We start from the raw sequence: 144,179 nt of genomic DNA on the forward strand, positions 1-144,179 counted from the left end.
CTACCAAGAAGAAGAGTGAAAACTCTTGTTTGATGAGGTGTATAATGAAAGGTGTTTAGCAGAACTCATATTGGTTTAAATTTTTAAAATTTTTACGTATTCACTTGTGTTATTTTCACGTGATATACTTTACTTGTTATGTTAGTGAAAGCATGTCAACTTATTGTTGATAGATTTTCCAATCTTTTTATCAACACAATTTGTCATGTAGTAGAGGAGTCTTAGATTTATCTTTATGTTTAATTCTTTATTTCTTTTCCCAATGGATAAGAATAAAAGTAGGTTTAGGAATGGCTTCCTTGTCGAATAAGTGAGTTGATAAATTGTTATAAGTGATTACATACTTTTTCCTTTCTCTCTGTGTATGTATAGATAGAGCTTTGGAGTCCGACCCTTCTGATCATCCAGAAGGAAAGAAATATCCAGCAGATGGTGAGGCAACATTGTTTTTTTCTACCAAGAAGAAGAGTGAAAACTCTCGTTTGATGAGGTGTATAATAGAAGGTGTTTAGCAAAACACATATTGGTTTAAATTTTTAAATTTTTTATGTATTCACTTGTGTTATGTTAACATGTGATATACTTTGCTTGTTGTTATGTTACTGAAAACATGTCAATTTTTTGTTCATGCATTTTCCCATCTTTTTATCAACACAATTTGTCATGTAGTGGAGGAGTCTTAGATTTATCTTTATGTTTAATTCTTTGTCCCTTTTCCCAATGGATAAGAATAAAAGTAGGTGTAGGAATGGCTTCCTTGTCAAATAAGTGAGTTGATAAATTGTTATAAGTGATTACATACTTTTTCCTTTCTCTCTATGTATGTATAGATAGAGCTTTGGAGTCCATCCCTTCTGATCATCCAGAAGGAAAGAAATATCCAGCAGATGGTGAGATAACATTGTTTTTTTCTACCAAGAAGAAGAGTGAAAAGTCTTGCTTGATGAGGTGTATAATAGAAGATGTTTAGCAGAACTCATATTGGTTTAAATTTTTTAAATTTTTCACATATTCACTTGTGTTATTTTCACGTGATATACTTTACTTGTTATGTTAGTGAAACTATGTCAACTTGTTGTTCATAGATTTTCCCATCTTTTTATCAACACAATTTGTCATGTAGTGGAGGAGTCTTAGATTTATTTTTACGTTTAATTCTTTGTTTCTTTTCCCAATGGATAAGAATAAAAGTAGGAGTAGAAATGGCTTCCTTGTCGAATAAGTGAGTTGATAAATTGTTATAAGTGATTACATACTTTTTCCTTTCTCTCTGTGTATGTATAGATAGAGCTTTGGAGTTTGACCCTTCTGATCATCCAGAAGGAAAGAAATATCCAGCAGATGGTGAGGCAACATTGTTTTTTTCTACCAAGAAGAAGAGTGAAAACTCTTGTTTCATGAGGTGTATAATAGAAGGTGTTTAGCAGAACTCATACTGGTTTAAATTTTTTAAATTTTTCACATATTCACTTGTGTTATTTTCACGTGATATACTTTACTTGTTATGTTAGTGAAACTATCTCAACTTGTGTTTCATAGATTTTCCCATCTTTTTATCAACACAATTTGTCATGTAGTAGAGGAATCTTTGATTTATCTTTATGTTTAATTCTTTGTTTGTTTTCCCAATGGATAAGAATAAAAGTAAATGTAGGAATGCCTTTTTTGTCGAATAAGTGAGTTGATAAATTGTTATAAGTGATTACATACTTTTTCCTTTCTCTCTGTGTATGTATAGATAGAGCTTTGGAGTCCGTCCCTTCTGATCATCCAGAAGGAAAGCAATATCCAGCAGATGGTGAGATAACATTGTTTTTTTCTACCAAGAAGAAGAGTGAAAACTCTTGTTTGATGAGGTGTATAATAGAAGGTGTTTAGTAGAAGTCATATTGGTTTAAATTTTTAAATTTTTTCACATATTCACTTGTGTTATTTTATCGTGATATACTTTACTTGTTATGTTAGTGAAACCATGTCAGCTTATTGTTCATAGATTTTTTCATCTTTTTATCAACACAATTTGTCATGTAGTGGAGGAGTCTTAGATTTATCTTTATGTTTAAATCTTTGTTTCTTTTCCCAATGGATAAGAAGAAAAGTAGGTGTAGGAATGGCTTCCTTGTCGAATAAGTGAGTTGATAAATTGTTATAAGTGATAACATACTTTTTTCTTTCTCTCTGTGTATGTATAGATAGAGCTTTGGAGTCCCACCTTTCTGATCATCCAGAAGGAAAGAAATATCCATCAAATGGTGAGATAACATTGTTTTTTTCTACCAAGAAGAAGAGTGAAAACTCTTGTTTGATGAGGTGTATAATGGAAGGTGTTTAGCACTCATATTGGTTAAATATTTAAAATTTTTACGTATTCACTTGTGTTATGTTAACATGTGATATACTTTGCTTGTTATTATGTTACTGAAAACATGTCAACTTTTTGTTCATGCATTTTCCCATCTTTTTATCAACACAATTTGTCATGTAGTGGAGGAGTCTTAGATTTATCTTTATGTTTAATTCTTTGTCCATTTTTTTAATGGAGAATAATAAAAGTAGGTGTAGGAATGGCTTCCTTGTCGAATAAATGAGTTCATAAATTATTATAAGTGATTACATACTCTTTCCTTTCTCTCTGTATATTTATAGATAGAGCTTTGGAGTTCGACCCTTCTGATCATCCAGAAGGAAAGAAATATCCATCAAATGGTGAGATAACATTGTTTTTTTCTACCAAGAAGAAGAGTGAAAACTCTTGTTTGATGAGGTGTATAATGGAAGGTGTTTAGCAGAACTCATATTGGTTTAAATTTTTAAAATTTTTACGTATTCACTTGTGTTATGTTAACATGTGATATACTTTGCTTGTTATCATGTTAGTGAAAACATGTCAACTTTTTGTTCATGCATTTTCTTATCTTTTTATCAATACAATTTGTCATGTAGTGGAGGAGTCTTAGATTTATCTTTATGTTTAATTTTTTGTCCATTTTCCAATGGATAAGAATAAAAGTAGGGGTAGAAATGGCTTCTTTTTCGAATAAATGAGTTGATAAATTGTTAGAAATGATTACATATTTTTTCTTTTCTTGCTGTATAGATAGGGCTTTGGAGTCTGACCCTTCTGATCATCCAGAAGAAAGGAAATACTCAGCAGATGGTGAGACAACGTTGTTTTTTTCCACCAGGAAAAAGAGTGAGAACTCTTGTTTGATGAGGTGTATAATAGAAAGTGTTTAGGAAAACTCATATTTGTTTAAAATTATGAAATTTTTACATATTCTCTTGTGTTTTTTTAACATGTGATATACTTTGCTTGTTATCATGTTAGTGAAAACATGTCAACTTTTTGTTCATTGATTTTCCCATCTATTTATCAACACAATTTTTCATGTAGTGGAGGAGTCTTGGATTTACCTTTATGTTTAATTTTATGTCCCTTTTCCCAATGGATAAGAATAAAAGTAGAGGTAGTGAGATGGCTTCCTTTTTGAATAAATGAGGTGATAAATTATTATAAGTGATTATGTATTTTTTCTTTACAGATAGTTCCTTGGAGTTGAGATCTTCTCAGACATGGACATCCCAAACAGGTAGTGAGACATGTACCTTCCTTTTTGAATAAATGAGGTGATAAATTATTATAAGTGATTATGTATTTTTTCTTTATAGATAGTTCCTTGGAGTTGAGCTCTTCTGAAACATGGACATCCCAAACAGGTAGTGAGAAAAAACATTGTTTTTTCTGCCAAGACAAAGAGTGAAAAATCTTGTTTGATCAGATGTATTATAAAAACTTTTTAGAAAAACTCATATTATCCAACATAGTCGGAGGTCTTTTCTCCTTCTTGGATTTTCCCTCTGAGGTCTTACTTCCACACGGTCTCTCGTGGAAGCTTTCTCTCTTCTCTGTTTCTCTGTCTCTCTGTCTCTCTCTCTCAATAAAACATTTCGTTTAAATAAACAAACAAAAAGAAAAACTCATTTTGGTTTAATACCAAAATGAGAATTTGCTTTTTACCATGGGAATGGCACCAAGCCATTTATTAGGAATGCTCCACTGTTATCCAAACACTTTTCACTATGCCTTGTCCTCAGCATTAAGGGTCCCATTTTAACCTGAGATTTGGAGAGGGAGACATATCCAAACCATATCAGAGGTGTATTTTCCACTTACTTTCAGAGACATGGGCTCATCACACCTGGAGAGCATGAAAGCAGAAAAAAGAAAAGCTATTCCATGTCTCTCACACTTCAGTGATGGGAATGTTTGCCTACAAGGCCCTTCCAGCACTAAAGGTGGAGGCAGTATAAGAAACAAAGCAAGGCCCAAATCCCTCTTGAAGCTCTTACTATTCTGCCTTTTTTTTTTTTTTTTTTTTTTCGCTGCAGACACCATATCCAAATTTGTTTACTTTTTTAAACATTTAAATTTGGCTGGGTGTGGTGGCTCATGCCTGTAATCCCAGCACTTTGGCAGGTGGAGGTGGATGGATCAGGCGGTCAGGAGTTCAATACCAGCCTGACAAAAATGCTGAAACCTTGTTTCTACTAAAACAAAAACTAGCTGGGCATGGTATGGTGCACCTCTAATCCCAGTTACTCAGAGGCTGAGGCAGGAGAATCGTTTGAACCTTGAAGGCGGAGGTTTCAGTAAGCCAAGGTCATACCATTTTACTCTAGCCTGGGTGACAGAGGGAGACTCCTTTATATCAAAAAAAAAAAAAAAAAGAACAAACAAAAGATTAAATTTAAGATTGGTTACTTTTCAATTGTGTAAAGACCCCGTTTTTGTTTGTTTTTTTTTTTTGTTTTTTTTTGTAGCGACATATTAGTAGATGACCACTAATTGTGGTTGGAGAGGCTTACCGGGATTCTGATGCATCTAGAGATAGGTGCCTGGCCAGCAAGTAGTTCTTAGAGCTGTTAGCTCTTAGATTCTGGTAATTAAGCTATATGTAAATCCAGAATGGGAGAATACTAACGGATCATGGCTCATATATGCAACAATTAAATTTTTTAGTTAGCTAAATTTTTTATCTGGCCTAATTTTTTTGCCTATTTTTACATGAGCATTATTTCACTCTTATGTAACAAAACAGAAAGTAACCTAGGTCAAAAAATAAATCTGAGTTTTTGTATTTTACTTTATGAGATTTATCATGCCAGAAAATTTAAATTATAAATTGTTGAAATTAATTTTTTTAAATGGAATTTTTTCTCATTATCCATAGTAGTCAGTAAGATTTTAACAACTACTTTTATATTATTTGTGTCAGAAGTGACCTTTTTTTCTTTTATTCTTAGCACAAGAAATAGGAGAAAACAGCCGTAGAAACCATGTAAGTAAACAGATCAAAAAGTTTAGGAATTGATTGTTTGATGTAAAAGTATGTCTGTTTTGATTACTTTTTATTATAATGGGGACCCAGTGGTGATAGAGTGGACCTCGTTTCATGGATTTTCTGAATCTCTTCTACTTTCCTATCAAATTTATCCCAAAAAATCTTCAGCTTAGTGTACCCACCTTTTAAGGATTTCTGACACGTAAGTTAAATTTCAATACTTGGTTGTGGTATAAAGATCTGCTTTAAATATTTAGTCTTATTTTTAATGAAACAACAAAAAGAGCTAAGTTAATTGTCAGTATGGTGTATTGACCCTCTGTCACAGCAGGTGAAAGCTTATCTTCCTTGCTAACCATGACCTTATTTTTCTCCCTCTGTTTCTTTCAATTGTAGCACACTTTTTAATTCAATCAGTAATATTGACATGATTATGGCTATCCACATATTATTCACTGCTGAGTTATATGTTGTTTTCACTGTGTCTCTTCATTACATATTACTTCATTCTTTCTGTGAAACAGTTCTGAAATCTGAGCACTTCTGCACTTCTTCTGGATCATCTTTTTTTCCTGGCCTATGCTGGTTTATCCAGCCAAATGCAATACGTAGCCTCTGGATGGTCCGTCACTTTATTGAAAAATAATAATTGTTAAATTATATTTTACATATAATTTACATTTCACATCCATTATTTTTTAGCATGAAGCTGATTTTCTGACTATATTCATTTGCCTGTTTTCTAACAGCTGATTACCCACACACACACTCAAGTGTCGTAGCATTTATCACATGCCTTTCAAAGATATTTTCCATCTGCTAAAACATATCTGTTCCTCTTTGTTTTTGGCCGGTGGTGGGCAGCCTTTCTTTGGCCTTTTGTCATCCTAGTTTAGTATAGAGTGGCTTTACCTAGATATACTTGATCTTTTGGTCTATCTGTGCTATCTTTTTAAAGTCTTTTGGGACTCTCACATAACTGCCTTCTTGTGTGGGATCACGTGAGTCCTAGATTCTGTGTGTTTTTTTTTGTCTTGTTATCCTCTCTAGTTGTACTTAAGCACACGTTCCTGGGCAGAGATCTTTAGAGATCTGACCAGTCTTAAAATTCTTCTTCCTTGATAGAGAGTAAACTTCTAGGTTGAATCTAAATTTTATGGTTCTGAAGATATTCTGCAATTCTGCTCTTATCACCTTGTTTTCTTGAATCTATTGCCATTGCGTGACACGTTATTTATAACCACGTTTTTATGTGTTTTTGGAAGCTTTTTTGGAGCTTTTTTATCTCTGAGATTCTGAAATTTTATAATAACAGCGTGGCGGGGGATCTTTTCATTTTACTGAGGCTACTAAGTCTGCAGAGTCTCTTTTTGAGAATGTTTTTTATTTTCTCTGTTCCTTTTTTCTGATAGTCATGTTACTCAGGCGCTACACTGCTTAGACCAGTAGACCTGCTTTGGTTTACAATGTTTTCCCTTTAATTTTATATATATATATTTTTGGAGAGTTTTAACATTTTTTTAAAAAGTTTTGCTCCTGATTTTGACTGGTCCCATGAATTTGTGTGTTGTTTTAGTCTCTCTTGTTGGAGGCTTTACTCCAATGTGTGGTGGTCCCTGGCTTGCTTGCTTGATTTGGAAGCAGGACTTTTGTTAACTGATGGCACTCAGTGTGAGGTTGTGGAAGCAACTAGCTTTTCATTTGGGAGACCTCAGTGTATTACCTGGGGATCTTTATTCAAGACAGTTTAGTTTCTTGAGAATGTTCTTTTAAGTTTCTGCCTGACTACTTGCTTTCCAAAAGCAGAGTTAGGGAAGCAAGTTGGAGTTCCATTTTTGGTGTATAGTTTTCTTTATGTCTCAGGTTTAATCTTTGGTAGTTGGGAGCCAGAAATTCTCAGGTTTGGTATATCCAGGGAACACACATCTAAGTTTCTTATCAGATGGGAGAACAGGTGGATGTGAGTCTCTAACCACAGATTTTCAACTGACCTTGGTGGCTTTGTTTTACATTTTGCACTACTTTTTAAAGTGCTATTTGCCTCTAAGTTCACAGCCCACCTTTAGTTCTACAAGACAAACTGCTCGCTTCTGTTGCAGTCACTTTCTCTTTTTTTTTTTCTTTTCTTTTTTTAAGACAGAGTCTTGGTTTGTCACCTGGGCTGGAGTGCAGTGGTGACATCTCAGCTCACTGCAATCTTCGCCTCCTTGGTTCAAGCGATTCTCTGCTCAGCCTCCTGAGTAGCTGGGATTGCAGGCAACTGCCATCACAGCCAGCTGATTTTTGTATTTTTAGTAGAGATGGGGTTTCACCATGTAGGCCTGGCTGGTCTTGAATTCCATGGCCTCCCAAAGTGGTAGGGTTATAGGTGTGAACCTCCTTGCCCGGCCTCCAGTCACTTTCTTTAGGCATCATAGTTGTGCTTCTCTGTTATTTACCACTTTTTATCTACTTTTTTGTCTCAGGATTTATTAAAAAGTATCTCTTTTCAACTTATTCTCCTGGCACTGTGTTTTTCCTTTATTTTGTGACTAATGAGATGTCTAGAGGGAGAGGAAATAAGTTTGTGATGAATCTATTATATTAAATCCAAATTTAGGACCTCTATTAAAGTGTAAATCAAAGTTTAATTTCATTAATATCATTAATGGTATTATCTTATTACTTCATAACATAGATGGAGCTCTTTTCATGAATGTTCACAGTGTTACAAATATTTAAGTTAATTAAGATATGTTTATTTTAAGTCTGGTCAACAAAGCAAGACCTCATCTCTACAAAATGGTGAACTAACAAATTAGCCAGGCATAGTGGCATATGCCTTTAGTTTTACCTACTCAGGCAGCTGAGGCAGAGGATTGCTTGAGCTCACGAGTTTGGGGCTGCATTAACCATCATTGCACCACTGCCCTTCAGCCTGGGTGACAAAGTCAGACCTTGTCTCAGAAAAAGGAAAAAAGTTATTAATAGTTTAAAGACATGCCTAAAATTTGTCCTGCCAAAAAGGAGAGAGAAAAACCTAAACTTTAGTTTTTCTTTTATTTTATTTATGTTTGCTGAGAAGATTGCTATAGTTTATTTTATATTTCAGTAGGTTTTGGGGGGGAGCAGGTGGTATTTGGTTACATGAGTAAGTTCTTTAGTGATGATATGTGAGATTTTGGTGCACCCATTACCTGATCAGTATCCACTAAACCTGATTTGTAGTCTTTTATTTCTCACCCTTTTCCCACACTTTCCCCTGAGTTTCCAGACTTTGTTGTATCATTCTTATGCCTTTGCATCCTCGTAGCTTAGCTCCCACGTATGAATGAGAATATACAATGTTTAGTTGTCCATGCCTGAGTTACTTCACTTAGAATAATAATCTCCAATTTCATCGAGGTTCCTGGGAATGCCATTAATTTATTCCTTATTGTAACTGAGTGGTATTCCATCATATATATAATATGCATATAAAACATATGCACGTATATCACATTTTTTTATCCCCTCATTGACTGATGGGCATTTGGGCTGGTTGCATATTTCTGTAATTGAAATTTGTAAATTGTAATTTGTTTGAGTTCCTTGTAGATTCTGGATAATAGCCCTTTGTCAGATATATAAGAGTGTGAAGACTTTCTCCCAGTCTGTGGGTCGTTTGTTTACTCTGCCGATTGTTTCTTTCCCTGTGAGGAAGCTCTTCAGTTAAGTCTTACCTGTTTGTTTTTGTTGCATTTGCTTTTGCGTTCTTGGTCATGAAGTGTTTGCCTAAGCCAGTGTCTAGAAGGGTTTATACAAGGTTGTCTTCTGGAATTTTTATGGTTTCAGGCATAGATTTATGTGCTTGATTCATCTTGAGTTGATTTTTGTGTATGATGATAGTTGAGGATCCAGTTTCATTCTCCTGCATATGGCTTGCCAATTATCCCAGCATAATTTGTTGAATAGGGTTTGCTTTCTTCACTTTATATTTGAGTTGGCTTTGTTGAAGATCATTTGGCTATAAATTTTTGGGTTTATTTCTGGGTTCTTTCTTCTGTTCCATTGGTGTATGTGCCTGTGTTTATACCAGTTGCATGCGGTTTTGGTAACTATGGCTTTATAATATAGTTTGAAATTAGGGAATGTGATTGATGCCTCCAGATTTGTTGTTTTTGCTTAATTTTGATTTTGCTATGTGGAGTCTTGTTTGGTCCCATATCAGTTTTAGTATTATTTTTTTCTACTTTTGTGAAGAAGGATGATGGTATTTTGATGGGAATTTCATTGAATTTATAGATTTCTTTTGGCAATATGCTTATTTTTACAATATTCATACTATCCATTCATGAGCAGGAGATGTCTTTCCTTTTGTTTGTGTCCATCATTTCATTGAGCAATGTTTTGTCCTTCCCAACAGCATATTAAAAAGATCACCATGATGAAATGGGTTTCATACCAGGGATCCAGGGATAGTTGAACATAACACAGGTCAATAAATGTGATACACCACATAAACAGAATTTGTAACAAAAATCACATGATCATCTCAATAAACACAGAAAAAGCATTTGACAAAATCCAGCATTTTTTAATGATGAAAACCCTCAGCAAAATTGGCATACAAAGGTCATACCCCAAGGTAATAAAAGCCATCTCTGACAAACCCACAGCCAACATAATTCTGAAGAGGGAAAAGTTAAAAGCATTCCCTTTGAGAACTGGAACAAGACAAGGATGTTCCAGTCTCATCACTTGTATTCAGCATAGTACTGGAAGACCTTGCCAGAGCAATCACACAAGAGAAAGAAATAAAGGGCATCCAGATCAGTAAATAGGAAGTCAAACTCACTGTTTGCTGCTGATATGATTTTATAGTTAGAAATCCCCAAAGAGTCCCCCAGAAAGCTCCAAGAAACTCATAAATGAATTTAGCAAGGTTTCAGGAGAAAAAATTAGCGTACACAAATCAGTAACTCTGTTATATCCTAACCATGAACACTGAGAATTGAACCAAGAACTCAGCCTTTTTAATAATAGTTGCAAAAATAAAATAAAATACTTAGGAATAGACTTAACCAAGGAAGTGAAAGACCTCTACATGGACCTTTGATGGTAAGCCTTTGGTTTTGACTTACTAAATTACTAGGTGTAATTATTTTCTAATTTTTGTTGTTAACCTACTATGTAACTCCTTCCACTTCTTGTTAAAGATATTAAAATTTCACACTCTTTATTCATGCTGACTGCAGTTAGATTTGTTTCTTTTTTGTTCACTACCTTAAATAATACCTATAAACAGTAAACCATTAGGAGTGTTTTTGGTGTAATTAAGTTTAGTAAGACTTATTTTCCAAATTATAACTGAATTAATTTATTAAATACTTGTTGAAGTTTTTGATTTACTCAAAATTCTGTGCTCAGCAGCTGGAGGTAGAAAGAGTAAGAGCCCTCCCTTATTCTTATGGAAAGGCATACTTTTTCATGAGGGAAATACTCGGCAAGAATTAGTATCTTGTAACCAATGGTGAAATTAATTAGTGTATAAAAAAACAAAAACAAAACTTTTTTTGTGTGTGGTTGCTGGCAGAAAGATCCAAGAAGGTAGATGGAATCAAGCTTGCTGAAACAAGGAGAGAGAAAAACAGTCTTCTAGGCAGAGAGCAAGGGTATAGCAGGAAAATGCCTAGGTGCAGGTCAGATGATTTATAGAATGAAATCAATCAACTTTTGAAATGAATAGCAAATATTCTCTGAGAGTTTCATTTGAGTCATGTCATGGCAGTCTTATTTAAACATGAAGTGAAAGTTAAATTTTTTAAGTTGTTATCTGTTTTCAGGGTGTGAGAGAATATTTCAGTGATAATCTTTTTATCCTCCACATAAGAAAATAGGACTAGAGAAACCTATGGCTTCCTCACTTGGTAGTGGCCTAGCAACCCTGGCAAACAGAATCTCTGAATGTGAAACACCTGTTTTGTCACCATATTGCCTGAAATAATACATGTAGGATTAGTAAGTTTGTAAATACATTAGTCTTGTATTCATTGCAATAAATTTCTCTTGTACCAGTATTATTTAATACAATACATTTTATTGTGATAAATCAATAGAAATTCTCAGCTGCTTTATATCATGGTAGAAAAAAACAAATTGTATTTTAAACTTTTGTCATTATCTGTAAAGAAAATTCATAAACTCCTTGTTAGGTTTCATGATAGGTAGCATATTAAGAGCAGCGTTTTCTAACCCATATCTCAATATCACCTCTGGAAGTTAAGAGCCTCCACTGGTTTTTCTATACAGTGCACATGATATCACACTCAGGCAGTTCATGAAGTGTAAGAAATATCTTAGTGCTTTGTCATTGGACATTTTAACTGAGAAAAAAGAAACACACTTTGATAAGTTTACCTTATTTTTTCCTTTCTCTGTAGATATATATGGATCATTTTTCTTTGAAATTCAGTTCATGCTCGACAATTTTTCTTGAAGACAGCACAGCCAGCTGCCCTGATTTTGAAACGACACTACACTAGTGAGTACAACTATACTGCCAAGGGACAGATTAAAATTATTTCAGCCATTTGATTGTCCTCTTCAATCAGTTTAAGAAATTGGAGTCAACTCTATGTTGATACCAGATTCTAAATATTAAGTATCAATTCCTCTTTTCATCTTCTACATCATGGTGGAAGGAAAAATCTCTTAGCAAATAAGCAATTTCAGCAAAAGTGTTGCTATTTATTTGATGCCTTTATGCCTTAAAAGAATATTGAATGCAGTGAGAAGTATAGGTTGTCTTTATTGATTGTTTTTTGTGAAAAATTAGTTTTTCAATGCGTTGAAGGCCACAGTCAATGTGTACTACTTTGGACATTAGTCTTAAAAGAAGGAACAGCTTTTTTTCCTCTGGCACCGCAGTGTATCTGCATTTGAATTTCTCTCATCGTGCATGAGCACCTCATCGGCCACAAAGATGCACTTTGAGAGCACTCTTAGTTGAAGTTTATTTTTTAAAAGGAACAACCACCAACACCATAACCACAGGGGCTGTCCATGGTACATTATTATCATCTCCTTGGTTATGAGTGTTGATTTTCAGAGCACAGTTTGCAAAGTGCTAATTTAGAATATTAATGTCCTTACATTTAAGTTTCCTTTTCATTCTAGAAATATAACTATCTTATTAATTTTGTTTTGAATGCACTAGCCTTTTTAGCAAATTCAATCTTCAGTAACTTTTACTTTAATTAAAAATGGCAGGTTTACACTCATAATGTCACTTTCCTCCCTCCCTCATAACAATAGTTGAGATGAAATTGTGTGTCAGTACAAATTGGAATCAAATTATGTCTTAGGTGCTGAGCTTTGGGACCTATTGAGTAATCACTAAATGTCTGTAGTCAGCCAAGTTTCTTCACTCTTTTTTCTTTTTCTTCTTTTTTTTTTTTTTTTTTTTTGAGACAGAGTTTTCCTCTTGTCTTATTGCCCAGACTGGAGGTCAATGGCACCGTCTTGACTCACCACAACCTCCACCTCCCAGGTTCAAGCAATTCTGCCTCAGCCTCCCAAGTAGCTAAGATTACAATCATGCACCACCACACCCAGCTGATTTTTTTTTTTTTTTTTTTGGAGAGTTGAGCTTTCTTTGTGTTAGGCTGGTGTTGAACTCTCAATCTCAGGTGATCTGCCCACCTCTGCCTCCAAAAGTGCCGGGATTACAGGCCTGAGCCACCACACCTGGCTGTCTCTCTTAAATCTTTGAGCATAAAAACAAACTACTTTGGCTAAAGTCCCTGGCTGCTTTTGAATTCAAGCGATTTTTATGTTTTAGCATAGCATGCCAAAGTAGCTTTGAAGATAGTCTTGTTCAAACAAATTTCATGCTTTTTTCCTCATTCTTCTAATTTTTAGAAGTCTACTTTCAAAAGTAAAGTAAGTTTTAATTTGCCATCAGCAAGTTTGAGATATGATCATTTGGTGTATTCACTCTTGGTGAAATAGAGATTTATTGAGCAAATTAATAGGGCAAATTGGCTTCAGGAAAAGATTTTGAAAAATGTTCATCACAAGTTAGTAGTGCACTGTTATCAGTGGGATAGGTGGAACTCATTGGGATCACTTTTGCAAAGTTTGTCTTCAAAATACATGTCTGCAAATAAATACATGTATCCTCCAATCTCCACTTTCCCTCTTCCTCCAGGCACTGAGAAGCCTTTTAGGAAAACATAGCATCTTTATGTGAAGAAAAGCATTCCAGAAGATTCTGATTTTCATCCCAACTCAATCATTTGAAATTTTGCTGCACATTGAAATCACCTGGGAAACTTTTACCAACAACCCTGATGGCCAAAGTTATATCCAATGCTAATTATTGAAAATGAGGCAGTTATTAAAGCTTCTCAGGTGATTTTAATGTGCAGCAAAATGTAGAGCCACTGCCTAATTTGAGTTTAGGACAAGAAACTGCTCCTATTTGTTGGGACCTTGGGCAAGTCAGTTTTAAGATTTATTTTCCTGACCTGTAAAATGAGTGTTGGATTAAATGTCTTGTAAGGTCATTGGTTCTTTCCAGCATATAACTTCAAATTCTGTGATTTTAAAATTTTTTTCAGACATTAAAACTACTTAACGCACTATAGACGTATCCTTCTGAAGTGCTAATGTTACAGGCTTTTTTAAAAGTGCTGATATTTTATTGACCTATTATTAAAATTGAGATTTGCCTTCCCTCAGTTATTTTGAACCTCATTGTAGATGCTGAGGGAAAATGGAAGCTCATAACTTATGTAAGAGAACCTCTTGTTTTCTGAAACAGAGCATCAGTGCGTAACTTAGGAATACAGTTACATATATCTGAAGAGTTGTGTGTGTTCATAAATATTTCAGTTAAACTAACTGAAGATACCTGCCATTGATATTACACTGTATCATGCTACACTACCTTGTTAGCACTGCTTATTTTAGGATTGCTGTACCTATCATTGATGTCATGTGAGCTTATGTTTACTGATATATTTTCTAATAATTATGCAAAAGCAATTTGAAATAATTTTGTTATAAAGCACTTTCACTATGTTATGCATGTTTTGGGAAATAATTTTTAAAATGGGTGGGTAGGAGATAGTGAACTAAACTAAAATTCAGGGCCTAACATCTTAAAAAAGAAATCACTACTGTGTGGCTGAAATTTAAACGTATGTACACATAGATATAAATTGCATGAGTCAGGGTGTGGTGACTCAAGCTGTAATCCCAGCACTTTGGGAGGCTGAGGCAGGCAGATCACTTGAGGCCAGGAGTTTGAGATCAACCTGACCATCATGGCAAAACCCCATCCCTACTAAAAATACAAAAATTAGCCGGGCATAATGGCACCAATCTGTAGTCTCAGGTAATTGGGAGGCTGAGGCATGAGAATTGCTTGAACTCGGCAGGAGGAGGTTGTGGTGAGCCAAGGTTGCTCTGGGCAACAGAGCAAGACTCTGGGTCACACAATAAATAAATACATAAAATAAATTGCATGTGATGAAAGGTTTTGTGGGTAGAAGAACATATAACAGGGAAATATGTTATTATTTATAAATTATAATCATCAACAGAAACATGTTTTCTAACAGGGTATTGTATTGCCTTGCATTTTTATTCTCATATTTTTGCTAAAACCCAAGAAATGAAAACAAAGTGCCTTTATGATACTTTTCAGAACTACAAGGTTTTAATTTCAGGGCTGCTAGGAGAGTTTCCACCACACCCTTGTAAAAAAAAATGTCTTCAGACCTAACAATTGATAATATCTATTGTTATATTGAATGTTTTTCCTTCCACAGTGTCGCCTTGGAGTTGTATTTTCTTATCAAGGAAAGGTGAGCTTTTTAAAAACTGTCTTGTTATTCTGGCTAATTACTTTGCAAGCTATGAAGCTCTTTAGGTCACAGCTCTGGATATCGAGAGCTGTATCGGGCCTACTAAAATATCCAAGCAAATTATTTGTGTTTTCTTTGGTCCGTAACACTTTTAATTCTTAAATGATTGGGAATCTCAAAGAGTATGTATTTATATTGATGATATTGATATTTACTGTCATAGAACTATAAAATTGATACTTTTTTCAAAATCTATTTTTAGTTTAGATTTCACAGCCTTACCACTGTTAATATCTTGATCTAGATAACGCTTTGTCACAAGGACTGTCCTGTGCATTGCAGAAAGTTTAGCGGCACTGGTGGCCTATACCAAGTAGATGTCAGTAGTAACCCATGACCCAGGTTGTGACCGTAGAAAATACTTCTTGAGAACAATATTGTTAACATAGATTTTTAAATGAGAAAATAGATTTTCTACAACAAAAAGTAGAGTAAAAAGTATGTCATGTATTTATATTATTGAAAACCCCGAATGTCACACTTAATAGAAGACAGCTGGATTCTCTAGGTCTTTCTTTGCAATTTGCCTTAAGAAGCAATAAGATGGCCAGGTGTGGTGGGAGGCACCTGCAATCCCAGCACTTTGGGGAGGCCAAGGCAGGCAGATTTATTTGAGGTCAGAAGGATAGACCAGCCTGACCATTATGGTGAAACCCATCTCTACTAAAAATACAAAAACAGCTGGGCATGATAGTGCATGTTGGTAGTCAAAGGAGGGAAGCAATGACATGACCTAATCTCATGCAGATATGTAGTTGGTAAAAGGTTCATTGTTAAAGCTTTGAGACCACTGTGGGTATTTAATAATAAGTGAAAACTTGGCAAGTGCTACTTTTTAAAATCATTTCTCACTAATCTGTCTTGCATGGTAAATGGATCTTTTCCTCCATACTTGCATTTATACTATCATGCGTTATTTGGAATATATTGGTTTATGTTTTATTGTGTCAAAAATCACTTTTAACCACCAATATTATTTTAAAAGTCTTTAAGTGTTGAAAAGCTGTCAAGCCTACAGTAGAAGGAGCGAGATTTTCAAAGTCCACAAGAAAGCTTAATTTGTCATTGGGAACACATGTTCATTTATTTTTGATAATGGTAGTTGTCCTTTATTTTTAGACTGAGTCTCACTTTGTCACTTGGCTGTAGTACATTGCCATGTTCTCAGCTCAAGCAATTCTCTCACCTCAGACTCCTGTGTAGCTTGGACCACAGAGGTGTGGCACCACATCTGGCTAATTTTTGTGTATTTTTGGTAGAGACAGTTTTACCATGCTTTCCAGGCTTCTCTCGAACTTTTGAAGGAACTCAAGCCATCTGCCTGCTTTGGTCTCCCAAAGGGTTTGGATTTTAGAGGTGTGAACCATTGCACCGGCACAGTAGTACTTTTAAAAATGATGATCTGTGAAAAAAGTGATTGTTCCGCTCACAATTAAATCATGAATTTTTCTTAAACACAACCATACTGCAGTCAGCAGAAGCGCTTCTTCTTAGCTTTGTACTGATTCAGAATATTGAAGAGACATGTTAAGATTTAGTAACACCATTAATTTTTACCACCTCAACAAAGACATTCTTTAGACTGCTTTTTAATTGTAAGGGACAATAAAGAACAGAATTACTATCAATGTAATTGGTACCACTGCCTTGATTTAGGCTGAGAAACCAGCAGTTTTATCCACTTTTGCTTTTATACAGTTGTGGCGGGTGTTTATGAAAAAGTAGTCAGTGTCTTTGTATTACTTTCTTAATTAAAAAAAATTTGTATCAACTTTCTGAGGTTAAATTAGTATGATTATCAAAACAGTGTCCAGCAGACACGGTGGTTTAGGCCTATAATCTTGGCACTTTGAGAGGCCAAGCAGATGGATCACCTGTGGTCAGGAGTTCAACACCAGCCTTGCCAGCATGGTGAAACCCCATTTTTACTAAAAATACAAAAGTTGGCTGAATGTGGTGGTAGGCACCGTAATCCCAGCTACTCGGGAGGCTGAGGCAGGAGAATAACCTGAACCTGGGAGACGGAGGTCCCAGTGAGCCAAGATCCCACCATTGCACTTCAGCCTGGGCAACAAGAGTGAAACTCCATCTCAGAAAAACAAAAACAAACAAAAAGAAAAAAACAGTGTTGACCTCTTAGGCTTTCTCAGAAAGGGTCTTCGGGATCCCCAGAGGTCCACAGAGCACATTTGGAGAACCACTGGTCTATCACACAGGCACAATGCATTAGTTTTACAAAGTTTAAAGTTAATCAAAGACTAGCCTCTTTTAAAATAAAAGGGCAGATGAGTTCTTAATCTAAACAACAGAAAATAAATAAATTCATCATGAAAGTATACTACAGAGGACTAAAAAGAAAGGAGCCTAGGAAATCGGAATCACGTTTACATTTATGAAAGTCCTAAAGACTTTATTGCCCATGACTACTGCTTTGTAAAACATTCTTGTGTTTCAGTGTGTGGTTAAGAAGAGAGAAAATATGTTTGGTGTATTGCCATTGCCTGTTCGGGAGAGTCGATACCTATAGGCAGTTTTGACTAGTTATTATGGAAAAGACTTCACAGTGCAGGATATGATGTGCTGAGGAAGAGGTCAGGAAACATTCTGCAGGGTGGGATCCAGGAGAAGAATTTGTAAAAACTATTTGCTTTGGTGAAGTAAACACCAAAGCATATAGGAGGCATTGTTATATTAAACAGGTATTATGCTAAGATATTATCAGTTTCTGAAGTAATGCACATTCTTATTTTATAGAAAAGGAAATATATCTCTCACAATATTTGATGAACGTGTATACCCATTGGAAGTAAGTGGCACTTTTATTGAGGTTGTATTTTTATCATAGACTTGTATTTCTTTCATGCTGATGTCAAAGCTGTCTTTAAATTTTCCCCATTTCGTGTTGCATTTAGTCCTGTTAGGTGTAAAAAGAATGTGTTAGAATAAGAACTGATCTGTAGCTCTGTTTAGTGAGTGAACTAGTCTGAGTAAATCTATCAAAATAACAGAAAATGTATCTTTTAAAAGACAGTTATTAGTAGCATCAAGCAATATGAGTATATGTAAATACTTTTAACACAGAAGCATGACATTTATGAAGAGTTAATTTAAATTTATATCAACCTACATGTTATAAAAAATTTAAAATGAACTTCCTCAAGTACCTAATTAGCCACATGTGGCTAGTGACTATTGTATTTAACAGCATAGGCTTAGAGCCTCATGGTTACAGGAAACTTTATTTTCTCAAAGTTTATTGCAGATAATGACATGCCATCAGTAAGGCATTAAAGCCTAAGGGTAGCTTACATTTGGATAAAATTATGTGGGGCAAAGAGTAAAAAAGAACAAAAAATTTTCTGCCCTTTAGCTCATGATTTTTAAGTGAATGTTGATGAGTATTACTATGGTATTTTAAGATCCCACTGTTCATATTGTGAAAACTGAAAGATATCTCACCAATTAAAATTATTATAAATGGTACATGGGCACAAATGTGAACACTGCTGTCTTAAGAGCACTTCAGGTTTTCTCTTCAATGGATACTTACATTGCATCCTTTCTTCTTTCAGGACGAAATGGAAAAATACATCAGGTGTGATCCTTCACAGACAATGATTTACGAATTTATACATTCCCTGTTTTATGTAAAAATTCTAAATGTTGCTGATGTCATCAAAAGTAGGGTAAGATATTTCCTATTTATAAAGCATCTTTAGAAATTGGTCTTGTAAAGACCAATTGGCCTGGCCAATGAGGTTAAACTCTGTCTCACCCAACAATACAAAAGTTAGCCACTCATGGTAGCATGCTCCTGTGGTCCCAGCCATTTGGGAGACTAAGGCAGGAGAATTGCTTGAACTCAGGAGGCAGAGTGCAGTGATCCAAGATTAAGCCAGTGTACTTCAGCCTAGGCAACAGAGCAGGTCTCTATTTCCAAAAAAAATTTAAAAATTGATCTTGTAAACAGGGTAGTATGTTCCTGATTTTAAGTGAAAGTAGGTTTCTGAAATTATCTCAGAATTTTAAGAGAAACTTAGACAAGAAATACACACATTAGAGTTGAATCATCATTATGGCTTAAATGTTGCCTTGGGTTTCTCATTACAGAACAATTGCTATTAAAGGCATCAGGAGGGATTTCTGATTTATCCCCCCACACTTCAGTGCACACATGCACATGCAGTGTGCTCACATCCACGGCATGTGGAGGGCTTGGAATGAAGAGAAGTAACAAGACCATCTAGTTCATGGGCAGGAATGTTTGCCATTGTAGGTCTAAGCTGAGTCCCAGGGTGTATCCCCAGGCATTTCTCATGTATGTTGTGATTGAGAGCTTGTGCCCTCGGTTCATTGTTCCTTGGATGTGTTAATCTACCCCGGTGGGCAGAGTAGGTAGCAGAAATATTTGGGCTATGATTGTGATATGGCCCCTTACTTAACCTGATGAAACAAAGTCTCTGTAGAACATAAGAATAAAAGGCATCTTTCTGGTCAAAACCAGAAGTATTCTGCTTTTTCATAAGAGTTCTTATCATAGCACTTAAACTGAGCTAAATCAAAGGCCAGTGTTCTGTTTTGCAGGTGTACATCCAAAGACTTATACAGTGTGCTCCTATGTACATTCGTCCAACCACCTGGAGGAGGATTATCCTCGGAGCCTTTCTTCTTGTCATCAAGGTTGGGAGCAATGTGGCCGTGTGCAATGAGGACTTATGCATGCGCTTTGAGAAAACTACAGTTGACGATCTGTGAGTTTGTATGGTTTTTGTGAACTTTCTAACCATTTTTGGATACTTTATTTGCTCCCATAAACTTAAACACTTTGAAAAATACTTTTAAAGGTTACATTATGCAGATAATAAAAATGGGCTTAAATACTACTCTTTCTTTCTCCCCAGTTTTAGAAGAATAGTTCGTATTTTTCACTATTCATTGGTAGGTCTTGGTAAATTGCCATTGTAATAATCTCGTAAATGGAAAAGTATTCTTCTGGTGAATGTTTTTGGCAAATACCTTACCAGTGTACAATGAGAAACATAATAGTACAGTCAATTTTCTTACGGCTTTTACAAGCTGTCTGCAAGTTCTAGTCTCTTTGTGAGGAGCGCACATCTGGTCTTTGAAATAATTGTTTGCCCATTGACAGGTCTGGGGCCTCTGCATTGTGAAGTATAGCTTCACCCTTAGCCATACATTGTGTATTTGCGTTTGCCGGTATTCTCCCACTTTTCTCTAAAGATCCGTTTTATAGAAACCTTGAGATACGGAATAGCCACAGTTCCCTTTGCCCCTGTCCTTTCCCGATTAGGAGCATTGCATCATTGGGCTGAGGAGTTAGAAGTTCTAGTGTTCCCCTCAGGCAGTCTGAGAAACATTGCTGGGGCATCACCCAATGCTCACCACACTCAGGAGGTTCCCAGGACATTAATGCAACCACAGCAGCACTTGGAGGGCCCCAAGTTATCTGTGAGAATGCAAGACATCTTGCTAAATCATGGGGTTGCTCATAGATGGCAACATGACACTGAAACAGGAGCTTCATGGGTCTTTCATTCTGGCCTCATGGCTGCTGTAAAGGGAAGGGTCTTGGAGCTGGTTGGTAGGGTGCACCAGGGAGGCATTTCCAGCACAGGCTCTCACAGTGTTTGCTAGACAGCAAGAATGGCTTTGTGGGTGACACTTAGGAAAATCTGAAGGAACACCTCTTGATGACATAGAAGCATGTGAAGATGAAGATCCTCAGGCTGTGGCAAGAGGTTTTAGTTTTTCAGTTTGTTTGTTTCTTTGTTTTTACGTTTGCCTATTACTCCAGATAAGACTGTGATTCAGGATGTATGCAGTCACAAATAGAAGTCTCGGCCAATTGTGCTCCCCACAGGAATAACAACTTTAGCAACTATCTAAATTAAAAAGCACCTCCATAAGAACTGAAAATTATTTAAATGTTCATGATGTGACTGAACAGCGTAGAAAAGACCATCTTGAATTGTTGATGCCACCACTGTGAACCTGTGGCAAGGAGAGAGGCTACATGCTTGAGGAAGGGAGAGTACAGCAGCTGTGGGACTTTGCCTGAACTCAGTGCTGCCTTGTCATAGCAGAAAGCAAAACAAAGCTGAATTCACCCAAAGAAAAAACATTTAGACTAGCCCCAACCATAGGGGAATTATTCATCCCCATGGTTGGAACTTGAGTGATGAAAGCCTGGCTGCCATGGGATAAAATAGTCTGGGGTCCTTAATAAACCTGAAAGACTGTTTAGGTCACAAGAACTGCAACTCCTAGTGCCATCTGGACAGACCTAATGCTGTCCCAGAGGTCATGGCCACAGGGGTGCTTGTATCACGTTTCTCCCAGCTTTAGGCAGCTTAGCACAGAGAGACAGACTTCATTTGTGTGAAAGTAAGTGAAGAAGCGAGTCTGTGTCAATTAATCTAGAGAATTCCTTCAGGTCTGATCTCAGACCACCAATGTGGAACCTCCACAATTTTGCAAAAACCAATGACATTCTTCACAGAAATAGAAGTAAAAAAAAATGAATCCTAAAACATACAGGCAACTACAAAAGACTGAGGATATCCAAAGTCAACCTGAGCATAAACAGACAAACCTGGGGGAATTACATTATCTAATTTCAAGTTACCCTCTACACCTGTAGTAACCAGAACAGCATGGCACTGTGATTAAAAACAGGCACGTAGCCCAGTGAAACAGAATAGAAACCCAGAAACCAATTCATACATCTGCAATGAACTCATTCTCTATGAAGGGGCCAAGCACATGCAATGGGTTAATGACAGTCTGTCGGTAAGGGGTGCTGGGAAAACTGGATATCCACATGCAGAAGAATGAAACCAGGCCTCTATTTCATACCTTATACAAACATCAAATCAAAATGGATTAAAGATGTAAATCTAAGTTGGGCAGGGTGGCTCACATTTGTAATCCCAGCATTTTGGGAGACCAAGATGGGAGAATGGCTTGAGCTCAGGAGTTCAAGACTATCTGGGAAATGCAGTATCTCTGTCTTTTAAAAAACTAAAAATAGATTTAAATCTAAGACCTCAAATACAAAACTAAAATAAAACATTGGGAAAACTCTCCACAATATTGTACTGGGCAAATATTTCTTGCATAATGTTTTATAAACACAGGCAACCAAAGGAAAAATGGGCAAATTAGGTCACATCAAGTTAAAAAGCTTCTGCGCAACAAAGGAAACAGTGAACAAAGTGAACTGACAACCCACAGAATGGGGGAAGGTATTTGAAAACTATCTGACAAGGGATTAATTACCAGAATACTTAAGGAGCTCAAATAAATCCATAGAAAAAAACTCTGATTTTTAAAATGCGCAAAATACCTGAATAGACATTTCTGAAAAGAGGACACTTTAGGCAGGCTTGGTGGCATGTGCCTGTAGTTTCAGCTGTTGAGGAGACTTAGGTGTGAAAATTACCTGAGCCTGGGAGATCAAGGCTGCAGTGAGCTGTGGTTCTGCCACTGCACTCCAACCTGATTGACAAAGTGAGACGTGTTTGAAAACTTAAGAAAGGCATACCAATGGCAAACAGGTATATGAAAAGATACTGAACATCAATATCATTGATGTTCGGAGAAATGTGAATCAAAATTACAATGAGAGATCATCTCACCGTACTTAAAATGGCTCTTATTGTAAAAGAAGGCAATAAAAAATGCTGGTGAGGATATAGAGCAAAGGTAACCCTTGTACACTGTCAGTGGGAATGTAATTTAAATACAGTCACTATGGAGAACAGTGTGGAGGTCCTCAGAACTAAAAATAGAGCCACCATATAATCCAGGAATCTCACTGCTGGGATAAACCCCAAAGAAGGGAAATCAGTATATCAGAGAGATACCTGCACTCTCATGTATGTTGCAGCATTATTCACAGGAGCCAAGATTTGGAAGCATTCTGAGCATTCATCAGCAGATGAGTGGCTAAAGAAAATGGTTCATATACACGATGGAGCACTCTTCACCCACAAAGGAGAATGAGATCCTGTTATCTGCAACAACATGGATGGAAATGTTAAGTGAACTAAGCCAGACACAAAAAGACAAAATTCACCTATTCTCACTGATTTGTGGGAACTAAAAATTAAAACAATTTAACTCATGAAGATATAGAGTAGGAGAATTGTTTGCAGCTGCTGATAAAGTAGTATGGAGGATGAGAGGAGTGAGGGGTGATGGTTAATAGGTGCACACATTTGGTTGGAAAGAATAAATATCTAGTATTTGAAAGCATAACAGGGTTACAACAGTCAAGAATTATTTAATTGTACATTTTAGAGTAACTAAAAGAGTATAATTGAATTATTTGTAAAAAATAAGAATAAAAGGACACATGCTTGAAGTGCGATTAATTTTCCATTTACCCTGCTATGATTATGACACATTATAGGCCTGTATTAAATAATTTTATATGCCCCATAAATATGTACACCTACAATGTACTTCAAAAGAAATTTTTAAAGGCTTTCATTCAGAATTAACACAGTGTATATTTACAATTGAAATGAGGCTTCTTGTAACCAAGAAGAGATTAGTAATGGCTGGTTGCTGTTCAAATGGCTGCTAAGTTACCAGTTTGCCAATAGTATAAACTGAGTTATCATGGTGATATTGCTAGTAGCCATTTTTATAAAGGATTTAACAGAAAATGAATGTCATTTGAAAGTTGTAGAAGCTAAAGTTCTCTTAATCACTACTGTCTTCAATTTGTAAACTGGTTTCTTTGTGTGAGTGAGTGTGTGTGTGTGTGTGAGAGAGAGAGAGAGGGAGAAAGGGAGGGAGATGAAGTTTTGCTTTTGCTGCCTAGGCAACAATGTGCAATGGGGGGATCTTGGTTCACTGAAACCTTTGCCTTCTGGGTTCAAGCAGTTCTCCTGCCTCAGCCTCCTGAGTAGCTGGGATTACAGGCATGTGCCACGACACCCAGCTAATTTTCTATTTTTAATAGAGATGGGGTGTTACATAATATTCAGGAGCCTGGAGAGACCAATGGGTGAAACAGGAGGATTTTATTGAAGTGGCCACCAGCTCAGCAGATTTGCATCCCCAGGCTGAGAGCCTAACAAAGACAGGGCTTGATTTGTTATACAGCCAGGATGACATAGCAACTAACAGGTTTACAGAAGCCAGAGAAAGAACAGTTAACTTGTGACATGTCTTGTGATGTATGTTATGTTTGAAAATCGCATTTTGAGAAACACATTGCACATTCTTTGGTGTTCTATTACCCTGTGACCTTGCAGCTGGACTGCAAGAAAAACAGGAGTCCTGAGATGCCTGGGAACTTTGCTGAGAAAGTAGGGAGAGTAGATAAGGTAGATTTGATAGGGAGTTAGTTAATTTCAAGCAGAGCTGGGGGTTAGGTTTTATATTGAACAGAATGAGTAAACTTTTATTATGTAGCAATTACAGGCTACTACTGTTATTAATTTCTTCACGGGTTTCTCCATGTTGTTTCTCCATGGGTCACGCTGGTCTCGAACTCCTGGTCTCAGATGATCCACCCATCTTAGCCTCCCAAAGTGCTGGCATTATAGGCATGAGCCACTGCCCAGCTTGTAAACTGGTTTCTTGAAGGTAGCAAAATTTGTAATGAGAAACACTTAGCTCCGCTATAGTGGCAGTTAAATTGATCTCAAGACCTGCAGCTAATCTGGCGGGGCTCTAGCTCTAGTTCCAAGGTCAGAGAATACACAGAGAAATGTGCAGGTGTCCATCACTCCAGAGACAGTGATGACAGAGGCCAGCCCCAAGATGACCGGTTCTACATGTGCCATTTGTGAACGCAGAAGCATCGGGAGCTATGCTCTGAAGAGGAGCTATGCTCATGATCTTTGGAGATTGAAAAACATTACAACAAAGTGTTTAATGCACATTTATCTTGTCCCTCTACTGTTGATTGTTTATAATGGTCTCTTTTTGACTGTAAATTGAACCTTTTAAAAATTAGTGTCTATCAGGTTTTTCTTCAAACTTTTCAACATCTGTTAGTCTTGTTAGGATATTTTCTTCAGAAACATCACTATCTATCAGGGAATTTCAAATTAAAACCACAATGTAATATCACCTTACTCCTGTAAGAATGGGCCATAATTAAAAAATCAAAAAATCATCTATGCTGGTACGGATTTGGTCAAAGGGAACACTTACACTGCTGATGGGAATGTAAGCTAGTACAAGCACTGTGGAAACAGTACTGCCATCAATCCAGCGATCTCACACTGGGTATATACCCAAAGGAAAAGAAGTCATATGAAAAAGACAAATGCACGTGCATGTTGATAGCAGCACAGTTTACAATTGTAAAAATGTGGAACCAGCATCAATGCCCATCAATTAATCGGCAAAGAAAATGTCGAATATACATACCATGGAATAATGCTGAGCCATAAAACAGAATGAAATAATGGCCTTTACAGCAACCTGGTTGGAGCTGGAGGTCGTTATTCCAAGTGAAGTAACTCAGGAATGGAAAACCAAATATGTATTCTCCATGAGAATCCAAAGTCATAAAATGATACAGTGGCCTTTGGGGACTAGAGGGGGAAGGTTGGGATGGGGTGATGGGTAAAATTACATTTTGAGGCCGGGCGCAGTGTCTCAAGCCTGTAATGCCAGCACTTTTGGAGGCCGATGCAGGTGGATCACAAGATCGAAAGATCAAGACCATCCTGGTCAACATGGTGAAACCCCGTCTCTACTAAAAATACAAAAAATTAGCTGGGCATGGTGGCACGTGCCTATAATTTCAGCTACTCAGGAGGCTGAGGCAGGAGAATTGCCTGAACCCAGGATGCAGAGGTTACGGTGAGCCGAGATTGCGCCATTGCACTCCAGCCTGGGTAACAAGAGCGAAACTCCATCTCAAAAAAAAAAAAAAAGATTACACATCGGGTACACTGCTCAAGTGGTAGGTAAACCAGAAGCTCTGATGTTACTCCTAATGAAATTATCCATGAAACCAAAACCACCTGTTTCTCAAAAACGATTGAAATAAAATTTTAAAACATTATTGATAAACATATATATAGACATAGACACACACATATACATTTAAGTTAAACTGAGCAGCTTCTTGTTCGAAAATTTGTTGTGCTAGTAAAGGGTATGCGATTCAGCTATTGAAAAACAACAGGCCGGGCATGGTGGCTCAAGCCTATAATCCCAGCACTTTGGGAGACCGAGGCGGGTGGATCACGAGGTCAAGAGATCGAGACCATCCTGATCAACATGGTGAAACCTTGTCTCTACTAAAAATACAAAAAAATTAGCTGGGCATGGTGGCGCGTGCCTGTAATTTCAGCTACTCTGGATGCTGAGGCAGGAGAATTGCTTGAACCCAGGAGGTGGAGGTTGCGGTGAGCCGAGATCGCGCCATTGCACTCCAGCCTGGGTAACAAGAGCAAAACTCGGTCTCAAAAAAAAAAAATTAAAAGTAAAAGTAAATAAATAATTAAAAACAAAAACTGCCGGGCGCAGTGGCCCATGCCTGTAATCCCAACACTTTGGGAGGCCGAGGCAGGTGGATCATGAGGTCAAGAGATCGAGACCATCCTGGTCAACATGGTGAAACCCCGTCTCTACTAAAAAAATACAAAAAATTAACTGGGCATGGTGGCATGTGCCTGTAAACCTAGCTACTCAGGAGGCTGAGGCAGGAGAATTGCCTGAACCCGGGAGGTGAAGGTTGTGGTCAGCCGAGATCACGCCATTGCACTCCAGCCTGGGTAACAAGTGAAACTCCATCTCAAAAAAAGAAAAAAACACTAAGGAGATACATATTCTGTAGGGATAATTGTTGTCTTCAATAACTATTAGTAAACACGATCATTCTATGAAATACTATATTTTACACAGTTAAAATGTGTTTATGGAAATACACAAAAGAGATTATGAAGTGCATATGTTCCTATAGTAAATTAAGTCCTGGTCAGCTGATTATTCATATCTGACTGACATTCCCATCATAGCCTTGTGGTTATTTGAATAGGAAATTTATGTTGGAAGTAGTTTCAGCTGGGTTTTCAGTGAAACCAGTGAGAAAACCTCATGTCTGCTTATATCCTAACTGCTTTCCATACCGGAGAACTTCAAGCATTTGTTGACTTAGCCGGTGGATAAAACATTGAAACATTAAAAGCAAGAAACCAAGTGTGCTGTTGAGATATTGTTTTATGCAGTTAAGTCTTCACAGTGATTACTATGAGAGTGATAAGATTACTCCTGTTTTGTATTTATTTAAACATTTGACCAAGTGCTGGATACAGTGGTTCATGTCTGTAATACCAGCACTTTGTGAGGCCAAGGTAGGAGTATCCACTTGATCACAGGAGTTTAACACCAGCCTGGGCAAAAAGTGAGACCCTGTTTCTACAAAAGGAATTTTTAAAAATTGCCCAGTTAAGTGGCACGAGCCTGTAGTTCCAAGCCTTGAAAGGCTTAGGTGCGTGGGTTACTTGAGCCTCGGAGGTTGAGTCTGTTGTGAGCTAGGATCATGTCACTGCACTTTAGCCTGGGTGACCCTGTCTCAGAAAAAGAAAAACAACCTTTGGCCAGGACAGGTGAATAATTATGCTGCAGAGGGCTGCTTCGAGCCTGTTCCCCTCTCAGTGCATTCAACTCAACCCCACATTCTGTTGTGGCCAGGGGTGACAGATGCTGAGCACCTTGAGGTTTCATTTCTAACTTAACTCAGGAGAAACAGTGTGTAAGGCCGGCACCCTACCAGAAGGCATCTCATAAAATGAATTTAGTTTAGTCAAGATGTCTCTCTCTGATCTTTCTACCATTGGAAGTGTAAAGAGTATTCCTGCTCCATAATAGTGACAGCTAATAAATGGCATTCATCATTTCTGTCATCTGATCACTATTGTGGTGTCTTGGGTGTGACCATGAAGTCTGAGTTGTGCAATAGAATGCTCAAGAATGATCCCGAGTCAGCTGCACAAGTACAGAGGAGGCCGTCGCCTTTCTCTTCATTCCAATCTTGGGGTGCTGGATTCAGAATGGACTGCAAGCAGCTGTGCCCTGTTTGGACATTAGCGTAGGAACCCACCTCCATGTGTTTCAAAACAGAATTTGGAGCCATTCTAGTAGCTCAGTGTGATATTTTTAAAGAACTGAGAAGTGTTTTGTTAACTGACTTAATGAAAACAACTGCTATTAAATGCGTATATTGTTTAAAAAGTATCTACAAAATTGTAACCTCAATGTTTTCTTGCAAAACAAGTGGAAGTAATACAGAGAACTTTTCAAATGAAGAATCACTGAGAAACAAAATAGAAGTAGGGTAACATGTACTTATATATCTTTTTAAAGATTATACAAGAATGAATTTGCCTCAGGCTTTTCAATTTATGAACATGAGTAGGATTTCCCTCTAGGGAAAGTTTTCACATCAATGTTGAAGAAAAACTAAACTTTTCTGTATTTGGTAATCTACCAGGGTTCCAATCCAATGTTCTTTCTTATATTTATAAGGTCTGTCTCCAGTGTGTATTATCATGGGTCTTGGAGCAAATATCATGTAAATGAAGGCATTTCTACATTGTATACATTCATAGGTTTTATTTCAGAAATGAGTTCTTATTTCTTGTGGAACTGGAACAAGTGAAGACCTTACCACGTGTTTCTATTTATAAGGAATTTTTCATTGAATACTTTCATGTTTTCAGAGAAGTAAAAAAGCTGAAGCCTTTACCATGTTTCTTAAGTTTATGTCATCTTTCTCCATGTTAAATGGGAATATGTCTAGGAACATAGGGAAAATCAAGTTTATTAACATTTTTTACATTCATGTTTCATTTGGGGTACAGGTTTGTTTTCTGAGTTTTCAAAGGGAATTGGGAAAGTTGCACTCTTTCTTGTATTACTTCACTAGATTGGGTTCTGTCCAGTGTGTGTTATTTCATGAATTCTAATAAACTAGAGCACATGATAGCCTTACCACATTTCTTACATGAGAATAATGTTTTTGAAGATAGCCCAGTGAACTAACATGGTCCTGTGTTTGTTCTGTTGTGTTTCTCCTTCCCCAGGAATAAGTTGGAAATGTACTTCTTGAGGCTAATTGGTTATGATACTAACATTTCTAAAAGCGTTTATACCAGATTCTACTTCCGTCTTCGTGACTTTATAGTCAGCCATGGCCTGAGTTTGCCTACTTACCTTCTTGACAGAAAAAGAGCATGGGATCTGCAGGTAAGGCTATGAAGTAACTAAGTGGGTTTTGAGTCAAACACCAGTGCCAACATTTATGACTAGGTCATATGAAGTAGTGATTAGAAAAATGGAAAGCTTCAAAATTAACATACTGAAGAGCGTATTAACCTTTTGGCATTCTATTTCCTGTATCTCTTATGGTTTTTCTAAGGATTCACATTTTTGGAAAATTATAGATGTTATCTCTTTTGTGGCCATAATTCAGAATGTTTTAATCAAATTTATTCTTAATGAACTTGAATGTTTTGAACCTTTGCCCCTGCAAATAATATACAGAAATGATTTCTTGCCATTGTATTTCTAATGATGTCTACATACCACAATGCACTTACCACTCTTGACTACTTTTTGTTACTTGGTTTGCAAATTTCTGTCATTTTCTACTGTGTATACCACAGTGCACAGTCCCGTGGGCGTGTTAGACAAACCATTAGTGCCTAAGCCAAGAGACATGCACTTAGACAGTATGAGGCGTACGTGTCTCAAGTACTGGCTGCAGGAAGTACATGGGATTTTACTGGAAATGATCACTTTTATGGAACAAAGTAATATTTATGGTTTGTTACTTTTGGTAAGTACACAGCAAAATTACTCACAGCTGACAAGCATCAACATTTAAAATAGGCATGTTCTGTGGCATGGTGGAAGTATTTTAAAATAATACAATTTTCTACCATAAGCATAAATGTAGTGCCTTTTGATGCCTAATCATTAGACTTTGTTGACATTTCAATACAATCTAGCACATGCCTGCCCGGTTACAATTTTCTGTGAGTATATAATAACTTATAGATTGGGTAGAATGTGAATAGATTAATAAACTAACTTTTTGCAAAAGTGTGCTTTCGTTATTTTTAAGGCACAAGTGCACAGGTAACAGATAATACTGTTAGAAGCCTGTCACAATACAGTGACATTCTGGGGAGCCCAATTTTTAAGTAACTTAATAAAGCAAGCTCCCCTTTGCTCCCGCAATCTAATTCTAGCCCTGAAAGGAGATGACTTAAGTAAGCTGCCAGAAGGGGGCGTGTAAACCTCAGCCAAAGTAGCTGTAGCTGAACTAGCTAAAGGAGTCTGCATGTGTGGCTTCCCATCAATGGTGATTGTTAAAAGGATGGAACCCTTTTTTAAATTGAACCTCTTTTCTATTTGACATTCTTAGGCTTTATCAAGGATGGAACAATACGAAGTGTTCTATACTGGCATGACCAGGTCTGTGAGCGTTGATGACGTAACTACTCTTCAGCGCACCAGGGCCATCCTCTCCTGAAGGAAGAAATGAGGGGTCTTGTAACATCTGAACCCCTCACCAAAAAAGACAGGAAAATACCACCTCTCCTGCTAAATAACTAGAAAAGTTTGTATTTTCAAAAGAAGAAATACCTCAATTCAAGTTAACTCAAAGACAACTAAGATTGTCCTTTATAATAAGGAATGGGACCTTGTCAGGGCAACAACACAGTCTTCACCCTTCTGTCCCTCTTAATGTAAACAGTTATAGGAACCACTTTAAAGTGAAGGCTCCTTCTGCCCACTCACAGATACTTGCTTAGTGTGTCGGCTGATAGCTGTGAATGGTGTCAGGCTTTTTTTGTTTTGTTTTCAGATGAGTCTCTGTTGCCAGGCTAGGGGGCAGTGGTGTGATCCCAGCTCAATGCAATTTCCACCTCCTGGGTCCGAGCCATTCTCCTGCCTGAGCCTCCCTCCTTAATTAAATGTTTTATTTTAAGTAGCTGGGATTACAGGGGCACCCGGCCTGTGTAAGGCTTTTAAAACAATGATTTAAATTTTTTAGATTTTAAAAGATAACTTTTTTGTTTTTTAAAAATATTTTTTCTTTCCCCCCAAATTGCAGTATTGGTATTCAGACATGTCAAAGGAGTTCATGAATAGCACAGTCTTTTCTTCCTGAGGGTCCTCCTTTTCAGGTGTCCCAGCCTGCTCGCAGCAGCCATAGATAGGGCCTTTATACTGAGAGAAGCTACAGAGCGCTGGAAAGCTGGGAATACACAGACAGACATGATCAGAGTTGAGAATAGGAGGCAGGTTGTGATGTCCTCTGTGAGGGAATAATTATTATTGTCCTGGGGCTGTTTCTAGATATCGTCAAATAAATTCAGATGTAGGTAAGATGTGACTTTATTCTAAAGGAGTATTACAATGGGGAAATCACCAAGCATCAGATCTGCAAGCATCTCATAAAATGCAGATAAGGGCTGTGTTTTTTATGGAGGAGCAAACAAGATTAGAAGGAAGGTGGGAGGAAGAGTGGAGAGTGGCAAAATCAGATTCAAGCTCAGGGAATGTTTCAGCCAGAAGTCAGCCTGTTCTTAGGAGGGGCATAAACGGGGTTTGTATGTTGGCTCGGACTGAAGGCAGAGCACAGTCCGGGAGCTGGGGAAAGGAGAGAAACTTAAGCAAAGTTGTGATGGAATTCCTGGAACCCAGGAGGCAAAGGTTGCAGTGAGCCGAGATTGCACCAATGCAGTCCAGCGTGAAAGAGTGAGACTCTGTCTTATAAGTAAATAAATAAATATTTTAAATAAAGTCTGGTTTTAACCAATTATAGTTTCTATTTGTGTAATTTTGTTAATATAAAAGACCCACCTCTGGAAAGACTATTAGGATTTTCTTCTTACTCATATCCAACTAAATTATACCACCCCATTTTCTAAAAAAAAACAAAAACAAAAAAAACCCATGAAGTTTCCATTAACTGATCTTAATATCAGTTTATATAGATGATTCACAACGTGCTTAGACTTTCTGTCTTGCCTAAATATTCTCTTTCTTGAACAACTTGGTCATTTTATTTTAGGTAAAAAAATTTACCACACAAGATTTCTTCTTATATAAAATTGCTTTTTTTCACCTTTATCAAAAATACTTTATATCTTTAACTTTCTTCCCTTATTTCCTGGTTCCTGTTACCTCATTTTATAAATAACTTTTATAAAAGCTTTGAACTAGACAAAGATATTGACCTCCTAATAAGAACATTTAAAAAATGTTTTTCTACATTTTTTGAGTTGGAAATTACCCAGCTACTTAATATCTGTTAATAACCTTAGATACCAAATCAGATGACAAGTCTGTTTACAACCATTTATTCCATTACATTTACAAGATTAATATTTTATCTAGATGATGAAAACTGTGATAGTCATTATTTAAAGTAAAATCCCTGTTAACCATTTTTGTAGCTGTGAATTTTAGGTGTTTAATTTTCTTTTCTTTTTTTGTTTGTTTGAGACAGTTTTGCTTTTATTGCCCAGGCTGGAGTGCTGTGGTGCAATCTGGGCTCACTGCCACCTCCACCTCCTGGGTTCAAGTGATTCTCTTGCCTCAGCCTCCCAAGTAGCTGGGACTACATGTGCCCGCCACCACACAGGCTAATTTTCTTTGTATTTTTAGTAGATACAGGGTTTCACCACGTTGACCAGGCTGGTCTCGAACTTCTGCCATCAGGTGATCGGCATCCCCCGGCCTCCTGAAGTACTCCCAAATTAGAGGCATGAGGCACCGTGCCCACCCTATTTAAGTAATTTTCTTATGGTTAAATATAAGGGTATTTTACCAATGACTCAGAATATAGATGTTTTCATTAAACCAAATTATTCCACGTCTTTTTTATCAAAAATTACACAAGCAAAGATCATTCTGTCTTGGGCGGGGTTGTATAGTTCTATAACCCTTGTAACAAATCTTCATCGTATTCTGCAGGAATAAGCATGAAATCACGTGATCAACAAAGGCAAACAACAATGCTGGACATTTTCACAGCATTTCTAATACTTTCTCAATAATTCGAAAGCCAGCTTATTTATAAAAGTTTTTACTAGGCCGAGGAGGGTGGATCAGGAGGTCAAGAGATCGAGACCATCCTGGTCAACAAGGTGAAACCCCGTCTCTACTAAAAATACAAAAATTAGCTGGGCACAGTAGTGCGCGCCTGTGGTCCCAGCTACTCGGGAGGCTGAGGCAGGAGAATTGCCTCAACCCAGGAAGCGGAGGTTGTGGTGAGCCAAGATGGTGCTACTACACTCCAGCCTGGGTGACGGTGAGAATCCGTCTCCAAAAAAAAAAAAAGTATGTTCATTAGGAAATTCATGAAAACGACCACAATATTAAAGGATTGGTTCTTAAACCCAAACTAAGGTGAATATTTTGCACACCTTACTAGATACAATACTCTTCCTGAAAAAGTCATTTCAACTTACCAGCACTCGATATCAAATCTCTGCTTCTGAGGTAGGTACTTTGGAACCTGAAGCACACAGTTTAACGCTGTGCCTATGAGACCGTCCTGCTCTCCTGTTTTGGTGCTGCCCCACTCTGAAATAAGAAATGGATATAGGAAAATTGTTACTGATTCTGCCTTAGGACAGTAATAACAGATTTATTAACATGGATATTAACTTAGGATTGTATAGTCATTCCTCTATTGAAACATACTGTTGATACTTCCAGGTCAAGATACTAGGCTTATAGAAATATCAACTCTTAAAAGCGATTTTTTTTTTTTTTTTTGAGATGGAGTTTCGCTCTTGTTACCCAGGCTGGAGTGCAATGGCGCGATCTCGGCTCACCACCACAACCTCCTCCTCCTGGGTTCAGGCAATTCTCCTGCCTCAGCCTCCTGAGTAGCTGGGATTACAGGCACGCGCCACCATGCCCACCTAATTTTTTGTATATTTAGTAGAGACGGGGTTTCACCATGTTGACCAGGATGGTCTCGATATCTTGACCTCGTGATCCACCCACCTCGGCCTCCCAAAGTGCTGGGATTACAGGCTTGAGCCACTGCACCTGGCCTAAAAGCGATTTTTAAACCTATACATAAGTACATTAAGACAAATCAAAAAATCACTACACCAAGAAAAGGAGAAACAAAGAAAAATAACTTGTTTTCACATGCAACATACCTCTGTCAATGAGAATAACATGGAAAAAAATCTTACCATTATCATTAGTTAAATGGAGCAACACCCCAATGATGGCCCTCATGCAGTCCTCCACTGCTTTGCCCACATGGTTAGTTACATTCCGGTGAGGCAGAGGCTTACTGTCAGCTAAGCATATGCTGTCCTCAGCGCGGTTGTACTGCTGAATCAGTTCTTCACAATGTTGTAATGCTCTTAAGAGAAAATAAAATATAGACTACTATAGTAAATAATAGGTACACAACTTATTTCTATTTACTTGAACCTAAAGGCTATCAGATAAAACTTCCCTTTATTTTGGAAAAACCTGATACCTTAAAAAAACTACCCAAGGAATGTTAAAAATTAAACACTAATGGCAGAAGTTTCTATCTGTGCTACCTACATTTACTCTAGTAATCTCTTTATTTCCAAGTTGTCTCGCATGTTATTGATCTCTTCGTCAGACAGAGCACAACCCTTTTTCAAACAGGGAAAATGGTTAAGAGCTAATGTTGAACACTTCTGAGGTAGTAAATGTTATTGCCAATATTACACAACAAATGTTAATGTAAAGACAAGTATTAAATACTTCATATGCATTAGAGCAAATAATTATTATCTTAACTATCAATGCTACAGTATAATCATTATTTTTTAATTGAAGGTCAAACTGACATGTCTCCTTGTCAGTTATCCAAGGGGATGAGCTACATCCAAGTATTCTCAAGATACTACCCAAAATAACAAGGAAATATAATCCCTAAATGGGTCTAGTATTTCTAAAGACACTGTTTAAATCACCAAGTCCACTATTTTTAAGTTTAATACAAATCAAGTAAGCGGTCTCTGTCAGTTGATTCTTCATGCATTATGTAAAATGATACAAGATTCTTAAAAAACTCCTATCTAATCTATGCCTAGTTGCCCTTTAAAACATACTGAGGAAATTCTGTAAAGGTTTCCTAATATTTTACAACCCTTTGGTCAGGAAGGTGTTCCTCATGTGTAACCTAAAATAATTTGTACTTCTGGTATTGAATGCTTGTCAGGATTACCATACTGCCATTGGTAACTCAACTGTTTTTAGACTGAGCTAAACTAGGGCTTTGAAGATAAAAGGAGGTTCAGCATATGTTATTTAATCTTTATGCTACCCCTGCATTGATCATGGTTTCTGCTGAAAAGCTTAAAATCTAGAGATGAGTGCTCTTTTACAAACAATTCTGACCTCTACCATCACTTCCAAGACATTTGGTCTGAACTTCCTAATCATAACAAAAGAGCTAAAATGTGTCATATTAAATACTTCCATTTACAAGGCACTTGTTGGAGGGACTGAAGTATACACAAGAGATATTTTTAAATCAGAAACAACATATACAATTTTTATTTGTCAATTTAAAAAAGAAAAATCAGAAACATTTAACTTCAATAATCTTTGGTAAGAAAGGGTAAAACATGGTAGCAAACAAGCAGAATGCATGTGGTAAGAGCACTAACTATATAGGCAGGGCATAGTTCATGCCTATAATCCTTACACTTTGGGAGGTCAGCGTGGGAGGATCACTTGAGCCCAGGAGTTTGAGAACAGCCTGGGCAACATAGAAAGACATTGTATCTATTTTTAAAAAAAGAATGCTAAATATATATATAAAATAGGCCAGGTATGCCTATGATCTTAGCACTCTGGAAGGCTGAGGAGGGTGGCATCACCTGACGTTAGGACTTTGAGACCAGCCCGGTCAACATGGTGAAACCCCATCTCTAATAAAAATACAAAAATTAGCTGTGTGTGGTGCATATGCCTGTCCCAGGTACTCAGGAGGCTCAGGCAGAATTGCTTGAACCCAGGAGGTGGAAATTGTAGTGAGCCGAGATCATGCCACTGCACTCCAGCCTGAGCGACAGAGACTCCATCTCAGAAAAATAAATAAATAAATAAAAGCAAAATATACCATTGAAAGATACAAAATGTAGAAATGCAATCAAGTCCACAAATGTTCTGGAGGAAGACAAAAAAAATGTACAAATGCAAGACGAAAAAAGGAGATTTTAAAAACCTATAGATTAAGAAAATCTATTGAGACTAGAAATTTAAGATTACTGAAAATTAGAATATTGACTAAACATAAAATAGTAAGCAACTAGATAATCAATGGTATGAAAATAGTATTGGGTTATATTTTTTAAAAGTCATTTTCTTTCAGACATTGTATACTTAAGCATTTATGGATGAAATGATAATATCTGGATTTGTTTCAAATAATACAAGACGGGGAATGGATGGGGTTATAGATGAAAACCAGACTGGCCATGACTGATAATGTGTACATAACAGCTTATTACACTATTTATATTTGAAACCCTCTAAAATAAGAGGTTAAAAACAGATAAATCAGAATAAGACTGCAATGGGCCTTTGATAAGGCCGACTTCCTTTAATAAGAAAGTTGCACCTATAGCCAAAGACAATAAGCAATCAGAGATTTGGGAAAGTTAACTTCATGTGTTACTGTTCTAGGCTAAAGGCCAGAGAAGTAGGGCAGATATTAAGAACTAGGACAGAGATATCATGAAGAGGCTGCTGTAATAAGATAGAACCAGGACTGGAGACATACTTGGGAATTTTACCTGCACAGAGGTGACAGCATTAGCCTAATTGTGATGAAATATGTGTGGGAACAGAGAATGTGGAATAGAAGTTATATACAGATATGGAAAAACAAGTCTAAATAAAGTACAGAAGAAGAGGGCTAGAAAAGTCCATTTAAAACAAGAATGAGGACAAATGCTCAGTATTTATTATTTGCCAAGTACTGTTCTAGGCTTTGCATCTTAACTAATTTAACTCATTAATACATATCATACATAATATACAAAAGATACTTTTTAAATAATTTAAATCTTAAAAATGTTTTATATATATTTTTAATATATACATATTTTAAAGTATCTATTAAGAATATATTTCTTACAAACATAAATTAACTCATTTTATTGGAATAACAATCCTAAGTGGGTTAGATACAATTATTATTTTTTTGTTTTAATTTTTTTTTTTGAGACGGAGTTTCACTCTTGTTACCCAGGCTGGAGTGCAATGGCACGATCTCGGCTCACCACAACCTCCGCCTCCTGGGTTCAGGCGATTCTCCTGCCTCAGCCTCCTGAGTAGCTGGAATTACAGGCATGTGCCACCGTGCCCAGCTAATTTTTTGTATTTTTAGTAGAGACAGGGTTTCACCATGTTGCCCAGGATGGTCTCGATCTCTTGACCTCGTGATCCACCCGCCTCGGCCTCCCAAAGTTCTGGGATGACAGGCATGACCACCTTACCCAGCTCATAGATACAATTATTTACCCCCTTTGTAAAGAGCTTGATTTGTACGTTACAAAAGTTATACAGCTGAAATTATCAAGCTGGAATCCACAGTCATTTTGTGTCCAAAATCTGTACTCTTAAAACTTTAGTTATACAATGTGCACCAATTCATCGAACTCAATAGAGTATTTCATAAAGGAAGCTAATCCATTTGTGGTCAATCCAAATGTTTAAAATAAATAATGTTAGTTGTTAGCTAATAAACAAAAAACTTACTTAGCTGATGAAACAATAAGTTGGGAATCTTTATATGCTATCAAGTAGCTTTGATTTTCAGGATTAAGCACAGTTACCTAAAAGGGAAGAATATAAAATAATTGTGGCAATCCAAAACTTTCATTCACATATCACACTCTGCCTGGTCCCTAAAAGATAAAAAGATGAGGAAAAAAACAGTCCTTGTTGTCTAAGGGAATAATTTCACAACCCACAGGTTCCAGATGTAAAATAAGAAAGCTAATGTTTTGTGAAAAAATTAAGACATCACTGTTATTATTCATTCATATTTTACACTATGTATTCACTGTAACGAACTGCCTAACACATTGAATGTCAGAACAGAGCAGTCCTTAACAAATAACAAACAGCAAGCAAATAACATAAAGCTCTTAAGTAGATTCATTTAGAATACATTTTTACAAAGAAATATATGTTATCTACTGTTCCCAAAGAACTGTAGAAGACACACAGAATAATTACCATTTAATCTATGCCAGAAGTTTTTAATTTATACTACACTATTTTCCCCACGAATGCTTTTAAAATAACCTGAACAAATCTATGCATTCTGAGGTTAGCTGGCAACATAAATTCTAATCTATATGGAACTCAGTTAAAGTCCTTCATAAGAGTCAAAGAACAAAATACACTTACTGCAGTTCAACAGTATCATTTTCCAAAGCCAAATATCATGACAAACCGTGCTTATAAACAATCTGATGCAGGCCAGCCATGGTGGCTCACGCCTGTAATCCAAGCACTTTGGAGGCCAAGACAGGTGGATCAACTGAGGTTGGGAGTTTAAGACCAGCCTGACCAACATGAAAAAAGAAAAAAATTTTGAAGAAAAAAAAAACTGACTCAAATAAAAGTCAAATAAACCAAATGCTAATAATAATTTAAAAATAAAACCTGACCACATTTAGCTATTGTTATCTGCAAACAATATAGTCAAGCAGAAACTCACATTAAGGAAAAAACTAATAAAGACTGGAGGGGCTCAGCAAGGTAGCTCATGCCTGTATTCCCAACACTTTGGGAGGCCGAAGCTGGCAGTCCACTTGAAGCTGGGAGTTTTGAGACCAGCCTGTCCAACGTGGCAAAACCCCAACTCTACTAAAAATACAGAAACTAGTAAGGCATGGTGGCAGACACCCGTAATCTCAGCTAGAGGCTGAGACATGAAAATTGCTTGAACCCAGGAAGTGGAGGCTGTAGTGAGTCAAGATCACACCACTGCCCTCTAGCCTGGGTGACAGACCAACATTTTGGCTCAAAAAAATAATAAAATCTTAAAAAAAAGATTGGTGTATATAAACAAGCCTGACCTTTCATTTGCAGCAGTAATACAGGTACTCTTCAAAAACTGCTCATTTCACTTGTTTAATCACAACTGGTTGCTAAAAAAAAAGGTACTGAAATTTCTATCTGGATTAACAGAAGTGAACCCCACAGGCGTATATAAAATATCTGGCAGTCTCTCTCTTACACACGCATTCACAATCAAGACTGAATACTTTTTGCCAAATTGTCATCCATACTTACACTTTCTAAAACTCGTAAACATCTCTCTGCTCCCCATAATGAGGCTACGAGTTTCTCTTCATCCTCATCTCTACTTAAATGATCCACACATTCTTTTACTACATGAAAAGAAACAAACATAAGTTAATACTTATCATCAATACTTACCAATACAATACTTTTAGCTAACATTAAAAGCCATCTGTACACATGCTATGAACATGCTGGAATCTCTCTGAACATTTTTTATTCTAGGTTTCATACTTTGAGATTTTGAAATGTATCATACCCTGTAATTATTTTGTTTCCATAATCTCCCAATATCAAAATGTTAACAGTCTTTTTTTTTTTCTTTGGAGACAGAGTTTTGCTCGTTCTTCCAGGTTGGAGTACAATGGTGCAATCTCAGTTGACCACAACCTCCTCCTCCCAGGTTCAAGTGATTCTCTTGCCTCAGACTCCCAAGTAGCTGGGATTAAAGGCATGTGCCACTATGTCCAGCTAATTTTGTATTTTTAGTGGAGATGGGGTTTCTCCGTGTTGGTCAGGCTGCTCTTGAGCACCTGACCTCAGGTGATCTGCGCCTTGGCCTCCCAAAGTGCTGGGATTACAGGCATGAGCCACCGTGCCTGGCCTGGCCTCTTCTTTAAAGTTAGAAATCTGCAGGATACTACTTTTAAAAACAGACGTTTCCAAACTGATACAATAACTTTTTGAAGTATGTCTATAGAGTATTTTCTTCAGGCTTTAAATAATATATAAAAACGTTATACATGTGAATATCATACCTTTATCTACAATATGATCCAGACCACCCAAAAGTCGGAGTTCTTCCTTAAACCAGTCTCCTGCTCGTTTAGAAGTAAGGGACAATAATGTCTCCATAGCTAAATGCCCAGTCTAAAAACCAGAAGCATCATTAATGAATATTTACTTTTAGCAATTCTAAAGATTGTTTCTCTTTTCAAAAATTTACTGCACGCTATCAGTACAGTTTTTTAACACTATATTTATACATAAAATTGAATTTTCAATTTTATCAGAACAGCCCTCATTTAACAAAGTTCTAAAACTAGCTTTTCATAGAGAAAATGTGCTATTACAGTAGTCTATCACTTGTCAGTTTATTATTACACATACGTAGAGGTACTCATTTCTATAGTACAGAGGCCTAGTGTCAGACTGCTAAGTCAAAGGATACATGTATTTTTTAATTATTAATCAATATTAATTTGCCACAAAGGATTTAACAAGTAACACTCTCAGGAGCAAACTGTGGGATTGCCAGTTGTCCTGAATGTTCAAAGGCACAAGTTATCACTTAACATCTTTGTCTGAGGGCACAAAATGGTAACACTGCTTTTGGTTGTATTTTTTTTTTTTTTTTGAGACGGAGTTTCGCTCTTGTTACCCAGGCTGGAGTGCAATGGCGCAATCTCAGCTCACTGCAACCTCCACCTCCTGGGTTCAGGCAATTCTCCTGCCTCAGCCTCCTGAGTAGCTGGGATTACAGGCACGTGCCACTATGCCTAGCTAATTTTTTGTATTTTTAGTAGAGATGGGGTTTCACCATGTTGACCAGGATGGTCTCGATCTCTTGACCTCGTGATCCACCCACCTCGGCCTCCCGGTTGTATTTTTACAACTACAGTAAACTTGACCAGTTTTTCACATATTAATGAACTATATTTCTAGTATGAGATTCCTGTTCGTTATTCTTTCCATATTTTCCTACAAGACTGATTGTCTTTCCTTATTGTTCGGTGTATTGTGCATATTTCGCATACAAATCCTTTGCTCACTTTAGTACAGCAAACTGACTAGTTTTAAACTGAGGACTGCAGGCTTAATAGCTCAGATATTCATCATGTGGCCATGATGACAAAACTATTCAAATAATGCTTTAGGATCATCACCAGAAGAGTACAAAAGCTAACAGCCACATTTACAATCAGAGTAAAGTTTGTCTTTCTCTTTATTTCACTTTAGTTGTTGTTTTTCTATTTAAAGGATAAAGCCACCTCCCCAAGAAAGAACAATTTGGTTTCTGCTGTAATAAAGAAACTTCAGCATAACAGAAGAAATGCTTTAATTAGCAAAGATTGACAAGACCTAGTTTTTCTCCCAGTTTTTCCCCTTCAAAAGATGATAGTTTACATTAGGTCCTTCAGGCCTATTTGAAAACTGTACATAAACTAGATACTTAGAAATTCAAACAACAGGTATTACCAGTATTGCACATTTGGGAGAGATATAGAAGATTTTTAATCTACTTCTTTTAAAACAGTTGTTCTTGGCTGAGTGTGGCTGGTAGCTCATGCCTGTAATCCCAGCACTTTGGGAGGCTGAGGTAGGTGGATCACCTCAGATCAGGAGTTCAAGACCAGCCTGGCCAACATGGTGAAACCTGTCTCTACTAAAAACACAAAAATTAGCTGGGCATGGTAGTGGGCACCTGTGATCCCAGCTACTCACTACTCAGGAGGCTGAGGCAGGGAGAATTGCTTGAACCCAAGAGGTGGAGGTTGCAGTGAGCCAAGATCATGGCACTGCACTCTGGCCTGGGCAACAGAGCAAGATTCTGTCTCAAAAAGAAAAGAGAAGAGAAAAGAAGAAAAGAAAAGAGAAAAAAAAGGTTGTACTCCAAGGTGACAAATGTAGAACTAGAACCCAATACTACAAAAACAGATTCAACTCTGTCATTTCTCATTCTGTCCCTCAAAGAATGATTTAGATTGGTCTTAGGTGTATTAATTCACGAGTCATACTGGAAAAGCTGAAGACTAATGAGGCATTCTTTGTTTAGAAAGAAAGGTGATGGTAATTTGATATTAATAATTAAAACTCGTGCCTTTTTATGCTTAAAAGGGTTTCACTTTTGTTTCTATTGGCATAAAAAGGATTCTTTAATGTTTTAGGCTATATTAAGTATACTGCATGCTAGCATTTAAAAATTGCCTATTATTCAAGCATGTTATTTGAAAACTTGAATAGTCCTCAGAATTAAAGCACAGCCAAGTCATTAACCAGAAAATAAGAGGATTAGGCTGTGAGATGGCTGCACCTGTAATCCCAGCACTCTGGGACGCTGAGGCACAGGATCGCTTAAGCCTGGGAGGCGAATGTTGCAATGAGACCAGATCACATTACTGTACTCCAGCCTGGATGACAGAGTCAAAGAGTCTCAAGGGGGAAAAACAACAACAAAAACCACCCTGAGTCAGGTCCTTCAGGAGGCATTCCAGGACAAGGCATTGTTATCACAGGAGATGACATCTCCATTCATGTTTTACTGTCCCTAAAACCTTCCAATGGGACAAGATGTGGAGGTGGAAGACAGTCCTATTGATAATCCTGGCCCTGTGTGAACCTTGGTTAACGTGTGTGTCTTCATTTTTAACAAAAAAAAACAAGTTTTAAAAGTTAAAAAAATAATTGATTTTGAAAGAAGAAAAAAGCTCATAGAATATTTTTGCACAGTATACAGTGTTTTAAGCTAAGAGTTATTATAAAAGAGTCAAGAGTTAAACAGTACAGCCAGAGTGCACAGTGTTTATCAAGTCTACAGTGGTGTGCAATAATGTCCTAGGTCTTCACGTTCACTCACTCACTCACTGACACAGAGCAACTTCCAGTCCTGCAAGCTCTACTCAAGGTAAGTGTCCATATAGGTTCATCTTTTTAAATCTTTTATACCGTACTTTTACTGTACCATTTTTGTATTTAGGTGGACAAATTTTGCCACCGCTGTGTTCCAATTGCCTGCAGTGATCAATATAGTAACATGCTGTACAGGTTTGCACCCTAAAAGCAACAGGCTGTACTACATGTGGTACAGCCTGTTGCTTTTAGGGTGCAAACCTGTACAGTCTAGATGTGTAGTAGGCCATAACTTTTAGGTTTGTGTAAGCACAGTCTGATGCTCGTACAACAACAAAATCACCTAATGATTCATTTTCAGAACACATCTGTCATTGAGCAAAGCATGACTATACTACTGTTTGGAAAACTCTGCCCCTACCATGAAAGCTCTCTCTCTCTCTTTCCCTCCCCCACAAAGAGGCTCCCTTATCTCTCACTTTACATACTGGCCCTAGCCCTCCCGCCGCCCAGCTTCCCGCTGCCCAGCTTCCCGCCCAGCAGTTCAAACTGACCAACAGTTGCCCACCACCTCGGCTTTCAGCTTCTTCATGCCCTCAGCCCTTCAGTTCCCTATAAAACAATCCTGCCCCTTTGAGCAGCGTGGCCATTTTCCTTTTCCTCCCGGCTGGTCTGCCCAGAGGCTCTTTCCTCTCAATAAAGCCTGAATTTAAGGATTTTCTCCTAACCTGCGGTCCGGTTTTTTACTAACGAGCTCAGTATTCCCACAGAGGGTAGGTCGGACAACTACTGTTTTAAATTATCTTTTCATGGCACATCAGCAATACCAATATATTCAAGAAATTAAGTAACTTGTAACAAAACTAATGTGTAGAAGATATTCATTAAATTGTACAAAACACATAGTAAATCTACTGTACAATTTAAAACAAACAATACTCAAGAATAGTTAATGTTAGGGGAGGGATTGACATCTGTGCTCTGGCTTAATCATATGAATAAAAAAGTTGTTTTATCTAATACAGTAAAGTTTTTATTCTGGTATTTATCATCCTAATAAATTCAACAAAACATAAGACAAATTAAATCATCAAGTTTATCATGCCATTTAACAGCATACCGGAAATGAATCTAAATGTCGAACATAGGAGACAAAAAAATAAAGGCACATCCACCCAACTATGTAGGCAGTTAAAAATTATAGGCTCAAATTTGTTCTTTTATAGTATGAAAAAATGAGTAGACATTGTAAAAATGGTATAAATAAATAAAAATTACAAATGTTTTGACCAGGCTCAGTGGCTCATGTCTGTAATCCCAGGAAGGCCGAGGTGGGCAGATCACCCGAGTTCAGGAGTTCAAGACCAGCTTGGCCAACATGGCAAAGCCCCATCTCTACTTAAAAAAAAAAAAAAAAAAAATAGCTGGGCATGGTGGCATGCACCTGTAATCTCAGCTATCTGGGAGGCTGAGGCATGAGAATAGCTTGAACCCAGGAGGCGGAGGCTGCAGTGAGCCGAGATCACACCACTGGACTCCAGCCTGGGTGACAGAGTAAGACTTCATCTCAAAAATGAAAAACGTTAAAAACTTTTCGATGTAGTATACAGATGGTATGATGACATGGAGGAATACAGATTTGCCATCTGAGTGCAGCATCTCTCTCCACAATCTTATAAAGTGAAAAGTACTGAATACATGTCAGTTTTGTATCTTCTTGTTTAAAGTTAAACTGCTCTCCCATCCTCCACCTTAACCAGAATCTATTACCACCTCTAACCTAATTAACATAGAATAGAGCAATAGCCTTAAGTCACATCTGGCTAGCACAAAGCATTCTATACATTTTTGTGGCAAATGCTGCTGCAGTCTTCAGTTAAGTAATGGGGAGACACTGGCTTTTTTTTTTTTTGAGACATAGTCTTACTCTGTCACCCAGGATGAAGTGCAGTCGCACCAATCCCAGCTCACTGTAACCTCTACCTTGCCTCGTAGGTTCCAGGTTCAAGCAATTCTCGTGCCTTCACCTCCCAAAGTAGCTGGGAATACAGACACCTGCCACCAGGTCCAGCTATAATTTTTATATTTTTAGTAGAGATGGGGTTTCACCATGTTGGCAGAACTCCTGGTCTCAGGTGATCCCCACACCTCAGCCTCCCAAAGCACTGGGATTACAGCTGTGAGCCACATCACCTGGCCTGAGATCTGATTAACATCTGTTCTGGGAAAGCCTCTAAAATTTCTGGTTTACTCGTTGTTCCCTGTGTAAAATCAGGTACTTACTCTATATCCTAACCTGAGGTCAAACAACTTGATGTACTTCAGTGGCCCTACACATCTATTCTGAATTATACTTTCCCTATGGCATATAAACCCTGGATGTGGGGGTAATAGCATGGGGATCCCAAGACACAGACACAGCTTTTGATTATAAGTCCCTACTAAATGTTTCTTTCTGAAAAACTGGATTTGTCACTCTTCAGTTTCTCAGCTTCCCTGGACTTTGGGGGTACGTTTGCATAGACAATAATAAATGTTTATTATAGTTTTGATGTTGGAAATGTCTAAAAACCAGGTTATTATGTAATAAACACTCTTATTTTTTTCAAAAATCACAAGCCAATTATCTTCTACTGGCCTAGAAACCACTGGAACATTATTGATTCTATAAGTAAAAAAGCCAGAAGAAAGCAGAAGTGAAATAAAGCAGAAATGGCATAGCCATCTCACACATGGTGCGTTGTGATGAGCATAAGAGCAGCTACTGGCCATGACCGTATTATAAGGAACACCACCTCAGGGGAGGTGAGGTGCCTAAGAGTCTTCTTTGAGGTGTCTTCAGGGTTCTTCAGGTCCCGTGAAACAGACACCCTGAGGTACTTTGGAATAAATAGATGCCTATTCATTGAAAATGGCAGTTGTGTCAAGAGTGGTGGCTCATGCCTGTAATTCCAACACTTTGGAGGCTGAGGTGACCTCGCTTGAGCCCAGGAGTTCAAAACCAGCCTGGGCAATGTGGTGAAAACCCCATCTCTACCAAAAATACAAAAGTTAGCCAGATATGGTGGCATAAACTTGTAGTTCTAGCTACTTGGGGGGCTGAGGTGGGAGCATCACTTGAGGCCAGGGGCTTGAAGCAGCAGTGAGCCATGACTGTACCACTGCACTCCAGCCTGGATGACATAGCAAGACCCTGTCTCAAAAAATAATTATTATTATAAATTAAAAAAGAAAAAGGCAGACCTAAATCTTCTGAAGTTTTTATTCCTGAAATCTATGGAGAATAAGAATTCAAATTCCTAACAGCCTAAATGTAGTTCTACCTTTTTTTTTTTTTTTTGAGATGGTCTTGCTCCATCACCCAGGCTGGAGTGTAGTGGTACAACCTTGGTTTACTGTACTCTCAAACTCCCCAGGCTCAGGAGATTCCCCCAACCTAAGCCTCCTGAGTAGCTGGGACTATAGGTGCATACCACCATGTCCAGCTAATTATTTTGTATTTTCTGTAGAGATGGGGGTTTTGCCATGTTGCCCAGGCTAGAACCAAACTCCTAGGTTCAAGAAATCCAACTGCCTTGGCTTCTCAAAGCAGATATTGTAGGCGTGAGCCACTGCACCTGGCCCCTTTTATTTCTTAAAAAATGAAATAAATAAAGCGAGAAGGATTAGGCAAAATGCAACAGAAAATGTGCAGCAATTTACTGGGCAAAAAACCTAAAAGCACATAAACTAGTTTAGGAAGTTCAGGCAAGGAATGAAATTATACTCAGAGCTAAACCTGTTAATTTGCCAAACTGTAAACCAAGGTTAGAAGTTAAATCATTTGCCCACAGTCACCAAGTTATTGCAACTAACCAAAGACTTTCTGAAAGTAATTCTCACCTTGGAAGGAAGAAGGAACCTACCGTTATATTTTCTAGATCAAGATGCTTGTTGTGTACAGTTTCACAGAGCCTTCGGATTTTTTCTTTAATTTTGTTCATGTCTTTTTCATTCAGTAGCTTGGCTGACGAAGCATCTTGTTCCAGTTCCAAAAGTCGAATCATGAGATCTAAGCTAGCTCTATCAAGATCCATGTTCAAACGATCTCTACTCAGTATATACATGAGGGCAGCTGTACAGAGGGACAGATTCTTCAACAGACCAAAAAAAAGGAAAAGAAAAAGTTCATGTGAGCAACTCCTGACAATCTCAGGAAATAAGACTGTTAGTGACTTTTGCTTACAAGTTAAAATGCCTAAAACTTGTATTACACTCCATGTTGGAAACTTGAAAAATGTTTTATTCAGTGGTCCCTCTAAAAATATTCTGAAGAAACATGCTTAAAAAATGAAATGCTGTTGCTTAAAATTTTCCTTTCAATGGACCTTCCATACGTGAATGCCTGAAAGCTGTAAGAATATAAGCTGAGTTACATATTTCTTTGGCTATTCTGTGCTAAATGAAGAGTTTATAGAACATTTTTACAGACCTGTGTGTGTGTACAGGTATAAATTCTATTATGATATACCTCACTTTTTTCTGAGACAGGATTTCACTTTGTCACCCAGGCTGAAGTGCAGTGGCATGATCTCAGCTCACTGTCACCTTGACCTTCTGGACTCAAGCAATCTTCCCTGCCTCAGCCTCACAAGTAGCTGAGACAACCGGCATGTGCCACCATGCCCAGCTGACTTTTTTGTATTTTTGTAGATAGGGTGCCCAGGCTGGTCCTAAACACCTGAAGTCAAGTGATTCACCCACCTTGGCCTCCCAAATTGCTAAGATTATAGGCATGAGCCACCATGCCCAGCCTATTCTTTATGATATAGTAGACAGTCATATTTCAGTTTAAAATCAGTAACTGAAGGCCGGGTGCGGTGGCTCACACCTGTAATCCCAGCACTCTGGGAGGGTGAGGCAGATAGATTATGAGGTCAAGAGATGGCGACCATCCTGGCCAACATGGTGAAACCCCGTCTCTACTAAAAATAAAAAACTTAGCTGGGCGTGGTGGCACATGCCTATAGTTCCAGCTACTCAGGAGGCTGAGGCAGGAGAATTGCTTGAACCCAGGAGGCAGAGGTTGCAGTGAACCGCGATGGCGCCACTGCACTCCAGCCTGGCACCTGGCGACAGAGCGAGACTCTGTCTCAAAAAAAAAAAAAAAAAAACTCAACCGGGCATGGTGGCTCACGCCTGTAATCCCAGCACTTTGAGAGGCCAATGCGGGTGGATCCCAAGATCGAGAGATCGAGGCCATCCTGGTCAACATGGTGAAACCCCGTCTCTACTAAAAAAATGCAAAAAATTAGCTGGGCATGGTGGGGCGTGCCTGTAATCCCAGCTACTCAGGATGCTGAGGCAGGGGAATTGCCTGTACCCAGGAGGCAGAGGTTGCGGTGAGCAGAGATCGCGCCATTGCACTCCAGCCTGGGTAACAAGAGCGAAACTCCGTCTCAAAAAAACAAACAAAAAAACTCAATAACTGAAATAATTTTAAATCTGTATCAAACCCTTAACTTTTTTCCCCTGCAAAACACAGCTGTGTTTACATCTGTATGTAAACCCAGAATGCTGAATGACACATATTTGCATTTCTTTAAAATAAACCAATCGCCAGATCTGGTGGCTCATGCCTGTAATCCCAGCACTTTGGAAGGCCAAGGCGGGTGGACCACTTGAGGTCGGGAGTTCAAGATCTGCCTGGCCAACATAATGAAACCTCATCTCTACTAAAAATACAAAAAAAATTAGCTGGGCATGGTGACGCAGGTCTGAAATCCCAGCCACTCCGGAGGCTGAGGCAGGAGAATTGCTTGAACCCATGAGGCAGAGGTTGCAGTGAGTCAAGACTGCACCACTGAACTACAGCCTGGGTGACAGAGCGAGATTCTGTCTCAAAAAATAAATAAAAAAATAAAACATCAGGGAAGGATAATGTTAGGAGAAATACCTAATGAAGGTGATGGGGAGATGGAGGCAGCAAACCACCATGGCATGTGTATACCTATGTAACAATCCTGCAAGATCTGCACATGTACCCCAGAACTTAAAGTATAATAAAATAAATAAAATAAAATGCAAAAATTAGCCAGGTGTGGTGGCAGGTGCCTGTACTCCTAGTTACTTGGGTGGCTGAGTTGTGAGGATTGCTTGGAAAAATAAAATAAACCAATCAAGTCTGAGTGAACCAAATAATTTTTTAAATCATTAATAAAATGTACCAAAATCACTCAAGTCAGGTAGTTAAGTTAGCACATTCTATATTTTATTTTAATTTTTTTTTTAAAGGAGTCTCACTCTGTCACTGAGGCTGCAGTGCAGAGGCACAATCTCGGCTCACTGTAACCTCTGCCTCCGGGGTTCCAGCAATTCTTGCGCCTCAGCCTCCTGAGTAGCTAACGTTACAGGCATGCACCACCATGCCTGGCTAGCTTTTTGTATTTTTAGTAGAGATGGGGTTTTACCATGTTGCCCAGGCTGGTCTTGAACTCCTGAGCTCAGGCAATCTGCCCACCTTGAACTCCCAAAGTGTTAGGATTACAGGCATGAGCCGCCACACTCGGCCAGCACACTCTACTTATACAATTTAAAAATACTGAAGGTGAAGTATTTTAGATAAATGTGAATACAAAAAAAGGTCTTATATTTGGGATATTCCAACACTTGAGATATTCTGTTCTTACACTTATTTCAACATACAGAAAATACGACTATCTAAAGATTTAAACTTTGAGCCCCTAGAAGTATAGAAGCATCAGACCAGATGTCTGATTAAATGTTTATGCAACAAATTATTTTTGGAAAATAGGATGCCATAGAAAAGGCCATGGGGGACCCACTGCTCTTAAAATCACACACTGTAATGCCTTAGTCCCCTGTTAACTGCATAATAAAGCAAACAAAGTCTCTTTTGTTTGTTTTTAAGAGATGAGCTCTCACTAGGTTTTCCAGAATGGATCTGAAACTCCTGGGCTCAAGAAATCCTCCCACCTTCATCTCCAGAGTAGCTGGGACTTACAAGTGGACACCCCCTTGTCCAGCAACAAACTACTTTTTTTTTTTTTTTTTGAGACAGAATCTCTGTCTCCCAGGCTGGAGTGCCATGGCAAGATCTTGGATCACTGCAACCTCTGACTGCCAGGTTCAAGTGATTCTCCTGCTTCCGCCTCTTGAGTAGCTGGGACTGCAGGCACATGTCACCATGTTGGCCAGGCTCATCTCAAACTCTTGACCTGAGGTGATCCACCCACTTTGGCCTCCCAAAGTGCTGGGATTACAGGCATGAGCCAAGACGCCTGGCCCAGAAGATGCAGTATTAAATTAATTCTGTATCACCTAATCCATTTTTAGAACATAGTTTCTTTAACAAAAATATTGTAAGGCCATCTCAAAATACTACTAACTATAATAGTTAGCAATGATGGTTACTTTCTTCTAATTTTGGAAAATATAAACCTAATTATTTTTGTTATGTTTACTTTATTATTAAGCAAAAACATCAAAGGCAAGGAAAATGAAGAATTTATTCCTTATCACAATGAGGCTATGTTTGAGTCAATGAACAAAAAAGTTTCTAAGAAAATTAAAGCTGCATTTCCAAACCGGTTTTTTCCCCATGCATTAGTATCAAATAATACTAACAGATTCTTCTCAGCACTTTCTGATTATTGGGAAAATCATGCTTATAAAATTCAGTATCAGTATGCCACATTAGCCAAATACCAAAATAAAATTTTAATAGTATAAAATGACAAATTAAGAAAAAATGTTTTCATGAGAAAATAAGTATTAAGCAAAAACTTCTGACCATAAGCACTACAGATTTAGCAAATAAAATGAACTCAATCTATAATTAGGATATATTTGTAGAATATTCAGTGAAGACATTTTTTGATAGCCAAACAGACTAGTAGTTTTCTCAGTCTCAAAAAGTTAAAAATACCTGATGGTGCTGGGAATCATCCAAGGTTTTAAAGACCATTGCTACCATCCCATGTGCTCTCAGGTGCATTCGAAAACTGGGCATGGCACATTTAGTAGCCAAGCTAATAACACTAGAAGAAAATACAGTAGGTTAGGGGAACTGGAAACAGCTAGTACATTAGTTTTGTTTGTGTAATACCATAACCAGCAAATAGGAAGGGGGTAAAAGGGTCAAAGCATTGCCCATACATCATCGCAATATAAAAACCAGAGGCAAAACACATTAATAAAAATATACTGGTGCCTAGTATGTGATTATACTGTATACTGTATAAAAATACAGGTATACTGTATTTTTAAAAAATAACAATTGTCTTTAGTGCATTCTTTACATTAGTACTATCATTAAAAGCTTAAACTCTGAGCTACCTTTCATAATACTTCTAATAAAAATTAGAATTAATTATATTTGATTGAATATACTCCAAATGACTCTAAAATTCAATCAAAATTACAGTATTCAATCAATTCATTAGGGAGTACAAAAGACCATCTTTTTATTTTGAGCATTTGGGTGTAAGTGTAAGCACTCAGACCACAACATGCTTAAATAAATCTAATTTATTACGTGAACATCAAAGTAAAAATAACTTAAAAGATTCTTTTTTAAAAATTATTTATTTTCTTTCCGGTATTTTTTTCTTCCTTTTTCTGGAGACAGAGCCTCACCTCACTCTATCATCCAGGTCAAGCCATCCTGCCACCTCAGCCTCCCAAGGAGCTGAAACTGCAGGCACATGCCACCATGACTCACTTTTTATTTTTTATAGACACAGGGTCACATTATGTTGCCCAAGGTGGTCTCGAACTCTCGGACACATGCAATCCTCACAATTTGGCCTCCCAAAATGCTGGGATTACAGTTATGAGCCACCATACAGGGCAAAAAGGCTTTAGCATGTTGTTCTTGTTTTTTTAACCACTTAAAAACTGAAGCCTATGCTATGCTAAAAATGCTGTGATCACCCATCTTTCCCTCTATCATGTAGAACCAAATTCTTTCTAAAGAAATGGATAGTTCTGGCCAGATGAGGTGACTCATGCCTGTAATCCCAGTACTTTGGGAGGCTGAGCAGGTGGATCACAAGGTCAGGAGTTCAAGACCTGCCTGACCAATACAGTGAAACCTCATCTCTACTAAAACTACAAAAAAGTAGCTGGGCATAGTGGCTCATACCTGTAATCCCAGCTAACCGGCTACTCGGGAGACTGAGGCAAGAGAATCACCTGAACCCAGGAGGTGGAGGTCGCTGCAAGTGGAGACCATACCACTGCACTCCAGCTGGGGTTACAGTGTGAGAAATGAGAAAAGAGAGGACAGGAGAGAAAAGGAAAAGAAAAGAAGAGAGAGAGGAAGGAAGGAAGGAGGAAGGAAGGAAGGGAGGGAGGGAGGGAGGGAGGGAGGGAGGGCAGGCATTTTAACATATCACTAGCTGTATATACTATACACATCATAACAAAATAAAAAATGTCTGGCTTTTTGGATAATACATAGTTGAAAAAATTTAATACATCATGTACATAATTTTAAAATATAAAAATCTTACCTAAGGCAATGCGTGTTTAGAGGCTGAGTGCTCTTTAAGCCACTTAACAAGTACTCAATGTCATCAGTGAACTCTTGATTTTCACCAAATTCTACGACATCATTGAAGTGCTTCACGTGCTGAACAACAGTATATAACTGCCAAGAAAAAAAAATGTCACCCCTTTGTAACTATGAACTATTTAAATCTGTGGGCTCACTGTGCTTTACATAAGTGCATAAAATAGTTTGTTAGATGGTGACAAAAATATTTTTAGAACAATGATGATGGTAGGACAAAAGAAGTTTGTGGTTCAAAACTGAGTATCAGTATACTGATATTTGTTGAAGGTAAGAAGTTTGTGGTTCAAAACTGAGTATCAGTATAGTGATATTTGTTGAAGATATTAAAAGGCTGAATGTTACATACAAAAATCTATCAACATGCAGTAAACACTGTATATGGCTGCTTACTTCTTTGTCTTCTCGTCTGCATTTCAGTGCAGTAACTATATCTTGGTAGGGCTGAGTAGGTATTGTCACAGTTTTTATCACTTTGGATGGTGGTGCAGGAGCCTTAAAAACTCCATCATCTTTTTGATTTGGTTCCTTTGAAGACAGCCTCACCTATTAATAAAGGTATTAAATTAGTTGTTCTAAATAAATATACAAAAATAGGGACATCTCATCTATCTGGCAAATTCGGCTTCAGAAAAAGTAAATAAAGCTTTTTTAAAAGGGGGGGATGGGGAGGCCTCTCAAAGGCCTTTAGAAATATTTTGGATTCCATGTGCTAACAGGTAAGACATATGCATGTCTACATACAGAAGAACCACTCAAAAATTCTTTCTGGTCTTTTTTAAACTTTTTATTTCACACAATTTGTCTCTAGTACCATGAGAAAGACTACAGAACCACAACTGCATGCAAAAATAGCTTTCATAAGCAGAAAGGGACAGGACAGAAAAACTAGAGTCAAAAGAATTTTAACATCAAAAGAGTGTGAAATAGTTTAGGGCAGAAATAAACAGCTGCAATGAGAGCATGATATATTACTACTAATATACAAAATGATTTCTTTATACTATCAAGAGGAGTCTAAACAGTTTACAAAGACAGGAAACTGTACATTATATATTAGAAAAATTCTAACCCCAAATTATTTGTTGTTGTAAAGAACTACTTTACCTGATAACCCCAGATGACTGAAGCTTTACTGTTAACCTAGAAATCATGTATGATACCGTCAGTCATTCTGGAGAAAATAAGTTGCTAAGAATCTTTTTCCTAATGTTTTGGATTGAAAAGTATTACTGGACCAGCATTTTGGGAGGCCGAGGCGGGTGGATCAAGAGGTCAAGAGATTGAGACCATGCTGGTCAACATGGTGAAACCCCGTCCCTACTAAAAATACAAAAAAGTAGCTGGGCACGGTGGCACATGCCTGTAATCCCAGCTACTCAGGAGGCTGAGGCAGGAGAATTGCCTGAACCCAGGAGGTAGAGGTTGCGGTGAGCCGAGATTGCGCCATTGCACTCCGGCAATCTTGGGTAACAAGAGCGAAACTCCGTCTCAAAAAAAAAAAAAAAAAAAAAAAGAAAAAGAAAAGTATTACTGGAATAGAGGAAGAAATTTGCCTCTGAAAAGCAAATTAAGCATGGAAAGCCACTTAGAAATACATATATATGCAATATACAATACACCTCTTATAAAAACATCAAATATGGACAATCTTGCTCTTAAACACTAAATACTATAAATTCCATGAAATGTGGGTCATGAGTAACAAGAGTCTTATTTTTTATGGCTTTCATTCTTAACCTAGCAGCACTAGAATCTCTGCTATCTTACCGACAACCCTCAGTTTTCCAATGAATTAAACTGAAACTACTGTTTTAGTAAAGAAAGTCAAAACAAACTGTTAAATAGGGAAGTCAAAGATTTACAAATTGTGAATTAAAAGGGTAACTGCTTAATGTATAGCTTTTTAAAAAACACAAAATAAGTAAGTACAGTTCACTTACTGTGACACTCTGAGGTTTTACTCCTGGTGGCCCAGGCAGTTCTTCTGAATCGGGATGATTCCAATGTCTGGCATTATATACAGCTTTTGTGGGTGACTAGAGAAATGAGAGAAAGATCAACTGCTTCCATCCTTATAAAAGACTCAATAAACTAAAAATCATAAAGAATAATTTATATGCATAAATGTGTATCCTAGAAACAGCAGGACAGATGCTATCTGGGTATAGTCCCACCATAATTCCCATTCCCATGCCATTAGCAAATATAATTACTGTAGGACTAGGTCACAATATCAGCAATTAGTGCTCTGAGCAACTATGACTAACCAAGAAAAGATGGCACTTGAAAGTAAACCTAGGCAGGGCATGGTGGCTCATGTCTGTAATCCAGTACTTTGAGAAGCCAAGGCGAGTGGATCACTTGAGGTCAGGAGTTTGAGACCAGCCTGGCCAACATGGTGAAACTCCATCTCTACTAAAAACAACAAAAAATTAGCCAAGCGTGGTGGTGCATGCCTGTAATCCCAGCTACTTGAGAGGCTGAGGCAGAAGAATCACCTGAACCTGGGAGGCAGAGGTTGCAGTAAGCTGACATTGCTCCACTGCACTCCAGCCTGGGAGACAGTGAGATTCCGTTTCAAAAAAAAAAAAAAGGTAAGTAAACCTCTTGCTAGGCTTGTACTGACTAAGTAATCAACACATTTACTTCAACATGGGTTGGGCATGATGGCTCATGCCTGTAATCCCAGCACTTTGGGAGAGTGAGGCAAAAAGATCACTTGAGTCCAGGAGTTTGAGACTAACCTGGGTGACAAAGCAAGACCCCATCTCAAAAACTTAAAAAAAAAAAAAGAAAAGAAAAATTAATGATAATAGTTCAACATGTTCTTTGGCAAAACTTTATTCTTCAAACTCCTGATTCATGCCTCACAATCTTCCAATCTTCCAACAATGGGAATCCAGCAGTTTATGACAGATAATGCAGTCATTTAAAGCAAACCACTGCAGCCAGATGTATGCTACCACTCAAAAGTTCTCAATTCTGTTTAGAATACATATACCACATATTCCAAGACACAGTGGGATCTAAAAAAGTACCATGTAATAACATACACGGTTTCTGCAGCAAAATGTCACACTAAGCAGGACAAAGATGTAAAGTCTCTCACATCAAGTTAGGTTATTGTGCTGCTCTATCAATCTACTTAAACTTATCTCGGGGATTTTCAGTTTTAACACTGAATTTCAGAATTGAGAACAGATGATAGTAAACCTACAAAATCAAATCAAGAACAAAACCCTCACTTTTAATAGAAAATGCAGAACTACAAAGATTGACAAGACAGAAAGGTAACACCTAATTCTCTCTATCGTCTACAAAAGTGATGTTAAATTATGTTCTGAAGTTCAAATAAATGGTGTGGTCATAAACCATTTCTTTCTTTCATAAACAGAGATTTTCTTTCATAAACGGAGAAACTTTCTGTTTATGAAACTAATCTTATTTTTGGTACAACATAAATATGAGTGGAAAAACAGTATTTCAAGATGGTCCATCAATCTACATTTAAAAAGCAGCTATCTCCCATTACTAGCTGCAGTAACACAATTAGCATTAAGCATTAGTGTGACCTAATGGTTAGCTTTTTATATATTATCTTTACTAAGGCAGAAAAACCTCATCTGTATTGTGTATACAAACCCATCACTCTTATATGCCAGGTTTGCATAATATGATGATGCATTAGCAATCTGAAACAATTTATGCACTCATGCAATGACTCACACTGCTTTCCTGAGGCACAACACAAAGAGTGGACACAGTTTTATGTGATTAAAACCTACCTCTCTATTCCTTCTATTCTTTTCAAAGACCAGCTACATAACTTGTGTGTCTGCTACCTATGAATCCCTGATTTGAACTACCTTTGGTACCGCATGCATACTCAGAGCCCAGGCTTTGGTAACAGCCTTTTGGTAAGAAAAAGTGCCTTAAAGCTCAATTTTACTTCTTTTTAGAAAGCACTGACTAGGCTAGACGCAGTGGCTCACACCAGTAACTGCAGCACGCCTGTAGTCCTAGGCAGGAAGATCACTTGAAGCCAGTTGTTCAAGACCAGACTGGGCAACAAAGCAAGACCCTGTCTCTAACAAAAAATAAAATCAATAAAATTTAAAAAACAAAAAGAAATTTAAAAAAAGAAAAAGCATTGATGGCTGGGTGTGGTGGCTCACGCCTGTAATCCCAGCACTTTGGGAGGCCAAGACAGGCAGATCACCTGAGGTCAGGAGTTCAAGACTAGCCTGGCCAACATGGTGAAACCGCGTCTCTAACAAAACAAACAAAAAATAAATAATAATAAAAAAAAACCCCAAAAGCATTGACTACCGATAATAATCTAGTTACCTAGTTCCATAGCTAACAAAATACTAGGGTGGCTCAAAGTTCTAAATTAAAACACTGTAAGGTATACCTGAAAGAGTATGTGCTTTGAAAGTATTAAATACTATTGATAATAATTGTTTTTTTGACATCTGATAAACTTTAATAATGATCAAACACAAGTAAAAATAACCACTGAAAATATAAAACTCAACAAGAGACATAAGAAAACAGCAGATAGAAAACAAGAAAAATTCTTATTTTAGAATAATGGCATATGTAACTTGTAAAATGTTTAAGTTTATACATGAGATTATATTGGTTTCCTTATTTAAAGAAAAAAGAAAAAATTACAATTAAGAATAGAAATTAAAATGCAGAACCAAGATAAATATTTTTGGCCCAGCCAAGTGTGGTGGCTCATGCCTGTAACCCCAGGACTTTGGGGAGGCTGAGGTGGGCAGATCATGAGGTCAGGAGTTTGAGACGAGCCTGACCAACATAGTAAAACCCCGTCTCTATTAAAAATACAAAAATTAGCCAGGCATGGTGGTGGGAGCCTGTAATCCCAGCTGTTCAGAAGGTAGAGGCAGGATAATTGCTTGAACCAGGGAGTTGGATGTTGCAGTGAGCTGAGATCGTGCTGCTGCACTCCAGCGTGGGCGACAAAGCAAGAGGACATCTAAAAAATATTTATCTTTTTGGCTCTTAGACTAAAAAAAAGATTAGTGAGGAAAACCAAGAAATAATGGGGAGAGAAAGAATACTACTGATTTTCTCTTCATGATTAAAAAAAAAACACCTTTTGGCAAGGCATGGTGGGTCATGCCTGCAATCCCAGCACTTTGGGAGGCTGAGGCATGTGGATCATAGGTCAGGAGTTTGAGATCAGCCTGGCCAATATGAAACCCTGTCTCTACTAAAAATACAAAAATTGGCAGGGCATGGTGGTGGGTGCCTGCAGTCCCAGTCACTCAGGAGACTGAGGCAGGAGAATTCCTTGAACCCAGGAGGTAGAGGGTGTATTGAGCCAAGATGGTGCCATTGCACTGCAGCCTGGGCAACAGAGCGAAGACTCCACCTCAAAAAAACAAAACAAAAATCCCACCTTTTAACCATATTTGGGGTGATTGTAAATTAACAGCGATGATCTTTTTGTGCTAAAAAATCAGTGACACATTTCATTAAAACAAAAGGATCAAAGGAACTTTAACCAGACCATACATGTAAAGGCTATTTAGCTTAGCATTTTCATGGATTCAAAGTACATATTTAATGACAAGCAAACCAATAACCAGAAAAAATGAAGACTGTCCTTCCCTTTATAATGTGATATTGAAGTGCTGCCTATGGACAATTTATAAAGTAAAGTGTTTGAAGTTTAATTTTTATTACAAAAATTGACACTATTGAAACCAACATGATTATCTTTCACTCATCCAATAACTGAGCTAACAGTATTATAAAAAAATTCTAGATTCAGTTACCAGATATGCGAATACCGATATAGCTAGTATAAATCTGATGATTAAAAAATAATTTTGTTTCCTTAAAAACACTTGGTTCATTTACCATTTAATATTAGATAGATATTTGCTATCCTGAAGTACCAAAAAAATCACAAATAAAAATGGCAATGTCTACACTTTAGGTTTCTTGTTAGGTGGATCCTGAAGACTAAACTTCGGAATTTCACCAGAAGGAGCATATGGAATTCTCTTGGAAGACACCTTTTTGCCAATTGTTTCAGTCTGGAAGCCAATGGTCTGTAGTTCATTGTGGAGCCCATCCAGGGCACGCCGTCCATCAAAGATAAAGGCTGGCTTCAGCATTTTTTTATGAATATGTTCATAATCCAATTCCTTAAACATGTCCCACTCAGTGCAAATAACAACAGCATGGGCACCATCACATGCTTCATATAGATCCTTGGAAATAGTCACAAGCCGGGACACTTGGTCATCCTCTGAAACACGTGGATGAGAAAGATCCACAACTATTTGTTCCCTAGGTACTTTTGGATCGTATATATGGAGGTGTGCACCTTCATCCATCAAATATTTGCTAATATATATACTTGAAGATTCTCTTGTATCACCAGTGTCCTTTTTGAATGCAAACCCCAAAATAGCTATCTTCTTACCAGTTACTGTATTAAACAGACTATCTATGATCCGGGAAGCAAACCTCCTCCTCTGGTAGTCATTCATGTCTATGACCTGCTGCCAATAACGAGCAACTTCTGGCAAATTGAGAGCCTCACAGAGATAAACCAAATTCAGAACATCCTTTTGGAAGCAGCTCCCACCAAACCCAACACTGGCTTTTAGAAACTTGTTTCCAATTCTCTGGTCCATTCCAATGGCTGTTGCTACCTCTTCTACATCAGCTCCTGTGGCTTCACACAGAGCACTTATGGAGTTGATGCTGCTTATTCTCTGGGCGAGAAAAGCATTTGCCACCAGTTTGGAAAGCTCTGAAGACCAAGTATTAGTGGTGAGGATCTTTTCTCTGGGAACCCAGTGCTCATATACAGCACAAAGGGCCTGCACAGCTCTCTGGCCCTCTGGAGTTTCATCCCTTCCAATTAGTACTCTGTCTGGGTTCTTTAGGTCCTTGATGGCCATTCCCTCTGCCAGAAACTCAGGGTTGGACAGCACCTGTAAATTCAAGTTGGGTTTTGTGTTTGCATCAAATATGCGATGAATACTTTCTGCTGCCCGCACTGGAACCGTGCTTTTCTCAGTGACAATTTTGTACCCATTTGAGTTTTGCACAATGCGTCTAGCACAAGCTTCAATATACTTCAGATCTGCTGCCCGGCCTTTCCCCATTCCATAGGTTTTTGTTGGAGTATTCACAGAAATAAATACAAGATCAGCTTCTTTGATGGCATCATCAATATTGGTAGAAAAAAATAGATTTTCTCCTCGACAGGATTCTACTACTTCTTTTAGTCCTGGCTCATAAATAGGAAGTGTAGGAGAATTCCATGCATGGATTCTTGATTCATTGACATCAACAACCATTACCCTGATTTCAGGACACATATGAGCAATGACACTACATGTGGGTTCTCCAACATAGCCTGCACCAATGCAACAGATCTTCTTAATTTCAAACATGGTTGTATAGCAGCAAGCGTGGGGACCGCTCCTATCCCGATCATTCGGACAGCACCTCGATATTAATTGTTATGTAATGATGTGCTGCTCAGTTTAAGTCTAACACATTTGTAAGAAAACAAATATATAGCTTAACTACCTAATAAAGAATATGATAAACAAATAGGATAACTGATGGGTCTAGGATAATAGGTAACTCATCTCAAAACTCCTTGAAGCATAATGGTATATCACTGAGCAGCTTATATTAAAAGGTCAATATTAAAGGAACATTTGGTTATGCTGTTGAACAAGGTGATTTAGTAACACTATTAAATTTAAAGCTTTTGATGATGTGTTACCATTTTAATACTAATAAGCAATATAAAGGGAAGAAGTCCATTAAGAACTTTTTCTTGACTTTTATTTCAATTACAAGACTAATATAGGATTTATTAATGGAGGAGGGATACTGGAGACACATCCCTCTAACTAAAAATGAAAATAAGTAATATCTGTATATGGCTAATATACACACATGGCAGAGAGTGGAAGAAACAGGGAAAGAGAAAAAGGAACACTGACTGAGCTTTTTACACCATTCCACAACAGTACAATAATTCCACATGCTCATGAGTGAATTGTGTATGTGAACCGCACAACAGTGGTATGTCACATACTAACTTCACTCAATGAAAGTGATTGTGTGTGTGCATGTAAAAATAGCATACAGCAATCAACTTTCCATGGAAAATCAAAAATCACCCTTACCTTTTAGCAACCTAGCTAAATGATAACAGCATCATTCTGATTGCATCATCAGGCTTGTCTTTAATCTTGTTAATTTTATTCTGGTTTGAAAAGCAGAAACAGGGCCAGGCACAGTGGCTCATGACTATAATCCCAGCGTTTTGGGAGGCTGAGGCAGGTGGATCACTTGAGGTCAGGAGTCAGAGACTAGCCTGACCAACATGGTTAAACCATCTCTACTAAATACATAAACTTGGCCAGGCATGGTGGCGGGTGCCTGTAATGCCAGCTACTTGAGAGGCTGAGGCAGGAGAATTGCTTGAACCCAGAAGGCAGAGGTTGCAGTAAGCCAAGATTGTGCCATTGCACTTCAGCCTGGGCGACAAAAAAGTGGCTCACGATTGTAATCCTAGCATTCTCGGAGGCCAAGGCAGGTGGATCATGTGAGGTCAGGAGTTCAAATCCAGCCTGGCCAACATTGTGAAACCCCATCTCTAATAAAGATATTTTTAAAGTTAATGGGGTGTGGTGGTGGGCATCTGTAATCCCAGCTACTCAGGAGGCTGAGGCAGGAGAACTGTTTGAACCAGGGAGGCAGAAGTTGCAGTGAACAGAGATCGTGCCATTGCACTCCAGCCTGGGCAACAAGTATGAAATTCCATCTCAAAAAAAAAAAGAAAGAAAAAAAGAAAAAAAAGAGAAGAAAAGCAGATACAGCAAATAAACAAGACTCCTAAACTTTTTTTTTCTGTGTTAAAAAAAAAATTTTTGGCTCTCACATAGTGGCTCTCACCCATAGTCCCAGCACTTTGGGAGGCCAAGGCAGACAGATGGCTTGAGCCCGGAGTTTGAAACAGCCTGTCTAACATGGTGAAACTCGGTCTCTACAAAAAATAGAAAAATTAGCTGGGCATGGTGGCACATGCCTGTGGTCCCAGCTACTCTAGAGGCTGAGGTGGGAGGATCACCTCCTGAGTCCAGGAGGTAAAGGCTGCAGTGAGCCAAGATCATACCACAGCACTCCAGCCTGGGTGACAGAGCAAGATTCTGTCTCCACAAAAAAGGGTGGATTATGTTTGCTATACAAATTAATAAGCAAAATACTTATAACAAAATAAGCAAAAAGTTTGTAAAAATAACATTCTAAATATTCAGAACCATTTTAGCATACTTCAATACTGGTAATCTTAAATATATTATTCTTTTGTATTAAGTGCTCTGAGGCATGATAAGCAAGAAAAACCTCAAAAGTGACATTCCATTAAAGCTAAGGAAAAAAATATTTCAGTGATAAACTGAAGGGGCATTTCTCCATGAGAGATAATAAAGCTTCCATAAAAACAATGGATAAAAATTGGTTTTTATACCACCACCAAGGTTGTGGTTAAAAGATTGGATTGCTGAATCACAACTATAAACCAGAAGAAAAGGCTAGGCACGGTGGCTCATGCCTGTAATCCCAGCACTTTGAGAGGCTGAGGTGGGCAGATCACTTGAGGTCAGGAGATCAGACTGGCCACCATGGTAAAACCCTGTCTCTACTAAAAATACAAAAAAATTAGCCAGGCCTGGTGGCACACGTCTGGAATCCCAGCTACCCTGGGAAGGCTGAGGAAGAAGAACTGCTTGAGTCCAGGAGATGGAGGTGGCAGTGAGTCAAGACTGCACTACTGTACTCAGCCTGGGTGATAGAGTGATACTCCATCTCAGAGAAAAAAAAAAAAAAAAAAAAAAAACCACCAGAGGAAAGGAAGCATTCCTTACTGAAAAGCTAAGAGGAAGTAACAACATGATGTTATCCCCCACTGGGCTGCTCATAAAAGGGGGAAGAAAGGAATTTTTTAAGCCATAGATACTTCATAAACAATAAGAGCAAATTTATTTATACATTTTAAAAATTTTTTGCTACATGAAGACAAAACAAGTAAGCTGATTAGAATTCATCCAGCCTTACCCACCGAAGGATAACACCAGTAATTCAATCAGCATGAAGTACAACTAAATGAACGCTGAAGAAGTACTGCACAAATAACTGCGCGTGGATGTGTGCACAGTACTTTAGGGGAAATTCAAAAGGGGAAAGAACAAAACAAAACAATCTCGATTTGTATTTTTAAAAATTTCATCAAAGAGGCAGGGCGTAGTGGCTCACACCTGTTATCTCAGCACTTTGAGAGGCTGAGGCAGGCAGATCACTAGGTCAAGAGTTCAAGACCAGCCTGGCTGATGTGGTGAAACCCTGTCTCTCCTAAAAATACAAAATGTAGCTGGGCATGCTGGCATGTGCCTTCAATCTCAGCTACTCGGGAGGCTGAGGTGGGAGAATTGCTTGAACTGGGACTCAGGAGGTGGAGGCTGCAGTGAGCAGAAATCGTGCCGCTGTACTCCAGCCTGGACTACAGAGCAAAACTCCAGCTCAAAAAGAAAAAAATTATTTAAATGACTTTTATAAAACACAATTTAAATCAGATGCAGGAGAGGAAAGTCTTACAAAGAATCTTTTAGCTCTTTACAACTCCCTTTTAAGCATAATAACACAATCTCAAATTGTCTTAAACTATAAAAAATGTAACACATGTTAAATATTCAGAGTATTGAATTATTTGAAGGAAGATTAGAGAAATTCCTAAATTAAAGCCAACAGCATCTGTACTATCAAGAACCAGAAACTGTAATAGGCAATATGCAACACTGCGTGGAGAATCTAATCCACAGCTAACAGGAAGAAATAAAGCTGCAAAGTCCTTCTCTGCCTGAATCAATTACCTACTACAGGTAGTAACAACTTTTAAAAAGACAGCTGTCATTTTTTTTTAGATGGAGTTTCACTCTTGTTACTCAGGCTGGAGTGCAATGGTGCGATCTCGGCTCACCACAACCTCCGCCTCCTGGGTTCAAGCAATTCTCCTGCCTCAGCCTCCCAAGTAGTTGGGACTACAGGCATGTGCCACCATGCCCAGCTAATTTTTGTATTTTTAGTAGAGACGGGGTTTCACCACATTGACCAGGATGGTCTCAATCTCTTGACCTCGTGATCCACCCGCCTCAGCGGATGCTGGGATTACAGGCGTGAGCCACCATGCCTGGCTGACAGCTGACATTTTTATAAAGAAACTGGCAGTTCCTTTCTTCATGAAGAACAATGCACACCACTACCCTGAGTATAACTTCAAAAGTGTAACTGGTAGCCACAGTTTTATATAATAAAAGATATAACTTTTATTACATAAAAGTTATTTTAAAAAACCCAGAAGCTGTAAGTATCTTGAGACAACACCTGTGATTAGGGAATATCCATTCTACCCTTCCTTTAAGAACATTTAGCTGGACACATGCTCACATAGATTTTTCAACATCTTAATGCTTGTATGGGCATGTAACTAAGCTCTAGTCAATGACATGTGAAGAGAGGTGAGGTATCCCTTCTGGGTCCTGGCTTCTAGGGAAGGTTCATTGCCTCCCCTTCCAGTTCTATCTTAGTCAAGAGCCTAGAAATGGCAGAACACTACCACACAAGGGATGCCTGGGTCCCCTACACTGCAGCAATTTGAAAACTGTCCAGAGATAAACAACCAGAGTCTGGTAAGCCAGAGAAAAATAAGCCATCTATTAAAAACTAATTTGGGATTTCTTTTACAACATCTGAACCAAATCCTAGGACACCACCTCTGACCAACAGTAAAGTTGAGATTACAAGCAAATAATAGGACATGCTGAAAGTATAAAATTTTGGCAATACTGGATGTGCATAAACTATGCACACATAACAGTAAAAAGAAACAACTTAAAAGATATAATCAGTCAAGGTGTAAGAGAATGGAGGAAGACAGAAACTAAAGGAGAAAATAAAATCTAAAACGAGCTTTTTAGAATTATAAAAATATATACTAAGAAAGAGCTATATGAACTGATACAAAGTGACTTCCAAGAAATATTATTCCATTTTAAAGGCGAAACAGTGCAAAAGAACACAATAGATGTTACTTTTTATGTAAGAAAAAAAACTTTTTAAATTAAATTTTATTTTTTTTGAGACAGTGTCTCGCTTTGTCACCCAGACTAGAGTGCAGGGGTGCGATCTCAGCTCACTGAAACCTCTGCTTCCCAGGTTCAAGTGATTCTCCTGCCTCAGCCTCTCAAGTAGCTGGGACTACAGGCATGTGCCACCACGTGCGGCTAATTTTTTCTACTTTCAGTAGAGAGATGGGGTTTCAACATGTTAGCCAGAATGGTCTCGATCTCCTGACTTCGTGATTTGCCCACCTCGGCCTCCCAAAGTGCTGGGACTACAGACATTAGCCACTGTGCCTGCCCCACCCAGCTGCTTTTTTTTTTTTTAAGTCAGAGTTTCACTCGTTGCCCAGGCTGGAGTGCAATGGTGTAATTTTGGCTCACTGCAACCTCTACCTCCTAGGTTCACGTGATTCTCCCGTCTCAGTCTGCTGAGTAAGCTGGGATTACAGGCATGTGCCACCACACCCAGCTAATTTTGTAGTTTAGTAGAGACAGGATTTCTCCATGTTGGTCAGGCTGGTCTCAAACTCCCAACCTCAGATGATCTGCCCAACTTAGCCTCCCAAAGTGCTGGGATTATAGGCTGAGCCACTACACCTAGCTGAAAAATTTTAAAGTCTGCTTATTTTTATATAAAATAGAAAAAAAAGAAAAAAAAGCAGAAAACACTAAAATTGTTTCCCTGCAAGGGTGGATGACAGACTGGAACAGCTCTCAGATGAAGACCTCATTAAACTTACCTTTTTATTTAGTTTTGTCTTTTATAATGTTGTACATATTTAAAAAAAAAAAAGTAAGAATGGAAAGGGAAAACACTACCTTTAAGTTTGCTAAAGCAAACCAGAACAAAGAAACCTACTCATATTTCACATGGACAGCAAATATCGTGGAGAGAAGACAGACAAACCACCCATCTCACTGACCAACCGCGAGGCAGGCAGGCAGGCAGAAATAATCCCAAGTAATTTGTGAACACATTTGACTTTATACCCTCAATCGTGGCAGGGTGGGGTAGGGCAGGTGCAGAACTGCCAAACAATTCCTAAAAATTTTTGTAGAGTTACTTATTGTAGTGGAATGGGCAAAGCAATTCTGTACCTATTTAGATATATTATTAAAGGTTGAGTAAATGTGTTGCTGTTGTTCACTGTGAAAAAGACAGAAGGCAAGAAAGAACCCTGGGTTCTTGCTGTGAAAAAGACAGAAGCAAAGAAATCCTGAGAGGATGCATTGATACTGTAGATATCAGTGTGAATTCATGATTTCTAGATTTATGTGCATGGGCATGAATCCACATATATATGGGAAGATATATTTATATGTGAATGTATGTGAATATACACACACGTATGTAATATATGTATACATGCATGTTTCCTATGTCTGTTTGCTAAAAGGGCCAAGAAGCAAAGAGCACACCTAGGGCCCATTATCATAGTCTCCAATACCATTCTCCACTAAAGAGAATGATCACTCCTCAGAGAATAGGCCTGATCCCAAGGCTACAGCTGAGCAGGTAACAAAGATCTGTGTTACACCAGGAAGAAAGAAGTTTTCATAGAATGATGAGGACATGGCAGAGGAATAAAACAGCCAGCTTGATGAGGCTCTACTAGCCAGCTGAGGACCAATTTAGGCCCAAAAGAATTAAGTACAGTAAGCCAGGCGTGGGGGCTCATGCCTGTAAATCCCAGCAATTTGGGAGGCAGGCAGATCACCTAAGGTCAGGAGTTTGAGACCAGCCTGACCAACATGGAGAAACCCTGTCTCTACTAAAAGTACAAAATTAGCCGGGCATGGTAGCACATGCCTATAATCCCAGCTACTTGGGAGGCTGAGGCAGGAGAACTGCTTGAACCCAGGAGGCAGAGCTTGTGGTAAACCAAGATCGCACCATTGCACTCCAGCCTGGGCAACAAGAGTAAACCTTGGTCTCAAATAAAAGAATTTAGTACAGTAATAGATTATAAACCATTGGGGAAAAAGTAGGTATTCACTAAGGAAGTCAAATTCGTAGGAACGAAGAGTAGAAAGGTATTTGCCAGTGCTGGCAGGTGGGGAAATGGGATTTGGGTCAAAGGATAGAAACTTCCCACTATAAAATGATTAGGTTCTGAAGATCTGACTTATAGCATGGCGACTACAGTTAATAATAATGTACTTTATAGAGTCATGCACCACATAACAAGGTTTTGGTCAATTACAAACTTCATATACAACGGTGGTCCCATAAAATTTTAAGGGAGCTGAAAAATTCCTGTTGCTTAGTGACATCTTAGCACTATGCATTATGTGAGTGTTTGTGGTGGTGCTTTCATAAACAAACCTACTGAGCTGCCAGTGTTATAAGAGATAGCATATAGAACTAAGTACAGTATGTAACACTTGACAATGACCAGTAACAATAATATAGTTACTACACTGTATTTTTAACCATTTTAGACGATACTCCTTCTACACGTAAAAGAAAAAAAAGTTCATTGTAAAACAGCTTTAGACAGGTCTCCTTCAGGAGTTATTCCAGAAGAAGGCTGACATCACAGGAGATGACAGCTCCATTCACGTTATTGCCCTTGAAGACCTTGCAGTGGGGCAAAATATGGAGATGGAAGACACTGAGAATGATAACTTTGACCCTGGGAAGGCTGGGATTTTTTTTTTTTTTTGAGATAGTCTTGCTCTGTTGTCCAGGCTGGAATACAGTGGCGTGATTTCAGCTCCTGCCACCATGCCCAGCTAATTTTTGTATTTTTAGTGGCGATGGAGTTTCACCATGTTGGCCAGACTGGTTTCAAACTCCTGACCTCAGGTGATCCACCCGCCTCGACCTCCCAAAGTGCTGGGATTACAGGCATGAGAGCCACCATGCCCAGGCAACAAAGAAGTTTTTAAAGTAAAATTAAAAATAATTTTTAAAATAGAAAAAAGCTTACAGTAAAGATATAAAGAATGAAAATATTTTTGTACATAGTACAGTGTGTTTAAGCTAAATGTTGTAACAATAGCCAAAAAGTTTTAAAGAAATTAAATGTTTATAAAGTTAAAAAGTTACAGTAAGCTGGCTGGCCACAGTGGCTCATGTCTGTAATCCCAGCACTTTGGGAGGCCAAGTGGGGAGGATGACTTGAACCCTGGAGTTTGAGACCAGCCTGGACAGCATGGTGAAACCCCATCTCTACAAGAAATACAAAAATGAGCAGGGTGTGATGTTGTCCACCTGTAGTCCTAGCTACTAGGGAGACTAAGGTGGGAGGATCAATTGAACCCAGGAGGTTGAGGCTGCAATGAGCAGTGATCACACCACTGTACTCCAACCTGGGTGACAGACTGTCTCCAAACAAAAAGCAAAAAAGGAAAGCAAAACAAAAAAGCCATTACAGTAAGCTGAGGCTAAGTATCATTGAATAAACTTATCATCTTATAACTTTAGTGCAGCATATGTGTACAGTGTTTATGAAGTCTACAGTAGTGTCCTAGGCTTTCACACTCACTGACTCCCCACAGCAACTTGCAATCCTGCAAGCTCCATTCACAGTTAAGTGTTCTATATTAAGTATATCATTTTTATATGTATTTTTACTGTACCTTTTTCATGTTTAGATACACAAATACTTACCATTGGGTTACAACTGCCTACAACATTCAGTACGGCAACATGCCAGAAGCAACAGGCTACCCCATATAGCCCAGGTGAGTGTAGGCTAGCTTATCTAGCATTGTGTAAGTACACTATTTGCACAACAATGAAATTGCCTAATGATACAGTTCTCAGAATGTATCCCTGTTAAGCAATGTGTGATTGTAGTACAAAATGGAAAAACAAGCGAAATTCCTAAACACCCTAACATACACAAAGGCACACATGCGTGCGCATACTTACACTTTCTCTCTCTCTGACCATCCCCTGCCCTGCCAACTGTCAAATGGATGCCAGTGCCTTCCAGCTCTTGATAACCTATGGCCACATTGTCTCATTTCAAGCCTCATTTCCTGGGAAATAAGTTAGAGTAAAATTCTTTGAACTTTCAAACTTTAAAGGCACCTATACTAAAGAAAATAAGATTAGGCTGGGTGTGGTGGTTTATACCTGTAATCCCAGCACTTTGGGAGGAAGGCAGGTGGCTCACTTGAGATCATCAGGAGTTCAATACCAGCCTGGCCAACAGGATAAAACTCCATCTCTACTAAAAATACAAAAATTAGCCCTAGAATATGGTGGCACCTGCCTACAGTCTCAGCTACTCAGGAAGCTGAGGCAGTAGAATCACTTGAACCCAAGAGGCAGAGATTCTGCAGTGAGCCAAGATTGCACCACTGCCCTCTAGCTGGGCAACAGAGCAAAACTCTACATCCAAAAAAAGAATAGTACTTTCGTTCCATATTAAAATCCTTCCAGAATAAAGTATTAAAGAAAAAAAAAAAAAGCACAAGAATTGGATCGCAGAGAGAAAATAAATTACATTTTCCTAAGTGTTTTTGACTTAGGAAAATCAAATAAGGAAGATATATAAGGAAGATAAATGCTTCTGGTTTGGAATAAACACATTGAGGAAATGCTAAGAGGGCTCAAAATTCCAGTAGGAAAAACAATTCTGCCTTTTTAAGATACCCTTCTTATTCCTTTTTGTAACCCTAGCACAGTGAAAATCATGTAATAAACACTAAATAAAAACAATAATGGAAAAAGGCCAACTAAAACTAACTCCCTCTCTTCCATACCCAGGCCCAGCCAGAAGCTTCTTAGCTTCAACAACTCTGGATCACCAACCCAGGAGCTGTAAATGAATGGCGGCAGCTATTAACTTCCACATTTTTGCCAGTTTCTCTCACCACCAAGCCAACTGCTACAGTCTTTTTTCAGGCTTTGTGTCAATTAAGATCTCAGGTTTCTAGTACTTGAGAATATAGTGGATCTCACAATACCACATGATGACTGGATCTCAAGATGGTCAGTGAGTCCCCAAACATAGAACAAAGGTAACACTGGGTAAAACTGTTCTGACAGATATATGCTATTTCATGAGACTGGGTTCTAACTGCTAAAGGAAGATATTGTGTGAAAGAAACATTGTTTCTGGGTGAGATGTAGGAGCACCTACCCTTTAAAGTCTTCAAGTGTAAGATTTTGCTAGTAAGTTGACAACCTATATAAACTCATTTTATAAAACAAAAAAATAAGTTTATCAAACTATAAAGCTATACCCAACTTTAAAATGCAGGTTTATATAATTATAACATTCTAAAACAACTAAATATGTAACCATGATTTATACTGATAAATTTTAATTGCCCAGATGCCCATTATCCAGTGTCATATCGAAGGACAGATGGGAAGAAAAAATTAAGTCCAGAATGTTCCTTAAAGAGTTAGACAAAAGATAGTGCCAGAAGGGCATAGTTTTAAACCATAGGGGAATGATAAAAGTAAAGGTACAAGCTGGGCACCACGGCTAATGCTTGTAATCCCACCACTTGGGAAGCCAACACCAGCAGATGGCTAGAGCTCAGAGCCTGGGACTAGCCTGGGAAAAACGGTGAAATCTCATCTCTACAAAAAGTTAGCTGGGTGCAGTGGCGTGCACCTGTAGTCCCAGCTACTCGAGACGCTGAAGCAGGAGAATCACTTGAGCCCAAGAAGTTGAGGCTACAGTGAGACATGATCGCACCATTGCACTCCAGCCTGGGTGAGAGGAGTGAAACCCAGTCTCAACAACAACAAAAAGAAAGAAAGTAAAGGTATAAATATTTGAGAATTGAAACTGAGACTGATGTTATGGTTAGTTTCATCAATGACCCAGCAGCAGTCTTCAAGGCAAAACAAGACGACCAACATCCCAGGTAAAACACCACCCATCCTGCAAGCGGAAAACCTATATATAGTCAGGCTAACTATATAGACAATGAATGCTTACAAGCAGGGAAGACAGGCAGCAGCTGAATAAAAAGGTAGAAATCCAACCATAAGCAAGGCAAGCAGAGGACATAATCTATCAGCACAAATATGACAGATACAAATAATGGCATGTAGGGAAACTGTAGCCAGAAATCAGAAACCAGATGACATTTCATTGATGAAAGCACCAAGAATTGCTCCATGATAAAAACCTTACCTAGAAACAACAGGTACTTAAATCCAGGTATGTTTCAACCCAATCTATCAAATCCTACCTCTATTTTTCTCACCAGCAAATGACAACTTTTCCGAATCATCATTTCAACTATGTTCTTGCTAGAAGTTTTCTTCACCCTTCTCATCTTCTTTCTGGACATGTATTCCTACAGTCAGCCCTCAATCTGGATATTAACAACTTCTCTATATTCCTGGGAGATGTTAAAGTAAATTCTCACAGACAAGTATGCTTAAGAGTTAATGCTTTCTAATACAAGGTAGAGGGTCAGGAAGAGGGAAAGGGTCCTCTTGGCCAGACTCTGTCAGCAGTACTAAAGTGAGGAAGATGGCCGGCGTAGTCAAGAAATTGGTTACATAAATGAGGATTAAGAAAATAAGAACACATGTGGAGAATAAGGGAAACCAGATTTCTCCTGGTGAAGTTTTAAACAAACACTTACCTTAAGGCAAACACATTTGTAGGGCTTGCTTTTCTACGGTCAAGGATAGAAACCTCAGGCAGCTTGCGATTATCCCCTCAACTCACATCCTCCTCCAAGACTTCTTGACTTTTACAATTTCAGACTGTGGGGACTAAGACATATAATCACTAACATAGGAGGCTGAAGCAACAAGACTTAGAATATGAGTTTCTTGAGTCATGCAGACTTTAAGCCAAGCTTGTGGTGAAAAATCAGATGGAAGGAAGAAAGAAAAAAAGCACTTCTGAACTGTATTTCCTTGTTCAGCCTTCCCCTCCCACCCCCACCTTAACCAAGTACTGGTCAAAATTATTCTTCTGCTTTCCCTGATTCTGTTGAATGTTTTTTGAGTATCACTGCTTAGACTCATCCATTCATCTACCTTTAAATGCAGGGCAAGATTGATATTACTGATTTATCTTATCATGAAACTTTTATTTTTAGGCTCAAGTAAATTGATGTTTATCTTCATTTCCCGGCATAATCTCCCAACACACTCACTCTATGTGGATGTGCTCTACGAGACGTACAGCTCCACTGTGGGGGAAATGGAATGCAGTTACTGAAATGAAATGTAAAAACTAAGAAGAAAAAAGTCACCGCAGCACTCCATTTCCAAAGGGTCAGGCTAGAATTTATCCTCCAAGTTATTCTTTCAGGCATTATCTCACCCTGGGCTGGATGGTGCTGCTGGGAGATTCCAGAATTAATTTTCTATCAATAATAACATTCTACTTTATTATGTTTATGTATTCATCACTCTTTGAAAAAACATTTATCAGTGACCTTTATGTACTGGGCACTGTGCCAGATGCTTAAGGAATAAAGTACAGATTTAGCGAGATCCGGATTCTGTCTGTTGCAGGAAGAAGGAAAATAACCAATCAGAGAGGAGTGAGATAGGGCTTCAGGTGGAAACTCTGGAGACAAACAAGAGTACCCTCATTCTGTACAAAGGCTATCAGAGAAGTTCAGCCAGAGAGGACACTTGTGATTTAATGCATAAAAAAAAAGTACAGCTACCTGGAGACCATAAGCAGAGGAGAGGAGAACACATGAGTCTTGCAATGTGCCAGGGCCTAGTGCTGGATGCTGTGTGGGGACAGGGAATAGGATGTTTATGGGAGACCAACTTTGCCCAGTGAGACCAAAGGCCAGGTGCATCAGAGAAGACCTCCTAAGCCTCAGTAAGGGCTTAACTTCACTCTGCCTGTAACTAGCAGTGGCTGGGACAATGTGAAGGAGGCTGCCTTGATGGCGGTCATCTGGGTTCTGGTCCAGGGCTCGTCATAGGTGGCAGATGTACAAGATCCAGAAGGGGCTCCAAATTCCTCGTTTGAAGAAGAAAATAAAGGCTAGGGAAAAAAAGAGAATCTCTGTTATGCTATTTACCAGCTGTAAGACCAGGATCAACAAATTAACCCTCTCTTCCTGCTTACTTACACATTGAGTGTGAACTGGGTTGCCCTGATTAGGCAAATATCTCAGTGTAGTGTATAAAATGTCTTCCTGCCTTATGAAGATAAAGTACATTGTGGTGTTTACTAAGACTCCTGCTTCCTGCCGCTTCCCCAAGAATTCCACCTTCACCACCTGTGTCAATCCTGAGCTTTGGAGTTGCAAAGGCCAAATATCTGGCTATAGACATGATTTTGGTGGGCTGAAGTCAAATCTTTGACCAAAGGTTTGAAAGTTAGAGTCTAAGAGGAAGCCAATAATTAGACTCTCCTGTGTGTGGCTGGGTGGTCTGTGACCTTTTAACCTATTCTTGGCATGATCACAGGCACCTCAGATGGTTCTGGGGAAGTCAAGGGAAGAGGAATGCTGGGCTCCTATACTCATTTACTTCCTATTGTTGCTGCAGTAAGTTACCACACACACACATCATGACTGTGGCTTTCTGATGGAAGGGCCCAGTAAAGATTTGAAGGCCAATGATGGTTACCTGAAAGCACAAGTTAACAGTATTCTTTAATGCCCTGAAACCCAAGGAGAGAAATGTATAATGTGTGTGTGTGTGTGCACGCATGCGCACACACACACACACGTGCAATATGTATGTATATGCATGTATGGTCATATATGTATGGTTGTGTATGTGTTTATATAGAGAGATCTCATAAATAGGTCTTCAGTTGATGTCAGCCCTTAGGCAGTAATTATGTATCTACTACATTTGACTTCTCTGGAAGCTCTTGAGAATTTGGAAACAGTTAACATTTTTTTTTTTGAGATGGAGTCTCTCTCAATCACTCAGGCTGGAGTGCAGTGGCACTATTTTGGCTTGCTGCAACCTCCACCTCCCAGGTTCAAGCAATTCTCCTGCCTCACCCTTTCAAGTAGCTGGGACTACAGGTGTGTGCCACCAAACCTGGCTAATTTTTTTGTATTTTTAGTAGAGATGGGATTACTGTCTGCATGTTTTCAAACCCTCATTAAGTCCTCTGTTGAAGTCCTCACAAATGACAGCATTTGAGAGATGTATTTTGCCACACAATTAAAATAAAACTTAGAAAATGTCATTGATCACTTTTTTCTTCTTGAGAAGAAAAACCTTAATTATAGCTATTGGAGATCTATCCATATAGTCTAAAACAGAAACTAATCTGGGAGAATTTTAAGCTGGCCTCTGAACAAGTCTGGGAGTTGTCTTGCATTGTAATAATGCTCCCTTCCCCTTCTGTCCTGTAAACATTTCCCTCAAAAGTAAGGCTTCTTCATGAATGAATGTATGCCTCTACTCCAGTTCATCACCTGAACACCCCATTTGCAAACTGAGGGTCAATAAGGTAAATGTTAATATCATTGGGAAGAAAGAAATGCCAACATAGCCTTGTTACATGCCAAGTCGCATTTTTGTCTGTTCCTGAAGCTTCCATATCATCTAGACCACTGTAATTTTCAAAACTTCATTTTAATTTATCCATTATTGATGGTTATATTCACTCACAAATGCATTCATTTACTCAACAGATATTTGTACAAAGGCCTAAAAGAATTATGGGGAACACCTGAAAAACTATCAGAATATTAGAAGAGCCGTAAGAACAACCTGCAGACTGTTTCTGGTCCTCTAGGTCCTGGGGACAGAGCAGTTAACCAGGGAAAGCTCATACTATCAGAGAACTTACATTTCAGTGAGAGACACACAATAAAGAAGCATATGCCATAATGCATATTATATACATGTCATAGATATTAATAAACATGATATATAAATACATGGATATAACACATATATCATAATATATACATACATAATTGGTATATGCATGTATGTGTGCATATATACACACACACATATAAATAATATATAAATGTGAATGTTCTTTCATTGGGCCACACATCATGGAGACTGTGTGTTCCTTGATGACTTAGGGAGTCACATGCACTTGAGTTTAAACCCTGGTTCTGTTAGATACCAGTTTCTGGAACTTAAGCAAATGACTTAGTCTCTCTGAACCTCAGTTTCTTCGTATATAAAAGATAAACATCTGGCATTGGACCACAGTAAGCACCAAAAAAATGGATTATTATTGTGTTATTAGTATGGGAGGTAAATAATTGTATGTGAATATAAAATAAACACATATGTACATATGTATTTGGCTCTATTATACACACACAAACATAAAAACACATATTATAACATAAAGCAAATAAAATAGGTTAAAGAGATAGACAGCACTCTGATAATTTAGCAAGACTGACTTCTTTGAGGAACTGATATTCGAGCAGATGCCTACATAAAGTAAGAATAGCGAGGTATGCACATAACCAAGTAAGAGAGTTCCAGGTCAGAAGAACAGAAAGTGCAGATAGGTTGGGGCAGAAGAGGGTCAGGAACTGGGAAGAGTGTGCTCTTTACACACACTGTTTGCTCTGCTTTATTATCAGCATGGCAGAACTCACATTTCATCTTTTGCCTGGGTACAAATGTTTGTGGGAGGCCAGAAAAATCTCAATAAATAATTGCCAAGAACATACAACTGATTCCAGATCCAGACTCTTTAACAAAGAGAGGTGCGTGGAGAAAAATAGCAATTATTGGCTTCCCTCTCCTGGTCCAGCACGTAAGAAGCTTAGAAGTGGCCTCTTCATTCTAACAAGCAGAAAAGACATACAAACTGAAAAACCAACAACTCTTTTTAGATCCACTGGAGAAATGAGATCACAGGTGAACCGCTGCTCTGAAAATCGGAGAGAGTCACAGGCAGATATTTCATGACTAACTGGAGTGGAGTGGAAACTCTCAAGTTGAAACCTTCTTAGAAACAAGTACCAGGGAGGGAAAGTCTAAATTTTAATTGATGAATTGCTAGAGGCTCAGTGTGGACACGCCTGAGAGGTAAAAACTCAAGAGGGATCCGGGAATGGGGAGGCCCCCCTACTTTTGGAAGTTCTACCTCCAGGAGCTATTCCAGGTTCTCAAAGTGAGTGTCAGAGAAAACTCTCATACCTCTGGTACAAGAAAGGGTAAAGGAACCATTATAAAATATACATTATCTTCTGCTTATGAAGGCCTGTTCTCAAGAGAAATTATTTTACCAGAGCCAACCTACTGAAATTTTATGAGTCTAACTCACTGGGCGAAAGGAAAATATCCAACACTAGCTTCATTACCTAAGGGGATGAAAAAATTCAAAAACCAAAACAACGGAAGGGCACTTGTGACTTTTATAGACCAGGCTCACTAAAAGACAGAGACTTAATTACAGGACTGTAGGAAGGTCCCCTCCCACTACATGGTACCATTACATCACTTAAGACTTCTTTATCAAATTACTTTTACCCAGTGCATCGTGTCTACCTTTCAATAAAAAATTATAAGGCCTACAAAAAGAACAAAAAATCCACATAATTTGAAGACAGAGCAAGAATGCGTATCAGATCCAGATATACCATGAATGTCATAAATCTTAGACTGTGAATTTAAAAGAGCTATGACCAATGTGTTAAATGCACTAATTAAAAAAGTAGAGAATGTACAGAAATGGGTAATTCAAACAGAGAGGTGAACATTCTAAGAAAAAAATAAGAAGTGTTGGAGATCGAAAATACTGTACCAGAAATGAAGAATCCTTGTGTGTGGCTCAACAGTAATCTAGACACAGCTGAAGAAAGAATCTTTGAGGTCGAGGAGATGGCAATAGATGTTCCATAACTGAAAACAAAGAGAAAAAAATAACGGGGGGCGGGGAAGAAGAGAATATCAAAGAATGGTGAGGCCACTGCAAAAAGATAACATATGCATAATGAGATTACTAGAAAAAGAAGCAAGAAGGAAACAGAAGAAATATTTGAAGTGCTAATGACTGAAAACTTTTCCCAGCTAATATCAGATACCAAACCACAGATCCAGGAAGCTCAGAGAACACCAAGGGGTATAAATGCAAACAATCAAACAAACAAACAAATGACACCTGGGCATTTAATATTCCAACAGGAGAAAATTGAAGGTAAGTAAAAAGCATCTTGAAAGAAGTTTGGGATGGGGAGTGAAAAGGGAACTTACCTATAGAGGAGCAAAGACAAAAACTACGTGTGATCCTCCCCAGAAACCACGCAAGCAAGAAGATTCAGGAGTGACGTATTTTAAGTGTGAAGAGAAAAAGCATAAAAATGCCAGCCTAGAATATATTGTTGCTGTGATGATTTTGAACAAACTGTTATTTGTTACATCAATTAAGAGTCAAAAAATAAACCTCTAAAAAAATTCCTTTATTTATTCTTCCATGTTGTTTCTCTCTCAGTGCATATCCAAATTTATGACCTATGTCATTTTCCTTCTCTCTGAAGAACTTATCTGAACATTTCTCGCAAGGCAGATCTCGTCAGCAAGTTCACTAGATCCACATTCATAAATTCTGTACCCTGCAACATTATCCTTAAAAAGTGAAGGAGAAATAAAAAACTTTCTCAGACAAACAGATATTGAGAGAATTTGCTGCCTTACAAGAAATGTTAAAATAAGTTCTTCAGGGAAAAGGAAAATGATACAGGTCTTAAATTTGGATGTGCACCAAGAAAGAAAGTATGGAAAAACAAACAAAGAAAGCTTTTAAAAGAGTTATTTTTTGACTCTTAATTGATATAACAGATAAAAGTTTGTTCAAAGTCATAATAGCAGCAATGTATTCAATTATACATTATATAATATAAATGCTTCTGTGTCAGTGAAATAAATGACAGCAATGATACAAGGAATTGGAGGGAGTAATTAATATTATTTGGTTGTTATAGGATATTTGCACTACCTATGGAACAATATGGTGTTATTTGAAAGTGAAATTGAACTGGTTGTAAATATATATTGCAAACTCTAGGACAGCCGCTAAAAAATAAATATATAGTTGATATGCTAAGAAAAGAAGAGAAAATGGAATTATATAAAGTACTGAACTAAACCGCAACAGGCCCAAAAATACAGAAGACGAAATTAGGAATGCAGAATAAGGGCAACAAATAGAACACAGTAACAATGTGATCGGTGTTAACCTGCTTATATCAATAATTACTTTAAACGGCAGTGCTTTAAGTACCCCAATTAAAAGATAGAGATTGCTAGTAGAGTTGATCAAAAACAAGACCCATCTATAGGGTGTCTATGAGAAACTCACTTGTGATTAGTGTGTGCTAGAATGGTATATTTTTGCATTCCCATTTTATATTACCATTCTGCATTTCCATCATCGATATAGAGACACATACAGATTAAAAGCAAAGGGATGGATGAAAAACATACCAAGTTAACAGTAATCCTAAGAAAGTGTGATTAGCCATAGTATTTTCAGACAGATCAGACCTCAGAGCAAGGAAATTTGTTGGGGATAAAGAAGGGCAGTACATAATGACAAAGGGTTCAATTTCCCAGGAACCCATAGCGATCCTTAATGCACATGGCACATGATGTTAAAATTCATGAAGCAAAACTGATAGTACTGCAAGGAGAAATAGATGAATTCACTGTTATCGTTGGAGACTTCAAAACCAGTCTATCACAAATGGACAGATCCAACAGTCAGAAAATCAGTAAGGAAACAGTTGAATCCTGAAGATGAAATCTCTCATCAATGGGATATAATTGCCATCTAAAGGTTATTTCATCCAACAGTGGAATACAAATTTTTCTAAACCTCACATAGAACATTCTCCAAGATAGTCAGAAATCTAGACCATAAGATACATTTTTAAAATAAAAAGAATAGGATCATACATGTCTGCCCTCAGACTACAATAGAATTAAAATAAAGATAGGAAAGATAGAAAAATATTCAAATTATTAGAAATCAAACACCACACTTATAAATGCATTGTTCAAAGAAGAAATCTCAAGAGGTATTTAAAAAGTGTTTCGACCAAATCAAATAAAAACACGCTTACCAAACTGTAGGATGCACAAAAAGCAGTGCATAGAGGAATATTTATAGCGTTGAATGTATATGTCAGAAAAGAAGAACGTTCTAAAATCAACCATTTAAGCGTCTCCCTCAGAGAACTAGAAAAAGGAGAGTCAATTAAATCCAAGTAAGCAAAACAATATAAATAACAAAAAAATTCTGCAGAAAGCAATAAAACTGAAAACAGGAAATAGAGAAAATCAATTCAACTAAAAGCTTGTTCTTTGAAAAGATCCATCAAACCAATAAGCCTCTCTCCAAACTAAGAAAAAAAGGAGAGGACATATTCCTCATATCAGAAATGAGAAAGAAGGCATCACTATAGATCCCATGGACATAAAAATTCCCATGCCTTTTTACAGCCACCCCCTCCTCCAATCTCCACTGATTTATTTTCTCCCCCTATGATTTCGCCTTTTCTATAACGTCATCTTTTGGGTCAGTCTTTCATTCAGCATAAAGCGTTTGAGATCCACCAACATTGTTGTGTATATCTACAATGCATTCCTTTTTTTGTCCGGGTAGTATTCCAGGTTATTGACATACATAGTTTTAATACTGACCCCTTGAAGGTCATTTGGGTTATTTTAAGGTATTCTGTGACTAGAATAAAGATACTATAAACATTCAAGTACAAATCATTTTGTCCTAACATAAGTTTCATTTATCTAGGATCAATGAGGACTGCTGGATCTATTTGTTTTATCCCAAGTTTTGGCACATTCTTGATGTGCAAAACTATTTCTTTTAAATCTATAACAAATGCTGTCATAAAAGGTTCAAGAATTTTATTCCTTGGAGGGTTTCTTTGTGTTTCGGTCAATGAGAGGAGTGGTTTGTAAATAAGCGAAGTCACTGTGTGCTGGCAATGCCTCTTTTTATAATATTTTACTTACCACTTTTAAGCTGTTTCTTGACCTTCGATATGAAGAAAAACTTCTCCCTTGTTGACCTGTGCATTCAACTTGTAAACATTTCCCGCTACTTGAACAGTGTGATAACCTTGCTGCAGATGAAGTCTTACTGTGCTCTTGTGGTCATGATGCCGTGACCAAAACGGGCTCACGGTCTTATCCAGGCAAGGGGCTGACCACTCTGCCTTCAGAACATTTCTATGGAGCGATGGCAAAGGTGGAGGAAGCCTAGTGTAGGGGCAAGATTCTAGACTCCAATTGGAGAACTTGTATTAATCCTACCTATGTCCCAACTAGACACCCGAGCTGGCCAACCATTTTGTCTTTGTGGGCATCAGCCTCAGAGCTCACACCAAGTTGAGGGGTCTCAAATACTCAGAGAACAGAACTCCAGTACTCAGAGAGTGAACTTGGTGACTGACCAAACCAAGAATGATTATGTCTTACTTTGACTGGTTCTTTATTGTACTAAACTTCTCCCACCAAGACACAAAGTAAGTCCTCACTCTCCAGGCTGGCCCTGCACATGCGTGGTCCTACCAGCAAGTGCCCTCAAATACTGTACCCTGCAGGGCTCACTTGCCCAATCCCAGTTAGGCTGTGCTCAGTTAGCTCATGTGTACAATAGGGAGGTAGGTTCTACAACCTTTCCTAGTACTGACGTTTTATGCCCTAACCTAGAGTTTAGGACACTAAAGAACCAGTCAAAGTAAGACATAATTATTCTTGATTTGGTCAATAACCAAATTTACTAACACAGACCTAAACTATCCGCTTTTTCTGGGGTAAAAATATCTGTTGTTTTCTTTTCTTTCTCTCCAAGAATCAAAACCTTCAATGTTCCCCAGCCCGCATACACCCACAGTCTCGCTGGGCTCCGCCCTCACTTGCTGCCTGCCCTGATGGCCTTAAGGCTGCCTGCCCGCGCCAGGATGCATGGCACAAACAGCAGCCCCGAGGCCCAGTCAATGCTCTCGAGGGGCACCAGGAAGCGATCCAGTGGGGTGGCCTCGTCCACAGGCGCGTTGGGCATCACGTAGGAGCGGAACTCGATTCGCCTGCCTGCTGCCTCCAAGATCAGCACCTTGAAGAAGTGTGTGGGCATTGCCACGTGGCTCTTGCCACTGCCCTGGTACTTCACACAGGATTTCCCATCAGCCTCTGTCCTGGCGGGAGGAGTGGCCCTGTGCACACACACACACGTTCTGGTAGCTGCGGGTCAAGCCGCGGCTGTGTTTCTCCAGGTCGTTCTAGGCATTCTGGCGGAAGTGGGGGACCTGGGGCGCGACGTTGCTCAGGTAGAACCGTAGTCCGTGGCCTCCTGGCTCCAGCGGTGGCTGGCGGCGGCGGCCAAGTGGCCGCGGTAGTCGGCGTTGGTGGCGCAGTGGTAGCGCGCACCGAGTCGTCCTCGCGGAAGTCGCACGCGCGGCGGTCGCGGTCTCCGCGGAGCCTCTCTGGTCGTAGCTGCTCCACCACCCAGAGCGCGCCGCGGGTGTGCGGATCCTAGCACAGCACGTACGACTCGAGGCTCTTGAGCTGCGCGGGCCCGGAGAGCCAGTCTTGGGCCAGCTCGCGGAGGCCGCGGCCCGCGGGTTACCCCGGCACTATGGGCAAGTCGGCGGCCGCCGCCACGGGCAGCACTGGCAGCCGGCCCAGCAGCCCCCGAGCCGCCCGCGCGTCCTCCCGCCCCTCCTCCCCCCTCCCCACCCTCCCCAGCCAGCCCTCGGCGGCTTTGCCCAGCCCGCGCCAAGCGCCAGGGTCAGGCCGGCCGGCGGGCCCGCAGGGCGGGGGAGCCTTTTTTCCCCCTAAGTTTTACATTTTCTGTAAATAGACTCCAGTGAGAAGAGAGGGGCCAGTTACTACCCCTGCATTGCAAAATCACGTAACCCAGCCAAGGAGAGTAAGTGCACCCAGCAGCCGGCCAGTCATGTGATGAGTGAGGTGCCTCTCAGTGGGGGCGGCCAAGGCCCCCGGCCCGGGCCCCGGCCCCGGCCCCTGCTGAGGGAGCATCTGCTGTCCAGCGGGGTTCATCTACAGACAGGATCAGGCACGCAGCCTCAGAGGCTGCTGTCAGGGCATTGATCTGCACCACAGCTGGCTCCCACACGAAAGCCTCAAAGTTGTCAGCACTCTCCTCCTTGATGTCTACCCCGTACCATGTGTCCCCTGGGCATGCCGAGCCCGCAGCTTGTTGAGAATGTTTGTGGCATCAAAGCCGCCATTGTCACACAGCTGGCGTGGGGTAATCTTCAAAACCTTGGCATATACCCCAATCAACAGCTGCTGTTTTCCCGGAATAGTCCTTGAGTAATGGCGCAGGTACTTGGAGAGCTCCATCTCAATGGCCCCACCACCAGCCACCACTGACTCATTCTTGATGGCTTTCCTGCCTGAGGATGAGTGGCAGCCAGTCCGGCAGCCCCCGAACTGTTTATGTCTCCTCCATAAACTGCTAGGCACCACCACAGATGATGAAGGTGCATGTCTTGGCCTTGGGGCAGCCAGTAAAAAAGTCAGCCTCATCTCACTGGCTTTAGTACTTTTCTTTGATGTTTTTAGCCCAGGCCCTGCCTTTTCTTGTTTCTTGATGATATCCACAGAGTTGTCAACGTTTGCTGTCCGTTGGAGCAGCAGAGAAGAAAACAGTTGGGACATATTCTGAGGAGACTGTAGAGGTAAACTATGTAGTAGATTTTGTTTTGTTTTGTTTTTTTGAGATGGAGTCTTGCTCTGTTGCCAGACTGGAGTGCAATGGTACAATCTCAGCTCACTGCAACCTCTGTCTCCCGGGTTCAAGAGACTCTCTCACCTCTGCCTTCCGAGTAGCTGGGACTACAGGCATGCGCCACCAGGCCCAGCCAATTCTTGTATTTTTAGTAGAGACGGGGTTTCACCATGTTGCCAGGCTGCTCTCAAACTCCTGACCTCAAGTGATCCACCCACCTTGGCCTCCCAAAGTGCTGGAATTACAGGCGTGAGCCATGGTGCCTGGCCAAATGTGTGCTATTTTTAATTGGATAAAGCCCACATAATTCTGTCCACAGTTCCTTTACTTAGCAATTGCTCATTTGTTCATGTTAATGTTCTGTTTATTACAGATAATGGCATATGGGCTTTTTTTCTTCCAGTCGTGTATAACTGAATTGGATATAATTTGAAGATCAAGATGATGAAGCCAGAGTTCAGTATGAGGGTTTTCGACCTGGCATGTGTGTCCACGTTGAGACTGAAAATGTTCCTGTGAATTTGCGCAGAACTTTGACCCCCATTACCCCATTATCCTGGTGGCTTGTGCAACAGTGAGGCCAATGTTGGGTACGTGCAGGTGGGTCCCTTTGCTGCGTACTTGGTTGCCTGGCGCTCTGCGGATTTTCCTTTGTCGGTCATCTTACCGTCTCATCCCTTCATGTGCCTCTGAAGAAACATCGCTGGTGTAACGAAATCCTCCAGTCCCGAGATCCAGTCATGTTTTCTGTAGGGTGGAGGAGGTTTCAGATCACCTTGCTCTATTACGTCAAAGACCACGGTGGAAGACAAAGGCTTCTAAAGTACATGCCACAGCACATACATTGCAGAGCAACCTTTTGGGGTAAAATACGATGACAATAACCTGCTTGTTACCGAGATTCAACCCTACAGGCTGCATCGGTACAGCTTTGTGCTTTTCCTTTCAGAAAATTTTACCGTTAAGATTTTTCTCTTCTCTGGCAGAGGGGAGGTGGTTTGGAGTATATAGGTAAATCTATATCCAAATGTAAATGTCCAGATCCAATATGCAAAACGAGAATCTAAAGGATGCGGCTTGCTATATTTCTTTTTTTTCCTTTTCCTTTAAGGACCTAAATCTCTACAGAGAACTGGTTTCTTGGCAATAGAGTCTGTCAGTGGCATAATGGTAGCTATCTTGGATTATTTCTTTTACAGATTGGTTTGAGAAATACATCCTGAAAGTGGGAAGTGGGTTATTATGTACGTGAGACTTTAAGTTGAAAATTCCTCATTTTTATAACGTAAATTGCCCTTTGCTTTTAATCTTCCTCTATCCTTTTCAGCAGGGTGTGGGAGTAGAGGAGGGGAGGTGGAAGAATTATAATGGTACTGAAAATTAGACATTGTCTAATTTTCTATTCATGTGCATTTTTGGATGTATTTATCTACGCAAGTACTTAAGCAGTGCTCACCATGTGCTGAGCACTGTATGAGATTGTGAGGAGCCGTCACAGACCGGCTAGACAGGAGGCTCCCTGCAGCCCCGCTGGGGTAGCAGTCTGTTCACTCCATTTTCATTTGACCAGTCAGGCAGGGGAAGGTTTATTGATCCCATTTAACAGAGAAGAAAGCAGAATAATAAGCAGATGAATTCTGCCCTGGAGGTCTAAATTTAATTTCCTAAACATTGCAACTGCATTTTTCTTTTCCATTTCATTCCCAGTAGATCATTCTAGTGAAATTATATTCCTCTGAAATTACTCTCAGGAAAGTACTCAAGTCACTTTTTTTTTTTTTTTTTTGACAGAGTCTTATTCTGTCATCCAGGCTGGAGTGCAGTGGCACAATCTTGGCTTACCACAACCTCCACTTCTTGGATTCAAGAGATTCTTCTGCCTCAGCCTCCCGAGTAGCTGGGATTACAGGTGCGCGCCACAATGCCCAGCTAATTTTTGCATTTTTGGTAGAGACAGGGTTTCACCATGTTTTGTCCAGGCTGGTCTCAAACTCCTGACCTCAGGTGATCCACCCACCCTGACCCCCCAAAACTGCTGTAATTACAGCCATGAGCCACCGCGCCCAGCCTCATGTCACCCTTGTTAGTTTGGCTTACCAATTTTTAAGTTTTGGGTTGCTTTTCTCAAACCACTGGGTTGCAAGTTCAGATGGCCTCTCCTGTTTTTCTTAGCTAATTGTAACTAAAATTCACTGTGGTAATTTATTGTGTCACATGGACTTGAAGTTTTTCTCTTGCTATTATTCCTGTTTCCAAATTAGTGGGTTCTTTCTTGTTAGCCTGATTTCAGGATAGCAGCCACAAGAGTTGTCCTTGATCTAGACAAATTCATAAAAATTGTGAAGACAGTAAAGCTAACTAGTTTTCCATATAAGATATTCAAGAATGCTTCATTTATTAAGGCATATATATATATATAGTCTCATACTTATAAATGTCCATGTTGTTTGAGAAAATGAAAGAAATACTAAAATATGGACTTTGTGTTTTTAGAAAGGTATTTGAAATCTTTTATCAACTTCATGTTTTGTCTGTTTGTTCCTTTATATTCTGTGTTACTTAAATGTGCTCAAAAAACCAGTAGTAAAACAGAGCTATTTAGGAATTGAGGCTGTTACTCATGACTTCCATGTGAGACTGCCACGGAACTCATATTCAAAGTATGTCATTTTATCCACTGGATTTTGTTTGCTATCTTTTGGATTTTTGTTAAGAAGGGGAAAATAATTACAAGTTTGTCTAACCATTCAGTAGAAAAATAGACAAAGCATTTGGAGACAACTTGGCAAGGGTACAGAGAAATGGATGTCCTGGTTTCCGGTATTTGGGGAGGGTGGTTTGAGCAGCATGTATTGACAGTTTCCTTGGTGGGGATGTTTCCATTAAACACACGGAGTTAGGAAGACCATAAAATGTTCTTGCAGTGTAAGGTGGTGATACCACCGGCGTTTATCTTACTGTTTTCATGCTGTAAGTGCATGCACCTGAGTAAAGCATCTGGGCTGCAGTCCAGTCTGAGAGATGCCAGCAAAGGCTGCCCAGGCCAGTTCAGTCCAGTAAATCCCTCTTCGATCTTCTCTTCCACACAGACAGCAGTGATGAGCATGCCCATGAACCCACATGCTTATTTTGGGAAAAATGAAAGAATTTTTTTTTTGAGGCAGTAATTCCACTTTCAGGGGCAAATACAATTTGATGACTTTATCACCTGTCAGTGAGTTGTTTTTGTTCCTTAACTAGTAATGTGTGTTTGAGGTAGGAAGTAAAGCATAAAGTATGTGAGCAGATAAGCATAAAGTGTGTGTGTGTGTGTGTGTGTGTGTGTGTGTTTATCTTGCAGTACCTGTAGGGAGTGTTTAATTCTGACTTGGAAGTGGACAAATTTGAAGGTGCTGTGATTCACACTGTCAGAGGGATAAGGGGGCAGATCAAGAAAGTGCTCCGGGCTCCAGAAGGAGCTTTCTGGGCCGGCTTTAAGGATATACTGCTGATGAAAGTGAGTGTCTAGCGCAGTGTTCAGAGAAGGGTGGTACCATTTTGCTTGACTGCAGCCAGTGTGACCAGAGGCTAGAGTCATGTCTCTAGAGAGCTGAGCAGCTCCCGTCTTAGATTTCCCAGTCACATGCAGTGATCCCATTCGCCTTGTGTCTGCAGCTCCCGGTCACACACAGTAACAGTTCTATGATCTGTGAGAATGGTTCTCTTAGGGAGCTTTCTCTTCAAATACTTTGCAACCAGGTAGAGAGGTTTGGAGTGCAGGTTTTGTTCTTTGTTTCTTTGCAATATGGATCTAAATCTTCTTTTGAGAATGCTAAAGTAAATTCCCTCTCTTTTCAGAGATTATCTTCATGCGAACTTGGTATCCTGTTTCCACCCTAGCCTCAACCCAGTAACATCTTTTTTGAAACCAGTGGGTGAGTAAGACACCTGGTCAGGAATGCAGACCACAGGTCCACTCAGGCTCGTCCACGGCATCAGACTAAAGGCAAACAAGACTCTCTGTATAAAGTAGCGGTCGCGTCTGTGTTGGTGCAGATACAGCCTGTGCTCTGCAGACAGGGAATCACACAGACCCTTTTCTATAATTTCTTACATGCTTTGAATGTTCAAGTATAAAGTCTGATGTTCAATTTGATTAAACCGCTGTATATTCGTGGAATATTTTGGAATGAAACACCAAAAATATGGTAAGAGTGGTTCTTTCTGGATTGAAGACAAATTTTCTTCTTTAAAATAAATTGTTTTTTTTAAAATGTAATTAAATAAATATATTTGAGGTTGACCACATGATCTTCAAGGATACATATAGATAGTAAACTGGTTACTATAGTGAAGCAAATTAACGTATCTACCATCTCACAGAGTAACATTTTGGTGTGTGACAGGAACAGTTAAAATCTGCTTATTTAACACAAATCCCAAAGACAATGCGTTTTTATTAACTGTAGCCCTCATGATGTACATTAGATCTCTCACTCGTTCATTTTACAGGTCTGCTGTTTGTATTCTTTTATTGTACCTCTCTCCAGTTCCTCTTGATCATTTCCTGTTTGGCCCATTTTTTCAACTGGGTTGTTTGTCTGCTGTTAAGTTGCAAGAGTTCTTTACCGATTTTTCAGTATTAACACTTTATCAGATATGTGGTTTGCAAATACTTCTTCCCGTCTGTAGGATCCCTTTTCATTTTGTTGGTTGTTTCTTTGCTGTGCAAAAGCTTTCATGTTTGATGCAGTTCTCCTTGTTTATGTTTGCATTTGTAGCCTGGCTTGTCATGTGAAACCCAAAAAATTATTGCTAAGGCCAAAGTCAAGAGGCTTTCCTCCTATGTTCTCTTCTAGGAGTTTTATGGTTTCAGGTCTTATTTGGGTCCTTTATCTGTTTTGAGTTGATTTTTGTGTACAGTGCATGATCAAGGTCCAATTGTATTCTTTTGCATGTGAAAAGCCAGTTTTCCCAGCACTATTTTTGAAGAGACTATCTTTTTTGCCATTGTGTTGTCTTGTTTGCCCTTGTCAAAAATTAGTTGGCAGTATATGTTTGAGTTTATTTTAAAGGTCTCTGTTCTGTCCCATTGATCTGTTTTTTTGTTTTGTTTTGTGTTTGTGCCAGTACTATACTGTTTTGATTACTATATCTTTGTAATACAATTTTAAATCAGGAGGTGTGATGGCTCCAATTTTTCTTTCACAGTAATCTGTTGACTGTTTGTGATTTTTGTGGTTTCATACGAGTCTCAGGATTGTTTTCTTTCTTTCCTTCTTTCTTTCTTTTTTTTGTTTTTGAGATGAAGTCTTACTCTGTCGCCCAAGCTGGAGTACAGTGGCATGATCACAGCTCACTGCAACATCTGTGTCCCTGGTTGAAGCAATTCCCCTGCTTCAGCCTCCCAAATAGCTGAGACTACAGGCACGTGCCACCATGCCTGACTAATTTTTGTACTTTTACTAGAGATGGGATTTCACTATGTTGGCCAGGCTGGTCTCCAACTGCTAACCTCGTGATCTGACCAACTTAGCCTCCCAAAGTGGTGGGATTACAGGTGTGAGCCACCGCGTCCATTCAGGATTGTTTTTTTCTGTTCTGTGAAGAATGTCATCAGAACTTTGATAAGAAATGTGTTAAATCTGTATATTTGTTTTGGGTAATGTGAACATTTTGACAATATCAATTTTCCTGATCCAAAAACATAGGATTTCTTTCCATTCGTTTACGTCTAAATGTTTTCATCAGTGTTTTACGGTTTTCAAGTTTACACATCTTTCACCTTCTTGGTGGTTAAATTTATTCCTAAGTTTGTGATTTTCTTTGATGCTATTGTAAATGAGATTGCTTTCTTGATTTCTTTGCCAGCTTGGTTATTTATACAGAAATCTGACTGATTTTTGTATGCTGAGTTGATACCTTGTAGCTTGAGTGAATTGATTTAGTAGTTCTCATAGCGATTGTGGAATCTTTGGAGTTTTTTACATTAAGGATCTTTTCATCTGAAAATAGAGACAATTTTACTTCTTTAATTTAGTTGCCTTTTTTTCTCATCTGATTGCTCTTGCTAGTACTATGTTGAATAGAAGTGATGAGGCTGTGCATCCCTATCTTGTACTCAATCTTAGTGGAAAAGCTTTCAGTTGTTCCCCACTCACTATGATGCAGGCTGTGGGTTTTTCATGAATGGTCTTTATTATGTCAAGGAACTTTCCTTCTATACATAAACTATTAAAAGTTTTTAATCAAAAAAGTTGCCAAACATTGTTGAATGCTTTTTCTGCATCAATTGAGGTAACCATGTGGTTTTATCTTTCATTTTTTTGTGATACATCACATTGATTGATTTGCATATGTTAAACCAACCTTGCATGCCAAGGATAAACCCCATTTAATCATGATGTATAAACTTTTTAATGTGTTGTTGAATTCTATTTGCTAAATTTTTTTTTTAGAATTTTTGCACCAGTGTTTAATTTACTGGAAAAATTGACCTGTAGTTGTCTGTGTGTGTGTGTGTGTGTGTGTGTATATGTGCGCGTGTGTGTGTGTTTTGGTTTGGTTTCGGTATTAAGGTGATACTGGCCTGGTAAAATGTGTTTGGAATTATTTCTCACTCTATTTTTAGGAAGACTTTAAGAAGTAAACTCCTCGGGGATGGGAGTGACTCTGGACATGGGAGTAACAGGGTAGTGACTCTGGACCCTGGAGTGGTGGGACACAGCAGCATCCCAGCCTCTGTGAGGCCAGGCACAGCATTAGCAGGGACCCCAGAATGGTGGAGCACTGTCATGGCTTGAGCTCTCGGGGACAGGGACCAGCACAGCAACTGCTTCTCTCCCTGGGGAGGCAGGTACCTGGGCAACTCAGATTCTCCAGGGCTAGTCCAGTTCCCAGGGTTCTACAGTTGTTTGTCCTGAAGGGTAAGGTACCCCAGTTCAGCCAATGCAATTTTCCTGGGATGTGGGAGTGCCATGTTGGATCATCCCTGGCAGGTGTGGCTGTTCAGCTCAGCCAAGACACTGATTCCCCGTGAATCGGGCAGTGCTTCAACTCTTGTGCTATGGGGGTATGACTGCTCTTCGGAGGTCAAAGCACTGATTCCCTGGAAAGCAGGGCACCAAGTCAGCTCAGGCCCTGAGGGGCAGGGTACAATGGCAGCTGGGAGAGGTCAGGAACAGCAGCGTGGCCCCACTGTGATGTGGACGTCGTTTGTTCTCACCAGCACTCATGTTGAAATTTCATTCCAAATGTTGTGGTGTGGGAGGTGGGGCCTAGTGGGAGGTATTTGGGTCACAGGGGCAGATCCTTTATGAATAGAATTATGCCTTTTCATGGGACAAACTCAGTTAGCAGGAGCGGATTGTTATCAGAGTGAGTTCAGCTTCCTAGACTCTCATGTTTCTTCTCTTGCCATGTGAGCTCTTTGCATACACCTGTTTTCCCTTCCTCTTTCCCCAGGAGATGAAGCAGCATGAGACCCTCATCAGATGTGCTGCCTGATCTTGGACTTTTCAGCCACAAGCAGCATGACCCAAAGAAACCTTTTTTATAAAATAAGTTACCTGGTGTCAGGTATTCTGTTACAGCCACACTAAACGGCCTAAGACAGTGTAACAACAGCTCAGGGTGGTTGGCCAGTAGGTGGGGGTGATATAGGGCAACAAAGCCTGAGGACGGAAGGGTGCAGTGGCTGCCCACCCTGGGCAGGACATGCTCCCAAAGTGGTTCCAGGTCCAGGAGGGCACGGTGCAGCCGCAGCTGGCCATGGGGTTGGGGCACCACATTAGTTCCTTCCCTGATGGGAGTGCAGGGTCGCTGGGGCTGCTGGGCCCCTCTTGCTTTCTTATCCCTGCAGGGAGACATCCCCTTTGCTTCAGGCTGATCCCTCTGGGGAATGGGTGGTGGAGGCCAGATGTTTCCTTCCCTCCTTTATGTGACCGTGCTGGTTTTCTTTGCTCTCCTGGATTTCTGCTAGTCCTTGGTGTACTTCTGGGGCTCTCCTTTAGTGACTTTCATCAAAATCTCATTGTGTGCTGCTTTAGCTGTCTTTGTTGGAGGATGAGCACAAACGGCTATTGGTCGGCCCCTTGCTGACATCACTCACTCTTAAACTTTTCACTGGGTACTCTTCTGAACTATTTTCCCCCCACCATATACATGTGTTTTTAAAACGTTAATGTGGTAATTTCTGTTGAAGTAATGTGGGTTTTTATGAAAGTTTGAATGTTTTAATAAGCTTTTTATTGAAATGTTAATGTACATACAGAAGAGTGCCCGAATCCTAAGTGTGCAGCTAGACAAACTGTGTGGCACACCAAGCTACCACGCCCTGGACCAAGCAGTAGCCTCGCCCTGTGTCCTCTCCCAGGTACTGCCATTCTGTCCCCAAATAGCCACTTTTCCAGTTCCTGATGGAGATTTGTTCTACCTACTTTTGACTTTTACAAAATACGGCACGTTCTATTTAGCCTAGCTTCTTTGATTCAGTATTACAGGACATATCCATGTTCTTGTCTATGGCAGAGATTCATTTATTATCATTGTTGAGTTCCATCACATGACTCAGCCACCATTCATTCCCTGATGGGTAAAATGATTTCCCATTTTTGTCCGTCGTTCCATGGCTCTGAACACTAAGGTCTGGATATGGGTCTTGAGGGTGTGCAGGGGCACACATGCTTCTGCTGGAGGATCCCTGGGTGGTGTGGAGGCTCCGGGGCACCTGTGCTGTGCTTCAGTGTTGAGGTTTCTGTCTCATGCTCTGGGAGCACAGTGGCTTGGCCTCCACCACCACCAGCAGCTTTAAGAGTTACTGCTGTTGCACATGCTTGCTGACAATTGGCTTCTTCATTTTTTGGCTTGTTTGTTTGTTTTAGGTTTTCAGTGCCTGTCTGGACTTCCGTCTTCATTTAGATTTTGGACTCTTAGAACATTCGTTTTTCTCTTCACTGCTTAACAATGCATTTGAAAATCTTTGTTTTAATGCGGAGTATTCCATTTTCTAAGAGGGTTGCTCAAGGCATCAGTCTGCCACTCTCTAGAAACAGAAGTCTCCCAGGCATTTCTTCTCATATAAAATAGTTAATGAAATGTTGAACCATCTTACATGAATTTTTACAAAAATACACTTCAGGATGTGGTGCCCATTGTTCCTTCTACCCTTTTACAAGAAGTAGGATTTCTCTGAATTCTCGAATTTGAAAACAGTTTGGGTTCCTACACAGAGAACGTGGGATATTATTGGGGATGACATCTTTAAGAATAAATTTCAAGACACGAGAAACTTTTTCTATATAGTTGACTTTAATAAAAGCCTAGGGCAAAACTTTCAATTTATTAACAGTATTTATAAGGCAGTTAAGAATTGGGATCATCTCGATTAAACAGAATTTAAGATTAACTTGAAAATTCAATACAGAGTATTTTGCCTTCATCTGTTGTTTGAGTCTCCCTTCTTTCAGCCGGCCTTCCATCAGAAATAAAATAAAGGTATACTTCTCAATTAGAATCAGGAATCAGGTACCTTGACTGCTGATTGAAGGAAGAACTGTCCTTAAATCCAGAGTGGGCCGGGCACGGTTGCTCGTGCCTGTAATCTCAGCACTTTGGGAGGCCAAGGTGTGTGGATCACCTGAGGTCAGGAGTTTGAGACCAGCATGACCAACATGGTGAAAGCCCATCTCTTCTGAAAACACAAAAATTAGCTGGACATGGTGGGGTGTGTCTATAGTCCCGGCTACTTGGGAGGCTAAGACAGGAAAGTCACTTGAACTCGGTAGGTGAAGGTTGCAGTAAGTTGAGATAGTGCCACCGCATCGAGCCTGGGTGACAGGGCAAGACTCCTAAAAAAAAAAAAAAAAAAAAAAAAAAATCCAGAGTGGTTGATAGTCAAGACAAAAAGCCAGACTATTTTCGTTAGCCTGGGAAATAACCACCTCAGTGGCCCAAAGGCAAGGCCTGAAATTTCCATTAAAGACACCTTGGGTCTATTCATCTGCTGTGTTGAGACCCCATAGTTCCATAGCATAGAAATGGGCACGGGGGTTTTGGTGGAGAGTTGTAAGTATAAGCTCTCTGTTCCTCTGTTTACTGAGAATTGTGAGTGTCCACTGAGGCGGTCCATATTTGGCGGGTGATTGAGTCCTGATTTCTCAGGGGCCAGCGGACTCTACTTACTGATTTTGTAGAAAAGTCAATCGAATGAGAAGATTTTATGCGGAAGTTTTCAATGCATATTGATCATAATTTGAATATGTCAATTATTTTTATTTTTATTTTTTGTTCAGCCTATCCTGAGGGAAAAAAAATTAATTCACTGCATATCCTAAAAGCCTTGCAGAAGGCCCTGCCATTTAAGAACAAGCCCAAGACTCAAGCAAAGGCAGGCAGGCTGCTGAAGGACAGGCAGAGACCGGCCGTTATATGCCAGCCTCATGAAAGGAAGGTGCTTTCGCCCATGCCGCACTGCACGCTGCCTTTAGATAGGAAAACACTCTCAGCAGCACACTTCATGTTTCTACTGCAGTCTCAGTTTTCGGGGCACTGAAACCAAAGTCTGAGGAAGAACCAGAGTCCATTCCCCTTCCTTTGCCTGGTCCTGCTCTGCCCGTGCTTTTGAATGGGGGATAACAGGCACAGGGCTGGGGAACACCTCTGTTTTGGTTAACTGAACACAGTGTCCACAGAATGATGAACAGCAGTGTTAAAGGTAAAATGCAATCACGCCTGTGTCTCCATGCCAACAATGAATTCCTAGCGCAAGATGCATTTTCGTGCAGTTAATATTCATTCGGATCGCCTTTGCCTCTAATCTTAGTGCTTAGGATGCCAGTGTGCGGTGGCTGAGAGAGCATTTTGATGCTCATCGGCTTTTATCCTTGTCAGATCCTCATGCTGCTGGATGCTCTGAGTACGGTGCACAGTCAGAAGGTGAAGAAGGCCAAGGAGCAGCAGCACCTGCACAATAAAGAGCACTTCAGAGCCAGGCAGAAGGAGGAGGAGGAGAAGCTGAAGCAGCAGATGGACCTCAGGAAGCTTTTTCTCATTCGGGGGCAGAAGAAAGAAGAAATCAGAAGTCCAGTTTAAAGGGGGCTGAGGGGCAATTTCAGTGAGCCTTTGGACTTGAGGAACTGTCCTGGATCTGCGGAGGTAGACAGTTTCAAACATCACAGTTGGAATGCTTGTGAATGACAAGTCGGAGGCAAGAGCCCAACAGATGTCTTTACCCAAGCTGTGCCTGTGAGAGGAGGAACAGCGAAGCCTGGGCTGCTGGGACCCGCGTGCATTCTCAGCCCCTGGGGCTGTTGAGATTCAAAGTGATGTCAGCTGTGGTTGTGTGGGTTCTCTTACTTTCCTCGGCCTGCCTGAGTTTAATTATTTTGTGCTACAAAAATGCCATTAAAATATTTTTTGTTAGTTTTGGCTTAGTAGTTTTCATTAGGGATGAATGCATGATAATTCTTTGTGGATAATTATTTATTCTACCACCTCCATGAGGAGTCTTCCAGTAGGGAAGGAAATAGTCACTGCAACCCTCAGCTGTCATGTAAAATGTTAGAGAAGAGTGTGTAGTGTTTTTGTTTTTGTTTTGCTGTTATCTCCTTTGATCACTGGCCCTCGTGGACATTTCCTATCTTATTTCATATGTTTTGCACATTAGTATAGTGATGAGGTAACAATAAGTACTTTTTTAAAGTTTTAGACCAGAAGATCGTTGTCTCAGGTGCAGATACCAAGGAAATCCTGTGTATCAGTGAGGCAGGCTTCCCGTATTATCTTCATACATTACACCTGCCTAGCTATATTGCCTTTTTAAATATTAAACATGATATTGATGTAGTCAAACTATTATATAGGCAATCTATGTATTTATCATTATATGATGATATAGTTATGGGCAATCAAATCCTGTAGGATGTGATCATAGGTTCACATACAGTTGTAGACTTTGCCCAGTTTCTCTCAGCGGTAACATTTCACACGTACCAAAATCAGGATATTGACATCAACACAACCCATTGATTTTATTCACATTTCCCCAGCTTTACTTTCCCCAGTGCATACTCCTCCATGTGTGCATGTGTGTGTAGAAATATGGAACACGGCTGGGCACAGTGACTCCTGCCCATAATCCCAGCACTTTGGGACACTGAGGCAGGAGGATCGCTTGAACCCAGGAATTTGAGACCAGCTTGGGTAATATGACAAAACTTTATCTCTACAAAAAAAATGCAAAAATTTGCCAGATGTGGTGCTGTGCACTTGTAGTTCCAGCTGCTTGGTAGGTTGAGGCTGCAGCGAGCCATGATAACACCACTGCACTCCAGCCTGGGCCACAGGGCAAGACCCTGTTTCAGAAAATATATGCACATATGTGGAACACTTCATGAATATGTGGGTCATCTGTGCACGGGGCCCATGCTGACCTCTGGGTTTCTCCAGTTTTAGTATGTGTGCTGCTGATATGAGTACCGCACTGCCTTTACAGCATCGTAGGGGCCAAAGAGGGTTGGCAGGATTGTGAGCAGTTGGCCTCATCTAAGAGGCTTTCTACGAACCTACAACTGTCAGCGGACAGGTGCTCAGCTTTGTGTCTTATAAGAAGGGAAGGAGATGTGAGGATCCCGTCAGGGCTGGGTCCACCTGGGAAGTGACAGTTGGAACATGCCCAGATCTTTCTAAGAAACTCTGGGTGTAATCTTCCTCTATTCCTCAAGAGCTATTATGAATTTCATCATCTAGTATGCTGATAGGCCTGGGGACTGACACATAGTAAGCCCATAAAAACTAAAAAATAATTTAAAACTAAGTTTTTATACAGCAAAATTGATATATTTTAAAATGCAAAACCATAACTCGACTAAAACATACAAGGCACTCTAAGTCATACCATGTTTTACAATGAATAGCTTACAAGGTGATCAGCTAGTATCTTATACAACAAGCCAACTTGTTCAAAGAGAAGCATTGCAAATAAGTATTAATCATTGTATAGCTTTATATTTTAGCCACAAGAGTGAAATCCTTTAGCAATGGGGAAATAAAATATTTTAGCACAGTTGCAGATAACTGTCTTTTCCAAAGACAATATACGTAGGTGGAAGCCATACCTGCTAGTATGAACAATCTTGGTTTATCATATTTGGAGAACAAGAGAAGTAAAAAGTTTGAATATAAAGATTATTTAAAACTAAAGTTAAGGAATCTCTACTACCTGAAAGAAACAATAAATATTATTTTACACATAGAGTTTTTATTGGTGAAGGTCCCAGCTGGCCAGGTTAGTAAAATACAGTCATGCATCAGTTAAGGATGGGGATACGTTCTGAGAAATGTATCGTCAGGCAGTTTTGTCACTGTGTGAACATCCTAGGGCGGCACACAAAGCTAGACGGTACAGCCTACGGTGTACCTGGGCTCTATGGTATGGCCCATTGCTCCTAGGCTACAAACCTGGACAGCGCATGACTGCTGACTACGGTAGGCAGTTGTAACACAGTGGTCAACATTTATGTATCTGAACGTGGAAAAGGCATAGCAAAAACACGATATCCTGGAACTACTGCCATATATGTGGCCCATCGTTGACTGAACGTCTTGCAGCGTGTGGCTGTGTGAGGCCTAGTTTTTGCTGCGAATTTGCATCCCTCTCATAGGAAGACATGTATCAAAATGAGGACCCGAACTAGAGAGGGTGTGAATTACTTTTCAATATAATGGCTTCCTCATTTGATATTATGAGCAAGTATGTTGCAAAAATAAATTCCACCAGAATGTGAGTTCCATGAGAGCAGAAACTGGGTTGTTCACCTTGTTGGCACTTGGAGCAGAGCCACTGAGCTTAGTGCTTCATCAAATTTGCTTGGAAGAAAGAGAGGCCATTTCAGGAAACTGAAGCATTGCTATGCAAAGTAAGCGTTTGCCCTCTAAAACATTTTAACGGTTTTTATAGAAACCTTTCTCAATTGCATTAAACTTTGTAAATTGTAAAAATTATTCTCCGTTATACTTTTCTATCTTTTTACTCTGCACAGGCAGCCGTAAGTGCTGGATATGTTTTGAAAACATTGAACCTCGAGTGTACATATCATTCCACACCACTAAACATTCTCATTTCATCATCCATGTGTTCAGGTGAGTTTGGTTTCTATTTGTGGATGTACTAGATTGTTTCTCTTTTTAACAACACGTGAAGTTGCTTTACTTAAGTATTATCATTTGGTGACATGCCTGCCGTTTCAGAACTAAATTTTTGTGGAAAGAAGGAAGCCGCGGGGCCTGGTTCAGCTCTCTGGAGGCTTCAGAGCTTACCCCGCTGATGGGAAAAGAGCATCGGCTTAGTTGGCCTTGCCACGGTGGCCCTTCATCCCTCAGTGCACTTGCCTGGGGGCCCCAGCACAGGCAGTTCCCCTTGCCTGGGGGCCCCTGCACAGGCAGTTCCCCCCACCTGGAATGCAACAGCTCCCACGTCCCCCTCTCGGGCTCCACCTGGTCCCACTCCTCCTTCTGACGGTGGCCCCGCGACCGCTAGTCAGTGCGGCCTTCCCTGGACCCTCTCCTGACTCCCATCTACTCCTCCACACTTTTCTCCGGTAAACTAGTGGCACTCAATTTTGCCACCCTGGGATTTTCACGACCCTGTCAGCGGCTGGGTGAGGTCCAGTCAAGTGTGCTTCGTGACAACAGGGAGACATTACTGACCCCTTTTGACTGGAAGCGGGATCGCCTTGCCGGTGAGCAGTGGCCCAGGATGGGCTGTGTTAGACGTGACAGCTAGCACACTGAAGCACCGGCACTTCCCATACTTTTTATTTTTATTTTTTTGCTTTGGAAAATATTTCTCACAAAAATATGTGACTTAAGTTACCGTGTAATGGACTTGCTTCTGTTATTTTATTTTAAAACAAACACTAAATCTCTTAAATGTTTCTCGGCTTTATTTTGTCATGGTTCATTTTCCTCTCTTTGCCCCAGCTTTATGAAGGTATAATCGACAAAGGTGCATATCTGAACTGTTCACAGCGCGCTGTGTTGCTGTATGTGTGCCCTCTGGAACGCTTCGCGCCGCTGCTACACACCTTCGTCACCAGGTGCGGTGAGGGGGCCTGGGATCCGCGCTCCCGGCGCTGCACCCTCCATCCCGCGCTGTGCCTGCGCCGTGGGACCCGCACCCATTTCGGGCGCCGCGTCCCCGCATGGCTTTAGTTTCCACCCACTCGAAGAAATTGAGCCTCCGTCCTGCTTAGGCACTGGAAAGGCTGGAGGACCGCGTGCAGGACCCGGGACTGCCGCGCGGCGTCCGGAGACGCAAAGGAGGCGGGATCTAGGAGCGAAGCCGCGGCGGCGTCGGGGGCTGGGTGTGACCCTGCACCCCCCGGCTGCCGGGCGGGCGCCGCGGGGATGCGCCAGACCGCGCGCTTTACAGAAGATGGGTGGTTCCGTGAAAGATAAAGGACGCGCTGCAGCTACTTCACTTGCTGCTGAAAACAGCTCCGGCAGGGCGGGTCCCTCCGCGCCATGCCCCGCGCGACCACACCTGGAGGTCAATGTTCAAACATTTTTCTCATTTAAAGCCGGTATACCCCGCCAGACGCCATGGCTCAGCCTGTAATCCCAGCTACTTGGAGGGCCTAAGACAAGAGGATCCGCTTGAGCCCAGGAGTTCCAGAGCAGCCTGGGCAACACGGCAAGACCCTGTCTCTTTAAAAAACAAAACAAAAAGCCGGGAGTGATGGTGCCGGCCTTGTGATCCCAGCAACACGGGAGACTGAGGCGGGAGGATGACCTGAGCCCAGTATAGAGCAATTGCTATAACATGCATGAAATGAAGAAGGAACAGCCAAACAAAGATTCTTAAAAGAGGTAACCTGAATCCACCAATTGCTGAACAATGGAAGAAGTACAACTCGAACAAGCCCCTTCCCAGTCAGACGTGTCCATGGGATTTCAGGTTTTGCTTTGGCAAATGTTGAGCCTCTGATTAAGTCAACATCAATCAAGTCTGGCTTTATTCGGCCCATCTTTTTGGTTTGTTTTTGAAACCCTTAATCCCAGTCTGCTCAATTGACTTTTCCCATATCTGCTGATCGTCTGCTCCAATCTTCTTTTGGTACCAGATATAGCATCTCTCATTTGAGACCATCTGTGTCTCCAGCCAGAGAATGGGATTTCACTGGTGGCCACTGCTCTGCGTGCTGGAGCCAGGGCCTTCGTCCTCAGTGGCCGGGGTCCCTCCGTGAGGCCTGGGGTGAGGCGGCTGCCAAAGGCTGCATCTTTTCCACTTGGCGGAGACACCCGCGGGGCAGTTACTTTGGAGGCCACGGAGGCCGCCCCAGCCTCAGAGGCAGCGGGACGCCCAGCGCCCTGAGGTGGCAAATGGATCGCCTGTCCCAGCCTGACCTAATGGGTCATGGGCTGACCAGAAAATAAGCAGAGAATGACCTGGAAAATGAGGGAGATTTAAAGTGAAGGAGCTCTTTCTTGGCTAGGCCTTTTTTTTTTTTTTTTTTTTTTTTTAATTTTACAATGAGAATTTATTGAGAATAGCTCGTTACAAGCAAAATATGTCTAACATCTCTGCGAAGCAAAAGATCCCTTTCATCCCCCGTGGCTATAGTCAACAAGGCCCACTTTCCCACGTGGCTTCAGGGGCTCTGCTGGGTCCCAGCATGTGGACAGGCTGGGCAGCTGTGGGTGCCATGTGCTGTGGGCAGAAGTCCCTGATGTCCAGGCTCCCTCTCTAGCCTGATTTTCATGACTTGTGCAAGAATGCCACACCCTGAGGCTTACATCCTGCCTCTGTGACACTCCCTAGGCAGATGGGTCTTGAGAACGGCCAGCTTTCTCATTCATCTTCGAGGCAGGTGACCTTTAACTTGTGGCATGCCCTGAGAAGCCATCCTCTGGTTCCAGAGACAGTATTTCTAAACATCTTGCCTGGACTGAGGTGCTGGTACCACTCTCCATGAAGGCCACTGCCCAGTGACAGCCCTACCAGCATGTGCACTGTGTGTGAATCACATTCTGCCATCCTGAAAACTTCTTTTCCTCCCACTGGTTTCCTTCATAAAGCTAATCTCACAATTTTACCAGAACACCTGAAGATACCCACACCCCACATTTGCTGTGCATGGGTACTCCCCGGCCACCTGTCATTAAGGGAATGGAGATAAGACCAGTCTGAAGCCAACGCCAGTCTCTGAAACCCAGAAGGGCTGCCCAGCTAACAGCACAGCCATCTTGGCCAAAGGCTTTGTCTAGGGTTGAGGAGCAATCTTGCTGGGTGGTCTGACCGCCCTCCTAAACAAAGCCCACCTCTGCCCTCAGAGTCTCCTGGTGGGGGAGGGTCCAGCTGTCACCATGCCATGCCTTGGGCACTGTAAGACCAGGACGCAGGAGTGCAGGGATGGTGTTGCTGTTGCCCCTTTGAGGATGATACAATTCCCTTAGACTTTTAGGTGCAGATTGACGTTCAAGACCCACCTCCACCACTGTCCTGGGCAGACTCCCCAGACTGGGCCAGCTGCCTCATCTGCGAGGTGAAGCGGGGGTACTCAAAGCACTGGCCAAGTCCCTTTCTCTGAAAAAGAACTTGAGCTGGCTAACTGCCCTGTGCAGAGGTGTTAGTGGTTCCGAAGTACCTTCACTCTTTCTGTTTTACTTGAAGGTGATCACCCCACAAAAATAAAAAATCTCAAAGAAACAACCCCTGACCCCAACAACAACAACAACAACAACAACAAAAAGTGGAGCAGAGGAGAGGGCGCTATGCTATTTGCTGTGCTGTATGATCCTGGGCAGGAAGCCCTCATCTCCATCAAGATAGAAGAGATCCAGTGTCCTGAGAAATGTGGCCTGAAGACCAGGTTGGGTGGGAAGTTACTGGCTGCCCCTGCCCCTTGCTTTGGAGCTCGGGCCCTAGCAGCCAACCTTAAAGGACTAGCTAGAGGCTTCCCACACTCAGAGGACAGACCCCACTGTCAGGATTTAGGCTGGTGTCAGGAGGTGCGGGGATCCCTCTGCGGCTAGGGCAGCTGTTTCTTCCCAGAGCACACACTGTGCTGCCAGCCATCAGGCCTTCCAGTGGGATCCACGCCCAGGCCACGCCCCTGAGAGCCCTCCATCTGACAGAGCTGGAGGACCTGGAGGGCTTTGGGGGGCTTAAGAGACCCCAGGGGCCAGGGCTCTGATCAGCTGTGAGGTGCACCTATCCTGGGTCACAAGGGTCAGACGCCCTGTAACCAGCCACAGAAACTTGGCCCCATGGGTAGGCAGGAGGTGGTGGTGTCATCAACCATGGGGCACGGGGTGTCTGCAGCACTTCCAGAAAAGAGGAGCCTGAAGGAGTCCTCAGCACTGCAGGGTTGGAGTCAGCTATGCTGTGGCACCAGTCAAGCGACCTCTCTCCAGGCTCAGTCCTGTGGTCTGAGGGGAGACAAACTCAAGGTTCTCCCCTTGCCTTGGGTCTGGCTCAAAGGCAACAAGGGCACTGTCGGGGCTGGACTTCCTGTGGGCACAGTTGGAGTCAGGCTTGTGGTCTGACTCTTGAGACCAGGAGTTTGAGCCCAGCCTGGCCAACATGGTGAATCCCATCTCTTCTAAAAATACAAAAATTAGCCAGATGCAGTGGCATGTGCCTGTGGTCCCAGCTAATCAGGTGGCTGATGCAGGAGAATCACTTAAACCTGGGAGGCAGAGGTTGCAGTGAACTGAGATTGCAACACTGCACTCCAGCCTGGGTGACAGAGCTAGACTCTGTCAATAAATAAATAAATAAATATATATATATACGTAAAATAAAGCTCTTGGCCTGGCGCAGTAGCTCATGCCTATAATCTCAGCACTTTAGAAGGTCAAGGTGGGAGGATTGCTTGAGCTCAAGCATTCAAGTTCAGCTGGGCAACATAGTGGGACCCCTGTCTCTACAAAAACAAGTTTGAAAACTAGCCAGGCACGGAGGCACACACCTGCAGTTCCGGCTACTTGGGAAGCTGAGGTGGGGCATTGCTTGAGCCCGGGAGGTTGAGGCTGCAGTGAGTCATGATTGTGCCACTGTACTTTAGCCTCTCCAGATTTGTAGACCTCATAATTTTAAGCCATTATCTTCCACCATCCTTTGCTTTTAACTTGTCATATAATGACATCAGTTTTTCTGGAATCGCATTAGAGTGTATAGATGTGATTTTCTTACAGATATCCTGCACTCACATCAAAGCTGCATTTTCTCTCTTTCTCTTTCTTTCCTTTCTTCTTCTCTCCTTTTTTTCTCCAGACAAGGCCTTCACCTCCTGGGCTCACGTGATCCTCCTGCCTCAGCCTCCCGAAGTGCTGGGATTACAGGCATGAGCTACTACATCCAGCAAAAACTGCACTAGATAAAAAGGTATTTGGCAAAAAGATCAAGGTTTCACGTCTGCTGGGATGGCTGCAGTGATGACATTGTGGATTTCCTTTTCTTTTTTTACAGTGGTTCTTAGGCTGGATCATGTATCTTGGAATGGTGGGAAACTGCAGCTGCAGGCCTGCGTCTACAGCACATGTCAATCAATCCACCGTTTGCTTGTACTGCCAAGACGTTTCTCTGCTTCTTGGGAGCACGTCCAGCATCACCAGTGGCACTTTGCATCCCATTCTGTTCTTCAGGTTTACAGTGTTGCACTAAACATAAAAAATCAGGGAAAACCACGAGAGATCACATTTCACTGTGATACACAATCTACAGGAGAGACCGGTGCTCCGCGGAGACGGCTAGTGTCACATGGCATTTGAAGTGAACACTCTTGACACGAGCTCATGGCAAGAGCAGCAGGAGTGGTGGCAGAATTACTCCAGTGGTACAGTGTGCCCCCATTAGTCTGTGCAGTTAGGACTTAAGACCGCACCTTCCCATTTGTTTATGTTTCTCTTGACTGAATGGCACCATGTACTGTGCTTGTGTGTGTAACTTTTGATAAATGTTAACTGTTCATAATAGATTTCTGTATATTTTATGGTACTAAATGATAAAAATAAACTAGTGTCTACATATATTTTATGCATATTCATGACATACCTTTTTCTTTTTGATTCATTTTGTTGAGTGGGAGTCTCACTCTGTCACCTAGGCCGGAGTGCAATGGCACAATCTTGGCTCACTGCATCCTCCACTTCCTGAGTCCTGATTCAAGCGATTCTCCTGCCTCAGCCTCCTGAGTAGCTGGGATTACAGGTGCGCATCACCATGCCCAGCTAATTTTTGCATGACATACCTTCTTCTTAACTTTTTTAATATTTCTAGAATACAGGGTTCATCTGCAAGTTTTCTCAAATGGTTACAAATCTCTAAAAGATGTTTCAATGTATTTATTGAAAACAACCTGGGCCTGGTGTGGCGGTTCATGCCTGTGATCCCAGCAATTTCAGAGGTCAAGGTGGGAGGGTTGCTTGAGTCCCAGAATTTGAGACCAGCCTGAGCAACATAAGGAGACCCTGTATCTATCTAGAAAGATTTCGCTGAAAAATTTTTTAAGAAAAGAATCTGTATATAGGTGCACCCATGTAGTTCAGACTTGTGTTGTTCAAGGGTCACAATTATACATGTGGTGACCATATGAAACAGATGACAAAATGTTAGTCTTATTTCCCCATGTGATCCCATTTTAAAGAGGTGCTTAGGTCTGAGAATTTTCACACATGTGAGGTTCCACAGCCAGGATGCTGAGGAGCGGCACCCTGCTCTCCCAACCAAACCCTGCTGACTGGTGATGTACCTTCCATCCCTGTCACACTGTTGTCTCAGAAGGTCGTGTAAGTGGACACACGCAGCATGGGATCTCTGTAACTGGCTGCTTTCACTAAGAATCATGTTTTTGAGCTCCATCTCCATTGCACTGTGTGTCAGTGGCCTGTTCTTTTCGATTGTGGAATGGTGTTTGCCTGCACAGGGAGACACAGGTGGTTACCCCTTCATCAATGGGAGGACATGTGGTTGTGTCCAGATTTGGGTGATTATAAATGGATTTGCTATAAACATTTGTATAGAGGTTTTCATGAGAACACAATCTTTCCTTACTGCAGGGAAAATAGCTGTGGGACTGCTGGGCCATGTGATTTAACAGAGCTCTCAAACTGCTTTCCAGTGGCACCTCACTACCTCACTATGGTTTGATTTGCATTTCCCTAATGACTAGTGTTGACAGTCTCTCATAGGCTTACTCTCCTCCACATAGAGTGTCCTCTTTGGTGAGGGTCCAAGTCTTTTACCCACTTTCGTCTGGGTGGTTCTCTAACTGTTGATTTTGAGAGTTTTTGTATATGTTGGATACTTTCTTTGTTGGATGTGTGGTTTGCAGATATTCTCTCCCAGCCTATAGCTGTCTTTGCAGGGTCTTTGCTATATTGTTTTATTTTGATCAAGTCTAATTAATGGATTTTTGCTTTTATGTGCACTTGGTGTCATGTCTAAGAACTCTTTCCCTAACCTCAAGTTATGAAGATTTCTTCCTATGTTTTCTTCCAAAACTTTAAACACACACACACACACACACACACACACACACACACACACACACCAAATAAGGAGGAAACATTGATGACAATTCCAGTCCTGGTTTCCGTAACTGGTCACATGGTCCTATAACTACCTTCTTCCACTCCACAGTCTCTATTCCCTTTGCCGTCAGAAAACCTCTGCTGGTTGTGGCTTTTCACCTGATGGGGAACCTTCATTCCCAAAGGTTCTGGACCGTTACTAATCCTACCTAGGTTGGGTTGCTGTGCTTTTCCATTGATATTAATCACAGCGCATGCCCCAAGGATCCTCCTATATCCCAGACATGCTCTTCTCCAGCCCACTGTGAAGCAGCAGTGCCGTTTCTCCTTGGTGGTTTGTATCAGCCACCCCCACCGTCTTACCCTGTTGATCCAGAGGCATAAGGAGCTTGGTGCTGCCATGTAGCAGCCTGAACTTTCATCAATGGATCATCGCTGTGTCTCCTGGCAGCAGCATTCCTCCTTCTGGAAATAAGACCTCTTGGCCAGCAGAGCATAAGGTGGTGGAGACAAGGAGCAAAATTTTGCTAGTGGGTCACTAGGGGTGATGGTGAGTACTGCTATGCTGGTTTCCACTCATAATTTGTGGACCTGTGAGTCCTATGGGAGAAACGGCACCATGTCTTGGACACTGGTTCTGAGCATATCCAGCCCTCTGAGAGCCTTGCCCCCATGCTGAAAGGCACTGCCACCAAGCTGAACTGTCACTGACTCCTCCAAAGGCCATTATTTCACCATCTGTCAAGCCAGCTGCCTCAGGACAGTGGGAGCCTGGAAGGCCAGTGAATTTCATGAGCATTGGGCCATCGTGGCATTTCTTTTGCTGTGATGTGAGTTCTTTAACCAGAAGAAATACTGCATGGATTCCATGACAGTGGAGAAGCCATTCTATAAACCCACAAGTGGTAGTTTCAGCAGATGCACTGCAGTCAGGGAGGGCAAATCCATGTGCAAAGTGTGTATTCCACCTAGAACAAATACTGCCCCTTCCATGATGGAAAAGGTCCTAGGTAATCAACCTGTCACTGGATGGCTGGCTGGTCACTCTGAGGAATGGTGCCATACTTGGGACTTAGTGTTGGTCTCTGTTGCTGGTAGACTAGACAGTGGTGGCTGTAGAGAGGTCAGCCTCGGTGAGTGTGAGTCCCTGATCCTGAGCCCAGGCATAACCTCATCCCTGCGACCATGGCCACTTTGTTTCTGAGACCCTGGGGTGAAGACGGGTGGCTGGGGAAAGAGACTGACATCTACAGAATGGGTCATCTTCTCTACCTGTTACTCATGTCCTGCTCTGCTGAGGTCACTCTTCGGTGAGCATTCACATAGGACACACATACTGTCACATTTCTGCCCTTCAGTGAGGTCTCCCCACATACCTCTTCCATAGGCTTCTCTGTCACCCATCTACCTATGATGTTCTCTGCAAGTCCCTAACCAGCCAGCCAAATTACTGGCCACAGCCCATGAATTGGTCTCTCATCTGGCCATTTCTCCTTCTGAGCAAAGTGCACGATCAGGTGCACTGATCCAAAGTCTGCCCCTGGGGAGGGTTACACTTCACTTTTGTCCTGTAGGGATGTCCTAGAAGGAAGCCATTAAACTGCAGCTGTTCACTTTCAGCTGGTACCTGGGTACCACACAGAATCATCTGTAATCCAGGCCTGAGTCGTGTCTTCTTCTGTCATCTGGTCCTAGGGAACTCCCCATGAGGCCATTGGTGCAGGCTGGGAGAGAGAAGGCAGTGTAGCAGGGGTGGAGACCATGGGCATTTGGGTCACTTCATGTAACTGACTTGTGCCTTCAGGGCCTGCTGGGGTCTGCTCATGTACAAACCCCTTTCCTCTGATGATGGAGTGCTGCCATGGATGCTTGTCTTATGCTTGCTGGGTCAGACAAAACTCAATTCATGCTGGGCAGCTCATGTGGGAACTTTGTAATCCCAATAAAGCATTCAGCCCAGGCACAGATGAAGAGATGTTTCTCAAAAGGAGAATAGTTATCTGCAGTTATCTGCAGAGGATGGCAGGGCTGTGCACCAAAATAGGGGCCTGCCAAAGGCTCCAAAGTTATCTGCCACTGATGCTCTGAGCACCATTGGATCTTCTGGGTCACATGGTCCCTGTGGCAGAGCAGCATGCACGGCCACCTGGACCTGCTTCATGGCCTTCTCTTGCTCTGGTCCCCACTCAGCACCAGCAGCCTTTCAGGTTACTTGTTACATGAGCTGGAGCAATACACCCAAATCAGGACTATGTTTCCACAAAACTCCAAATAGGCCCACTAGGCACTGTGTCTCTTTCTTGGTTGTAAGAAGAGCCAGATACAACAACTCACCCTTTCCCCTTAGAAGGTATGTCTCGGCAGGTTTCACATTGCTGGACTCCTGGGAACTTCACTGAGGCAAGGCCCCTGAATTGTGACCAATTTTTTTGAGAGACAGTGTCTCATTCTGTTGCCCAGGCTAGAGTGCAGTGGTACAATCATAGCGTATTGCAGCCTCAAACTCCTGGGCTCAAGGAATTCTCTTACTTCTGCCTCCCAAATAACTGGGATCACAGGGGTACACCCTCATGCCCAGCTATTTTATTTTATTTTATTATTTTTTACTTTTTTAAGAAATTGCGTCTTTGCATCCCTGTAATCCCAGCTACTTGGTAGGCTGAGGCAGGAGAATTGCTCTAACTGGGACTCAGGAGGCGGAGGTTGCAGTGAGTTGAGATCGCACCACTGCATTCCAGCCTGGGTACAGAGCGAGACTCCATCTCAAAAAAGAAAGAAAAGAAATAATGGGGTGTTGCTTCGTTGCCCACTCTGGTCTTGAACTCCTAGCCTGAAGTGATACTCCCACCTCAGTTTCCCAAAATGCTGGGATTATAGGTGTCAGCCACTATGCCTGGCCTACTTTTGCCAAATTTGTTTTCCATCCTCTGACACACAAATGTCTTACCAGTCATTTAGAGTTTCTCCTTCTTGTTCACTGGGTCTAGTCAGAACAATGTCACCAATGCAATGGACCATCAGGGCAATGAAGATCTATGAGAATGACATAACGATGTGGGCTGGAGCATCAGTAGACCCCTGAGGGAGGGCACCAAAGGTGGAGGTTGGGTACGGAGGGTGGACAGTTGCTGGCCTTGTCAGCTGAAAGCAAACTGCTTTTGGTGGGTCTCATTAACAGGAATGGAGAAAAACAAACTTATCAGCTCAACAGCTGCATACCAGTACCAGGGGATATGGTAATTTCCTCAAATAATTACCACATTTGGTACAGCAGCTGCCATGGAAGTGATTCTTGGGTTAAGCTTACGAGAATCCACTGTCATTCTCCGAGATCCATCTGTCTGCACGGGCCAAACAGGCGAGTTGCAAGAGGATGTGGCAGATTCAGTGTATGGGAATCGCCACCCCTGTGTCTTTCAAGTCATTGTTGGTGTCACTAATCTCTGAGATTCCCTTCAGGAATGTGGTTTTGCTTTTGGTTTGCTATTTTCCTAGGTAGAGGCCATTATACAGGCTCCATTTGGCTTTCCCAATCATAACAGTCCTCACTCTATAGGAACCCAAGGTGGGGAAGCCACCAGGTTGCTGAGCATGTCTGTTCTGATGGTGCATTCAGAAACCAGTGCAGTGGCCACAAGGTGGGCTTGCCCACCATGAGACAAGCCTGAGCTCACACTCTACTGCTCCCCTGACATTCATAAGCCCCTATTTTGTCATTTTGGGTCAGTTCAGAGCCCAGCAGTCCCCAAGGTATCTGATTATTTCTTTTCCCCCAGTGCACAGTTTTCCTGGTAAAAGGCCATACATAGGTCCCTTGGGGGAAGGCCAGAAGAAAGGCTAACAGTATAGATTTCTGGCAATGCACCAGGATCCTTCTTCAAGGGGACTTGGCCTCTGCTATGGCTTGAGTGTTGGTTTCTCCCCAGATTGATATGTTGAAATTGAACCTGAAATGCAACAGTATTAAGAGATAAGTCTGCAGGAGGTGACTGAGGCATGGGGGCTCTGCCTTCATAACTGAGATTTGTGCCCCATAAAAGTGGTTGAACAGAGCTGACTTGCCCTTTCTGCCATGTGAGAATACAGCAAGAAGCACCCTCTAGGAAGCAGAAGGTGAGCCTTCACCAAACTCAGAAGCTGCTGGCAACTTCATCTTGAATTTTCCAGCCTCCAGAACTGTGAGAAGAAAATTTCTGTTTCCTATAAATCACCCTGTCTCAGGTCTGAGTGGACTAAGATAGTCTCCACCCCTCATTCAAGAGGTTCTGGGTCTGCAAAGTGGTTCAAGTCCAAGAATTGGTTGAGAAGCCATGACTGTTTCCATTATTCAGGTTAGACCTTTGTTCACTCAACCTAGAGCTTTTCTGCTTATACAGATCAAGGAAGGATTCATAGGCTTCCTATCTGTTTCACTTCTAGGGCCACCATGATCAACTAGGAAATGCCATAGGTCTACAGAAGTCAGAACATTCTCTCTGCTGCTTTGACTCTACTGTCCATCACAGGAACCACACCCACATGCCTTTGGTGATTGAGTGCTGCCACTTGCTCCTGACAGCCTGGGATCCAATTACTTCCATTGCATTCAGGTTTCCTCGCTCAGTAAATGAGTTCCCATTGTAAGGTCTGGCCTACAGAGAAGAGTGATCACAGAACTCTTCAAAGATGCTGGAGCTTCCCTCACAAGTTTATTCATCACAGTCATGGTGAAAGCTATGTCCTCTGGACCCTCCCAGTTTTGGTGAGTAGTTCTGAAATGACAAATCCAGGCTGTCCCAGCACTTTGGGAGGCCAAGACACATGATCCCTTGAGCCCAGGAGTTTGAGACCAGCCTGGGTTACAAAAATATATATTTTTTTAATTAGCCAGGTGTGATGGCAAATGCCTGTAGTCCCAGCTACTCAGGAGACTAAGGCAGGAGAACCATTTGGGTCTGGGAGGTTGAGGATGCAGTGAGCTGTGATTGTGTCACTGTATTCCAGTCTGGATCTCAAAAAAAAGAAAAAGAAAAAGAAAGATAAATCCAGTAGTCTAACATTCCAGTTTTCTTTAGCCTTTGAATCCCTTCCTGTGCATTAAATCACAGAAGTCCCAGCATTTCCAGCTCTCTCACTGTGCGCAACCTTTCAGTCAATGTTTCAGCCAACCACCAAACAAATTGTTAGAGCTCTTTCTAACTCCCTCAAGCTGCAACATTGAATGCAGATTATCTTCTTGGTGAGCATCAACTTGTCCTGATCTGACTATGTTTCTTCCACCATTATCCCACACTCTTAATGTCCATTCCCACACACATCCCCTGGATTTCCATCTGTGTAAATTAGGACACTCAAATAGTTCTTTTGGAGTATAATGTACCTCCTTGTGTCACACTTATACCGCACCTTTATGGGCCTGCTGGGACTTGAATTTATGTATAGGTTTATAAACAAATAGGGGTGACAGAGATGGGTCCTGAGGAGACTCAGCATTTTCTCACATGGCTACTGCCTCAGGGGAGGCCATTACAGCTTCCTCAGGCAATGCAGGGTTAATCTCCCAGGTCTAGTTAGGGAGGCCACTCCCACTGGGGATAGGGAGGTCTCTTCCCTGGCAAACAAGAATCATCTGAATTCAGGGACTCAATGTCCTCAGTTTCATTGGGTGTTTCCACATACTCATCCCTACCCAAATTTCAGAACTCCATTTCTTCCCAATCTATGTCCTAACATCACGCAAGCCTGGGAGTTAAACTTGCATTATAATTCAGCCAGCCACAGGGTGAGCTTCTGAGTTTCATTTTCAGCAATCTCAGCTGAGGGGCTGGGCTTATGATCTATTTGCAGGCACACACAGGAGCTTTCAGGCCATTTATGTGATACTTGACTTGGGAACTGGAATTCCTGAGCTGATTCTTTTATCTCGCCATTTTGTTCAATGACAATAGAAGCAACCAGCTAATATTTATTAGTTTGCTGAAAATGTTTGAAATGTCCTATACGCAGTCACCACATCCTTGCTTCTTATAAAGTGGTTGATTAGGCGTCTCCAACAGTGATATTTGTGTATCTCTATTGCCAGATTATCCCATGATAATCCCATGATCTGGTGCTCTCTTTATTACTAAAAACAGAGTTATTAACAACTTTAAATGAAATCTGATTTGAGCACTAAATCTGATTTGAGCACTGGGGATACTGGTATCCCCAGAACATTTATCCTCAAAATTCTCTTTTTCTAGAACCCTTCTGTGTACCAAAATCTGTATTAGTCAGGGTTTTTGAGAGAAACAGAACCAATATGATATATGTTGGGCTCACACATTTATGGAGGCTCAGAAGTCCAGTTGTCAGGCTGGAGACTCAGCAGAACCAAAGCTGTAGTTCTGATCTGTGGTGGATGGCTTGAGAACGAGGAGAACTGATGGCTGAGTGCCAGTCCAAAAGTCTGTAGGCTCAAGTTCCAAGGACAGCCTATATTTTAGTTCAAGTCCAAAGACAGGAAAAGACCAATGTCCCTTCCCAAGAAGTAAAACAAGAGGAGTCCCCTCTTGCTCAGGCTTTCTGTTGTATTCAGGTCTTCAGGTCTTCAGTTGATTGAAAAATCCCACCCACATTGGGGAGGGCAATCTACTTTACACAGTTTGCCAATCCAAATGCTCATCTCAAGGAGAAACACCCCACAAACACACCCAGAATAATGTTTGGCTAAATGTCTGGGCACTCTGTAGCCCAGTCAAGTTGACACATAAAATTAACAATCACAGCTATCGTGGAATTAACCTAAATGCCCATAACAAAGAAATGGATAAAGGAAGTGAGTGTACACACACACACACACACACACACACACACACACACACACACACAGAGCAGATTATTTAGCCAGATCAATGACATCCTGTCATTCATGACAACATGAATGAGCCTGGAGGACATTATGTTAAGCAAAATAAGTCAGACACAGAAAGATGTTCTCATTCATATGTGGGAGCTAGAACAATTTTGAACTCATGAAAGTAGAGAGTAGAGGTATGGGCATTAGAGGCTACAAAGGGTATGGAGGAGAGAAGACTGGGGAGAGGCTGGGTAACATACAAATTTACAGCTACATAGGACGAATGAGCTGTGTTCTGAAACACTGTAGAGTGAATGTGGTTAACAATAATTTATTGCATATTTTCCAAAAGCTAGGAGAGAGGATTTTGAATGTTCACAAAAGAAAGAAATGAAAATGACTGAGGTGATGGCTATGCTAATTACCCTGACTGGATCATTTACACATTATATACACATATGGAAATATCACCCTGTATCCCATAAACATATACAATAATTATATGCCCACTAAAAATGAAAGGAAAAAATTAACTATCACAGAGATGAGCCCAGGAGCCCATAAACAGCTTTTTGAATTGCCCATCCTGAGCTCCTCACATGCAATGATCTCCCTGGTCCTTGCCAGCTCCTAGGAGCTCATCTTTTCAGAGCGCCACCCAAGCAAGTGGATTATTTACTTCACTCTACACCCTGCTTGCCATGACCATGGCATCAAGCAATAAAAGAATGGAAAGAGTGAGAAAGCAATGGAGTATGCCCACCTGCTTAGGCCACCGCTCTACTGGAGGTGCCAGTGGGCTGCAAAGGACTGAGGCACAAGAAAATGGATAAAGAGGCCGGGTGCGGTGGCTCAAGTCTGTAATCCCAGCACTTTGGGAGGCCGAGGTGGGTGGATCACGAGGTCAAGAGATTGAGACCATCCTGGTCAACATGGTGAAACCCCATCTCTACTAAAAATACAAAAAATTAGCTGGGCATGGTGGCACGTGCCTGTAATCCCAGCTACTCAGGAGGCTGAGGCAGGAGAATTGCCTGAACCCAGGAGGCGGATGTTGCAGTGAGCCGAGATCACGCCATTGCACTCCAGCCTGGGTAACAAGAGCAAAACTCCATCTTAAAAAAAAGAAGAAAAGAAAAAGAAAAAAAGAAAATGGATAAAGAGAAAAGAGTTTCTTGCACTCTCTACGTGGTAGGAGACTGTTTCCTGCTCCTCAGCTGAATCAGGAAGGCGGTCCTGAGCCCTGTCTTTTTGTACCCAACTCCACTTCCAAGTTCAGGCCTCCTTAAAGACAGACTGGGAGACACCAGAGGAGGGAAATGGTAAAACTCAATGCCAGCTCAGTGTTACTTAAAATTCTTTTGAGACAGAATCTCACACCATCACCCAAGCTGCAGTGCACTGGTGCGATCTGGGCTCACTGCAACCTCCATCTCCCAGGTTCAAGCCATTCTCATATCTCAGCCACCTGAGTATCTGGGATTACAGGCATGTGCCACCATCCTTGGCTAATTTTTGTAATTTTAGTAGAGATGGCATTTCACCATGTTGGCCAGGCTGGTCTCAAACTCCTGACCTCAAGTGATCCACCTGCCTTGGCCTCCCAAAATGATGGGATTATAGGCATGAGACACATACCCAAACCCTAGAGCTGTTTTTCTCAGTTTTTTGTTTTTTGTTTTTCCCTAAGATGGAGTCTCGCTCCATCACCAGGCTGGAGTGCAGTGGCATGATTAAAGCTCACTGCAACTTCCACCTCCTGGGTTGAAGTGATCCTCCTGCCTCAGCCTCCTGAGTAGCTGGGACAACAGGTGTGCACCGCCACACTCAGCTTATTTTTGTATTTTTAGTAGAGATGGAGACAATGTTGGCCAGGATGGTCTCGATCTCTTGGCTTCGTGATCCACTATCTTCAGACTCTCAAAGTGCTGGGATTACAGGTATGAGCCACCACACCTGTACAAGATTTTACTCTTGCATTTTAGATGTGGGAGTACAAAACTGTCAGTGGAGATGTATTCCTGTAAGAAATACAAGACATAGGATAAAATGTATTTGTAGTAATTCTAATAGATTTGATTTTAATTATACTCCCCCATAGTTTTAATCAAGGTAAAACAGATGGCAGGAGATAATTATTTAGCTTTGTCAATATAAATATAACAGAAAAACTAATTGTCATACTTCTATTTGCTCCATTATATTGGAACATTGGACAATGTTTGATACTCTGTGTCATACTCATTTTCTTAAATTTTATTTAAAACTTTAAAAATTATTATTAACTTGTTTACAAAATATCTCAACACCATAGCAATTTATCAAATGTATCTCATGTTTCAAAATTCTTGTTTTAGAATCACATAAAAATTATTTACAATTTAACTTAATAATATATGTGTCACAAAATATGCCAACACAAAGTATTGAATGGTTGACTCGGTAATAAATCTAATAATGAATCATTAAATCACAAAACATTTATCCCTAACTAGTGACTTCAAAATGAGTAATTTCAGTAAAAATTATGTTTCAAAAAATCATTTCTAAGAATACAATGAAGACATGAAACTTGAAACTTCTATGTTTAAGAAAATTTTCAAGACAACTTTCTTCAGGCCAGAATATATACTCGTTTATTTTCATTTTTATTCTCTCACAATCATGGAGAATCGGGCCAAAAATAAAGTTGGAAATTATTCAAGAATGTCAGATCTGCTTCAAGTTATTTTTATAAGATAGATAGACACAAGTAAAATCTTTGTTTCCGTAAAGGGGTTTACACAGGTTTTCTTTAGACTATAAATGACAACAAAATGGGAACCACTTTCTACATAAGTTCCAAGTAATAAGTCATATTAAATGCTCAATCAATATTTCTTCAATAACAAGCCAGCACTAGTATCAAGTGCTAGAAATAAAAAAACATTAAAATTATTTCAGTTATTCATCTTGAAATAAAATTTCAAGAACTATCTTTTCTGTCGTGGTGATTCCTCATTGGGTAGGGATGAATGATGAGGCATAAATGCCCAACATAAACCATTCCAGAATAAAGACGGGGTCGTTGTTACACAGTCATGAAATATTAGGCTCACAGACACTTTGAAGGGTGAGAAAAATAAAATTTATTTAGCAAAAAGGATAAAGAGGAATGAGGGACCCTCAGCAGATCGAGAGTCCTGCTGGCATAGGCTTCCTGCTTCACAGGTTAAATTCCAGGTTCCATACAGGAAGGGAAGAGGCCAGGCTCTCCACACTGCAAACAGTGAGAACTTCCTGAGGCTCCACTCCAGTGCTCACTCCTCCCAGTGTGCAGGCCTGTTGGAGGTTCTCTGATGACCCCTTTATACTCAGCCACCTCATTCCTCTCTCTAAATGAGTACATCCAACTGCTGTTAGAATAAGGATGCTGCTTCCTACTATCAGGGACAGTTTTGGGAAAACAGCACTCAGAGTCCCCTCAGAGGCCTATCTAAGGCTCCCTGGCAGAAAGGGTCATTGTCCAAGGCTCCAGCTGCTTGACCATTCAAGCTTTGATGGCTGAAGGTGAGACAACGCACACCAGATTATTAGAAAACATGTATCAAAACAAAATGAGCCGGGTGCAGTGGCTCATGCCTGTAATCCCAGCACTTTTTAAAGGCTGAGGCAGGTGGGTTGCCTGAGGTCAGGAGTTTGAGACCAGCCTGGCCAACAGAGTGAAACCCTGTCTCTACTAAAAATACAAAAAATACAAAACACTACCTGGGTGTGGTGGAAGGTGCCTGAAATCCCAGCTACTAGGGAGCCTGAGGCAAGAGAATCTCCTGAACATGGGAAGTGGAGGTTGGTGAGCCAAGATCTCACCACTGAACTCCAGCTTGGGACACAAGAGAGAAATTCGCAAAAACAAAACAAAACAAATCAAAGTGAATCAAAATAAGGGGAGGAGTAAGAACAGCTCAAAAGTCCCAAGGCCTTTTACCAGTTTGCACAGGAGAGGGAGGCCAAAAACCCCACTGGTAAAAAGAAACTTGGCCCTTTGGCCAGCATGTTGTGCTTCTGGGTTCCCCTCTTCTGAGCCCAATCCTAAGCCAACCAGTTTAAGGTTTGAAAATCTAACTTTTCTCAGTTTGGAGGATACATCTGAGGAAAGTGTCCCATAGTATAGAGATAAAATTACCTCTCTGTAGGACAGGACAGAAGAGGAGAAAGAAAAAGATGTTTTTTCAAAGGAGTCCCAGGGGTTCAGGATGGATTTCAAAGGGGTACAGATGGAAGATGGGTGGCTACCTATCTAAAAACAGGGGAGCAGGCACACCTGGTTTCCTTCTCTTCCTAGCAGATATACCCAGGGTATGTGAGGAAGAGAAGGGTGTCCTATTTCCCTGTTCTGTCCTTGCATCCCTGAGTCTCAGCAACCTTGGCAGGCACCACCCAGAGGTGCCAAAGCAGCTTGCACTCATGAAGCAGGGAGGGCCCAGGGAATAGCAATTATCCACTCTAACTCATGTCTCTAGCCCACCTACTCCCAGTAGCCTTGGAGTTCCCTAGACCTCATTTATGCCACAGATACTACTCACCCATGAAAAGGAACAATATAATGGATGCCACTGGAGACCATTATTCTAAGTGAAGTAACTGAGGAATAGAAAACCAAACATCTCAGGTTCTCACTCCTAAGTGGGAACTAAGCTATGAGGGTGCAAAGGCATAAGAATGATACAATGGGTTCTAAAGCCTTGGAGGAAAGGGCAGGAGGTGGGTGAGGGATAAAAGACTACACATTGTGTAGTGTACACTGTTCAGGTGATGAGTGCACCAAAATCTCAAAAATCACCACTAAAGAAGAAGAAAGCAGAAACCGTTTTCTACATGTCCCAAATAATATTAAATGCTCAATCTTTCTTGAAAAACAAGCCAGCACTAGTACCAAATGTTAGAAATAAAACATTAAAATTATTTCAATTACTCATTTTGAAATAAAATGTAAATAACTATCCCTTTTTTTGTGGTGGTGATTTTGTTGTGGCATAACCAAACACCTGTTACCCCAAAAACTATTTAAATAAAAAAAAAATGAAAAAATTTAAAAGTCTATGATAAAGAAAAGAGGTCTCATGAATCTGTAAGTCATATTTCTGACAGCATGCCAAATAGATTTATGTATTTATGTGTTGTGCACACAATATTTCTCTCCCATAGACAGCTCTAATTCATTGGCTTAAAGTAAAATACAAGTACGTAAGTCAACCATTTTATCAACAAAAAAGACTAGTCAAATGCTTTTTCACATTCATGTGACTTAAGTAAAATCTTTTATAAATAAGCTGGCTTTTGAATTATTGAGAAAGTATTAGAAATGCTGTGAAAATTCCCAGCATCATTGTTTGCATTTGTAGATCATGTGATTTTGTGCTTACTCCTGCAGAATACGATGATTTGTTATAAGGGTTATAGAACTATACAACCCCACCCAAGACAGAATGGTCTTTGCTTGTGTAATTTTTAATAAAAAAGACATGAAATAATTTGGTTTAATGAAAACATCTACATTCTGAGTTATTGGTAAAATACCCTTATATTTAACCTTAAGAAAATTACTTAAATAGGGTGGCTCATGCCTCTAATTTGGGAGTACATCAAGAGGCCGAGGGGGGGTTGATCACCTGATGGCAGAAGTTTGAGACCAGCCTGGCCAACATGGTGAAACCCTGTCTTTACTAAAAATACAAAAAAAATTAGTCCGTGTGGTGGCGGGCACCTGTAGTCCCAGCTACTTGGGAAGCTGAGGCAAGAGAATCACTTGAACCCAGAAGGTGGAGGTGGCAGTGAACCCAGATTGCACCACTGCACTCCAGCCTGGGCAATAAAAGCAAAACTGTCTCAAACAAACAAACAGAAAAGAAAATTACTAAACACCTGAAATTCACAGCTATAAAAATGGTAAACAGGGAATTTACTTTAAATAATGACTATCACAGTTTTCATCATCTAGATAAAACATTAAATAATCTTGTAAATGTAATGAAATAAATGGTTATAAACAGACTTGTCATATAATTTGGTATCTAAGGTTATTAACAGATATGAAGGAGCTGGGTAATTTCCAACTCAAAAAATGTAGGAAAACATTTTTTAAATGTTCTTATTAGGCGGTCAATATCTTTGTCTAATTAAAAGCTTTTATAAAAGTTATGTATAAAATGAGGTAATAGGAGCCAGGAAATAAGACAAGAAAGTTAAAGATATAAAGAGGTATTTTTGATAAATGTGAAAAAAAGCAATTTTATATAAGAAGAAATGTTGTGTGGTAAATTTTTTGTCCTAAAATAAAACGACCAGGTTGTTCAAGAAAGAGAATACTTAGGCAAAACAGAAAGTCTAAGCATGTTGTGAATCATCTACGTAAGTTGATAATAAGATTAGTTAATGGAAACTTCATCTTTTTTTTTTAATTTAGAAAACGGGGTGGTATAACTTAGTTGGATAGGAGTAAGAAGAAAATCCTAATAGTCTATCCAGAGGTGGGTCTTTTATATTAACAAAATTATACAAATACAAACTATAATTGGTTAAAACAAGACTTTATTTAAAATATTTAGTTATTTACTCATGAGACAGAGTTTCACTCTGTCACCCTGGACTGCACTGGTGCAATCCTGGTTCACTGCAACCTTTGCCTCCTGGGTTCCAGGAATTCCATCACAACTTTGCTCAAGTTTCTCTCCTTTCCCCAGCTCCTGGACTCTGCTCTGCCTTCAGTCAGAGCCAACATACAAACCCCGTTTATGCCCCTCCTAAAAACAGGCTGACTTCTGGGTGAAACATTCCCTACGCTTGAATCTGATTTTGCCACTCTCCACTTTTCCTCCCACCTTCCTTCTAATCTTGTTTGCTTCTCCATAAAAAACACAGCCCTTTTCTACCTCTTGTGAGATGCTTGCAGATCTGATGCTTGGTGCTTTCCCCATTGTAATACTCCTTTAGAATAAAGTCACGTCTTACCTACATCTGAATTTATTTGGCAATATCTAGAAACAGCCTCAGGACAATAACAATTATTCCCTCACAGAGGACATCGCAACTTGCCTCCTATTCTCAACTCTGATCAGGTCTGCCTGTGTATTCCCAGCTTTCCAGCACTCTGTAGCTTCTCTCAGTATAAAGGCCCCGTCTATGGCTGCTGCGAGCAGGCTGGGACACCTGAAGGGGAGGAGCCTCAGGAAGAAAAGACTGTGCTATTCATGAACTCCTTTGACATGTCTGAATACTAATACTGCAATTTGGACGAAAAGAAAAAATATTCTTAAAAAACAAAAAGTTATCCTTTAAAATCTAAAAAATTTAAACCATTGTTTTAAAAGCCTTACATAGGTCGGGTGCCCCTGTAATCCCAGCTACTTAAAATAAAACATTTAATTAAGGAGGGAGGCTCAGGCAGGAGAATGGCTCGGACCCAGGAGGTGGAAATTGCATTGAGCTGAGATCACATCACTGCCCTCTAGCCTGGCAATGGATTCCCATCTGAAAACAAAACAAAAAAAGCCTGACACTGTTCACTGCTATCAGCCGACACACTAAGCAAGTATCCGTGAGTGAGTGGGCAGAAGGAGCCTTCACTTTGGAGTGGTTTCTATAACTCTGTTTACATTCAAAGGGACAGAAGAGTGAAACTGTATTGTTGCCCTGACAAGGTCCCATTCTTTAAAGTGCAATCTTAGTTGGACAACTAAGTTAACTTGAATTGGGGTATTTCTTCTTTTGAAAATACAAACTTTTATAATTATTTAGCAGGAGAGGTGGTATTTTCCTGTCTTTTTTTGGTGAGGGGTTCAGATGTTACATGACCCCTCATTTCTTCCTTCAGGAGAGGATGGCCCTGGTGCACTGAAGACTAGTTAGGTCATCAGCACTCAAAGACCCGGTCTTGCAAGCAGTATAGAACACTTCGTCTTGTCCCATCCTTGATAAAGCCTAAGAATGTCAGATAGAAAAGAGGAACAATTTTAAAGAGTTCCATCCTTTTAACAATCACCACTGATGGGAAGCCACACATGCAGACTCCTTTAGCTAGTTCAGCTACAGCTACTTTGGCTGAGGTTTACACGCCCCCTTCTGGCAGCTTACTTAGGTCATCTCCTTTCAGGGCAAGAATTTGATTGCTGGAGCAAAGGGGAGCTTGCTTTATTAAGTTACTTAAAATTTGGGCTCCCCAGAATGTCACCGAATTGTGACAGGCTTCTAACAGTATCATCTGTTACCTGTGCACTTGTGCCTTAAAAATAACAAAAGCACACTTTTGCAAAAAGTTAGTTTATTAATCTATTCACATTCTACCCAATCTATAAGTTATTATATAATCACAGAAAATTGTAACCGGGCAGGCATGTGCTGGATTGTATTGAAATGTCAACAAAGTCTAATGATTAAGCATCAAAAGACATGACTTTTATGCTTATGGTAGAAAATTGTATTATTTTTAAAATACTTCCATGATGCCACAGAACACGCCTATTTTAAATGTTCATCCTTGTCAGCTATGAGTAATTTTGCTGTGTACTTACCAAAAGTCACAAACCATAAATATTACTTTGTTTCATAAAAGTGATCATTTCCAGAAAAATCCCATGTACTTCCTGCAGCCAGTACTTGAGACACGCACGCCTCATACTGTCTAAGTGCATGTCTCTCAGCTTAGGCACTAATGGTTTGTCTAACACGCCCATGGAACTGGCTGCACTGTGATATACAAAGTAGAAAATGACAGAAATTTGCAAACTGAGTAATAAAAAGTAGTCATAAGTGGTAAGTGTATTGTGTATGTAGACGTCATTAGAAATGCAATGGCAAGAAATCATTTCTGTATATTATTTGCAAGGGAAAAGGTTCAAAACATTCAAATTCATTAAGAATGAATTTAATTTGATTAAAATATTCTGAATTATGGCCACAAGAGATAACATCTATAATTTTCAAGAAACGTGAATCCTTATGAAAACCATAAGAGATAAAGGAAACAGAGTGCCAAAAGGTTAATAACCTCTTCAGTATGTTAATTTTGAAGCTTTCCATTTTTCTAATCACTACTTCATATGACATAGTCATAAATGTTGGCACTGGTGTTTGACTGAAAACCCACTTAGTAACTTCATAGCCTTACCTGCAGATCCCATGCTCTTTCTCTGTCAAGAAGGTAAGATGGCAAACCCAGGCCATGCCTCAATGCCAAGGCATGAAGACGAAAGTAGTATCTGGCATAAATGCTTTTAGGAACCTTGTATTATACTTAATTAGCTCCAAGAAGTACCTGTGCAATTCATCCCTGGGGAAGGAGAAACACAACAGAACCAACACAGGACCATGTTAGTTCCCTGGGCTATCTTCAAAAACATGATTCTTATGTAAGAAATGTGGTAAGGCTATCATGTGCTCTAGTTTATTAGAATTCATGAGATAACTCACACTGGACAGAACCCGATCTAGCGAAGAAATACAAGAAAGCATGCAACTTTCCCAATCCTCTTTGAAAACTCAGAAAAAAACTTGTACCCGAAATGAAACATGAATGTAAAAAATGCGTTAATAAACTTGATTTTCCCTATGCTTTCAAAGACATATTCACATCGAATATGGAGAAAAATGATGTAATCTTAAGAAACATGGTAAAGCCTCAGCTTTTTTATTTCTCTGAAAACATGAAAGGATTCAATGGGAAATTCCTTATAAATAGAAACGTGGTAAGGTCTTCAGTTGTTCCAGTTCCACATGAAGATAAGAACTCATTTCGGAAATAAAACCTATGAATGTATAGAATGTAGAAATGCCTTTTACATGATATTGGCTCCAAGACCCATGATAATACACACTGGAGACGGACCTTATAAATATAAGAAAGCACATTGGATTGGAACCCTGGTAGATTACCAAATACAGAAAAGTTTACGGTTTTAAGAATTTCGTCAACATTGATGTGAAAACTTTCCCTAAAGGGAAATCCTACTTATGTTCATAAATTGAAAAGGCTGATGCAAATTCATTCTTGAATTACCTTCAAAAAGATACATAAGTAAATGTTATCCTACTTTTATTTTGTTTCTCAGTGATTCTTCATTTGAAAGAATTACTTCTGTGTATTACTTCCACTTCTTTTGCAAGAAAACATTGAGGTTACAATTTTGTAGATGCTTTTTAAACAATACTATATGCATTTAATAGGCAGTTGTTTTTGTTAAGTCAGTTAACAAAACTTTTCTCTAGTTATTTAAAAATATCACACTGAGCTACTAAAATGGCTCCAAATTCTGTTTTGAAACACATACAGGTGGCTTTCTATGCTAATGTACAAACAGGGCACAGCTGCTTACAGTCCATTCTGAATCCAGCACCCCATGTTTGGGATGAGGACAAAGGCAACAGCCTCCTCTGCACTTGTGCAGCTGACTCGGGCTCATTCTTGAGCGTTCCATTGCACAACTCAGACTTCATGGTCACTCCCAAGACACCACAATAGTAATCAGACACAAATGATGAATGCCATTTATTAGCTGTCACTATTATGGAGCAGGAATACTCTTTACACTTCCAATGGTAGAAAGATCAGAGAGAGACATCTTAGCTAAACTAAACTCATTTTATGAGATGCCTTCTGGTAGGGCACTGGCCTTACAACACACTGTTTCTCCTGAGTTGAGTTAGAAATGGAACCCCAAGGTGCTCAGCATCTGTCACCCCTGGCCACAACAGAATGTGGGGATGAGTTGAATGCACTGAGCGGGGAACAGGCTCGAAGCAGCCCTCTGCAGCATGATTATTCACCTGTCCTGACCAAACGTTTTGTTTTTGTTTTTTTGAGACAGGGTCACCAGGCTAAAGTGCAGTGACATGATCCTAGCTCACAACAGACTCAACCTCCCAGGCTCAAGTAACCCACGCACCTAAGCCTTTCAAGGCTTGGAACTACAGGCTCACGCCACTCGGCTGGGTGATTTTAAAAAATTCCTTTTGTAGAGACAGGGTCTCACTTTTTTCCCAGGCTGGTGTTAAACTCCTGTGATCAAGTGGATACTCCCACCTTGGCCTCCCAAAGTGCTGGTATTACAGACATGAGCCACTGTATCCAGCACTTGGTCAAATGTTTAAATAAATACAAAACTAAAGTAATCTTCCCATTCTCATAGTAATCACTGTGAAGACTTAATTGTATAAAACAATACCTCAACAGCACATTTGGTTTCTTGCTTTAAAAGTTTCAATGTTTTAACCACTGGCTAAGTCAACAAATGCTTGAAGTTCTCTGGTATGCAAAGCAGTTAGGATATAAGCAGATATGTGGTTTTCTCATTGGTTTCACAGAAAACCCAGCTGAAACTACTTCCAACATAAATTTCTTATTCATATAACCACAAGGCTATGATGGGAATGTCAATCAGATATGTGAATAATCAGCTGACCAGGACTTAAAGTCTGCAGACTTTATGCAAAATAACAAATATGAAAATAAGACAAATGATAAACACACACACACACACACACACACACACACACACACACACACCCCATAGTGGCTAATGGAATCTCCCTCCAGGGGATTTGCAGAGAGGGGAGCAGAAAACCCAGGGGTCTTTCACAGCTACTTCCTTGAGCCCCTTTTCAGACTGTGCTCTCTAGACCTGTCTCAGCCCAAGCACCACCACCATGATATGCAGGAGCTAGATTCCTTACCTGAAATTCAACATCAAGAAACAATCTCTTCTACTTAAAACTGATAGGAATATCCTCAATCAACGTCCTCATTGGCAGGGGTGAAGCGGGGGAGTTTCTTAAAAACTGAGGCCGCTGCCTACCACCAAGAGAACCTGGAAGTTTCCGTCTATGCCACAAAGGTCTAATCACTGGCCACTGCCCTGGTGTATGGCAGATTAGACCATCTCTCCATCTCATGCCATTAAAAGGACACAACCAGTCTTTATATGCCTCTCAATAAGAAAACACCACCACCTGGGAAGAAGTTTCACTGAAAAATAAAAATCAAATTTAAATCCTATCCAACTGCTACATGTTTCATCCATCAGGTAAATACAACCATGTGGCTATTTAAATTCATCTTAATTAAAATTAAATAAAATTTTAAAATTAGTTATCCCATCTCACTAGCCACATTTAAAGTGCCCAGTAGCCACAACCCACACCTCAAATATACATTTCAGTCATCACAGAATTTCTTTCAGTAATGCTCTGTACCCATTCACAGGAAATACAGGAGGGCCTGAGACACTGCAGAGTGTTGCAAAGCAATCCACAAAACCCAGAATATAAGAACCTCTACAGACCAACGACTTGGTTTCTTAAATAAAATGTAATCCAAAAAAAAAAAGAAATGGAAAAGAAGATTGTTGACTAAAAATTTTAAAAGATAGATGGAAAACCCGTAATGAAAATCAGGTAAAAAGATAGATGAAAAACCCGTAATGAAAATCAGGTAAAAGTAAACTACGATGCTTATGGAAGCATGGAAGAGGAAACCAGGAAGAAAAGAGTCGCCATAAGAGGCTGGACCACACCTCCTTCCACAGGGAGGAAGAGGACCCTGGCTGGTGTCACAATCAAGCAGCAAAGCTTGATTTCCCAGCCTGAGTGCTGAGTACAGGGGTATTCACCTTCTGGCAACCCATTAAGTTCAACAATTGTTTTTACGTGGTTTTCTATATCTGATTTAAATTTCACCATTAAAAAAACGGTTAAATAAAAATCTCATAAAGACCATTAAGTGTTACCTGGAAAATTATAATAGGCAGGATGAGAGCAATTGGGCCTCTGTGAGAAGTGACACCTAAGCCAAACTGAATTGATAAAAAAGAAGGCAGCCTTTGGAAGATCAGAACATTCGAAGAGAATATAGAGAAAAGGGGTGACACAATGGCTCACTCCTGTAATCTCAGCACTCTTGGGAGGGCAAGGCAGGAAGATCACTCTAGCCTAGAGTTTGAGACTAGCTCAACATGGGGAAACATTGTTTCACCAGGCAGCCAGGCCTGGTGGCTCGTGCCTATAGTCCCAGCTACTCTGACCGCTGAGGTGGGAAGATCCCTTGAGCCCAGGAGATCGAGGCTTCAGTGGGCCGTACACTCATGCCACTGCACTCCAGCCTGGAACGTAGAGCAAGACCATGTCTCAAAAAAGAGAGAGAGAGAAAGAGAAAAGGCCTAAGAGGAGGGTAAGCTGTGGCGTTTGAGTACTGAATGAATTCCAGTGTGACTATAAAGTGGTGAGCTGCAGGAAGAACATTTACAGGTATCACAGATTTCTGGATGCTTACGAATAGCAGAAACTATAAATGTTAACTCAGGGATGCTACGTATATCCTAGTGATAAGACACAAAATACATCAGATGTATAAAAATGTATGTCTGATGCTTCAAAATAAAGATTGGCACTGCTATTCACACCGGAAGCTGAACCTGTCCTCTGTGGGCTGTGCAATGGACTAACTAAACTCAGAATGTGTTATTGCTTAGAATGCATGGAGTGCCCACCACAGTATCTGGGAGGATGACCTGTCATCCAATAAAAATAAGAAACCAACAACAGGTAAGGAATATTGACATCAGATAATCTTATTCTAGAACAACTCTCTAATAAATAAAACATATTACCCAGCCTTACCTCCTCTACATTCCAGTCATGGGGCACCTCCACAAGAAATCGAAAGCAGTCCAAAGAGTCAGCCTTGTGCTTACACTCTCTGTCAGGCCGGCTGACACAAAACAACCCTCCAAGCTCTTCACAGGTATCATAATCTTCTTCATTATCTTCTGTCACTAAAGAGAACACCATGGCAGAAAAGTGAGAACAAAACCTACAGCCCTAGAGGACTCATTGTTTTCAACCAGTTAGGCCATGATTCTTCCAACTCAGGAACCAAAGGCCTCTGTCTGTGATAGGTATGGCAATGGCCACATATGAGTCAGGCACTGAGAGGGCAGGTCAGCCACAGGTAAAGAGAGGCCAGGAAGCTATTGCTCTACATGTGTGGGGGCTCCTGCACGCCTGCATGGCAGCAGCTAAGCAGTTGAGGAGGACTTAGAATATTAGGGGTCAAGGAGGGAAGGGGCATTTAAAACCAGAGCTTTCAATTATTAAAGAAGAACTCTAAAGAGTGCTGAGCCTCTTATCACTGAGAGTACCTAGACAAAAGCTGAATGAAAATCAGTACACAACAACCCTCCCAATTCAGTGTGCCAAGCCCAAGTGTCTCACCATGTGGCCTTGATCTCCTCGTGCAGTAACCAGGGAACACAATGTAAAGTTCACCACTCTATGTTTATTTTGGCATTAATTCTACCACAAAGAACATATAGGTATGTTTAACAAAGCATAAAATCAGAGGACCAGGGCAAAAGGGAGAACAAAATGTGTTATACAGGGTTCTCATTCTCAGAAAGGAACAAATACATACTTTTATGGGCAGAAATATTTTTCTGGCACTAAATTCTACAAAAAATTTCTCATAAATGTCTTTTTAAAAGTGGACATGACATGATGCAACAAACACGACTTGCATTGAGTTTTACAGCAAACCCACAAGGGTACTTCACAAGACCAATGTGTGGTCCTCGTAAGCTGATGATTAAAGACATCTGCCAAACAGGAAATGTGATGGCCAGCAATGATGGATGTCAACAATACCAGCCCAATACTGCAACCAATTCCCTATCTCCTTTTCAGAAAATAATCAGAGAAACTGAAACATTTCCAGCTCTGAACCAGAATTCTTTACCTGTCCCATAAATAAGCTTTGGGAGGTTCGGAGATGCTTGTTGCTGCCTCAGAAAGGCCTCAGTTGCCTTTCTGGAAAGGTCTTCCTTCCACTTGAAGGCACCTGAAATGATGAATGCCAACCTCCAGTTAGACTTGTTTATGTGTCTCCCCTCCCCCGACATCCATCCACAATGCAGCATTTCAACACTTACCAAAATCTCAAAATCAACAGACCCCCAAATGTAGACAGTCCTTTGGGTACCATTTCTAGAGTCAAGTTCATAGCAGCAACCAACTAAATTGAAGCTTACCTGAGGCTTCTGTGGAATCACTCTTCTCTTCCTTGCAATCTTCTTCTTTGAGAAATCTTCTATATCACTGGTCTCATCAATTAAGTTTCTTCACCCCAGTTCCTGACCACTGCTCACTTGAGAAGGCTCTGAAACCTTTTTCCTAAAAGTGTCCTCATTTTCCAAGTCCTCTTCCTCTGCACTGAGTGAAGAGCTTTCTTCAGATTCATCTTCAGATGAAAATGGCTCATCAGCTGTGCAGTGCCCAGAAACGAAGAGGTGAGGGCTGCTTTCTTCATCGGCAAAGACTTCTCCAGATTTACAGGGTCACTCCGGGGATTAGCTGGTGACAGCTCTGCTTTACTACCTTCTCCGACAGTCTTTGATCCTGAAATGCCCCTCTCTCCTGCAGTGCAGTCCTCTTCCTCACTGCTTTCCCCAGCTTATTCCACTTCCCCTTCTCTTTAGCTCCCCTCAAGCTCATCATCTTGGTCAGCAAATGCTGGCAAGTCTACTTCACTGTCTTCTTCCAACTCCTCGTTTCCCTCGTTTGATGCCCTTAGCAGTCATATACTGATCAGTCACCTCAGCATTTTCCTCCTCTTCTGCGTCCTCATCACTAGAGACGGTTTCCAATTTGTCATCTTCAGAAATTTCTTCTTCATCATCACTATCTCCAGATCCATCTTCATCTGCAAAAATGGCTTTCTAACGCATTCGATCAGTTTCAAGTCCATTCGTTTTTCTTCCTTTGGCATCGATGGCCTATATTATTGCCAAGGAAATGCAAAAGAATTCAATTTGCAGGTTCATCAGCAAATCTAGAAATGACAATATAGTCAATGAAAATACAAAGAAATAGAAAATGTCAAAGAATTGTTTAGGATGACACAGCAGAGGTAAAAAATGATCTGATAAACACTGGAAGAGTTAATAGGCAAACTCAGGCATGGCTCCCTAATACCACACTTCAAAAAATATATAGAGAGAATAAATAAATAACCCTTTAAAAAGATTAATCTAATTTTAGAAAACAATTGCTCAAAAAGGAAATTAGTGTGTTTTGTAGACCTTTTGGAAACCTCATCAATTTCTAAGCTAAAAACGCATGATCCTTAAGGGAAATGGCTAATTCCAGGCCCAAAGTAGAAAGAAGATCAAATGAGCCTGGAACCTCTTGTTCTGTCAGAAAGTAAGAAATGCTCAAAGACTAACATAGACAAGTGAAAGGACATAGGCTCCCACAGCCGAATCTGGGACAGCATAGGCATCAGAAAGAATAATGATAGTGATAGAAAATAACCCATGGAATAAAACACAAGTGCATTAGTCACCAGTGATACTGAAATAAAGAGGAGAAGTGAAAGTTCTTTGTTAAAAATGCCAGCTAACAAATGTAGAAGGACTGACAGAGGAAGAACATCCATTTTAAGTCACCAGTGCCATAACTAATAACGAAGAATCATCAGGAGGCTAAAATCACAGGATGAAACACAACTGTTCCATCAAGCTGTTTAACATAGCACAATACATAAAATTATAAAAACGTAAATTAGGAACAACTAAAAATCATACCATAAGAGATGGGTAAGTTAGAATACAGCAATAACAGGCAAGGCTAATCCAAGGATTTTGGGAGGCCAACACAGGAGGATTCCTTGGGCCCAGGAGTTCTAGACCAGCCTGGGCCACATAGTGATACCTCATCTCTAGAAAATAGTTAAAAAAATTTAGCCAGGAGTGGTTGAAAGGACAGAGGAGACAGGCTGAAAGCTCCCGCACTCCTGCAGTCCCAGCTACTTGGGGGGCTGAAGTGAGAGGATCACTTCAGCCTGGGAGTTCAATGCTGCGGTGAGCCAAGATCATGCCACTGTACTCCAGCCTGGGAGACAAAGTGAGACCTTGTCTCAAAAACAAACAAAAAGAATACACCAATAACAAAATAATGACATAAAGACTGTAATAGAAAAGAAAATGCTCAGAATATAGAAATAAAATTATGTATTTAAACTGTAACTGTATTAGAAGGCAGTATTCTTGTAGACAAGGATGACTAGAAGGATATGCAAAAATGAAAACAGCTCATAACACTCATTATAAAAGAGTGATCTTTCAGCAAACACTTCGTATCTGTCAGGCACTGTGCTAGGTAGTTTATGCACAGTGTAACAAATTACATACTGAATAATCTCAAAATTTTCAGATACATTTTACTGGGAGTCATAAATCCATACAACAAAACTAAGGTTTTGCAAACATCCACTATGTATAAAGGCATACAAATTTCCAACCCAGACTGAAAAAGAATTCACATAAGCCACATATCAATGGAAACCTACCCACGGGAGACAGTACAACATAATCTAAATAAAACTTTCAGAGCCAAGGCACATGGCTTCTGGACAGCCAGAAATTCTCTGGCTCTGCTCTAGTGTTTTGGCCACTAAAAGAAAGCCAAGTGGCCTCAAGTCCCTTAAAAAACAAAAAGCAACCTACGGAAAATGGCATGGTATTTAAGGAATATTTGAGGACTGTTGAAAAATGCATCCTGTATTTTATTTCAAGTAAATACTTTCTTGTAACGTCAGGTAAGTGAAGAGCCAACAGACACATGCACACACAAAGAAAAACAAATCAACCTAGAATGAATCCCACCAAAATGTGTTCTGATCACAGAATTACACATCTTCTGTAATATACCTTTTTATTAAAAGTAGAAAAAAAGCACTTACCCTTGATTATCTATATCCTCTGACCCAAGTGGCTTGGAATCAGAAAACAGCGTCACTCGACTTGAAGCCATCTTGGTATCAATGGAGTGAGTGGAGACGAGACTCTGGACCAGCTCATGAGTGGACCCCACCTCATCCTGTCAAGACCGCCAAGAAAGGGTATGTGAAGAAAGCACAAAGATCCTGGAGAGACACTGGTTTCACTCAGTTTCTCAAAATTATCTTAGACACATTTCCTGAGAACCTTTCTTAATGTCTCAAAAAGCAGAGAAGAAAATCTTCACAACAAAGCTTGAAATAGATCCCCATCTCCATTAAACTTTTCCAATGTTCTGGGAGTATATAACCTGATACTCTAAACACCTAGCTAGAAAAACCTCAGTTCCAATGGTACAACAATGCTAGCTTTTCTAACATTTTAAAGTAACCCTCATTTTAACCCAATACAATTCAACTTCAGAACTCACAAATAAACATTTGAAACCCACTTTAAAATACAGAAAAGGAGCCCACTGTGAATGAGAAAAAGAAAAAGACCAAAGAGATCTGGAAAGCACATTGATTTTGTAGAAATGGGAAAGGGGCCGTGCAGGCGCCACACTGGCAGCAGTGTTTGTAGTGGGGCCATGGATCAAGGAGGCATGGAGGACAGGACTCTTCTGCTTGGTACAATGAAAAAAAAAGTATTCTTTTAATTCTATAGATTTACAATATGCATTTGGGCCTTTATTACAAGTACAAGAGAAAAGTCTTCAACAAATAAAAGCTGAGTACATTACTTTTTGTGATTAAAAAATAGATTCAGAAAGAAGAATGAGAGTTCAGAGCAATGAATCCTGTCTCACTGATGCCCCAAAACTGTGGCTGCCACCAAGGTCAACATAGACGAGGTCTTTGTCATACAGCACACCCCCAACTCCAGAAAGAGATGCATAAACCAGTTTCTCCTTCTCATTTAAACAGAACTTCTTCTGTTGTTCAGGAAGACACAAGGGTCTGGGAGGAAACTGACATCACTCACGGCGAAGTCTCCTATCCCTAGAAGACAGGCCCCTTTTAAAAAGGCAGCTTCCACTGACAAGAAGTCAGTAAGTATCTACTGTTGACTGTGGGGGTAAAAATGATCCACAGTCCAAGGGCTTAAAACATTTCACTAAAGAAGGGCACTGCACTAAACCGGAACAGTGTCCCTCTAGCTACAGGAGAAGATGGATTTGATAACACGTTGCAGGCCTCTACATCGCTGGGTTACTTTTAAAACCTCCAGCAAGACCATCTTCCCTTGTTTGGTCATATTTCAGTTTTCCTGAGAAATCAAGCCATCCCAAGAATCCTATGTGTAATTCTAACATGTTCTAATAACAAGATAATACCTGGCATGTGAATCTGGCTTTTATTTTTTAAGTGTGCTCATCTTTACCATAAAGTGACACCTTCTGGTCACATTTGATGTTTTTTTGTATATCCTCTTGGTTTGTCAAATCTTCCACCCTAGAAAAATAAATTCAGTCATACAGCAGAAATGAATGTCAAAAGTTCCTATACCTCCTTTCATGTGTCAATGACTCACCACCCTCTTGTCCACTAAGCATGTCGTTCAGAAAACTAGAAAATACAGAAATAAGGAAGCACCATTCACCATCCACCAGAGGAAATGGGGCAGAAATACCACTGTAGGCTGAAAGTGACATTCATTCCATAAGACACCAGACAGGGACATGATATCCACCTGCGGTCAGGGAATAGTGAAAAACATATTCAGAAAATCCCTTTATGGAAGAGGGCAAGCCTGTACTCTGGGATTTTTACTGTGATGTGGATTCTGGCAGGTGGAAAAGGGTAATCCAGGCTGAGAAAACCACATGAGGAAGAGCACAAAGGAAGGAAACTGAAGGGACACATGAAGAACTCAAGCACATGGACACAAGGCAGCATCACTGAAAACTGACGCTGAATACAAGATGGGGCCACATCCTGTAGCCTTAAGTGCTTCCAAGTCCTCCCATTTTCCTAAATACCTCATAATTAATTTACTCCCAAAGGCACAGCATCTTGGAGCAATAGACATTTTCCTTCAACTATACTTCTACCCCCACTATTCAAATAGGCAAACAATAAATTCTATCACTCTTCTTTTTCTAGCCTTTTTAGCTTTGAAATAGATGACCGATAAAGAAAAAGTTTACAATCACTATTTACCTGTCTGCAAGGACATAAGGGTGAGAAGTTTGCCATGTGAGAGGCCTAAACTTCATAACTGTAATAAAATGGCCCAGATCATCAATTTCCTCATTTTGATATTCTCCATGCACCACTCCAGAAAGGTAGAACAGCTTGGCACCCTAGACATTAAGGGAAAACTAAAAATTATATTTCAGTTAAATTCTTGTCAATACTGCAGCAAAATAAAAGCTCTAAACAAGAAGCAATCCTAAGAAGGGAGACTTCCGGCAAAGTCCTGAGGCTTCCAGAGCCTCGCTGGCTTCTTTCAGGACTTAGAACCCCACAGAGGCAGACTGCTCTGCAGTTGAGCAGAGGTATCCATCTAAGAATGGTGAGGAGACGGAGGTGAGGCTTCTGAGCACAGAAATGGTTCTGGACCAGCTCAAAGGACAGGTGGAATATCTTCACACCACATCTGATGACACAGAGTGCCAAGGGGCAAGCAGCTGTTTGTAGGGTCAGGAAGAACAGGGAGCAAACTCCCTCAGCTGCCAATCTTTGTCATCTAAGCCAGTGTTACACCCCTAATCCACACACGCACCTACACACCTAAATCCACATATTTTGTGTGCCTCTGCATTCTCAGAAGGCTTTGACAACCCAGAGCAGAGCAATCAACATGAGCTAGGCTAAATAAATTATGGTGAATCCATAGGATGGATTAAAAAGGAGGCAGAACTACAGTACTTACTGATTATATACCTCCAAGATGTATTACATGAAAAAAGCAAAGCACAAAACTGTATAAAATAAGCTACCATTTGTGTTTCTAAAGGGTGGCAAGTGTGTTTATATGCATCCAGAAGGATACTGTTCTGCAGGGATCTGAGAGACCAGCAGTTAGAGCAGGGAAAAAGAAGACGCACATTGTGTGTATCCTGCATTACAGTTAGAGTACTTTACCAAATATGTGTCTTACTTTTGAAAATCTTAAAATGATTTACATAATAGGCATCTCTCTCTGTGATGGCTAAGAGACTGGGAAGGGCAGCAGGGAGGGAGGGACAAAGAGGGACAGGTTAACAGGTACAAAAATACAGTAAATGGAATAAATTATCATGTCCAAGAGCACAATAGGGTGACTATAAATTATTATATAATTCAGAATAACTAAAAGAATGAAATCAAAATCTTCCTTATGTACAACTATTATGCATCCATAATTAAAAATTTTTAAATGTAACAGCATCTCTTAAAATGTACACCTTCAAAATTAGAAAGTTGCTGTTTCAAATAAGAGACAAATGACTTCTATAAACTATTTAAATCATTTCAAGTACACAAGATTTAGTAAGCTTACACCACATTAACAATGACACTTATTTGTATTCATAGTAGCATTACATGTTCAAAATTTAAATGTTATTTAGTTTCCTAACATTACAACGGCACAACTTTAAAATCTGTATTACTTTTTACTTTATATTTTAGGAGTCTTCGTGGGCCAAATTTGTAGCTCTTTGCCGCAAAATGGCTCTCTAGTAAAAACTAAATAAAAATGAAACTCCCAAGGCATTTGTCACCCCACACTTCCTCATCAATATGGCTTATTTTTTTTCTAATTTATATTTTATTTTTGCTAATTTAAAAGTTAATAGAGTATCAGAAACAGTGAACATTACTATTTCCATAATCAAAAGTGCATGTGTATTTTACATACACTCAGTACTGTCTAGATTTTCTATTGATAAACTCTGATCACTTCTTCAGGGCAATTCATGTACTTTCACATTAAGGATGAGGGTTCTGGGACCATTAGGAACATATGTAAATTACAGATAATACCGAACTCACCTCAAGGGTTCATGTAAGCTAAATTTGTAGAAAGCAGTTAGCACAGTGCCAGGAAGGGTCCAAGAAGAAACGATACTTACTATGATATATTTTGTACACATATACATATGCATGTTAATGACTTCTTATTAGCTGTGTTCGTTAAAGGTTTTCTCCACCCTGTGATTTACTTTTAGATTTTGGAATGTATTTCATTGTATACATTCCATTTTTATTATTAATGTAACAACATTTACTACTATTACCATTATCATCAATTCAATCACATGTACTGTATCCCTCATGATGACCATGATTCCTTTAATAATCATAAAATACTCTTCCCTTTATCACGGGGTAAATAACCTATCACATGCTGTAAGTCTCCATCAGCACCCCAGGCTGCCCCTGCTAAGTTACCAGATCTGCTACTTTAGCCAGATCAATCATCATGTTAATGTCACACCCACATTCAATAATGGTGAGTCTGCGCTTTTCACCTACAAGTGAAAAGATGAAAATTTTACTTTAAAAAGACCCTGGAGAAACCCTAACCATCAAATCTCATTTTCATTTTTTTAATTGTATCCACTAAACACCATATACGTTTACTGGAGTGTACCAGAAGTTCATTTTTATAGGCAAAAGCTAGTAACATAAAATAAATTCCATCCTGTTTTTCTTGCAGTGCTCTAAATTGAAATAATATCAAAAGTCTACCCAGGTGAATAAAAGTGCTCATACAGAGAAAACCCTGACTGGACAGACTCCGTGATAACCACGATCCTGCCGTTCAGCTGCAGGCCAATGTCTTCGCCTCTGACAAAACTTCCTGTATTCCTACTATAGCCAAAAATATCCTCAAACATGATACAACAGAATATTCATAACAATAATTATTTCTAAATTAAGGTAAAAGGAAAACAGTCAAAAAAATATGGGTTGGGCACAATGGTTCATCCTTGTAGTCCCAGCACCTTGGGAGGCCAATGCAGGCGGATCCCTTGAGCCCAGGAGTTTTGAGACCAGCCTGGGACACATGGGGAAACCCCATCTCTACCAGGTGACGGGGAAAGGAAGAAAAACTAGCCAGGCGTGGTGACGTACACTACTCAGGAGGCAGGACTGCCTGAGCCTAGGCGGTTGAGGCTGCAGTGGGCTGTAATCACACCACTGCACTCCAGCCTGTGCCATAGAGTAGGACTCTGTCTCAAAAAAAGGAAAAGAAAATATGGATGCTCCAAAGATAAAGAAAAGCCCAATTCAACTATATTATTGCAATAACAAGAGATTTCAGATTGTACACTGCCATTCTACCACTGGAAGCTTGTTTCATTTTCCCTCAAACTTGGAAAGGTCACCATCTTCCAACGCAAATTCTCATAGGAAAAAGAGAAAACTCTCACTTCCACCAGAATGTGGTTTCATCACGGCAAGCGTGGCACATAGGAGGTGCGTGCTATCTATTAAACAATGTCTTCATGGTGACCAGGCCTGCTAGGCCCTTCCAAGGAACATACTTGGCAAAGCCATAGAGCAGTTAGGATAAGATATTTATCACATCCTTATCTCTGGAAACTTACCCGGTTTTGAAGCCATACCCAACTTAGTGAAAGCAAAAGAGAGGCAGCATGATATGACAATATTTAACATATTCCACTCAAGAAAACAACAAATACACGCATGTCCCTCAGATGACAACAGCCACGCCAACTGTGTCTGTGGCAGCATCTCCTACCTGACACGACTGTCACAGGGCCTCAGATCTTGGTCAACTTCTGCCGGGTGAACTTCCGATGAGCCACTGTATCAAAGTGCTCTTTCCAACTTTTGGAGGCCCCATCACCATCACCACTATTGGTGGGGGCTCTAGAGGAGTTCGATCAACCACTGGGATATGATGCTTCTTTGTCTTCAAATCCTGAGTCCTATTCATGAAAAAAAAAAAAAAGTAAACTTACTTTCAAAATAGAATAAAAGGTATCAACCATATAAGTAGACTTTTTTTTAGTATACTTATAGAGTACTTTAATATATTAATTAGAGAGTACAACAGACATTATATAAATATATTAACTTGTCAATTATTAGCTTGATAACTTCCGGTCCCCATCTAAATAATTGCTGTTCAATAAAATGTAACAAGATGACTTCAATAGTATAGAGAATTGAAAATTAAATACTCCTTAAATCTGACTGTTTTATAAGCAATTTTAATAGTTTTTTAAAAAAACCAAAAGGTAACTACCAAGGCAGTGCATCATAACGGACAAGACCAGAAGCTGTAGAGTAAATCTGACTCTCCTACTTACTGGTTATATGATTGGAGGTAACTTGTTTTCTTGACCTCAGTTTTCTTATCCATAAAATGAGGGCAAGAATGATTCCTACTCTGGTAAGGCTGCTGGAAGCATTTAGTTGAAAAACGTTTAAAGTACACTGTGAGGCATATCACAAGGACTCACTAAATAAAGCTGTTAGTATTAAATATTGTAATTTTTGTATTTTATGTTACAACTATGTAAAACATATCTAGAGAAAAAAAGCACACTTATCACCATACAAACAGTTTAAATCTTAGGAATAAACAGATTCTATGAATTCTTTTATCTTGAGCAAGAAACACCAACCAGTGTGCAGATGCTGAAGGCAAGGCAGCTTCTACAGGGAAGGTTTCCCACGTTTTAGTGAAAGCCACACAGCATACATCTCTATGTCCTTTGGAGCTGGACTAGACTCATGAATCAAAATGTCACCTGTGAGAGGCTCCTTCTATTTAAAAAGAATCAGTGGAAGAACCACCAGACTGCAGCTAAACATACCAGTGAAAGGATCAAGCCATCCGCACAGTAGATTGAACTGCAAAAGCTTTGGGATTTCTCTTCCGGGCATCTTGTTCTTCTTCTAGTTGGATATCCCGCAGATGCCGCTTCTTTTTCTTTTCAGCTTTGGGCCCACTGCTTTTCTTTCTGTGTTTCTTCTGGTCCTTAGCCTCCATAGTGGCTATTTACCAATAACAAGTAACTCTAACCTACAAGGAAGGTTGGGGTAAGGACTGGGAAAAGCATTTTACAATCCAGGCAATACCCAGGGAAAAACAGTAAATTTCATTTATTTATTATTTTTTAGACGGAATTTCGCTGTTGTTACCCAGACTGGAGTGCAACGGCGTGATCTTGGCTCACCACAACCTCGGCCTTCTGGGTTCAAGCAATTCTCCGGCCTCAGCCTCCCAAGTAGCTGGGACTATAGGCGTGCACCACCATGCCCAGCTAATTTTTGTATTTTTAGTAGAGATGGGGTTTCACCTTGTTGACCACGAGGTCTTGATCTCTTGACCTTGTGATCCACCGGCCTCAGCCTCCCAAAGTGCTGGGATTATAGGCGTGAGCCACCTCACCCGGCCAATTTCATTGATTTCTTTATGAAGAGATAATGTATTTGTCCATTGAACAAGAGTAGAAACTGCTTAACCATCCCCAATTTCATTTCTCTCTGTCATGCTATAAACTAGATGAGTTACCTCTGCTAACGTTATATTTTATGGTTAAGTTACTTTTTATTCATCCTAAGGGTCAACACCAGCAGTATCTATTTCTGCAAGGATGGAAATATTCTACAGCTGTACCTTTCAGCCATTTAGCCATTAGCCACATGCGGTTACTTAAAATGTACTCAGGGCAAATAAAAAAATGAATTTTTAATTAATTTCATTCTAACTCTAAATAGTCACTTGTGGCTACCATACTGGACAGCTCAGACCTAGACATCAACTGGACTAATGAAGTGAGTTCCTAACTTAAACTTAAATTTCAATAAAAAATGTAAAACGTTTTTATGGACTTCCAATACGATCGTAGTATTACTTTTAGTACCTGTTGACTCTGTAAAAGACTCCTAAAGCACAACTCATCTACATACATTTGAAAATCTCTGTGTGAGAAATGACTGGTTCTAGATGATGCCTGGAGACCCCATGGACTTAACAGAGAACCTTCTAGTAATTTTTGAGCTACCTGGCAATCTGTGGCCAATAAATTGGTAATCACTGAATTAGTGAGGTTTATAGGAAATTGGGGCACATAAAATCTGACAGCTTGATTTTTAAAAAGCGGGGCAGGGTATCATTTCATTCAATTAAGGTAATGCATTAATTCTGTTTAATAAATATTTGTGTCTGTCTATGATGAGCTAGGCACTGTCTGACTTGCAGAGGGAAATCCAAACCTGTATCTTCCATGCCATGCAATAAGGGCTACACTGCAAGACTGCACTGGAGCACAGAGGTCAGCACTTCCCACAGACACACACACAGCAGTGGAAAAAGAAAGCCTTTTTTTTTTTGAGACGAAGTCTCTCTCTGCCGCCAGGGTGGAGTGTAGTGTCACGAGCTCGGCTCACTGCAACTTCCAACCCCCGGGTTCAAGCGATTCTCCTGCCTCAGCCTCCTGAGTAGCTGGGACTACAGGGGTGCGCCACCATGCCCGCTATTTTTTGTGTATTTTTAGTGGAGACAGGTTTCACTAAATTGGCCAGGATGGTCTCAACCTGTTGACCTCGTACCCACCTCGGCCTCCCAAAGTGCTGGGATTACAGGCATGAGCCACCAAGCCCGGCCCAGAAAGTCTTTATCACCAGAATGTCAAGGAACACTGGCCAGGAGTTAGGAGAGCTGGGCACTAGGAACACTTTGGAAATGGAACAGCTGTGTGATTTCAGAGATTATGTTTCTTCTCTACTATATTTTAGTTCCGAACTTGTACTAATGCTTCTCTCCCTATCTTTCTTCTTGGTGGGAAAAGCACAATTTGGGGTCAACAGATTCAACTCAGGTCTAAGTCGTCTGCCGGGACCCCGTCTACAGGAAACGAAGTCTCCCTGCCACCTTCCCTCCGCGTCCAGTTATTTTCCCAACGCAAGACACCTCCCGCAGATGCGAAATATGCCCTTCGTAGGGAGCAAAGATTACTGGGATAACCGGGGGACGACCTTCCCACCCGCAAGATTCACGATCCTCCCAGTGCCTCAGACGCAGGGTCCCCACGGCCACCTACCACAGCCTACAGCACTGACCCAGCTCACAGTTTGAACTGCTCAGGTCAGAATGGAAACCACCGGAAACGGTAATTCACTGTTGCGCAGACTCCCAGAGGGAAACAAGAAGAGGGAAAAAAAGAGAAGACCGGGGGACGACTTTCAGAAGAGAAACGGAAGAGAGACTCGCGGACAGCTGAGTGTGGGCGCAGGCGCCGTCCTCGAAGTGCGTTCCACAGATCCACATCTCTGCCAATTCCTCCCCACCCCACCCTTGGAATCCGAGGCCTCAACTCCCACGGTGGGACTCCCCAGCAGCGTGCACCACGCTTGCCCGAGTCCTCCCCGAAGGCCACGGCGGCCGTGCGACCTGACGCCGTGTCACTTGGTGCGGTACAAAGGAAGGAGACATATTTGGTCCTGGCTGCCCGGTAGTCACCATGCCCAGGAGTAATGGACTATCGCTCGACTGAGAGTCCACTTCCTCCTCTTTAAAGATGACAGATGAGGAGCAACTCCCTTCTGGGTGCCCTAAAGCCGTCTTTTGGCCAGGCGCGGTGACTCACGCATGTAATCCCAACACTTTGGGAGACCGAGGCGGGAGGATCACTTGAGCGTAGAAGTTCAAGACCAGCCTGGGCAACATAGGGAGACCCAGGTCTTGCGAGAAGAAAAAAAACAGCTAGCGTCGTGGTGGGCGCCTGTGGTCCCAGCTACTCTGCAGGCTGAGGGGGAAGATCGCTTGAGCCCAGGAGGCGGAGGTTGCAGTGAGCTGAGGTGGAGTCACTGCACTGCAGCCTGGTCAACAGAGCGAAACACTATCTCAAAGAAAAAATAAATAAAATAAGGCCCTCTATTGCCAGGACCGACAGACTGAGGGCAGGGACAAACTGACCCAGCCTAAACTGCCTTGTCTTCCCTGCTCCTGGGAAAGGGGCTTTCCCCGAGGGAACATAGCATGTTGCCATTTTCTTCCTGCACAGCTTTGCCTTCCCAGGCCTCCGCCCGTTCACACCTGAGGAAATGCCTTGAAGTCTATCTAACCCCCAGCCCAGCTACTTGGGGCGCTAGATCCTGAGTTTAGGGAGTGGGAAAGAGGAAGGAGAGATGGAGACAGGCGTGGACCAAGAGCCACTCAGAGCTGACATCCTGGAAAGGAAGCCAGGCTGAGATAAGGGCAAGGCAAAGAAATAGACACTAGCAAGGATCAAGCTAGAGCAGGGCAGGGACTGGGGACAGAGCCCGCCCCCATGAGAAGCTGTCACATTGCTGGTCCGGTGGCCTGTGACAGCAGCGCCATCTCCAGTTGGAGCCTCCTGCCTCTGTATCCTGTCACTGTAACTTTGCTTTGGTACTTAGGCAGACAGTAGCGGTAACAGGCAGGGAAGATGATGCCCAGGGCAGCTGGCCGTGCCATTCCAGCCCGGCTGCCAACCCACCCCTTACTGCCCATTTCATCACCTTGGGGAGTCCAGATGAAACCAGCTATCAGGTTAGCTGCCCTTGCCTCCTAGTGTCACAATGGAGACGAGGGTAGCAACTGGCCTCGTCTATCCAGACTTTCCCCGGATCCCTGAAGCCCACAGCTGAACTTGGGGAGAACAAGCCGTCTCATTTGCTGGTTCCTGTCTCTAATACTGCCTAGGAGTCTCTGCTCCCAGGCACCATTAGAGACAGGAACCAGCATATGAGACGAGCTTGAGGAGAAGGTTGAAGACACATATTTGGCATAAACCGAAGGCCCCTCTCTGCGCTCACTGAACCGGCGGCCTGCGCAGTGCTGAGTCTGCCCTGGCCGTGCCCACCTGGGATAGCTCCTGAGCGGTGGCCCGTCATACTCGGTGGGGAGAGGTTCACGCTGCTCCTCACCTGCTTGGTGGCGGATGCAGTCTGGCTCGGGGGTCCCGCATCGAACATGCCCCACCAGCCCTGGCCACCATTTCGGAGGGGATGCCCCGGGCTGCGGTTCTGGGACTAGCGGGCTGCCGGCAGGGAGGCGGCTGCAGCTCCGGAGCCAAGAGATGAAGCAGATCCCAGAGCCAACTCCGCAGCCGCAACTCCAGCTTTGTTCGTGGGTCCGGGATGCAGCGGCCTCCAGTCACCCCATGGACGCACCGGGTCCGCCTCGCCACCGCAGCGTGGCCCTGGCTTCCCGGATCTGCGAGATTCCCGCCAGGGCCGGGCCTGGTCTGGCTGCGAGGAGGAAGGCGTGGCCCTGGTGGGGAAGGGGCAGGGCTGCGGCTCTGGCCACAGGGCAGGGGCAGAGAAATGACGCCAGTGTCATCCGGGCGCCCAGCTCCCTTCCCGCCTGGGCCAGAAGACCCCGGAACCACTTGCGGCTGAGGGCCCACAGAGCCCTGGAAGTCGGGGGCGGGGGCGCCCTGGGAAGCGAGGCGGCCAGGCTCTACGCCGGCAGGACTCAGATTTCATCGCTGGTTTTGAAATTGTGCTCGCGGAGCCCGGGACGCTGGGAGAAGCGTTCTGCGCCCCTCCGGTCGTGGTCTGCGCATTAAACCGACTTCCAGTGCTGCCTCTGTTCCCTGCACTGGAGGGCACCGACGTCCCATGAAGTCGCAGATCCGCAGCCTCCCGCCCTCCTTGCTACGGATGCCGGAGGGGACCCCGCCTCGCTGCGCTGCCCCCTGGAGGCTCAGGCGTCCGTTGCAGGCGGGAGCCGCGGCCGCGAGGCTTCCAGGAGCCCAGGCCCAGCCACTGGTGAAGAAGCGCTGGTGGCTTCGAGGTCGCGGCTTCCAGAAATCCGGTTTTAGAGCGGAGCTGGGGGTCAGGTTCCAAAGGGACAGTGCCCCGTCGTACTCACCACCCAACCCGCCGCTTCCGAAGCCACAAGCCTAGGGTGAAGCTGTTGGGTGGACTCAGCGGATGAGGGGCGGCGAGGGAGTTTGAGACCACAGGAGTTCAAGACCAGGCTGGACAACATGGCGAAACTTCATCTCTACTAAAAATACCCAAAAAATTAGCTGGGAGTGGTGACGGACACCTGTAATCCCAGCTACTGGGGAAGCTAAGGCACAAGAATCAAGTTCAAGACCTGGGAGGCAGAGGTTGCAGTGAGCCAAGATCACGCCATGGCACTCCAGCCTGGGCAACAAGAGCAAAACTCTGTCTCAAAAAAAAAAAAAAAAAAAAAAAAATTGTCAGCCCAGAGGCACTGCCATTCAGAAGCAGGCTTAAGTCAAGTCCTCAAGACTAGAAAGCATGAAGCAGGGGAGGCGTTTTGAACGCTTATGAACAAAAGACCATGGGCATGGATGGTTGAGTCCAGGGATCAGCATCTTAATTTGTTGAGAAGGAGGCTGTGCTGAGCTGCCAGTTATTAATGGGTTTAATTGGTTGATACACAGTCCTACTAATGGCGTAACCAGTAGCTCAGGGCCTGGGAGGATCTGCAGGACATGTCAGAATTTGATTGCATTTCCTTCCACTTGGCATAAGGAGACACCATCAGCCGGATTCGGTCACGGTGGGATGGAGCCCACTGAGGTGGGAGCACTGAGCTGATCATGCCACCAGTCATAGAGTAGGGGCCTTTCCTGCCCCTTTAACCGCAGCTAACATCAAAAGCACTGGCATGGGATGTCTATCTGAGCTGAAACCCGTTTGTCTTTGTCTGCAATTAAGATTCTTCTGGGTTGATTTTGCCAGTTCATTATCCAGCTCTCTGGAATCAGGCCTCCCAAATTTATCAGGGCTGGGGAGGACCCGAGAGAGTGGCTTATAAGGGCTGGCTAGTGAAACTGCTCTTTCCTTTCTGTTCTAAGGGTGTGATGGTGTTTAAGGACTGTGGGGCTATGGTCCAGGAGCACCTCACATGTGCAAAGATGGAGAAAGCACTCACCTACACATTTAGGCTCAGAACATTGATTGAAACATTTTAAATAATCAAAAATAAAATGTTATTTTTAAAGTTTTTCTTTGAGATTTTGCTTAAGTTTTGGGAGACATTCTTTTTTCTTTTTTTAAAGAATGAGTTATGCAGACCAGTAGAAGATAAGCAAGGTGAAGAGGGGCTTAACTGAGTGACAGAATTAGCTCAGAGGAAGCCCTGGAGTGGGTAGCTCCTCTCTGTGGGTAGCTGAACATTGAGTGTTCAGCTCTCAAGAGAGAGGAGGCCCTGAATTGGGTGGCTCCTCTCTGTAGCTGGTTGTCATGATGTCTGCTCAGTTCTGGCTGAGCCTGGTGCTTTTATGGGCCTCAGAGGAAAGGAAATGCCACCCTGACTGGTCCATGGGTGGCCATGGGTGGGCTGGAAAGGGCACCACAAGTTCCCACTATGGTCCACAGGACTGCCAGACTGGCCACCAGCCGTCAGGCCCTCCCTGGCCTGAAGGTAGGGTCTCACTGGGGACCCACCCCCTTCTACCATGTAATCTGTCTGCTTCCTCCTGCTGCCTTTCACGGTGCCCAGGCTGTAGGGGCCAAGGGGTACCTGCAGGCCAGTGCCAAGCTGCCCTCAGGCCCCTATAGGCTTCCCTCCTGTGCTCATTAGGGCCCAAAGTCTGGAGGGCCCTGAGGCAGCAGGAAGCTGGCATGTCAGCATTTCCCCAAGCATGTGTACACACAGTTGGGCTGTAACAGCACCCAGGCTTAGCTGGGCTTTGCCCCAAGATTGGAGGGAGTGCCAATAGCAGGGAGAACCCAGACAGTGGGAGCAGGCATTTTTAAGCCTGCAAGGGTATCAGCAGTGCCTTCTCAGGGCTGCACACTCTGTGGAGCCAGCAGGAGCTAGGGACAAGTGGGAACCTTGGTTATTCAGAGTTGGTGGGGTGAGAGCTTTCTGGGTGCAGTTGCAGCTACTCAAGTCTTGGCTATGGACCCGAGGTTCCTGCTCCATGGAGCAGGCAGGAGCCCCACCCACTCTGGGCACAGCCCTGGCTGCACCTCCTTGCTGCAGCCAGTGTGATGGCAGCAGCCACTCCAGACAGGCCACCACTGCCATCAATAAGATGTCTACAGGTTCTTGGTTTCCAGGGTCCCTGGCTGCTACGAACATGGTACCCATCTGGTTCATCTTGGAGACATGGTTTTGTCCATAACTGTGGCTTGTCAAATCCTTCTGTATGACACAAGAGTCAGTAAGAGCCACTCCTTGGATATAACAGAAACCAGCTTAATGCTGCTTGCAGGACAGTTCTCTGGGTGGCTTGGACAATGCAGTTCTCCCCATTTTTTTTTTTATTTTTTTGAGATGGAGTCTCACTCTGTCAGCCAGGCTGGAGTGCAGTGGCACTATCTTAGCTCATTGCAACCTCCAGCCCCAGGGTTCTAGCAATTTTTCTACCTCCTCCTCCTAAGTAGCTGGGATTACAGGTCCTCGCCACCACTCCTGGCTAGTTTTTTGTATTTTGGTAGAGACAGGGTTTTGCCATGTTGACCAGGTGGGTCTCAAACTTCTGACCTCAGGGGATCCACCTGCCTCAACCTCCCAAAGTACTGGGATTACAGGTGTGAGCCACTGTGCCTGGCCCCAACTTCTTTACTTATATTTCTCAAGAATAACTATAGGATGTGCTAAAAACGCAACATCCTGAGATAAGTAGGAATTGACCCAAACAGCCCAGGTTCTGTTCTTGTTCCCCCTAGAAACAGAGTGTTTTTCAGTGCTTTAGTGCAGCAATTCCCACTACCCATGAGTATACCTATCCCCATTTCTGGTTTGGGTAGACCAGATCTCAGCAATGAATGAAAACCATAGCTGTTTTATCAAATAGCAGCAGTCTTGTTTTGTTTAATAGTGCTGGAAATTAGGTTTTCAGGCACTGATCTTGACAGGTCAGCTGTCAAAAGTGGGTGTCTGTGAACTTAAATTCATCCATCTTGCAAACACAGTGTTTGCAAAATACAAGGAGAAGTCAGAGTAGACACACTCATGTACAAATGAAATGGTCTGGAGCTGTATGACTAAGTGTTGGGACTTCTTTGGGTAAAATAAATCTTCTGGCTTTCATTTTTCGTGCCTATCAGCCACATTTGGCTTTTATTGACTGAAATATTTTCCTGAGTTTTCAGAGTGGGCACCAGTCACCTTCAGAATGGGGGTGGGATGCAAGTCTCTCCTAATCTTGGTTGACTACAAGGCTAGTGATACATTGGAAGCCTTCATTTACTTAAAAAAAAATTCCTCTGGATTATTTCATGTGAACTGTGCTTTCTATGTTCTGGCCTTATATTTTGGATCTCAGATGAATGGCCTTGCCCAGAAATGGCAGAGGTTTACCATTCTCGTCTTAAGATTTGGGCAAGAGCACAGGGTTTTGTGGAAATGGGGAGATGCACTCAGCCTGGAGCACTTGGCTTCTGTCTGATGTGAGGGAATAATAAAGTTTCCTACCTAATATGAAGGATCCTGAATCCTGGAACATAGTTGCACTTTGATGTGTTTGAAAGGCAGAATTTTCATTTATTGCTTTGAAGTATTTTTTCCTTGCTCTGCCAGGGTACAGGATACCTAGAGCCCAGGGAGAGAGAAGTCTGCGCTAACGCAAAACA

At 40.9% G+C, this 144,179-nt stretch overlaps 3 protein-coding genes and 2 pseudogenes across 8 annotated transcripts; 2 read left to right on the forward strand and 3 right to left on the reverse strand.

Annotated features, from left to right (window-relative positions):
• Nucleotides 1-13,617: 13,617 nt before the first annotated feature.
• Nucleotides 13,618-32,063, forward strand: LOC144578651 (cyclin-Y-like protein 2). Its single transcript, XM_078345434.1, has 6 exons — nt 13,618-15,175; nt 17,990-18,041; nt 18,808-18,921; nt 19,820-19,986; nt 29,317-29,479; nt 30,663-32,063. Exons 1-6 carry the CDS (start codon nt 15,078-15,080, stop codon nt 30,768-30,770), a joined length of 702 nt encoding a protein of 233 aa, XP_078201560.1. The 5' UTR covers nt 13,618-15,077; the 3' UTR covers nt 30,771-32,063.
• LOC100412850 (wings apart-like protein homolog) lies at nt 18,010-81,480 on the reverse strand. 4 transcript variants are annotated; one of them, XR_013524861.1, is made up of 15 exons: nt 79,806-81,480; nt 72,533-72,864; nt 71,489-72,046; nt 54,668-54,763; nt 53,118-53,270; nt 52,666-52,802; nt 51,078-51,189; nt 47,056-47,283; nt 40,339-40,450; nt 39,572-39,669; nt 38,024-38,100; nt 34,462-34,637; nt 33,721-33,835; nt 23,122-23,271; nt 18,010-18,149 (listed from the first exon to the last, which is right to left on the reverse strand). XR_013524861.1 is itself a non-coding variant. In XM_078345432.1 (14 exons), coding segments are annotated over exons 7-14 (891 nt in total). In that variant the 5' UTR covers nt 51,162-51,189; nt 52,666-52,802; nt 53,118-53,270; nt 54,668-54,763; nt 71,489-71,621; nt 72,533-72,864; nt 79,806-81,480; the 3' UTR covers nt 19,982-23,270. The 4 variants fall into 4 exon arrangements, 3 of the variants coding, with proteins under 3 accessions (XP_078201558.1, XP_078201557.1, XP_078201559.1); XM_078345432.1 differs by lacking the exon at nt 18,010-18,149 and having other exon boundaries at nt 19,982-23,271; nt 71,489-71,621; XM_078345431.1 differs by lacking the exon at nt 18,010-18,149 and having other exon boundaries at nt 19,982-23,271.
• LOC128929271 (UDP-glucose 6-dehydrogenase pseudogene) lies at nt 57,329-64,714 on the reverse strand (annotated as a pseudogene).
• On the forward strand, nt 80,987-93,925 carry LOC144578652 (ribosome biogenesis protein BMS1 homolog). 2 transcript variants are annotated; one of them, XM_078345436.1, is made up of 6 exons: nt 80,987-81,121; nt 82,424-82,498; nt 82,952-83,148; nt 84,340-84,457; nt 86,386-90,901; nt 93,418-93,925. In XM_078345436.1, the coding sequence occupies exons 5-6, from the start codon at nt 90,782-90,784 to the stop codon at nt 93,616-93,618; spliced, it is 321 nt and encodes a 106-aa protein (XP_078201562.1). In that variant the 5' UTR covers nt 80,987-81,121; nt 82,424-82,498; nt 82,952-83,148; nt 84,340-84,457; nt 86,386-90,781; the 3' UTR covers nt 93,619-93,925. The 2 variants fall into 2 exon arrangements, 1 of the variants encoding a protein (XP_078201562.1); XR_013524862.1 differs by lacking the exons at nt 84,340-84,457; nt 93,418-93,925 and having other exon boundaries at nt 86,386-92,414.
• Nucleotides 93,926-117,431: 23,506 nt separating this feature from the next.
• LOC103790774 (ribosome biogenesis protein BMS1 homolog) lies at nt 117,432-134,237 on the reverse strand (annotated as a pseudogene). Its single transcript, XR_013525245.1, has 9 exons — nt 134,222-134,237; nt 133,059-133,138; nt 130,842-130,984; nt 129,488-129,638; nt 128,643-128,779; nt 125,932-126,675; nt 125,640-125,741; nt 124,526-124,680; nt 117,432-120,185 (listed from the first exon to the last, which is right to left on the reverse strand). The product of XR_013525245.1 is annotated as a ribosome biogenesis protein BMS1 homolog (transcript).
• Nucleotides 134,238-144,179: the final 9,942 nt, after the last annotated feature.

The sequence above is a fragment of the Callithrix jacchus genome, chromosome 12 (assembly GCF_049354715.1).
Source record: "Callithrix jacchus isolate 240 chromosome 12, calJac240_pri, whole genome shotgun sequence".
NCBI classification, from domain to species: Eukaryota; Metazoa; Chordata; class Mammalia; order Primates; family Cebidae; genus Callithrix; species Callithrix jacchus.

Bases quoted from the DNA above. Each gene is read 5' to 3' on its own strand.
- LOC144578651 (XM_078345434.1), top strand. From the start codon at position 15,078: ATGTCTTCAGACCTAACAATTGATAATATCTATTGTTATATTGAATGT. The intron at 18,042-18,807 runs GTAAGTGGCACT...TTCTTCTTTCAG, and splicing joins AACGTGTATACCCATTGGAA to GACGAAATGGAAAAATACAT. The intron at 18,922-19,819 runs GTAAGATATTTC...TCTGTTTTGCAG, and splicing joins CTGATGTCATCAAAAGTAGG to GTGTACATCCAAAGACTTAT.
- LOC100412850 (XM_078345432.1), bottom strand. From the start codon at position 51,161: ATGCCCAGTTTTCGAATGCACCTGAGAGCACATGGGATGGTAGCAATG. The intron at 47,284-51,077 runs GTATTTTTAACT...GGTCTGTTGAAG, and splicing joins ATGATTCCCAGCACCATCAG to AATCTGTCCCTCTGTACAGC. The intron at 34,638-38,023 runs GTAAGTTTTTTG...TTTTCTCTTAAG, and splicing joins CTTATTGTTTCATCAGCTAA to AGCATTACAACATTGTGAAG.
- LOC144578652 (XM_078345436.1), top strand. From the start codon at position 90,782: ATGTTAATGTACATACAGAAGAGTGCCCGAATCCTAAGTGTGCAGCTA. The intron at 90,902-93,417 runs GTACTGCCATTC...TATCCTTGTCAG, and splicing joins CGCCCTGTGTCCTCTCCCAG to ATCCTCATGCTGCTGGATGC.